Source organism: Sciurus carolinensis, chromosome 1, assembly GCF_902686445.1.
Source record: "Sciurus carolinensis chromosome 1, mSciCar1.2, whole genome shotgun sequence".
NCBI lineage: Eukaryota > Metazoa > Chordata > Mammalia > Rodentia > Sciuridae > Sciurus > Sciurus carolinensis.
The window spans coordinates 90,107,031-90,248,184 of record NC_062213.1 but is presented as its reverse complement, the minus strand read 5'-3'; the positions used below and the strand labels follow the sequence as shown (position 1 = coordinate 90,248,184).

General features: G+C 46.3%; 6 protein-coding genes across 16 annotated transcripts in view; 1 reads left to right on the top strand and 5 right to left on the bottom strand.

Annotated features, from left to right (window-relative positions):
- Positions 1-8,439, top strand: part of Slamf8 (SLAM family member 8) — a 12,154-nt gene extending 3,715 nt beyond the window's left edge. For 2 of the 4 annotated variants that reach the window (XM_047540654.1, XM_047540668.1), the window contains exons 2-5: positions 1-304; positions 3,572-3,877; positions 3,958-4,065; positions 7,310-8,439. The exon at positions 1-304 is cut by the window's left edge. In XM_047540654.1, coding sequence (XP_047396610.1) covers positions 1-304; positions 3,572-3,877; positions 3,958-4,065; positions 7,310-7,440 — 849 coding nt within the window. In that variant the 3' untranslated portion in view covers positions 7,441-8,439. Of the gene's footprint in view, positions 305-3,571; positions 3,878-3,957; positions 4,066-6,187 lie in introns of all 4 variants that reach the window. The other 2 variants (XM_047540647.1, XM_047540661.1) reach the window with 2 other exon arrangements.
- Positions 8,440-26,256: 17,817 nt separating this feature from the next.
- Vsig8 (V-set and immunoglobulin domain containing 8) lies at positions 26,257-30,573 on the bottom strand. The gene is made up of 6 exons (XM_047554642.1): positions 30,316-30,573; positions 29,669-29,870; positions 29,325-29,546; positions 28,442-28,561; positions 27,859-28,057; positions 26,257-26,977 (listed from the first exon to the last, which is right to left on the bottom strand). The coding sequence occupies exons 1-6, from the start codon at positions 30,571-30,573 to the stop codon at positions 26,704-26,706; spliced, it is 1,275 nt and encodes a 424-aa protein (XP_047410598.1). The 3' UTR covers positions 26,257-26,703.
- A 13,820-nt stretch (positions 30,574-44,393) lies between these two features.
- Positions 44,394-74,550, bottom strand: Cfap45 (cilia and flagella associated protein 45). 5 transcript variants are annotated; one of them, XM_047540625.1, is made up of 12 exons: positions 74,515-74,550; positions 65,925-66,000; positions 63,429-63,571; positions 61,439-61,583; positions 60,760-60,930; positions 59,563-59,741; positions 57,241-57,370; positions 52,313-52,459; positions 48,670-48,783; positions 47,909-48,102; positions 44,933-45,157; positions 44,394-44,594 (listed from the first exon to the last, which is right to left on the bottom strand). In XM_047540625.1, exons 3-12 carry the CDS (start codon positions 63,491-63,493, stop codon positions 44,516-44,518), a joined length of 1,449 nt encoding a protein of 482 aa, XP_047396581.1. In that variant the 5' UTR covers positions 63,494-63,571; positions 65,925-66,000; positions 74,515-74,550; the 3' UTR covers positions 44,394-44,515. The 5 variants fall into 5 exon arrangements, with proteins under 5 accessions (XP_047396581.1, XP_047396590.1, XP_047396557.1 ...); XM_047540634.1 differs by having other exon boundaries at positions 65,925-66,050; positions 74,515-74,536; XM_047540601.1 differs by lacking the exon at positions 74,515-74,550 and adding an exon at positions 72,015-72,089 and having other exon boundaries at positions 65,925-66,050.
- Positions 74,551-87,649: 13,099 nt separating this feature from the next.
- Positions 87,650-94,972, bottom strand: Tagln2 (transgelin 2). Of its 2 annotated transcripts, none has more exons than XM_047521494.1 (5): positions 94,861-94,972; positions 89,976-90,183; positions 89,323-89,497; positions 88,953-89,055; positions 87,650-88,442 (listed from the first exon to the last, which is right to left on the bottom strand). In XM_047521494.1, the coding sequence occupies exons 2-5, from the start codon at positions 90,153-90,155 to the stop codon at positions 88,301-88,303; spliced, it is 600 nt and encodes a 199-aa protein (XP_047377450.1). In that variant the 5' UTR covers positions 90,156-90,183; positions 94,861-94,972; the 3' UTR covers positions 87,650-88,300. The 2 variants fall into 2 exon arrangements, with proteins under 2 accessions (XP_047377450.1, XP_047377459.1); XM_047521503.1 differs by having other exon boundaries at positions 94,810-94,935.
- A 1,609-nt stretch (positions 94,973-96,581) lies between these two features.
- Positions 96,582-116,109, bottom strand: Igsf9 (immunoglobulin superfamily member 9). 3 transcript variants are annotated; one of them, XM_047530204.1, is made up of 21 exons: positions 115,969-116,109; positions 113,007-113,287; positions 112,629-112,817; positions 107,076-107,228; positions 106,182-106,336; positions 105,838-105,955; positions 103,848-103,989; positions 103,591-103,736; positions 103,358-103,500; positions 101,964-102,104; positions 101,237-101,353; positions 100,903-101,053; positions 100,581-100,704; positions 100,197-100,372; positions 99,700-99,950; positions 99,398-99,482; positions 99,142-99,318; positions 98,814-98,856; positions 97,665-98,525; positions 97,273-97,400; positions 96,582-97,057 (listed from the first exon to the last, which is right to left on the bottom strand). In XM_047530204.1, the coding sequence occupies exons 2-21, from the start codon at positions 113,095-113,097 to the stop codon at positions 96,876-96,878; spliced, it is 3,573 nt and encodes a 1,190-aa protein (XP_047386160.1). In that variant the 5' UTR covers positions 113,098-113,287; positions 115,969-116,109; the 3' UTR covers positions 96,582-96,875. The 3 variants fall into 3 exon arrangements, with proteins under 3 accessions (XP_047386160.1, XP_047386175.1, XP_047386167.1); XM_047530219.1 differs by having other exon boundaries at positions 113,040-113,287; XM_047530211.1 differs by lacking the exon at positions 115,969-116,109 and adding an exon at positions 115,583-115,819.
- A 3,114-nt stretch (positions 116,110-119,223) lies between these two features.
- Slamf9 (SLAM family member 9) lies at positions 119,224-122,302 on the bottom strand. The gene is made up of 4 exons (XM_047520901.1): positions 122,212-122,302; positions 121,462-121,803; positions 120,243-120,515; positions 119,224-119,859 (listed from the first exon to the last, which is right to left on the bottom strand). The coding sequence occupies exons 1-4, from the start codon at positions 122,255-122,257 to the stop codon at positions 119,657-119,659; spliced, it is 864 nt and encodes a 287-aa protein (XP_047376857.1). The 5' UTR covers positions 122,258-122,302; the 3' UTR covers positions 119,224-119,656.
- Positions 122,303-141,154: the final 18,852 nt, after the last annotated feature.

The window sequence follows — 141,154 nt, the reverse complement described above, 5'->3', positions numbered from 1 at the left end:
GGTGCTCAAGTACTAAGCAAGGTGGGGGACTCTGTGCTGCTGTTGGCAGAGCATCCCCCTGGCTTCCAAGTCCGTGAGGTCATCTGGAGATCTCTTTGGCCTTCAGAAGAGCTCCTGGCCATGTTTTTCCGGGGCTCCCTGGAGACTCTGTACCACTCCCGCTTCCTGGGCAGAGCCCAGCTGCACAGCAACCTCAGCCTGGAACTCGGGCCCTTGCAATCTACAGACAGTGGCAATTTCTCCGTGCTGATGGTGGACACAGGAGGTCAGACCTGGACCCAGACCCTGCAGCTCAAGGTGTATGGTGAGTGTACCTCACACTGACTCCCTGACACCCCTCCTTCCACAAAGTACCAGACAGGCCTCCTGAGCTCCAGGAGCTCTGGATGACACCAGAAACCTCTGGTCTCTGACCATATTCTACCTCAGAGAACAGCTGATCCCTGGAAGTCTCTAAGACAATTCTCCAGATACTCCCAGGTGAGCTCCTACTTAGAACAACTGGGCTTTGCCATCCCACCATCTTCGTCTCAACTCCAACTCTACCTTTTCTTGGCTCAGCAGGCTTGGACACAGTGCTTAGCCTCTCTGGCCTTCACCTTTCTTGTTCATAAAGTAATAGTTGTAATATTACCATATATAATACCCATAAGGGTGAAATGCAGTGGCACTTAGAAAAGTATCTAGAGCAGAGACTGACCTATCAATTCTAAGGTGTCATCGTAGATTACAAAATATGCCATTATTTTATGTACCATTAGAAAGGAAAAGAAAAATGTTATATACTCTATGACACAGTGGGAGTTTTATTTACAAATTAAATTCAAATTAGACTAAATACAAAGTATGGAATAATTTTCTTTTCCTTGTTTTTTGGGTTTTTTTTTTTTTTTTTTTTTTTTTTGTCCTGTTTGGGGTATTTTGGTGCTGGAGATTAAACCCAGGACCTCACACATGCTAAGCATATGCTCTACCCCTGAGATACCCCCAGCCCTACATTTCTTTTTCTTTCTTTCTTTCTTTCTTTCTTTCTTTCTTTCTCTCTCTCTCTCTCTCTCTCTCTCTCTCTCTCTCTCTCTCTCTCTCTCTCTCTCTCTCTCTCTCTCTCTCATTCTTATGGTACTGGAGATTGAGCCCAAGACTGCTCTACCACTAAGCTATATGCCCCAGGCCTTTATTTATTTATTTATTTTGAGAGAGGGTCTTACCAAGTTGCCCAAACTAGCTCCTGCCTCAGTTTCCTGAGTCACTGGAATTAAAAGTGTGCACCACTATGCCCAGTCAGCCCGACATTTCTTTTTTATTTTTAATTTTTTCCAGTACTGGGGATTGAAACCAGGGGTGCTTAACCACTGAGCCACATGCCCAGACCTTATCATTTTTTTTTTTTTAATCTTGAAACAGGGTCTCACTAAGTTGCTGAGAACCTTGATAACTTGCTCAGGCTAGTCTTGAACTTGTGATCCTCGTTCCTCAGCCTCCTGAATTGCTGGGATTACAGGCAAGCACCACTGCACCCAGCTACATTTCTTAAAAGAAGTCTTTTAGTCTCAGTCATATATCACTGTAAAACAAATTATTTTGAAATTTAAGGGCTAACCAGTTACATTTGTACACACCTTAACCCCAGTCACTCAGGAGACTGAAGCAAGAGGATTACAAGTTCCAGGCTAGCCTGAATAACTTAGCGAGACCCTGGGTCAAGATTTAAAAAAAAAAAAAAATTAAAAGAACCGGCACGGTGACTCTGGAGGCTGAGGAAGGAGGATTGCAAGTTCAAGACCAGCTTCACCAAGTCAGTGAGGCCCTAAGCAACTTAGTGAGACCCTGTCTCAAAATCAAAAATAAAAAGACGCTGGGGTGATGGCCCAGTGGTTAAGTGCCCCTGGGTCCAATCCCCAGTACTAAAAAAAAAGAGAAAGAAAAGAAATTGGGATGGGGGAGGGGTTTCAGATTTAAGAAATGAAAATAAGAATAGAAGCTGGGAAGAGGGAAGCAGAGAAGGAAAGGCTGTAAGCAAACTGTGAAGGCATCTCAAACCCAGCAATGGCTTTCAGTGGTCCTCGGGTAAGCCCTCTGAGGTGCTGATATGCAATTGAAGTACCTTTCTGGATACACAAAATCCCGAACCAGGTTGCACATCTTGGGTAGAAAAATACTGGATGGATTTCAGCACCCTCATGACCCTGTTAGCCCAATGCCCTTATGCAGTGAATAATTTACACAGCCACTCCGGCCTCCCTGGGACCTCTCCCCCTTTCTGAATCTCAGCTGCCGCACATGTGAAATGAGGACACTGAATGCAATAATACATGCAGCACCCACACCACTAAGCTCTCAACTGCCTTGTTCTCAGCATCTGAATTACAGATTTTAAGGAAATTGCTGTTTTATTGCTTCCAAATACATAGCGTGATTAGAACTAATTGCAGGAAGCTGCCAAGCTGCCGTCCTCGGGAGCTCTGCTTTGACAATAGATAAGAACGATTTGAATTAGCAGATCAGTTACTAGAAATGTCAATGGGTGTTTCTACTGTGCCTGATCGTGTTTGGAAGCAGCTTGTCCTCTTAAGTGGTGTAAATATCCCCCCTGTAATCTTTGTTTATACTATTAGTGTGCCCAGCAAATCATTTCTTTTTTCATATCACAAATCCCACCAGATTGAGCTGGCATTAATGAGGTTTTACTCTGCTTGACTCTGGAATGCTGTCAGAGACTGAACCCTCCTGTTGTTACCAGAGTGCTCTCCCACTGGCCCCATCGCCGCAGAGACTCAGGATTACACATCAATCTATATAGGAATGGAAAGCCACAGCTTGGGACATCAGGACACTGATTTGTTCAGTGGCCCAGGTATCAAGCATCTATTTGACAGCACTAGAGAGAGAAGGTTATCAAGATAACAAGACAGAGCCCCTACCTCTGGGCAACTCCTTCACAGTATTTTGCACCCTTGTGATTATTTTCTTAGTTCTTCATAATCACTTGTCAGTATCTGTCTTCCTCACCAAAGTGCAAGCTCCAAGACCTAGGAATGTGCTCATTTTCTTGCTTGACTTAAATGCTTATCATCTCCTGTTGACTGACTGACACATGTGAGACAAGTGCTACAAAAAGTGGTATCCAATGTGCTTGGAGATGCCTAGTGCCATATTTAAAATATCAGGAATGGTTCACAGTCAAGGCACTCAGCGATGCATCCAAGCTGGGCTTTGAAGGATGTGTAGGAGTTTTGTAGAAGGACAAGAACAAAAAGCACGTCTGTGCACAGATGATCCATGTGGAAGCAGAAAAGATATGAGACAGCATGACATGTTTGGGATAAATGCAAATTAAATAGCGTTGGCAGAGAAGGGCAGCAGGAAGTATAGCTGGAAAGGTTGACATGAATCATTTCACGAAGGGTTTTGGTTACTAGGCTAAGGAATCAGCTTCTGTCCTATGGGCAATGAAAAGCCAAACAAGAACAAGAGAGGCCTAGCAACAGGAGCCATCTAACTCTCACTGGAGCCAGACCTGGAGCCCTGCCCAGCATCCCTGTAACACACCTGCTCTTCTGTTCTTGCCTAGATGCGGTACCCAGGCCCACGGTTCAAGTGTTCATTGCTGTAGCAGGGGATGATCAACCCCTCAAAACCTGTCAGGTCTTCTTGTCCTGCTGGGCCCCCAACATCAGTGACATAACCTATAGCTGGCGACGAGAGGGGACAATGGGCTTTGGTGTTGAATCACACAGCCTCTTCACAGACGGACAGGTGCTGAGTGTTTCCCTGGGACTAGGAGACAAGGATGTGGCCTATTCCTGCATTGTCTCCAACCCTGTCAGCTGGGACTTGGCCACAGTCACCCCCTGGGAGAGCTGCCATCATGAGGCAGGTAAGCCATGAGCCAGTGGTCAATGGTGGAGGGATTATAAAGCATTGAGTCCACCTCTGACGCTACCCCTCCATGCCCAGCACCAGGTAACGCCTCCTACAAAGATGTGCTACTGGTGGTGGTGCCCATCTCACTGCTCCTGTTCCTGGTTGGTCTCTTCTTTGCATGGCACTGTGGCCTCTGCTCAGGTAGGGGTCCTTGCTGGTGCAGGACATGGGTGGAGGAGGTGGATCCACGGGGGAGGAGGGTGAAGGCTGGGCCTCCTTCTACTTAGGCTTCAGATGACCTATCTCCCACCTCTCCTGCCTCATTTCTTGGTGCTCTCTACTTCATACTTTGGTTTCTAACCACACTGAGCTACTCGAAGTTTCTTGTTTGTTTTCTTGTTTGCTTGTTTGTTCTGTTTTTGGTACCAGGGATTGAACCCAGGGGTGTTCAACCACTGAACCACATTCCCAGCCCATTTTACTTTTTTATTTTGAGACAGGATCTGGCTCATTTGCTTAGGGTTTCACTAAGTTGTTGAGGCTGGCATTGAACTTGCAATCCTCTGGCCTAAGCCTCCCGAGTTGCTGAGATTACAGGCATGTGCCTCCATGCCAGCCTTGAAGTTTCTTCTACAGTTCTCCAAATGAGCTACTCTCTTACATAAATCTTCAGGCCTTTGAATTTTCTGTTCCTTCTTATTTTCTGTGATTTTCCACCCACTCCCCTTCTCCATTTGGCTAATTCCCAGTCAGTCTTCAAGGTAAGGATGTGCAGGAGGGCTTTCCTGACCACACCCCTCACCCCTACAATCAGGTTGGCTGATTAATGTCCTTCCTTTAATATCCATTGATTACCCCACTTATATAACTAATTATACTCATAACCCCCACACTCGGAATTCTGAGCCCTTTAAAGGCAAATGCTGGTGTCACCAGTGAGGAATGCCTAGTGCTTCCTAGAACATAAGTGGCATTAGTAAATATTTGTCAAGTGAAAGTGTGGATGAATCTCAACCCCTTTCTGAAAGAAGCCTCTCCCTGGCCAGTGGCTGATAAGGCCATCTTCTTCAAAAAGGAGGGAATAGAAAACTCTGAGATCAGAATATGTTCTAGGCTCTACATCCAACTTAGCCCCTGCCTCTGGCCAGGATGCCCTATCTTTGAAAGAACTGACCTGGTTTCATGGCCATTTCCATGCCAGGCAGCCTGAGTTTCATGGTCCCAGGGTCAGCAAAGAAGTAGCACAGAGATCTCATTGCAGTGGATGTGTCCTGGAGGTCCAGAGTCTTGGCCCAAGCACTAAGAAGGGTGGGACAGGAAAGGCAGGGTAGCAGCTGTGGCTGCACTCTGCCTGTAGGTCCTATCTGCTCAGGGGAGAGTCAAGACCTGGCCCTTTGCCCCCAAGAGGCCTAAGGATTTATGGAAAGAAGGTAGAAACCAAGAAAAGAATGCCCCCCGCCCAATACTGGGTATTAAACTCAAGGCACTCTGCCACTCTGCTACACCCCCAACCATTTTAAATTCTATTTTGAAATAGTGTCTCACTAAGTTGCTGAGGTCGGCCTTGAATTTGCAATCCTCTTGCCTCAACTTTCTGAGCCGCTGGGATTACAGGCATACACCACCACACCTAGCAAGAGCAGTTGTTAAAAAACAACTTTTTTGAGAGATAATTCACATAGTGCACAATTCACTGGCTTTTAGTCTGTCCACAGAGTTGTGCATTTATCACTACCCCAATTTTAGAATATTTCCATTACCCCAAAAGAAACCTATAACCCCAAATCCTCCATTCCTCCCACAGCCCCAGGCAACCACTAATCTACTTTTTGTCTCTATGTATTTTGTCTATTCTGGACATTTTGTATAAATGGAATCACATTACGTGGTCCTCTGTGACTGGTTTTATTCACTTAGCCTAATGTTTCAAGGTTCAGAAAAGAGCACTTTTAGCCATTGAGAAGGGATAAAGAGGACCTAACCACCTGGGATAGTGGAAAAACTCCACACAGAGAGTTCAGAGGCTAGTCTTATCTCTGCCATGTGGCCTCTGGTCATTTAACCATGTCCATCTATCAACCCTAACTTTCTACAGCTTCTACAGTTAAATGTATGGCACAGGTGCACATTAAGATTAGACATTAAGAAGAACTTCCTGTACCTGAAAAGTTTCCTTTTCCAGGATTATGGAAGATAAAGAAAGATGTCCCTTTGCCCGAGGTGACCTTGTGTGAGAAAACAGGATTCAGAGACCTGGTGCCAGACTAAGTATGACACATTCTAAACATTCAAGGAGTAACTTTCTTTCTGATCTCCTCACCAGGGAAAAAGAAGATGGATGCCTGTACTGACCAAGTGACTGCAGAGACAGAGAACCCCCTTGTATAGAATGTGTCATGAGGGACAATAAAATCTGACCACTGGATAATGAGGAACCTCTCTGCCCCAGCACAAGATGCTCTGGGGACGTAGCTGGAACCTGGAAACTTTCAAGGACCTTATACCTCCTTTGACACTCCTGTCCTGCCTCCCAGGAACAGCCTGGGCAGCTGTCACACTGGGAGGACAGAAAGTATTGGCACAAACCTCCACACCTCTCCCTTCTTTCTCCCCACTTTTCATATCCTGGCTGTCTTTCCTGGGCAAGATGGGGCTAACAGGATGTTCCCTCAAGAACACCAGAAAGCCCAGAGCAGTGGCACATGCCTATAATCCCAGCAACTCTGGAAGCTCAGGAGGATGGCAAGTTTGAAGTCAGCCTGGGCAACTTAGTAAGACCCTGTCTCAAAATAAAAGATAATGAAACAGGTTGGGGATGTGCCTCAGTGGTAGTGCACCCCTGGGTTCAATCCCAATACAACAACACTGGAAGTTCTCCAAGATCACATGGAGACTGATTGTTCAAGACATTCATCATTCCCCCACAACTATACATAAAGTTTTACCCAACTGGCACCAAAGAATTGCCTCCAGCTTTGGTTCTGAACTCTAAAAGATAGCCGACATTAGAACTAACAAAATGAATCACACACCACCAGTTCCAGTCTAGCCGTAGCCTGTATGGTTTGAGATTCCAATACTTACTGATGGTGAATTATTACAAGAACAGGTCTCAAATAAGTGAAGGTGGGGGAGGACAGGAATTCCTCTTTCTGACCTGAAAGCTTTTAGGTCATTTGAGTTCGTGGCCCCTCAAAAATATTTTGCAGTTAAGGTTGACCAAGAATGGTTGACATGCCATATGGTTGGAACTAGAGCCATTTTTCTGGTAACATCCTATTAATAGACATCATCACCATCTCCATTGACCCTAATCCCTCTTGCAGGATCTGGGGGAGGAAGGCAGAGGGTGACATTTAAGGTTTTCTCCTTGCTCTCTAGCTTAGTGACTGAAAATATACACTGAAATACTGAAAAGATATACCGAATTTGCCTTTACCAACAGGAAGTTCTTGCTCAACTTCAAGAAAAGCAGCTGAGCTCAGGATGTCTTTCTGCCTGAGATTTGGAGTGAAGATCCAGGAAAAGCTACAAAGAAGGAAAATTATGGAGAGGAGGGGTGCTGAGGCATTTTAAACTCTACCATTGTCCTTCTCAGATGCAAGTGCAGAAAAGCTACCCAAGTTCAAGGAGAGAAACAAAGACCCCACCATTCAGTGGGAGGATTGTCAAGATCACATTGCCATATGGGGTGGAAGATGTTATTGTGGTCACCTTTAGAAAATACATGCTGCTACTGCGTGGATCTGTCTGGAAAGTTCTGGGCTACTTATTGCCACTGGAGAGTAGGGGAAACTTGATGATCTAAACTTACCCTCGGGAATTAGTAGCTGATAAAATTCATAGTTAACTCCCACCCAAATGTAACTGGATTTTATTCTGGGGCCTCACTCAAGTCTTCATAATAGAGAGGAAAGAGGTATTAAAGAAATAGGGGTAGATTTTGAATATTTACCCAGCGTGGCTTTGATGCTTCTACCAAGATGTCAGTCCTGTCCTAGGACCTTCTCTCTTATCCCTGATGCCTGGGAAGTCAGTCCACTGTGCAGAAAAGATCAGCACAACTGAATCCCTCCTCCACTCGACTGTTCTTGGATTTCCCCTTTGTGGCTCTTTTGAGTTCCCCTGAATTTCACCTGGATTTACCTAATTCTCATCCATTTCCTGCACCCACTTCTCTCCTATCACCTTCCACCTAAGCCCACCTGCAAAGTGTACATGCCCACTCCACCTGGCCATTGGTGCTGCCCTCACGTACAGGTATTCCTCATGCCTGATCACTAAATCATGCAAAACTGGCCTGCCCCTAAAAGTGATGTAAGAAAGAAAGCCTGAGATCTAGCAATGAGCCAAGGTGGGTCCATGGAGAAAAACACACCACTCCCCACCTTTCTTTCCTTCATCTCCAGAGTCAACTCATATCAGAGCAGTTGTGAATGGGGTGGGGCCCACAGTTCTTCACAAAGTGACTCTTAGCAATTTGCATACACAGTGATTTCATAGTGAGCTGCACCAGGGCCTCTTTGAACAGATCTATGCTGCTCAAATAAACTAGTGTTCCCATCCCCAATGATTCACTTGTCAACTAGTAGACTTATTAACCTTCTATTGAAAAACACAAAGTGTTTCCAAGAGACCAATTTTTGTGCTCATAAGCTTTGAGATTGATGCTTTAAAAGTTACATCATCACAAATAGGAATTGAGGGTTCATGCTGGGTGCACTTACACGCATGGGGAAATTAGTCATAAACAAAGCAAAGCCCTTGCCTACATGGAGTTTACTTTCTAGATGATATAAATAAACAAAGAAGTGTACATTAGATGTTGCCAGGTACTGTGAAGAATGATAAGGCAGAATAAAAAGCTAGGGAATGATGTGCTGGGGAGAAAGGATCTGTCTTAGATAAGGTGTCACTTTCTAAAAAGGTGGCATTTGAACTGAGGGCCAGGGAAGTGAAGGAATGACCATCTAATGGCAGAAAGTGCTCCAGACAGAACAGAAAATGCAAAAACCCTAAGTGAGAAAGATCAAGTGGCTGAATTCAAACAAAGCAAGGAGAAGAGAAGGGAAAATGGTCCAGAGAGAGTCTGAAGTCACATCATATGGCCCCTTGTGATCTTCAGAACCCTCCTTCCTTAGGGTTTGGGTGACAGAGAGCCCCCCATCGGTTCAGATGTCAGACTGCGCCCAGAATGACCTTTTACATCCTTATTTCCATGAGTTGGGTTCTGTGGCACATGCCTGTAATCCCAGCAGCTCAAACAACTGAGGCAGGAGGATCACAAGGTAAAGGCTAGCTTGGGCAACTTAGTGAGACCCTGTCTCAAAATAAACAAATAAATAAATAATTGACTCAGTGGTAAAGCTCTCCTGGATTTTATCCCCTTTACAAAAAGAAAAAGAAAAAGAAAAAAATACACCTTTGTTTCAAATAGGCTCACAATCAGACCAGAACCCTCTCCAAATCTGCTAAGGATTGGACCCAGGGTCACTAAGCTATATTCCCAGCCCTTTTCACTTTTTATTTTCAAACATGGTCTTGCTAAATTGCTCAGTCTGAACTCAAACTTGAAATCCTCCTGCCTCAGCCTCCCAAATCTCTGGGATTACAGACATGTGAACCGTGTCCAGCTTCTTATTTTTATTTTACTTTATTTTGTCAGCCTTTGCATCTGTTCTTCTGTGCAAAGGACAAACACAAGCACTGCTAGGGCAAAGAAGTCACGTGACATGATAGTGGAGAGAAGGGAGAAGGACACAGTAAAGGAGTTGCAGAGAACATTTTTTCGTTAATGGAGATATGAACACCCAGTGCTTTTTTTAAAAGGAGCAGGGAGACTAAAAGACAACAGCTACAAACATTAATGCCATCTCTGGCCAATATTCCTTCCATGTTTATGAAAAAGTAGTACCTGTTTTGTTAATTGGTTCTTGGTTACTTTCTGATCTCTCAGGGAAGCTCTGCCTTCTTCCAGATTTGACTCTATGGCTCACTGCACCTGTTCTGCATGCAGCCTGAAGGAAGGGCCTGTAAGACTATCAAATGTGACTATCCCTAATCCTGGAAAGTTTGAGCAGTTGCCTCCTCTTGGGCTGTGTGCTGTAGGATCAGGCTGAGCCCACGGATCAGTAGTGGGGATGTTTGTACCACACAACTAGCCTGAGTCCTGCTCTGGGGGTCGCTCTTTCAGGGAACACTGGAAAACTTAAGTGTCCATTAGAGAATGATCATGATGGTGAAAAATTCAGAAGCTTTATCATATGAGAAATGATTAAAGAAACTGGTCATGTTTAACCTGGAACAAAAAATTCAGAGGGGCATGCATCCTCAAATATTTGAAGAGTTATCACATAAGCCCAGACTGTGTAACTGAGTCCAATGGAGCTTGTCACTAAGAGGCAGATATTGACTCATATGAATAATAGGATATTAAAACTGAAAACTGAAATTGGTTATACTCAATTCAAGTTTTTTTTTTAAGTATTGGGCACTGAGGGTGCTGCACCACTGAGACACATCTCCAACCCTTTCTATTTTTTATTTTGAGACAGGGGCTTGCTAAGTTTCCTAGACTGGTCTTGAACTTGTGATCTTCCTGCCTCCCAAGTCTCTGAGATTATAGGCTTGCACCACCACAAACAGCTAAGTTGTTTGTTTGTTTGTTTTCATTTCTTAGGTGGAAAACTGATGCCCAAAGAGATTGTTACATCCCTAAAATTACATAATTAGTCAGTGGGAAAAGTCAGAATTAGCTTTAGTTTATCTAAATCAATCGGCATTTCACACTGTACCATAGTACCAGAGAAGAACTTTCTAGCAAATGAAGACATCCAAATATAAAATTTCATTGAATGTACTTAATTCATTCAGCTGTTTCAATAAATATGCTAAAGGAAAAACCATCTCAGAACAAGATCACAGACTGGAGGCTTTTCAAATTAGGTAGGAAGTTGTGTTTTAGGAATGACAAATACACAGCACATATATCCAGACTTTGGTTTTCCAGGGCTGTGTCAGATGCAACTATTAATTATGACATACTTTTCCCACTGAGCTCACATGTAACCCTCAAGTTGCCCCTACCAACCAATTAAAGTTAGGAATCAAGATGAAACCTATTAGCCATTCCTTCCCTAGACAATTCTTAAGATTCTTCCATTATTAAGAAAGAATTATAAATTAAAGAATGAATGAATAACCAGGCACTGGGGCGTACAACTTTAATCCCAGTCACTTAGGAGGCTAAGGCAGGAGAATCACAAGTTCAAGCCAATTTAGGGAGATGTAGGAAGATTCTGTCTTGAAATAAAATAATAAAAAAGATTTGGAGCTATATCAGTGGTCAAGCACCACTTGGGTTCAATGTCTAGTACCAAAAGAAGGAGAAAAAGAAGAGTGGGGAAATATTTGTATCAATCAAACTTCTTTGACAGAAATCAACTCTGGTCTTAACTAAAGTAAATAAGGAATTCACTAGAAAGTTGTGGGTAGCTTAGAGACCCAAAGAAAATGCTGACCAACCAGGTCACAGAAAGGAAAAAGCCAGAGACCTTGAGGATGTAGACCTTGGAGCCTGGGTAGAATCACTCTGTTCAGTTTTCTGTTCCCTGGTTGCTCACTGAAGATTCCAATGCCAAATAATAAAGTTTGACTGGTCTAGCTGAGGCCATGGACTTTCTTTTGGGGAGATTATGGTGGAGTTGTAGGATATCTTGTCAGAGGCAGCAGTTGGTTTAATAAAGTAAAATACCAAACCTGGCAGGTGGTATGTGCCTGTGATCCCAGCTACTTGGGAGACTGAGGCAGGAGGACTGCAAGTTCAAGGTCAGTCTGGGCAACTTCGTGAGACCCTGTCTCAAAATAAAATTTAAAAGTGGTTGGGGGTGTATCAGAGTGGTAGAGGTCCTCTGGGTTTAATTCCCAGTACCTCCAAAAAATAAAATAATAAAGTATCAAAAAGAGAAAAGTTTGAACAGAATCTATAGAACAGGAAAGGCATCCATCTGTTCATTCAATAAGCATTTGCTGAGCACCTGCTGGGTATCAGCATCAAGAGTTTCAGAGATGACTAAATAGTAGCATCACCATCCTCAAAGGGCTCATAGTCTCATCAACAAACAATACCAGTGAGTAACCATCCCCCAGCAGGAACTTGAAGGCATATACTGGCCTGGGAGACCTCTGCCCCAGTGAGGGCCAACTGGTCCCCAGGGAAAATGGTAAAAGGGCAGAAGGTCTGGCTTGGGACCAAAGCTTTTGCTAGCAGGAAATGAAGACATAGATATGGCCTGGTAGTTTCCTGAGGCAGGTCTTCCCAGAGCAGCAGAGATTTCTTTAACTGTTCCCAGAACTCAGAGACATCACAGCTCCCCCTACAGAAAGATACAGTCTGTTCACAAGTGCTGTTCCCAAATTGGAGTCTGGCCTGCATGCCTGGACTAAGAGCTTGGTGAGCTTAGTCCTGTTGGCCTTCAAGCTGCACCCCCCAGCTGGGAAGGGTTCTCAGGAGTTTTCCAAGGTCAGGTATAGTCAGTGAAATTCAGCCTAGCTGCTCCCCACCTGCCCACTGATCAGTCCACTCATGAGGTGCCCACCTCACTGCAGGAGCTCAGAGTTCCAGTGTTCTCATTATGGTTCTGCTGACCAGGTCCAAGACCCATCAACCCCCCAGTCCTTCCAGCCACAACCCCTGGTAGTCTGGCCCTCTTTCTTCCTTGCTCAGAAATACCATGGAATTTCCTTGCCCCTAATTGATCATAATAACCTTACAACCTAACCTTTCCAGAAAATTCCTAACAATCCCCACACATACTCAAAGCCTTGATTTTAGAATGAAAATATGAGAGATACAGATGCAGGAAAAAGGACAAGAAGGACGGGCTCTCAGCTTGAGGCTTGGGCACTCAGGAGATGATGCTCTTATCCATCACTCACCTGAGAGGGAATTTAAAACCAAAGGCCAGGATTAGCAACCAGAGCTTCAGTCAAATCCAGACAACAGCTAATGCAGAGTTTATTCTTCTGGAGGCTGTGCCCGGAAAGGACAAGCACAGCAGGATGCCTGCCAGTCCTTTCCCTGTGCAGTTATCTCTGAAGACCATAAGCACGGAGAGCATCACCCTCTCACCAGAGCAAGAAGGCCACTGCTCTGGCTTATGCTACAGAGGCCGGCTCTGACTTTCCTCCACAGGCAAGATACCAAGGGGACACCCACCTGGAGCTGGCTCCCGGCTTCGCAATCCACTCCAGGAATCCACGATCCTAGGATTTTCTCTCCAAATAGGAATTTGAGGACTCCTTTCCTGGGTTCATCCTGTCAAAGATGGGCCAAATCACCTATCACCCTAAGGTCTAAGGATAGCTTTGAAAGGGGATGCGAATGAAGTCCAGAGTATCCACATGAGTGGGACAAAGGCCCTTCACAGTGTGGGATGGAGATGTGAATGGAAATAAAAGAGGTCTATCCTAGGGCCTGGGACAAGGGACTAGTTTTTCCTACACTAACAAGGTTTGGAATGAAACTCCAAAGAGTCCAAAATTTCTGAATCTAAACTTGACTTTGCAGTTTATTTGAAAAAAATAAATAAGTAAAATAATAATTTTATATGACGATTTTTTCTCTTGATTTATGATTACAAATGTTAAGGGTGAGTCTGAATATAAGGACTCCTCCCCTGACTTTTTGTTTGTTTGTTTGATACTGAGGATTGAATCCAGGGGCACTTTACCACTAAACTACACTCCCAGTCCTTTGTATTATTTTTTTATGTATTTGTTTGTTTATTTATTTTGGATGCCAGGGATTGAATCCAGGACACTTAACCACTGAGACACATCCCCAGTCCTTTTTATTTTTATTTTGAGACAGTCTAAGTTGTGTAGGGCCTCGCTAAATTGCTAAATCGGGTTTGGAACTTGCAATCCTCCTGACTCAGCCTCCTGAACTGTTGGGATTACAGGTGAGCACCACCACATCCAGCTTTTTTTTTATTTTTTATTTTGAGACAGGTTCTGACTAAGTTGCACAGACTGGCCTTGGACTTACTATCTCTTCTGCCCTCAGAGTAGCTGGGATTACAAGTGTGCACCACCATGTCCAGATTAACCCTGAACTTTTTTTCTATCATAATTCCCATCTATCTCCTGAATCTGAGACCCCCCCAACCTCCCACCAGTGACTAACAGCAAACCCCCAGTTCTCACTGCAGCTTAGGAGTAGCACAACACAAGAGGGCCAAAGTCAAACTTGGGACAATAGACCCTGATTTCCCAGAAGATAAGCTGTCTGTCCTCAGTGTTCATTCTCCTAGCCCACCTTTAATGAGCACCTACTATGTGCTATATGCAGCTGTGAATTAGACAAACATCTCTGCACACAGGAAGCTTGCAATCGAGTAGGAAGAGACACAATGAATATGCACACGTGTTTAATTTAAATTGTGCTAAGCTTTGTAGAAGAAAAGAACTGAAAACCTTGAGCAAGAATATCAAGGGAGGCTGCCTATGGCAATGAACATCTATACTCCCAGCTGTTCAGGAGGCTGAGGCAGGAGGATTGCGAGTTCAAGGCCAACTTGGGCAATTTAGCAAGATCTTGTCACAAAATAAAAAATCAAAAAGGCTGGAGCTATAGCTCAGCGTAGAAAGAACATTCAAGCAGCAGCCAGCAGGGAGAGTAAGAATTAATAAAGCAGAGTCAGGAGGGCCTGCACTCTGAGGAACCAGCAAGTGTGGAAGCCCTTCTGGAAAGACCTTGGCATATGTGAATGCATGAGGGAAGTCCCATGGCCAGAGGGTAATAAGCAAGAGGGACCCTGGGAGGAGACAACAGCAGAGGTCAAGTAGGGTCTAGTTGGACATGGTAAGATTTAAATTTTAATTATAAATGTAAAAGGAGGCCACTAAAGAGCTTTAAGAAGGGAAAAGACGTGATCAGACTTCTTAAAAAATCACTCTGGTGCTGTGTGGTGAATAGATTGAAGTAGGGAGAAGAGAAAGCAGGAAGATGAAGCTATTGCAGCAAACCTAGCAGAAAATGACAGTAGCTTGGAATCAAGACAGACACAGGGAGAAGAATGAAGTGGGTGGTTGCAAAAAAATATATATGGGAGGTAGAATAGGTAGGACTCATAACCTCAGTTCAAGGAGGGTCAAGAATGCCACAAGGTATCTGACCTGAGCAACCAGTCAGATGGAGGTGCTACACACGCAAACTGTAAATACCCACAGAAGAGTATGTTACGGGGTGAAGTTGAGAATTCATTCATTATCTTATATATATATATTTATATGTTTTTGTGATACTGAGGATGGAACTCAGGGGTGCTCTACCACTAAGCCACATCCTCAACTCTTTTTAAATTTTATTTTGAGACAAATTCTCACTAAGTTGCCAAGGTTGACCTCCTCCCATCTCTGGCTCTCAAGTTCTGGAATTACAGATTGCACCACCAAGCCCAGCTCATTCATCCTTAATTATCATGGAACAGGGGCTTGAAAAGGAACAAACATTTGGAGGCTGAACAATATATTGGGATGAATCATATGAAAATTGTCATTCTTGCAAGTTTAAAAATGAGTCATATATAGGTAATTTTATATGCTTCAACCTAATAATTCAAATGGAAGTTTACTTGAGGAAGAAAAATCCTCCTGTGCCCTGACTCCACTCCCAGCTAAGACAATGGGGACATGCTTTTAATCAGGTAGGTTTTCACACTGCAGATCTGCCAGGTTCCTTCAACAAGAACCTGAGGACACAGGGACTGCAAGACATCCTTGGGTGAACAGGTCCTCCCACAGCACCCTCAACCCCAGCTGGTCCAGGATCATGGTATGTCCTGGTCAACTCCTCTGCCACCTGGCCAGAATTCTGAATATCAATTTTTAGAAATTTCTGGAACATTCAGAACCCAAGATTCATAATGGTGGGAGTGTTTGAGCTGCCTCAGTAGCCATGTGGGACTGTCCTTGATCCCATCCCTCCCCAAGAATCCATCTCACCTCATACCTACCCCTATAGCATTCAGGGTCCCACATGTAGTGTCTAGATGGAGCCCCTGATTCTGTCTAAGGGAGGTTTTCCCAAGCAATGACAGTGAGCTGGTCAAGTGGGTATGGTCAGACACAGAAGCCATGGTGTATTATTCATTGCAAAAGAGCTGGTTTGCTAGATGTCATGCCTCTCCCTCAGAGGTAAGTTGTAACTGCCAGACCAGAGGCTCTGGGGCATCCCTTTGTGGAGAGAACACGAAGAGGAGCTTCCTCAGAGTCAGGAGGCTGGAGAGAGTCACTTTTGCTGGACAGTGAGGAAGGTGCTGCTTACTACAGACTAGTGCCTGCTGGCAAGAGGCTCACAATCACAGGGCTGGAACAGAGCTGAAACAGAAAATGTTTCTGGCTATTCAGTCACTCTGGGCTGAAGATGTCCCATAACACTCCCAGGGTGAATGGGTTCCCTGAAGGAGGAGAAGGCAGAGAGTCTGGGTCATGGGGCAGGGCTGTTCCTAGGCCTGCAGAGAAGGATTCTGTGATCTTTAGTGTCCTATCCCTAGAAGCTGTGTCCATCTGGCCATCATTGTCCCCAGTGAATGTACTCCCTGCTCACCATACAGGTCCATGGGAGGGATGTACAAACATCCATCACCACCATGTCACTTTGCCTCTGGGGGCCAGCACAGCCTCAATGCTACCGTTAGAGTAGCCTCATTCCTACAGGACTGAATCAACCATGGTCTAAACACTGAAGAGAAGAGCAGTTCTCTTGCACTGTCTGCTTTGGGGATTCCTGGGGAAGATGGAGGGGAAGCTAGAGTGCTGAATGGAGGAGGCTTCAGTGGGCAATGAGCAGCAGAAGTAAGGACCCTTGGCCAGGAGCCAGATGACCTGCTGGGAGCATACCAGTTGGCAGGCACACCTTACTTCTCCCCATCACCCAGCCCTAGCTCTCAGGGGCCTTAAGATGGAGGTGACAGCTATCAACAGTGCCACTCACACTCTCCATTCCAGACAGACTGGGCTCTTGTCTGTCACCTGAACATGACACAATCATGCACTCTATCCCTTTATCCAGGCTCTTCTCCCTACCTCCCAGCCCACAGCATTTACTCCCTGATCCATCTTGCTTTCTAAACAAGGATTCCAGGCACAACCCCAGGCACTCCTACTTGCAGAAGCCTTCCCTCAAATGATCTCATGGCATCGACTCTTTCCAGAGCACTGAGTCAACAATCATATGTGTCATTTTTAAATTTCTCCAAAAGCACTTAAGGATGTCCCTTGGGAGACTGATTGCTCCTGGAAGGATCAGGTTTGATACTCCAGTCCTACCACTCACATATAGTAAGTGCATCACCAAAACATACTTGCTAAGTGAATACAGAGGGTGGGGAATGTGCAGGTGGCCAATACATGGCCACTGTTCAGACATTCCCTCCAATGAGGAAGCCAAGAATCTCAGGCCAGGCAATTCCATTACTAAATCTCCCCCTTCCAGACAGGAAGTCACTAGGCTGGACTCAGACAACCCTCTGAACATCTTAGGAAATTTTCATCATCCATGAACAGATTTGGGCTGCTTCTCAGGAGCCATGGGCCTGGGGATTAATCCTGTTGCAGGTGCTCCATCCCTCCCATCCCTTTTCTTTCTTTGACACAACATTTATTCTACTTGAAAGGCTGAGGCAGAGTGTTACAAATTCAAGCCCAGCCTGAGCAACTTAATGAGATCCTGTCTCAAAAATTTAAAAAAGTGCTGGGGTTGTAACTCAGTGGTAGAGTGCTCCTGGGTTCAATCCCCAGTACCTCAGAGGAGGAGGGGCAGAAAAAAATATTTATTGAGTGCCTTCTACATGCCTGACATTTTTTAGAAGCTTAAATACCGTAATGAATAAAACAGATCAAGATTATTGCCTTGCGCTTCCTCCTGTGGAGCTGATAGTATGGGAGAAGAAGGGGTGAATCAATTAGCAATGATTACAACAAATAAATTATAAACCATGTTAGAAGGGAATAAGTGCTACAAATTAAAGAAAAAAATGGGGGTATAAGGGCAATGGGGAGTATATCTCCTGGTACCATTATTTAAGGTCATCTTAAATAAGGGGGCTATAATAGGCCTCACTGAGAGGAAGACAGACAAGCAAAGATTTGAAGAAGTTAAGGATTTAGTTGTTGGGGAATCTGGACTAGAGTCATTGTGGGCAAAGAGAACAGCCAGGGCAAAGGCCCTAAGGTGCTAGAAACAAGCCAGTGTGGCTGGAGTGGAGAAATCCACAAGGAGACAGACAACTGGTAAATCAGGTCAGGGAGGTGAGAGAAGGCCCTGGGTTCAGTATAAGGACTTTGACATTGAGAAATCATTTTGAAGGCTTGAGCAAAAAAATGATTTAACTATCACTCTGGCTTTTCTGTTGAGAATAAACTGTAGGTGGAAAAGGAAGTATGGCAATCAGTCTAGGCATCATTGCTGTAACCCACACAAGAGATGAAGGGTGACTGGGAGCTTTAAGGTAATGGAAGAGAAGGTTGGATTCTGGCCCTGCTCTGAAGGCTGAGCCAGCACGGCCTCTTGACTGGTTGGATGTGGTGCGGGGAGTGGTAAAAGAAAGAAAGGAGTTAAAGGACAGAGGTACCGTGAACTGAGAAGGGAAGACAGTAGAATAGATTTAAGGTTGATCCAAGGTAGTTTTGGGAACATGCTAATTTTGAACTGTCTGTTAAGTATGTAAGCAGAGTTGGGCACTTGTCTATAATCCCAGTGACTTGGGAGGCTGAGACAAGAGGATCCCAAATTTGAGGTCACCATGGGTAATGTAGCAAGACCCTGTCTTTAAAATAAAATAAAAAGGTTGGGGATGTAACTCAAAGATAGAGCACCTCTGTGGACCAATAAATAAATCTAAGCAGAAAAGCATGAAATTTAAGAGAGAAGTCTGGTTTAGGTGCCTAAATGTGGATGTTATTGGCATAAAGATTTTAGGTGGCTAAGTAGGAAGATGGGATGGCTAGGTAGGATATTACTACTATCCACTCACTTTCTAGACTGAATGCTCCATTCCTGGAAAGGCTAATGTTTACTGAAAGGAAGGAATCAGATTTCTCCACAGGAACAATGTTATAATAGCAGGTTAGGCTCCTGACCAAGGATCTGTTGCTCAATTTTTCAATAGCAGTGATCACAAACATGGCATATCCTCAACAAACCATTAGTGAGAAACCCATATTCTGTACAGGGAAGAACTTTGACAGACTATTAGTCAGAGGAACAGGGGCACCATGACCCAGTCTGTAGATATGGCAACTTGCCCTTACCTGAGAGAGCCAGAGCACTAGAGAAATTGTTTCCCAGGCCTGCCTGGCTCTGGTTGTCCACTGTCCTGGAAAGCAAGTTGCACATGCACCTTTAAGATGAGTTTGGGTTGGGCATGGTGGTGTACTCCAAAAACTCAGGAGGCTGAGATAGGAGGATTGCAAGTCTGAGGCCAGTCTGAACAATTTAGACTGTGTCCCAAAATAAAAAGTTCTGGGGATGTAGCACAGTAAGTGCCTCTGGGTTCAATGCTCAATTAAAAAAAGAAAGAGAGAGAGAGAGAGGTTTGGGGGAATATGTCTGGCTCATTCCATACCATCTACCTGAAGGTCATCACAAGCAGTGATAATTATCTTCATCCCACATTGAAATAAGAGTCTCTAGTACATACTTTATCCATTACTCTAATTTTAATCCATCAATTCAAACAGGTTTTGTTGTTGTTGTTGTCCTTGTCATTGTTGTTGTTTCAGCACTGGAAATTGAATATGGGGACATTTTACACTGAGCTGAATCCTCATCCTTTTCTATTTTATTTTTTATTTTGAGATGATATTTCACTAAATTGCCAAAGCTAGCCTCAAACTTTTGATCCTCCTGCCTCAGCCTCAGTAGCTGGTGTTGCAGGTGTGCACCACCACACCCAACTCAAAAAGATTCTGAGCTCAAAAAGGAGTAGGTGTTGAGAACGGAAAAGACAGGGCCCTCCCCTCAAGGGAAGCGTAGGCTGATAGAGATGAGAGAATGATAGTACACTCCCAAGGTAGGACAAAGACAATAAAGGAAACACCCTTCACCTTGTCTGGAAAAAGGAAAGAGACTTGGATAATGGGACAGGGCAAGGCCAAGTTGGCTTCCTGTGGAGGCAGGCCAGGAAAGAGGAGAAGGGAGGTAGAGGAGTTTTCCCAGCAAGGAAAACTGACTGGATCTAGGAGCTGAGGCAAGAGCTGGGGCTAGAGCAGGCATCAGGAGCCTAACTCCCAGCCTTTGAAGATGAAGGGTTAAAATGTTGCAAGTAGACAGGCAGAAGGAGAGGGGGACCAGTCAGGGGATGACTGAGAGAACTTATAGGAGGAGAGTCCCCAGGCAGGGTCTGGAGGAGACTGGAGGAACCCATTTTCAATACTGTTGATTCCCATAAAGTTGAAGAAAAGTTATGTGCACTCTGTTGGGAAGGTCTCCCCTCAGCTTTGTGTGGATATTACCAGAGTCCTAGACCAGAAGCCTGGGGACCCAATGAATCGAGTCCAGCCACTCATCTCAAAAAAAAAAAAAAAAAAAAAAAAAAAAAAAAAAAAAACTACAGAAAAAAGGTAATGATGAAAAATAGGAAAGAAACTTTTATCAGGGGGAAGATAAATAGACCCACATCCTCAACCCTGTCTTTCAGGGTCTGACAACGAGTTTGAGGTTTTATAGAAAGGGGAATGAGAGCAAAGTTTGGGGTTTGCATAGTTGGAGGGTTTGCACAGCTGCCAGAGCAGGTGCTCTTGATCAGGTATGGTCTGGTCCATCGTTATTTTAGGGTTGACCAGCTGGGTCCTTGTCAGAATAAGGAAGTTGCTACTGTCTGGGGTCGGGGATGGCTTCAACTTGGTCACAAGATGTTTGCCAATAAAACCTAGTTATCCCTGGAATCCAAGGTGACTCAAATCAAAGAAGACTGATGCAAATAGAGGCAGAGACGATAAATCTTTTAATCCTGCTTTTAGTTACCCATTGAACATTCATAGGCAAAAGTGAAGAGACTAAGACTTTAGGAATGATCCACCAGGTCTCCCTGTTGTCACAGTCACTCCTTCAGAGGGCACCCCAGGAGACACTAGGCCCAGAGGGCAGCAGCTGTGTCCCGAGTGCTAGGAACTGAGAGTGGGTCAAAGGGGAAGGGCACAGGAGGACACACCCTGGTACAGGGAGGTGGCCCCAAGGATTCTGGAAGCTCATCCAGGACCCTGCCAAGCTTGTGTTTCAGGTACTTCCTGTTATTACTAATATCATTATTACTAATGAGGATTATTGTCAATATTAATACCTGCATGTGACTCCAGGCCTCCTCAGAAGTGTCTCCAGGAGCCAGAAGAGGTGGCATACTAGTTCTCCTACTTTAATACCTGCTGTCCTAAACTCCATGCTCCTTCATCCACATGAGCTGTCTCCAAGTTCAATCCCATAGCTTCATTCTCGCTTCATCCCCTTCCCTGTGGACCTCCCACTGCCTCCTGCTTTCATCTCTGTGTAGCTAGATCTGTGCCTCCAGGACTATCCTCTTTTGGGAGATGAAATTATAGATTAGGGATGTGGAGGGTGAGAGATCAACGATTCACCTGGGCACCCACTATGCATGAGATTGTGTAATATGCACACCACACAAAATAACACTATAAACGACTCCATTTCACAGATGAAGAAACTGAGATTCTGGGAGTTTATTAATTATGAACTCAAGTCTGTCTGACTCCAAAACTGAGGCTCCTCTGCATATGTGAACATGGCTGACTCATAAATATTTATTACAATTTTCCTTCCTTCTTTTCTTCCCACAAAAGCCCATGCAGGACCCACCATCATCTCACTTCAGGGTTTTACCCCATCCTCCTCTGCCTAATTTCTGGCCTTTGTCAAGGGCTTCAATCTCTTTCCTACCGCACATGGTCCCATGCCATCTGTCTTTCCCAGAGCATTCATAAGGTTACCAAGGACCATAGTCACAGAGGGCTGGCAGATGGCCATCTTGTCCACTCTCCAGCAACAGGCATAGTGACCACACCCAAACTCTTCAAGATTCCCCAAAGCAGCCTCTCCTTTCCACCCTTCCTTCCCTTCAGCATACCCTTCCTGGCCCAAGCAGAAGCAACCAAATGGAATCAAGTTTGTTTCCACAGACCAAGAATAAACAAAATGATTATTCCAGATGGGCTAGACAGATGAAGAATATGAGCCCCAGAGCAGGGTTTCCCAGACTCTCACCAAATCAGGTGATAATCCAGGAGGAGGCTTCTGGAGAAAGCTTGGAACCAGGGTTAAAGTTTTGATCCAGTCCCCTGCCTACAGGCACTCCGCAGTCTGTGCACATAGATATTAGGAGTTTTTCTAACTCTGGAAGGATAATAGTTAGGTTATTGGTTTAGTTACCCAAACTCCTTTGTTCCAGTGAGTCTGGAGATAAAATTAAGTTCCCTCCGCTAGTCACCACAATTTATGCCTAGAATAACTGAAATGAAATGGGCATGATTACACCACATAGACAATTCATTGGGATTCCAATAGATTTGAGAATTTGGGGATGAAGAGAAGATGGCTAAAAGATGACTTCCTAAATCTGAGGAGGAAAATCAGAGAATATGAGGCAGTAAAGACTCAGAAGTGTCTCCAGGAGCCACACCTGTAATCCCAGTGACTTGGCAGGCTGAGGCAGGAGGATCTCAAGTTCAAAGCCAGTCTGGGCAACTTAGCAAGACCCTGTCAAAATAAAAACTAAAAAGGGCTGTGGATATAGTTCAGTAGTAGAACATCCCCTGGGTTCAATTCCCAGTATGACAACAACGACAAAATATCTCTAGAATGAAATTCCCAAGGATGGATACCCTGGGGATGAACTAATAGAAATCCTGTGGATACTAAGTTAGCTTAACGACCCAAGAGTGACCTTGGTTCCCAAAGAGATGTAAATTATGTAAATAATTTGTCAGTAACCAAAAGAACTAGAGGGCTGGGGAGATAGCTCAGTCGGTAGAGTGCTTGCCTTGCAAGCACAAGGCCCTGGGTTCGATCCCCAGCACCCAAAAAAAAAAAAAAAAAGAACTAGAATTAGCCCTGGCAATTCTGAGAAGAGATGCAAAAGGCAGAACTAGGAAGAGGAATGGAGACAAGAGACTTCATGCTATTTGTGTCTCTCTTGAAAAACGAAAATCAGATCTGTCTTGAGATTCCCACACTTGAGGTAGCATTTGTACACCTAGTCTTCCACTTACCTGGTGCTTAGGTCTGGATAAGTGTCCCTCAAAAGGCTAAGTGTTGAATCGCTAATGGTGCTATTGGGAGAGGGTGAAAACTTTTCTTTGTTCCTTCCTCCCTCCGTACCTCCCTCCCCCTCCCTTCCTCCCCCTCCCTTCCTCCGCCGTCCCTCTCTCCCTCCCCCTCCCTTCCTTCCTTCCTCCATCCTTCCCTTCCTTTCTTCCTCCCGTCCACCCCCTCCCTCCCTCCCTCCCTCCTTCCTTCCTTCCCTTCCCTTCCCTTGCCTTTCCATCCCTTCCCTTTTTGTGGTACTAGGAATTGAACCCAAGGGTGCTCTACAACTGAGCTATATTCCAGAGTCTTTTATATTTATTTATTTTGAGACAAGTTCTCACTAAGTTGCTGAGGCTGGTTTCAAACTTGGGATCCTACTGCCTCAGCATGCAAAGGCACTGGGATTATAGGTGGGTGCCACTGCACTCAGCAGGTGGAAACTTTAGAAAGTAGGGCTAATGGGAGGAAGTTAGATCACTAGAGATGCCCTAGAAAGGGATGTTGGGACCCTGGTTCCTCCTCTTTCTTTTTTTCTCCCTGCTTCCTAGCTGCCATGAGGTGAGCATCTTCTTCCTCCATATACTTCCACCATGATGTGCTACTTTGCCACAGGTCCAAAGGCAATTGGACCAGGCAACCATGAAACCTCTGAAACCATAAACCAAAAAATTCCTTCTTCTTCTGAAGTTCATTCTCTCAGGGATTTTGTAACAGTACTGCAAAGCTGGCTAACACCTGGAGATGTGGTCCTGAATTTTGCAATTGTTAGTGCAGTCACTGTTTAAAAGTAAATTACATAAGCTTACAATTAAATAAGTTATATTAAAACAAAGGTGATAGTACTGAAAACTCATTCCTATTTGATTATCTTTCTACAGTTCTCTTGAGGTTATTCACTTCTATTCTATCTGACTTACAGAAATACTACAATGGTGTACTACTGAACATTTCTTCTACTTCCATGCCACTAATATCAGGTTGACAGCTTGAAAACAGCCATGGTGGTAGTACTTACATCATAGAACTCCAGCAATGCTATCAACCAGAGCATCCCTGCCTACCTCCCCACACCAGTCCTAAAGCCACCAGTAAATATTTATCACAAGTGCCCTCCTCCAGCACTGAACAAGGTTTTGGGCAAGAGAAATGAACAAAAAAGAATGAGGTGTTCCTGTAGCAAAATCCTTGGAACAGAAAACTCCCTTCCTCTCACTTTGGGACATTGAGCAGGGTGCTGGCTACAATCTTGGCTTTGGATTTAGGTACTACCCTCACTTCCTCACATCCTAATCAAAAGTTGCTTCCAAATTCTCTCTGAAATCTCTCGCTGCTTTTTAATGGGCTGAGTCATTGCCAGAGCCTCACCGTTTCCACCTCTCAGATGAGGGCTAAGTCTAAGCATGACTTCCTGGCTCCCAGAATGTAGAATGTAGAATGTAGAATGTAGAAGACCATATCTCTCAAAACAATCCATACAGCAGCAGGTTGCCTCTATCCCTCCCCATCTTGCAAGAGGTTGCGCTGAAAGTGCCTCAGGCTGGGAGCACCATTTCCAGATCAACCTAGTCAGCCCCCTGCCTTAGGGCAAAAGTGTGCCAGGTGCAGTGCCCTGCTGAAGATCTAAATCTGTCTGTGAATAAGACATCTGAGAAGTGCTCAGAAGTATGACCAAGTATGTGAAAGGACAAATGGTTCCTGAATTTCTCCTTTCCCTACCTGTTCAGTACCCTTTCCTCTATACTCCTGCCCATTCCCCAACCACCCCATCTCCCAAGCTGCCAGGTTAGTTGTCTCTGGTTCCCTTTGTCTCACCACTATCTTGTTTCTCCTCCCAAGTTCTGTCAAGGCAGATCCAGCAATGCAATTGCCCCTTTGCAAATACCCAAGCCATCTCCAGCATTTCCTAATTATGTCTTCCTGCTTCTACCCTAGGGCCAGGCAGGGTTGGGGATCCCTAAACCCAGATAGTCTGGAACCCATGCATTCCCCATTTCATGTGACCCTAGGATACAAGCAGGAAGAATTAGGAAGACCAACTTCTTTTCAAGAGAAGAGAGACAGAAAAGTGCCTAGTCTCTCAACAAGCCCGTGGCTGGGGAGAGGCAGGTAGAACTAAATGACCTTGAAGTACTATTCACTTCTGAAGATCCCCTATCTCTAGATCAGACAGGTGCCCAGTTCTATGTCTCTTGAGCTGGGCTGTATGAAGTACAACCACTTGGTCCACTAGAGGCAGCTGAATTGGAAATGTGATGCTCTGGGTTCCCTAAGAGTAGAACTTGGATCAAGAGATAAAAGCTATATGAGTTCAATAGAAGAAATGTTCTATTAAATACTGGCAATCAGAGGCTGAATGGCCTGCTTTGGGAAGTGGTGAGCTGCCACTGGAGGGACATAATAAGTTGGAATATCCTCTGTCAGGGATGCCATTAAAGGAATCCAGATTCAGAGAAACAGCCTGATGTCCTGGAGTCAAACATTTCTAGAGCAAATTCTGAATTACTGTATTGATTGCCTTGATTGAGATACCCGATATTCCTGGGTCTCAGTTTCTTCATCTGTATAATGAAACTAAAGTAAAAGATGAATAAGATAAATATTCAAAAGCAGCTGGCACTTAGTGGGTGCTCAATATATCTAATTTCCTTCCCATAAATGGAACGTTGGCTTAGACAGCCTTGAGGTCTTTGTACCCTCACAGACTCTGGATCCTTTTCTGGTTGCTGAGAAGGAAAAGCATACCTCTGGGAGAGATAAAGAAGTCAGGATTAGGTAAATGAGGGGAGAAGACAGAAGGATGCAGAGAAAGGCCAGGGGAAAACTGGAGGTCATCTCTGACAGTCCAGTCTCCTATTCTGACTTCTGACCTTCTGGTTTTAAAGTCCATTCTGAGGGACCACACTTCTCCCACAGTACTGTGAAGGAGTAGGATTAGATAGGACTTCCAGATACGACTTCCCCTACAAGAAGGGGAAGAGGAGATGGTACAAGTATGGGGCAGGGCAGCAGAGCACATCCTCCCTGTCCCTTCACCCCATGCCCGCCCCTCCGTGGAACACCGGACAGCCACCTCAGTCTTAAAGCTTCTTTATTGTGCTAACACTGTTGCCTCAGAGCTAGGATCTCACACAAAAACAATTCAGTCCAGACTCCCACCCACCCAGGGTCCAGGGACTCTCTGCTTTGGCTGGGAACACCCAACCTGCGCCTCTTCGGCTCTCGGATACTCACTCCGCCAGCTCCTCCCTCCCTCAACCCCTGTACCCCAAGCTCTGGAGCCTCCGGGGTGCGGAAGGGCTCTGGACTGCGTTCCTCCGAACTTTCCCGCCTCCTCCCACTTTGGGGGAGAAGGCTCTGCCGTCCTACTCTTTTCCCGAGGAAAATTCCTCAGCTCCCTAGTCGCCAGGCGGTCTGAGGGGAGCGAGGTCTGCGCCGGCCCGAACGTGTCCCCAGTTGCAGGCAGAGAGCCCCGCACCCGCCTCCCGGCCGGGGAGCAACTCGGCGCGAGGCGCGCGCGCTCACACTAAAAGGCCGTCCTTGCCCAGCTGCGGCCCCTCAGCGCATTCGGCCTGGTCGGCGCTCTTGACCTTGACGTAGACCTGGGAAGGGCCTGCTTCGCAAGCAGCAGAGACGGTGCGGGGCGCTAGGGCCACGTCCTCTGGGCCGCCGCAGGGTGGAGGCGCGTACTTGCGGCGCAGGGAGCGGCTGACGTTCTGCGTCGGGTACCCCAGGAGGTGGGTGACGCGGTTGCCGCGCCCGCTGGCCTTGCACCCTGGCGCTACGGCGTCCTCTCTGTGGAAAACAACAGGCGGGCGGGTGAGCAGGCTCCTCCGCGGCACGGCGTGGGCACGGCCTGGGTAGAGCTGGGGGCTCTTAGCAACCTCTCGTCTCCCGCACCTCCCTCCACCTGCCTCTTGCCTCTTTCTCTTGGCCTCAACCTACTCTCCTTTCTGCACCTTCCTGGGCCGGCGACCCTGCAGAGATCCCAGGTGCCACAGTCCCATCTTCCAGACAGGACTTGTCCACACGTGTTTGAACAACCCACGGCAGGCAACCCCCTCCAGGCGCCCTCCATCTCTTTTTGAAGTTTAGCAGAACTATCACGTCTAATAGGGAATGAGCCTTATAGTTCCGGGAGCTGCTCTCCCCTTCCTTCTCAACTTACCCTGACCTTGTGCACTCTAGCACGGCTCTCTTCTCACCTCCTACCCATCAATCTTCTCCATTTTTCCCTCCATTCCCAAGGCATTGCAATCATTAGCACTGCTAGTCTTGTTCTATTTTTATTTCTAGTTTGCTTCTAATATAAGTTATTAGCACTATTCTTAACTCTTCTTAAATAAGCATGTCAGAGTTCTCACCGGGGAAACGTGAAAAACCATAGACCCTGCCCTCCAGGAGCTTACAGTCTAGACAAGACAGACAGAAGGGCGCATAGACTGGAGAGAAATGGAGGGCAGGGGAGCTTAGGTGGAGACTGGAACGGGAAAGGGGGAAAGACAGAAAAGCCATGCGGCGAGGTGCAGGTCGACATGCTGCAGTCCCAGCACTCCTTGGTGATGGTGGGCAGGTTTGGGGTGGGGTTCCCAGCCGGCCGGTGGCAGGCAGGGGTGAAGAGGGCAGGGCGCCGGTCCCCTGCGGCACAGCAGCATGCAGCATGCATCAGGTTTTACCTGATCTCACTAGCCAAGTCGCCGCAGGCCCCTCCGCCGACCCCGCCGCCGTTGCCGTAGCCGAAGGCACCGCGGGCGCCACCAGCCCCGGAGCCTCCGCAACAGCAGCAGATGAGCCCCCAGATGCCCACCGCCAGGCAGGCCAGCATGAGCAAAGTGCCCAGCACGGCCCCGATGATCATTCCCACACGCCGGGTGTCTGTGGAGAGAAGTAGGGGCGGGGATCAGGTTTCTGGCAGCCTCACAGATGGTAACTGACCAGGAGGTGCCAGGCCAGGAAGGGGGTCTGTGGGAGCCCAGGGAATTTCCAGGCCCTGGTACACCCAGTGAAGAAGGTAAGGAGAGATGCAAGTTAACCCCTTATGTCTGCATGTTTATCCCAGGCCAGTTGCTCTAGCAGTAAAAAGACAGTCAGTGAAGACTCCAAAATAGAACCCAGTGCTCAGTGGTAGAGCACTTCCCTAGCTCTGCCAAGCCCTGGGTTCCATCCCCAGTACCTGGGAGGGGGACACAAAAAAGAGCCCATGTGCCTCCCTCCAGTCCTACTTTCCCAGCCAAGAACCCTCAGAGACAATACACCTACCTGAGACCTTCACCTCCACCACACAAACACTGTAGCCCACGTGGTTGGCCACTGTGCACTGATACAATCCATCATCATCTCTGGAGACACCTTTCAACACCAGATCCCCATTGTTCAGGCCTGAAATCGGAGGAGCATCAGAATGATGGGGTAAGGTAGAGAATCTGTATCTTAAAGCTCCCACCCCATCCTTAGCCCCTGTGGGGTGGGGTTTGGGACATCACTTTGAAAGGAGGGAAGATGTACGCAAGTGCACCCACACACACACAGCTCCACTCCACTCTGCAGGTGAGTCACCTTCCCCCTGCTGGGACAAAGGTAAGGAGGGACCCCCTCTTCCAGCAACAAGGCAGAGACACCATTAATTCATTCTATGATATTAGGGGAACTCTCCTCCCTCTCTTCATTTGTACAGTACAGACAGCATAAGACCAGAGGAACTCTAAGGTCCTTTCTAACTCTGTTATTCTTTAATAATGAATATTATTCACCTTTTCTATATACAGACACTTCATACATCTCATCCCATTTAATCCTCATAGATCTCTGACAGGTAGATATTACTATTCCCTTTCCATATGGCACAAAGAGGTTAAGCCACTTGTTTGGGACTTTCAGTCAGTCATTGTCCCAGCTCAAGCCCAGCTCCTTCCATGGAAGTCCATATTCCTTCCAAATTAACCATACTACTTTTGACCGACTTCCTACTTTTGCCTTCTCTTCTTCCTTCAATAGCAGCTGTTGAGTGAGGTCCAGAGGAGTAGGCTCCCACATGTTTCCAGGTTTGACTTGGTGACACTGAGGAACCAGTGAAGCCCCAGCTGGTCCCAGAGTCCCTGATCATGTATGCATTCCCTCTCTGCCCTCACCAAGGCCCCCTCACCTTGATTTATGGAGCTGTGGAAGGACTCCTGATAGGAGAGCTCAGAGTGGAAGCTGTGCTGGGAGTGGTAGGACCCGGCTCGGTAGGGATGAGTGTGCCCACTGATCTTGGCCCACTTGTAGGAGAGGGGTTGGGAGCCCCCGTTGGCAAAGCACTTCAGCACCACATCGTTGCCCTTTGACATGTGGCCTTCAGCCCAGCACATGGGTACTGCAGGACGAGCTGCAAGGAGGCAGGCAATTGTAAGCCAGGACCCAGACTAGAGGCAGAGCAGGCTCAGAATGGCCACACTGCCTTAGCCCTAAAGCCTGGTGAAGGGGACTCCAAGGGAAACCTGGCCTTACCTTGGACAGTGACAATGACCTTCCGGCTGGCCATGGTGGTCTTCTTCACCCGGCACTCATAAGTTGCTGTGTCAGATACCTGCAAGTTCATGAGGTTGATGGAGGCATCATACTGGCTGGGGTCTGAGGCTGCAAAGCGAACCCTCTGCTGCAGATGGGGGAGGTTGCCATGGTTGATCCTTTTGTCCTGGTAACTAAGGAACTGTAAAGAAGAGAAGAAAATAAAGGCGGTGAGACAGGCAGAGCCACAGTTGTGGGGTGGCCGCTCTGGGCAATTGACTAAACTTCTCTGAGACTCAGTTTTCTCAGCTGAAAAATGGTAATAATGATGCCTGACTCACTAACCTCCAACATAATGGGTGAGATCAGATGAGGTCAGTTGGAGAAGTATAAGATCAGGCTGGGAATTTCTTGAGGTCAGAGACCATACCTCATCTTCCCTTTGGAATACAGTGGGAGGAGGGAGACTAACTGCTAGCTTGATTCCCAGCTGCACAGTTCTTATGAGTCATTGCCTGAGAAAACTTGGGGGAAGTACAGAGTATTAGTTTCCTAAATTTCTCTCCTTCTCCCCTCAGGATCTTGGCTGCCCAACAAGTAGACATCACAAAGTACAGAGTAAGGAGAATCCTATACCCAACACTCACCACATTCTCCCTATGCGAGGGGTCTGAGTTGACCTGCATCCATTCAATGTCCAGCCCATTGGGACCATAGTCCTCAGGGTCCAGGATGTAGGGACAGCCCAGTCTCACATTATCACCTTCCGCAAGGTACAGGACCTCCTGGCCATCCCCGTTGATCCTCACGGCAGACAGCAGTGCTAGGGTAGGGGTAGAGCAGATGGGGTGAAAGAAGGCAGAGCCAGAGCTTGAGCAGTCAACTTCAGCCTCTCCTTCTACCATTTTCTGTTGGCTGTCACCCACGGCTCAGTGGGGTTTCTCTAGGGTGTTCCTGCCGTTGTAGGTGAGCGTGTATGTGTGTGTGTGCGCGTGCATGCCCACGTGAACTAGGATAGGCATGTCTGCATGCTTGTGTGACTTATTTATTTATGTAGCAGTGTCTATGCATGCTTGTTGGGCCATATATGTGTGTGTGTGTATATATATATATATATATATATATATATAGAGAGAGAGAGAGAGAGAGAGAGAGAGAATATATATATTCTATGATTGTGTAGGTGTGTATATGAATACTGTTTGTACATACATAGCTGTGATGTATGCTTGTATGTAGACATTGTGTGTATATATGTATGTATGAATATATACACATATGTATATTGTATGCTTATAAGTATTTGAAGCTGCAAAGATATTCGTGCACATTACCGTGAGGGATATCTACTTATATATTTACATGATAGTGTGACTGTTCTAGTGTGTGTGTGTGTGTGTGTGTGTGTGTGTGTGTGTAGGCATTTGGAGAACCCAGAGTGTCTACTTGCCTCAGTGGAAGAATTTGACTCAGTAAAGGTCATTTGTGTGAGCCAAATGCTCAAGGAAGCCTGTTCAAAAGCTCAAGGATGGACACAGTGATTTTGGGGTCCCTTTCCAGCCTGGGAACCAGATTGAGTATGTCTGTGTGTCAGTATGTGTGTACATGTATGGGTATGACTGTGTCTGCAGCTGTATGTCTCTGCATGGTATATGACAATGTGCGCTTGACTGTGTAAATGCTCTAAGTGATAGTATATGCCCTTGGGTGACCTGGCTACGTTCATGTGTGATGGGAAGTAATGGTGTCTGCCTAGAACTAAGGCAGCATGTATCTGTAGGATGAGCCTTGCATGATGATATATAGCATTATAGCTCATGTATCCTTCCCCATGAATGTCTGTGTGGCTCAGGTACAGACACTCCCATATGCTAGCTCCCACTGGGGCCCCTCCTGCTACTGAGTCAGACAGGTGGCCATGGTTAGGAGCCAGGATCTGGAAGCTTAGGGCTGAACTCCTCTCCCTCCCTTCTCTGAAGCCCTAAGGCAAACACTAACCCCAACCGGTTAGACCTATAGAGGGATAAGAGGGGGGATGGACCCAGGGCCCCACCCTGGGCACTCAGAGCCCCGCCTCCCAACCTCCAGCAACATTTCCCTCCTCCAGCCCCTCATCCAGCTTGTCCACTCTCCATCTACAGCCTTTTCTGAATCAATATATACTTTGGAGTTCCTACCCCAAGACTCAGCAATCATTCTGTTTTGCCCTTCACTGACTCAGAACCTCTTGCACACTTAGCATCTCACATACATACACACACAAACACACACTCACACACACAAAAAAATTATACGGTGTCAGAGTTTACCTACATATAGACACATACCCATTCTTTCAAGCCTTCAAAATGCAGTCACATACCCCATTCCTACACACACAGACACAATCAGGTCTATACAAAATGGACGCACATTTGCAGGCAAACACAGTAATCCAGAAACACGCCCACTGCACGCTTATATGATTTCCTGTGCATTCATTCAAGACCAGACATATCTGAGAAGCCCTGCCTGCCAGGTGAAGCCAGAGAGGCCAGTGAGAGCCCTTTCAACAACCCCATCCACTCAGGAATCTCTGAACTTGCCCCTGGGAACCCTGACTGTACCCTAATGCAGTTAGACTCCAGGGTGACCCAAGGCAGGCAGGCAGGCTGGCTGCTGGGGCTATAACGGGACAGGAGGATGCCTCTTCCAGCTCCAGGCCAAGGGAATACCAGCTCATTCCTGAGATAAGGATCCTGATGTCATCTGCCAGATCGTGGGGCGGCCCAAGGCAATTTAGGGATGAGCCAGAACTCAGGTGAAAGAAGAAACTCCACCCTGGGAAAGAGCCACTGGAAGCAACCCTCAACAGGGAAGATTCTCTTCCTCCACACCATGGAGGCCAGGCAGGCAGGAGGGTAAGTATTCAGGAATAGGGGCTCGGGAAGGAGGGATAGGCTAGAAGAAGAGTACCTCCACCCAGCACTAAGCTGAGTGTCTTTCTTCAATTGTCTCAGGCCAGGAAGCCTCACCCCAGCTTCTCAATCTCCTTAGCTTTCTCAGTCTCCTCCCAAGGCTTGCAGCCTTTTCTGTACCTCCTCCCTCTTCTTGGGAAGTTGTTCTAGTGTCTCACCATGATTCCTCTTGCTGTGACACTTCCAGAGAATGTGAGAGAAAAGGGAAGCCGGGGGCGGGGGAGGGAAGAAAGCCAGAGGGGATGAGAGATCTGGTTGGGAAGGTTTGGGGAAAGAAAGGAACCGGAAGAAAACAGCTGTGACTGTCCCCCCACAAAATCGCCAGGGGCTGGCTACCCTCTAGGGGGTGTCACCTCATTCCTAGTGACTACCACCTCCACCGGTAAATCCTTTCTGAATTTCCCAGCTGTTTCCAGATGGAAAGTGAGAGAGGGTAAGGGAAGGGAGGAGAGAAAAGGCAGTTCCACAAAAAGGCACTGGTGCATACGCGGTGTCTGTGCTCCCACACCCACAGACATACTGCAAACATGGAGATATCCCCACACTCCAGAGCACAGCCAGAGCTTCCTGAGTGGGCTCTGCCAGCCTCCTCAGACCAAGAGGATGTCACAGGCATCCTGCCGTAAATACCAGAGTCACACAGATACATACACACATGCAGAGGCTAAAATGGTTCCCCCCTCACCCTCCTTCCCCTTCCTACTTCATCCTAAATCCAGACCCCAGGAGGGACTCCAAGTCGTTTTCAGCAGTGCCCAATGACTTTTGCTAGAACTTGCCCAACCTGGGCAGGCAGCCAGAACATCCACGCCTGATCCCTGCCCTCCAGGAGCACCCCAGCGTGGTGGGGAGGCTCTGGAAGTAGTCATCCATCACTACTCTCATCTTGGAGAGGTCACAGACCTGAAACTCTCACAGAACAAGGAGGTCCAGAGCCAGGGTCTCGGACCTGGGCTCTCCAGTCAGGATGGAAGCAATCCACGCATCCAGATTTAGCCTTTCAAGGTAAGCAACTCCCCTGCCCTATGCTCTGACTTTGGGAGAGGAGGCCCTCCCACTTGAAACAGCAGACAGACTATCTGATGGAAACTGATCCTTCCCAGGCTCCTCCCCAACCCCCACCCAGAGCTGCTGCTCACCTGACTCCTACCCCACCCCCAACCCTTCTGGTAACAAGGCCTGTCCTCCAGTTTACAATATGAACACTGCACGTGGGGCACCTGCACATGTGTGAGCCCCACAGGCTCTCAGACACCATGAAGAGCAACTCAGAGACCTCTGTACACAGACACTACCCCAAACCTTCAGGCACAGATTCTCCTGGGGAGAAGCCCCCTGGCAATATCCAAACCAGGATGGTAGCAGGGTGAGGGTGGGTGGTTCCCTGTCAGGGCCTTGCAGACCACCTTTGAGAATCCTCTGTAAGTCCTTACTGCCCCTTTCCCTGACCACCTAGCCTCATGCTGGGCATCCCTACCCACTGCCCAGCCCCATACCTGGGCTGAGGCACAGGAGTAGAAGTTGGAATGCTCCTCGAACTCCCATGTCTCTAGGCTCGGTGTTTCCTCCGCCTGAGCTGGGTTCCCGTGGACTGATGGTGGAAGGTGGAAGGGGCAGGTGGAGGAAGGGGGAGTCGAGGGCCCAGACACTGCCCGGGGTGGCAGGAGGTGCAGTGAGTGCCCCAGCAGAGGAGCAGCCAGAGTTATTTCTATGAGAGGGAGGGGGCCTGGTCCCCGCCTTGGGGAGGAGCCCCAATAACCCTAATTAGCGGGGTGACAGGATGGCCTACCCAGGCATTACCCAGCCCTCACCCAAGCTCTTCCCTGTCCTGAGAGTGGCGCAGGGCGGCCAGCGGGACTTATAATTAGGCACCTGTTAAACCTCCATTTCCTCCTGGCCACGTCCTTGGGGTGACAACAGTCGCCCCATTTGACAGCGTCCACAGAGCTCCCCTCACCACTCATTTACTGCCTCCTTCCCTAGGGGAAGTGGGAAAGAGGAAAGAGAAGCCAGGCTTGGGGAGGAAGAGAGGCCAGGCCTTGAAGAGTTAACACTAACCCAGGATGGATGTCTGACACACCCTCCCAGTGCAGGCCCAACTGTCCAAGTCCCACCCACTCCAGGCATCCCTGATCCTCCAGGGGGACCCCTTCTAGGAGGTCTGTGAGAAAGTGCACCAGGGAAGGGGAGCCTCCCCCATGCTGGGACCTGGAACTGGAGGGAAAGTCAGGCAGATGAAAGGGATCCAGGAATACCCAGCCCACCTTCCCCTTGAGTTCTCTGGTCTTTCAAAGGTAATGGGGCCTCCTGAGTTGAGAGGAAGAGGAGGGGTATATGAAGGGACAGGGTCATCCCCTGCAACTGTGCCCCCATCCATGCCTTACTCAAGGACTCCACAGGCATTGGGACCCCTGGGAGCCAAAGTTGTCATGGGGGATCCAGGCCTCTACCTCCCACACAGATCTAAAACAGTTCACTGAGGGCTATAAAGATGGACCAGGGCATGTGGAGGGAGTGAGGTACAGGGATGGGGTAAGGGAAAGAGCTGTCCCTGGTGAGAGAGGCCTGTGTGAATGTGGGTACCCTCACACAGTGTACAGGTGGGAGGCAGGCAGGGAGTCGGTTGAGTAAGGCTGAGCCCCTCTGGGTGTGCTTCCCTGAGGGTTGGCTTGGTATCCTGGCCCCTATGCCCAGAAGAGTGGCCAGGCCTAAAGGGTTAATGTAGACTGGGTATGAACTGTGCCCTTGAGGCCAAGGACCCTCACAAACTTGACTGGTCATCAGGGTGACAGCATAGTCCTAGGAAGGCTGGAACTGGGGCAGGTATGGTCCCTACCATCAGGAGGAGAATGTAGAAGCCTGGATCTTGCTGTTGGTCCCCTCATTCCTCCCCTAGACTCCAGGGCTGCCCCACAGGAGGCAGATCATGAGGGGCCCCATGCAATTGCTTGACTTCCTTAAAGGAGCCAAGAGCCGTCCCTTACCCTTGACATGGAGCTCAGTAAGAACAGGGGGGGAAGAGTCTTGGGGAGGGTTATGAGTCTCTGGGATGCTGTCAGGACCCACCCCTCTGGGAAAAAACAAGAACAATAAGGAAGCAAAGGAGTCCATGCGTCTCCAAGTTTCAAACCCCTCTACCTGAACTCCCAACAAAAACAGGGTGCTCTGGGCTCCCCAGATGTACACAGTGAATATCCTCATTTCCTTATTTATTTTGAGTTTATGGAATTGTCTTGTGCCCTCTGGAGAACAGAGATCATTATTATCATTTTACAGATGGGAAACAGAGGCCTGGAGAAACACAGGGATTTGCTTAGTTGATACTGCTGGGCCGTAAGTAGAAGATAGCCAAACATCCTGACTCTTGGCCCAAAGTGGTACAAAAAAAGGGCTCAGTGAGAAGAACGCAAAGAAGGTTAATGGCGGGTAGAGGGGAAAATAAGTGGAATGAGGAAACGAGAAAGGAAATGAGTAAAGGGTGGGGGTTTAATTGGGCTCTGAATTTGAGCTAATGTTAGAGTTGGGTTGAAGGCTGGAACTGGGGTTAAGTTTAGGGTTAGTTGAAATTATAAATGAGGTTGAGGTCAGATTTGAGGTCGGAGTTGGAGTTTAGCTTGGCATTAGGGTTAAATTATAGCTAAAACTAAGGCTAGAGTTAATGGCTGGGATTTGTGTTATGATAAGGAATAGGATTTTAGTTTCATTTACAGATATGCTTAGGAATACATCTATGGCTAACCTGAAGGCTGGGTTGAGATCAATCTAGGATTAGTTACAACTGGATTAGAACTGAGTTTGGGATTTGAGTTATAATAAACTATGGTTGGGGTTAAAACATGGGCTAAAGATAGACGAATGAAGGATTCATGAGAATCAAAAATGAGATTTTATTTATTATACAGAAAGATATCAGCTTCTATCTGCTAAATTCAGGTTTGGCTAGAATGTTCGACCCTTAGGTCTGGGAGAATACCAGTGGTACCTATTGATTGTAATCCCAAGATTTGGGGAATGGATCCAAATATTCATGAGCCCATCTGAGGGGTATGAAGTAATTTAATCCCATAACAAATGTAACCTCCAAAGACCTGCTGCACCCCTAAAGTTCCTAAAGCTTGGTTTGGTCAAGCTCCAATAAAGGCACTGGGGAGGGGATGTAAGAAGCTAATGGTAATGGAGGGAGCTCAGACACCAAATTGAACCAGAAGACAAGGCCCATCAGAGGGAGTCTTACTAGGGAGGAGCTCTGGTTTTGAAGCAGGTCATGATAGTTGGGGGAGAATAAGGACCTAGTTGCTTACAGAAGAATAGCCACTTTTCAGAGGCAGGGGGTTCTCAAAGCCTAAAAAGGCAGAGCACCATCATTGGTCCCCTTGACCTACTGATGGCTAATTGCCTCCTCCTTGCAATTGGAGCCTATAAAAGAAGTTGCCAGCCTCCCTGCCTTGAGCCTTAAGCCCTGCAGGGTTTGAGGGGAATGGTGATGGAGGGGGGTGCCAGGCATAGGTCCAACCCACAGTCCTCTCCCTCGAAGACCAGCCGACAGCCCATACCTCTCTCTCTGGGCATCTTCAGTAGGGGAAGAGGGCACCACTCCAGGGAAGCACCCTACTTCAACTCCTCCCTTTCCTTTTCCCCCATCCAGTCCCCACCCCAAACATTCCATTTCCCTGCCCACTTCCTTTTCAGATCCCATAAAAGTTCAGACAGAATCTCAGAGATTATTGGACTTCCCCTCTCTGAAGAGATGGAGAGAGAGAGAGAGAGAGAGAGAGAAAGGAAGAAGAAGAAGAAGAGGAGGAGGAGGAGGAGGAGGAGGAGGAGGAGGAATTATTGTTGGAGTTGTTTGGGGGAAATAATGACTAGTTAAGGGGCAGAGATTAAGACCATCAGAAATACATGTGGCATGAAAATGGCCTCAGAGGCTCAGAGACATAGGAGGTAGAAGATTCAAGATATGATCTGGAACCCTAGGAAATCTTTCACTTTTCTGGGGTAAATGACTCCAGTTTGAATGGCATTTATTTCTATTCTAAGATAGAAAGTTTAAGCAGAGGCCTAGAAGGAGTGAACAGAGACATAAAAGAGAAGGGAATAGGCAGGATAGGGACCTGAAGTCAACTTCTGAAATGAGGTGCAGCCCAACCTCAGAGCCTTTTGGGGAGGACAAACAAAGGTCTTAGCCTACCTACTCTTCCTCCAAAGTCCCCTTTGCAGCAACTCATATAACCCTGTAAACCCTACCCTCCCCTGTCCCAGGCTGCTCCCTAGGCTCTATAGGTTTGGACTCAAGCTCTCCATCTACCCTGGCCACAGCCAAGCCCAGAACTATAGCTTGACCCTTTCTAAACCCCTCCCATTCTTCATCCGCAGGTCCTACAGTCCCATGTAGACTAGTCCCCTGTCCTGTCCCTAGTCCCCTGTAGACCTAGGCTCACCCCCACAACACCTAAGGAGGAGCTACCTCAGAGAAAACCTTTGAAGAAAGAGCCCAGGAACAGAAGTTATGAACCATCATGGAGAGACAGTGTCATGTAAGCCTCAGAGGCAAGGGGTCATGGAGTCAAAAAGCTGCCAAGAAGCTGCTGCATCTATTATCTTTCCACCAGCTTTCATTGAAGGTTTGGGGCAGAGAACTGCCAGGTGAGGCTATGGTTGGATGGGAAGGATTCAGAGATAGGACAGGTGGCTGATGGGAGCAGGAAGATATCCAACTAGAAAAGATTAGAGTTAGCCCCAGAAGAAGGATGAGATATATGTGAGGGGTTAAGTTTGAGGATGTAGGTTCAGGTTGGGGACTAAGGCTCAAATCAGGGCTGGCAAACAAGAACTTTAGACACAGGTGACCCAAGGAGTTCTTAAGTCCCTGCTCAGACTTCTTAAGCCAAGGTGATTCCCACTGGCCCATCACAGAAGAAGAGGGACACTAAGAGGGAGCCTAGCTATACCCAAATCTCTCCCATCAAGCAGTATCCTAGAACTGTCCCAGATTTATAAAAGTAATCTGAACAATTGTAATCACTATCTCTGAAGGATTGGCCTAACCCACCACTACCTCAGTAAAGAACAATAGCAAAGGGTGGTTGATTGATTGCCATCCATTGAACTGTTATCAAGAAATGAATAGAGGCAAGAAAAAATTCCTTTTAAGGAGTGTGTGAAATCCTGATGACCAAATGAAGGAAGAATAAGAGACCTTGATAATTAAGTATCTTCACTTCAGAGAGATCAACCACATGATGCAGAACCTTCATCCATTCCATGATTGGCTGGATTTTGTGTTAGTCCCTGGAGACACAGCAATGAAGGAGACTTAGTATCTGTCATTCTGGGGTGCCCCATCATCCGGTGGGGGACACAGACAAGTGAAGGGGTGCATAACCCACAGTGTGATAAGCTATGCTAGTGGGCTCAAAGTCTAACCCAGTGGAAATGATTTGAAATCTTTGAAAATTTGAAAGATTAGTGATGATGTACCAGAGAAAATACTAGGGGTGACCAGAGGAATATTTCAGTGATTGGGAAATAAGCTAGGCACAAATGAGAGGAGAGAAGCCAAGTGTAACAACTAATGATTATTTTTGGACTGAGGAGGGGAGATTCTTGAGAATTGAACCTCTTGGAACCTTCTAGTCAACCCCCCAGAGCCCCTCCCTGGGATCAGAGCTCATAACGAACTAAACAACTAAGATCAATTGGCCTGATCCATATGTCTGTGTATGGAGAGATTTTGTGATATATTAATCCATATGTCCAATAAGAGTTTGGCTTTTGAATTTGTAGAAATAAAATTCACCTTTGCTTTGCTACCTGGTTTCAATGGATACATATCTGCAGGGGAGAACGGGGCTCCCCTTCAAGCATTAAAATGACTACCTTGCCCAGGAAAAAGTGTGGGAGCTAGCAGGCATCAGAGGGAAGTCTTCCCCAGTAAGCCCGACCTGACCAGCCCTCACTATGCCTTCCCTGTTTGTTTCCTGTTGCCTGGATACTAGAATAAGGGACTGAGAAAGGAAAGGTGGCGCCAGAGGAATTGGGACTCACAGAGAACACCAATTGCTCTGTCAGGGCTGGCTGGGGATGGAAGTATTAACTGGCAACAGGCCCAGCCCAGTGGATAGTCAGTTTTTTCCTTAAGTTCCCTCCCCTAATTTCCTCCCTCTAAAACTTCTTGCCTGAATTGCTGGAGAGCCCTGTGTTTCCAAAACTACAGGCACTTCCCCACATAGGGTTAAACTGCACAGCTGCTGGAGTAGGAGACAGCTGAAGGGGTTATAGTCATGGAAAAAGAGCCTGGGGGATGGGGTTGTAGCTCAGTGGTAGAGGCTTGCCTAGCATGTGTGAGGCACTGAGTTTGATCCCCAGCACTGCATATAAATAAATAAAAATTAAATGTGGTCCATTGACTACTAAAAAATAATTCTTTTAAAAAAAGGACTTTTGTGTGATCCCAAAGAGCAGAAATAAGTCTATGCATTAGATGCACAAGAAGAAATATATTGACTTGACATTGAACTTTCTAAGCACCAGGACTGATCTAAGATGATTGGGTTGCTTTATCAGATAGTGTCCTGTCTCTCAGAATGTGCAAGCTCAGACTACCCAGCCATTAATTAAGCTAGAGTTCGCAAGGGAGATTAAGGCACCAGAAGGTCTTTGAGGTCCCTTTTGGCCTTTAGGAAGCCATCGCCCAGGCTCCTATTCTTTGCAAAAAGAGTAGTTAAGAGGAGTACGAGAGAGAAAATAGAGAATGAAGAAATCAGTCTCTGAGCCTCCATGATCTCTGCACCCAGACTTTTTGTCTAAGACTCCTGTGTCTCCCCTCTACCATCACCTGAACAGTTGCCACCCTTTCTTACCCCAAAAGCCCTGCCTGGCTTTGAACTCTCACAGACCTTTTCATCCAAGTCTAATCAAAGTGTTTTTACTGAAACCAATTAATGCCCAGCTGTGACCCAAGTCACAGATGGGGATGCCGAGGCCTTCAAGGGCACTAGAGGACATCCCAGCACCCCACTGAGTCAGGGCCTGCCTGGTTGAGCCATCAGAACAGACTGCTGAATCATGCAGCCTAGAGCTGCTTCTGCCGCAGGTGCAAATGTTCTGGAACCGCCCCTAAGCCACAGCAGAGTGTGGTGCTGGCAACAAGCAAATGAGAGCAGATAGGGCACAAAGCCCGGCCAAGAGCAGAGGCACATGTACCCAGGAGGTAGCTGCCTGCAGATGTGACTCAGTGCTCCACAGCTGGAAAACCCAACCACTGGAGTTTTTAGGCTGAATCAGCCCAGTCTAACACTGTAAGGACTCAAGGGTCCCAAGGGCACAAGACAGGGAACTAGTACATACCTTGGTTTTTGTGTTTTGGATTTTTATTGTTGTTGCTTTTGTTTGTACTGGGGATTGAACCAAGGAGTGCCTTGCCACTGAGCTATATTCCCCAGCCCTTTTTAAAACTTTTGAGACAGGCTCTCCCTAAATTGCCCATGCTGGCCTTGAACTTGTGATCCTCCTGATCCTGTCACCCAAATTGCTGGGATTGCAGGTGTGTGCCATTGCACCCAGCACAGTATGTACCTTTATACATGAAATAATGTAAACTCAATATATAAAGGAATCAAATACCCATACAACAAAGTCAATAATAGCTTGGGCACTTTAAAAACAAAATCTTCACATCAACAAAGACAGTGTACCAGCAGCACTTCCTACATATCTTCAGATTTCCTCAACACCACTCTACTTCCTCGTCCATCTCAGTGTGGAAAGAGAGATGGGTTACCACAGACAGCAGCCTTGGATGGGGAAAGGCCTCTGGTTCACCTTTAGGGAGCCATGTCCTTGTCTACCATTCTCCTCCAAGCTCCCACTTTTTGCAAGAGTAACAGTAGCTGCCTCTCAATTACCCCAAGACTGATGCAATAGTTTAGAGGGATACATAGAACACATTTCCACCTCTGAGAATAAGCAGAGGAAAGCTGAATCCTCTTTAGCAGAAAGCACTCCCACCATAGGTCTGACCTCTAGCAGAAAGACTGAGGCTAGTTTATTCCCGATTCCTGAGTCTGGGGGACCCATTAGAGTCCTCGACATCACACTCATTCTCTTTTTCCTTTGTCCCTAGGCCCCACCACCCACTCTGCAAGTTGGGCTCACACAGCCTCCTGCTGGTTCTGCCACTACTGTCACAATCCTGACCCACCAATCACCACTCAAGCCAGGAGACTTTCTCTGTAACTATTCCCATGGCTATTCCCAAGCTAGTGGAGTGGAGGGTTTATAAAAAATACCCACGTGGAGCTGGCTGGCTACAATCTCAACTATTCTCATACTCTCAGAAGTATCCCACTTCTAGGAACTAGGCTCCTGCTGACAGTCCAGGCTAGCCCTGGAGCCAAGGAAACCTGTGCAGCACTTCTCAAGAATCCTGAGGGAAGAAACCAAACCTCTCTTCTGTGGGCCAATTTCATGATAGAATTTTTTTCTTTTTCCTGGTACTGGGGATTGAACCCAGGGGCACTCTATGACTGAGTTACATCTCCAGCCCCCATTTTTTTTTTTTTTTTGGAGACAGTCTCCCTAAATTGCCCAAGCTGGGCTTGAACTTGTGATCCTCCTGACCCAGCCTCCCAAATTGCAGGGATTACAAGTATGTGCCATCATACCCAGCCAAAGATAGGAAATTCTTAGAGACTGGAAGGAGCAACCTCGAGAGAACTCCGAGTTTCTATCCCAAGCCATCTTCACTTGCTCAGAGGTGACTGTATTCTCCTTTCTCCAAAGCCATGTAATCTATAACTGCCCTGTATCCAGGCCCTGTCCAGACAGTCTGATTCTTGGGCCTTGGGATCTTCCAAGCACCACAGACCTGCTTTTTCACCAGCAGCAGCTCTGGTCAAATGCTAATCTTGATTTCCACCAGTGAACTAGCCCATTGTTCTCAACATGGGTTCCCATACCTGCATTCCACAGGGGCCCATTCTTTCCAACCCTGAGATGGATGACAGGTGTGCAGCTGACAAACTCAAGGCACTAAGGAAAGGCTCTTCCTGACTTTCCTGGAAGAGAGAGTCCTCCAAGATAGGTAAGGGCTTATTCTTTGGGCCTTGAAGGTCTCAGTGGATCAATAGACGAGGTCACTATGCCAGAATCCTTGGTGGCACTGCTGTGTCTTTCTCCCAAACTGGGCTGGGTACCATGTCCTCCCAGGACCCTAAGAGGGGAAGGTATCAGCTGGTTGCAGTTAGTGATGGTGAGTGGGGAAGGTGAGAAAGTCTCTTCCCCAAACAGCTGGGGCCTGCCCACCTGATTGGGTGGGGAAACAGTCTTCCCTGGTAGGGAAGGTGTAGAGGGTACCTGGGATAGCTGCACAGTCCTGAGGAAGGGGAAGCACAGGAAGCAGCTTGCTGACTCTCCCTGGGCCCTATGAAAAGAGGACTCTTGCCCCAGGCCCTTGTAACCTGGCGTTGCAAACACCAAGGACGCGCCCAGCAGCCGTCCTCTACCTCCTCTAGTGCAGAATGCATGGAGGAAGACAAGACTGGGCTTTGGATCTGAGAAAAGACGCAAACCCCTGTGGGTGGGGAGGAGCAGAGGGGCACCAGAGTTATGGGAGCTAGGTGGAAGCCCTCTCCCAGGGCATACAAAACCAGGAAGTGGCTCCATCATTGGAATCTGCTCTCCCACTCCACATGATCCCCTGGGTCCTTCCAAAAAGGCTGAGGTTATTCTACAGGTACACAGAATCTGGGGGAGGGGTGTGGAGAATCAGAAGACTGGCACAAACAAGAGGTTTCCAGGAAGGGGCACCAGGTCTGTTGTAGTCACGGAGTGCTCAGAGGGTACCTGGCACATGGCAGGCACTCTGTAAGTACCTGAATGTGTGAATAGAGTAGTTTGGGGGAAAGTGAGGAAAGTTAAAACAGAAAAATGGCTTTAGGGAGCTCCACTTATGGGAATGAAGTTGATTGGGGAGAACTCAGCCACATGAGTGAGGGGGCAGCTGTGTTTGGGTAAGGAGCTGGGTCCCGGGCGTGCCTGTGGGGGGGTGGGGCAGGTGTCTGTGTTGCAGTAGTACCTGGAGTTGAAAGGGCTCCAGCAGGAGAGCACTGAGACAGGAGCTGTGGACTCCAAGTTCAAACACCACCCCCCTCCACAGATGTGGTGAGTCATGACTGAGTCTTGGAAGAGCTCTACATCAGCCGGTCCTGGTCCTCCCTCCCCAGCTTCACTCCACTCAGCCCTCACACCAGCCCTCCCCAAGACAGCATCTCCAGTTCTGCCTCAGTGCCTTGAAATGCCTCCAAACTGGGTGCAGAATAGATGCAGAGACCAGACTGTGAGGCAAGTGGACACCACAGGGGATGGCAAAAAAGCCTGGAGAACCCAGCACAAATGAACCCCTAGTCTAGAAAGGACAATACAAGAGAGAATCCTCCCACTCCCTGCCCCTGAGCATCACATGGCCCACATTTGGGTCCCCATAACCTTTTTATTGATTGATGGATTGATTGATTGTGGTACCAGGGATTGAAACCAGGGGTGTTCTACCACTGAGCTACATTCCCAGTCCCCCTTCCTTTTTTAAATTTTGAGACAGGGTCTCGCTAAGGTGCCCAGGCTGATGGTCTCAAATCTGTGACCCTCCTGCCTCAGCATCCTAAGTCACTGGGATTACAAGTGTGGACCACCACACCTTGTCCCCATAACCTATTTTTCTCCACCTTTAATCCCCTGTAGCAGCTATAGCCCCACAAGAAAGCTGTTCCTTAGAAAAGTACAATAGATTTAATCCATAACTATGAAATGTCTAGATTAGCAGCAATTAAGGACACCCAGAGACTGGGCAGAATCCGTCCCCCGAAGGTATCCTGAGGGCCACAGAGGCTCCCCCTCAGTTCACAGAGGTGGTGGGCAGGATGTTGGCTTTGCGCTCAGCTTCAATGCAGTATTTCTCAGGAAGGCCAGTGGCTCTGTCAGGAAAATGCAGGGAGGGCGTAAGGAATGTATTCGACCACAGTGGAGGCAGAAGAAAGCAGGCTCCAGGTGAGGTTTACAGAACCTGGGGACCTGCACCCCAACCTATTCCCATAATCCATTCACAAGCCAGTATACTGCCAAGGAGCTCCCAGAAAGCCAGGAAGACCCAGTCCCAGAACCTTCTGGTGGAGCCCACTTTAGAGGGCCAGGAGAAAGGTCCCTCCCTGAACACCTGTCAGCCCCTCCATCCCCAAATCTGCATTTTCTGGACTACCATGCAATCTCTTTGGGGAAGGTGAGAAAAGCCAGGGAAGAAAGGATCCCAGTGCACCTCAGCTCTTCAAGTTTTTTCTTCTTGATGTCATCAATGCGCTCACGCCGCTTCTGGGCCTCCTCTTTGAGGCGCCGACCCTCTTCAAAGGTGGCAATCCGGTTCTGCACCTGCTTCTGCTGGTTCTCTCTCACCTGGCGACGGAGCTCATTGGCATGCTGTAAGCGCTCTGTGGCCTTTTTCTCCTCCTCCAGTCGCTCCTTCTCAATCTGCTCTCTCTGAGCCCTGGGGGAGGGGCACAATGAGTGGAATGGTCTAGGCTGAGCTCCTCTAATGGACATGTTTCAGAGACCACAGCCCTCCAGGCTCCAGCCAGCTTCTTCTGCAACTCAGGGATTAGCATGAAGGCAGCCACCATGTGTTCTGCCTCCTCCCACCAGCCAGAACCAGCCTCATGATCATACAACTGTATGTCATGGGCATACTTAAAAGGGCCCGAGGCCTGGTGTAATGCTCTGCTGTCACGGTGTAGAAATTCTTAATAATTTTTTAACAAGGAGCTCCACAGTCTAATTTTTCATCGGGCTCTGCAAATTATGTAGCTGGTCCTACAACCAGTTTCACCCACTGGGAGCTATTTTTCCTACTCTTCCCTCATAATAATGCATAACTCTTCTCCAGCTTGTTCTAATATATCTTCTTGCCTATCTTCCTCCTCTCCTCCCTTCTTTCCTTTCCTAACAATAATAACATTAACAATCTGCATGCATATTAGAATCATCTGCAAGATTTCAAAAGATACTGATATCTGCACTGCACCGCACACCACTTAAATCACAATTTGTGGTAGAGCCTAGATATCTATTTTTTTTTAAAGGTCCAGACATTTCTAAGCACCATTTGGTAGGGTAGATCAGGCTATTTATGCTTAATCAACAGGCTGAGAGTTAAAGGCATCCCTCTGTCCAAAAACAGGTAGTCTCTATGTAGGCAATACTTTGGGTTTGTTTTATGTTTGTTTGGTGGTGGTACTAGGAATGGAACTGGGGGCTTCCCACAATGCTAAGCAAGGACTCTACCACTGAACCATATCCCAGTCTAGGTCATATTTTTGAAGTAGGAAAATTTGAATTGCTAGCTGTGGCAGAGGCACTCTTAGAGAAAAGGTAGCCATCATGGAGGTCACATGGCCTGGAGACACTAGGTCTAGATGCTAACCTGGGACAGCGGGTAAAAGTTGAACTTCTACAAAGGACTGTTCCAACTTTAATAACTGGTTAGTGCATATGCTTCAAGAAAACAAAGCAAAGCAAAGACAAATGGGTCAGTGGCAAAGGACTTTAATTTCATTCCATTAATATTTATTAGTGCCTGCTAAAGGCACACAGATGTCCAAGAGCATTAAGGTCAGAGAAGAGAGGGGAGACATCTGGAAAGCAATCTGGAGTCCTAGAGCAGAATCTTTGGGAGCATTTAGGAAGCTGCCTTCTTTACCAGGTGTCCAGTGACCACTGGCACAACCCCGAGGGCAGGGAAAGTTAGAGTCCCAAAGGGCATCACAGCCACTGGGAACAAGCAAGAGCTGCAATTCTATAGAAGACCAGGAGTCTGGTTCTGGCAAGGACAGAGCTTTGTGTAGATCTACTCTGCCTCTGGTAGGGTTCTAGATGACCTGGTCAACTGAATACCACAACTGAAACAAGATAAAGAGGAAGGTCCTATAGCAAGGAGACCAAGAAAACAGGGTCCTACTGTTCAAACTCTACTTATCTGAGCATAATTTCTGTAATTTCGTATTCCCCAAATTCAATTTTGTCTGTTTCTTTTTTTTTTCCTTTTGAAAAATTTTGATCTTAAGCTGAACCAGAATAAAAAGGAAGCTGTTCTCAGTTAAGCATGATCCAGTGGTAACAGATCTAATCGGTAGGAAATAGAGCAGAAAGGAAAATCAAAGGTACCTGTGATTACTGACTGCTTTGGGGGAGGGTCAGAACAGTGACGGATATGAACATTTAGCTTCCACTTATGTGTTAGAATTACCATTGAGCCAAAAGATAGTACACAAATAAAAGGATAAAGAGCTTCTGAGCAGGAAAGATGGATGAATACAGGTGAGGTCCAAATATGAACCTCTAACATCCTTCCTACAAAATAGGAAAATGTAGTGCTTATTAATTTCTAATGCCCCCCTCCCCCCGCATGGCATCCAGCACAGAGCCTTGCTGGATGTGCTTAATATATATTTGTCAAATCAATGGCAAAGACTCCATTTAAAGTCCTACTCCAGTGATACAACCCTTAATGACCGAGGTTCTTCTGTCTCTCCTAACCTTCTCCTGCTTGAAATTTCATCACTAATCAGCAGACAGACATGGGGAAGAGTCAGAAAGGACTAGATTTATACCTTTATTTACATTTTACTCCTCCAGGATAAATATTTCCAATAACCCCCAATTCCTTAAACACTTCCAGTTGCTATTTTCAAATTCTCTAATCATAAAATACTTGAGTGTTTTGTTGTTGTTTGTTTGGGTTGCTTTTTGTTTTGGGTTTTGTTTTGTTTTGTTTTGTTTTGTTTTGTTTTTTTGGTTTTTGTGGGGGTCTTTTGTTTGTTTGTTTGTTTGTTTGTTTTGGGCCATACGGGGGATTGAAGCCAGGGGACACTCTACCACTGAGTTACATCTCCAGGTCTTTTTATTTTTTTTAAGTTTATTTATTTATTTATTTTTGCAACAGGGTCTCATTAGACGAGAGACCTGAGTTGCTAAGGCTGGCCTAGAGCTTGAACTTGCCATCCTCCTGCCTCAGTCTCTTGAGTGTCTGGGGTTATAGGCCACTCCTGAATGCCCGGGTGTCTGAAATATTTCAATCACCCATCTAGTTAGAGTGACTGCACCAACTCGGTCATGACGAATGTGCATCTGTTAAAATGCCTGATAGCTCCTCTCCATGCAATATGGCCCATCCCTGCTGCATATTCCATACTCTTTCCACTACATTGCAGACAGGAAGCCAAGGTTCCCAGGCCCCTCCTACCGAAGAATCCTCTCGAACTCATCCCGGTCCCGTTGCACCTGAACAGCTAGAGTGTGCTCCTTGAAAGCCACCTGTTCCATCCGAGTTTTCCGTAGCCTGGCCTCAGTTTCCATCTTCTTCTGTGCATTTTCCTTTTCCTTTCTGCGCCACTCTCGGTCCGCAGCCTCCTGGTTGCGCTTGGCCCGCAAGGCATCCTGGGAAGGCAGGGGACCAGTGACAGCACACAAAAACCTCAGGTACAGACCAGGTACAAGTATCTTAGTCTGTTTTCTAAAGCACCATGGACTACTTGGCAGCAAATTATTTTAGGAAAGAATAAATGGAATTCTAGCATAGAAACTTTTGGGTCAGAAGATACCCTGAGGAGTCATCTTGTCCTTCTACCCTACTCATTCCAGTTCTTTCCCTGTTCCTCAAACACCTCCAGGCAGACCTTCAGTGTTTCTAATTTTAAAAATTGCTTATGATGGAGCTGCCATAGTTTCCTCTTGTGACATATTTCATTGGTCAGTTAAGGTAGAAAGTTCTTTATGTAGCAGCCAAAGACTTTCTCTCAAATCTTAAGTCATAGTTCTGCTCAAGCCTTGCTGCCATGAGCATTAGGGGCAGGCCCACCCTTCCTTCTCAGTCTACTAAAGCCTAGATAGCATGCATCCCCTCTTTTATACCTCCATCCTTGAGGTTACTTTATAGGTTGTCAAAGGCACATCTGCTGGGATGGGAGAGACAAAGGGAAGTCAAAAGGGAAAAGAAGCAGGCACCTGTTCTGCTTGGTAATCCTGGGCCTTCTCCTGCATGGCCCTCAGACGAGTGATCTCCTTCTCTTTTTCCCTGCGGATTCTGTCCTGCTCAGCCTCAAACTCAGCTTCTCGAGCCTGCAGGGAAGCAAAGGCCTCATAGACAGACTAGTTCTCATTGCCCCAGCCTTGCCCAGACCACAGGGTCCCAGCAACACATTTTCCAATATCTCCCTACTGCTTCTTTTAAGATAGGCAAAAGAGGCCAGGCACATGGTACACATCTGTAATCCTGACAACTTGGTGGCTAAGGCAGGAGGATTGCAAGTTCAAGGACAACCTCAGTAATTTAGTGAGATCTCAAAATAAGATTTTAAAAAGGACTGAGAATGTAGCTCAGAGGTAGAATGTTCCCAGACTGAATCCCCAGTACATTTAAAAAAGCAAAATAAATATAGAAATGAATGAAAATAAAAATGCTTCATTGTTGGCAAAAGGCTTTCCCCTGCATTATATCAGGCAATTCTGATCTCATGAGATGGATAGTATAGATGAGAAAACTGATGTCCATAGAGATCAAGGATCCTGTCTAAGATCACCCAGACAGTAAATTACCAAACAGGATTTGAATACAGGCATCCTGAGCCCAACTTTCATACTCCTTCCATTACATCACAGACAATCTTCAAGTTGCAGGGCCACTAGCCCAAGTAACAACTGTGGCTCCCTGCCTGTCTTGTAAAGTGCAATGCAGGTGAAGGTTATCTCATTAGTCCCTGGGCAAACAGCCAACCATGCTTTGGGCGATTCTGCAGTGGTTCACAGATACCTGAGGATTGAACCATCAAAAGCACTTCCCTTTACCACCTCTATCGCATATCCCTAAAGCTTCTAAACCACTATTTCTTTTATTATTTTCTTCTCCTTCTTTTTCTTTTGTACTGAGTAGTGAACCCAGGGGTGCTTTACCACTGACCTATATCCTTTTGTTATTTAGAGACAGGGTCTGACTAAGTTGCTGAGCATTTGTTTAGTTGCCAGGTTGACCTCAAACTTGTGATCCTCCTGCCTCAGCCTCCCAAGTCCCTGGGATCACAGGCATGCACCACTGTGCCCACCTACCAACCACTATTTCTTAAGCAGTCATGAGATGCATGACAAAGGTTGAGTGGAAATGTAATCTTCCTATAAGGAACCTTTCTTATCCCTCTTTTCTTTTCTTTTATTATTATTATTATTATTATTATTTGGTGCTGAGTATTGAACCCATGGGTGTTTAACCACTGAGCTACATCCCCAGCCCTTTTTTATATTCTACTTAGAGACAGGATCTCACTGAGTTGCTAAGTGCCTCACAAAGTTGCTGAGGCTGGTTTTGAACTCAAGATCCTCCTGCCTCAGCCTCCTGAGCTGCTGGGATTACAGGTATGCACCACATGCCAGCTCTTATCCCTCATTCATCTGCCCGAAGAACTGTCTACTTATGGGCCATTGCTCAACTGTGTCAGCTGGTTCCTTTGTTCTACCTTGCCCTAGATGGCAGGGCAGGAAACTTAGGATGCTTCCACAACCCATCTCTGCCTTTAGCTCTGAAGGGTTAGTTCTGGCTGCAGTAACAGGCACCATTGGGAGGGGAAGGGCTAGTGATATACAGTCATGTGTCACACAGTATGTTTCAATCAGTGACCTACCACATATATGATGATGGTTCCATAAGATAATATCACCCATGGTGTTGTAGCCATCTTAGTTGGCATACATCTGTTATGTTCAACAATGATGAAATCACCTAATGACTCCTTTCTTAGGATGTATCCCATCATTAAGTGATTTGTGATTGCACTTAAGACACTTATAGTAGATTATAGATATGCCCAAGTATCTGATCCCTTTGCCAGCCTCCAGCCTCTCCCAGCATCACCTGGCCAATATCCTTTCCATGGTTGAATACAAGACATATTTCCCTCCTGCTCAGGAATCTATGATTCCTCATCATACCCTACCAGTTTCCCTCGAGGTCCAAGGCATCCGCCAACAATGGCTCATAGCTCTTCAGCATCATTTCACCACCTTCCTTTCTCATCATGACCACCACAGAATCTCTGCTGCAGCCAGCAAATCTTTTCATTGACTCCTGCACATAATTAACTCATTATTACCACATCACCCACTCCAGGAAACCACTGTTGCATTCCATTCAATGAACGCTGCATTACTCTGGGCTCTCTCAGGCTAGTCTGATATTGGACACACATTGAAGCATTCAGTATATTCTGAATCAATCAATGGCTACTTCCCATGGCTGGTGTAAAGATGAAATGAGACATTAGAGATGGGGATGTAGTTCAGTGGTACAGCACTTGTCCAGCATGTGTAAGACCCAGAGTTCAATCCCCAATACCACAAAACATAAAATAAATGAGATAACACATGTAAAACACTTAGCACAGAGCTTAAATACACAGTCTAAATGCTCAATAAATGGTGGTTATGTAGTCATTGTTATGTGCAAACCATCTATGGTCCCAATTTTGCATCCTTGCTCCATTACTTGCATACACCCAAAATCCAGTAAGAAAACTAGTCAATAAATGAGCTTTCCTGACTTTTGTTTTCTGTGATTTTGTGTTCAGCATAAATAGGCATACCAAGTATGCCTTTCCAAATTATAACCACAAGCCAGGTTCAGTGGCAAATACTTATAATCCCAGTTATTTGGGAGGCTGAGACAGGAAAATCCCAAGTTCAAGGCCAGTCTCAGAAAGTTAGTGAGACCCTGTCTCAAAAAAAAAAAAAATAAATAAAAAGGGATGAGGGTATAGCTCAGTGGTACAGCAGCCCTGGGTTCAATCCCCAGTACCACAAGAAAAAAAAAATTATAAACACATCCTCTCCCACCCTTCATGAAGAACCCCCACCATAAAGGAACACAGAAAAGTGTAATGTTTTCTGTCATCGTGGAACTTTGAAATTTGCAGGGGAGACAAGACTGACACATGAAGAAATAATTTTCCTGCCACTTTGATTACTTCTTCTTCTTTTTCCATACACCCACGTTCACTCTAAATTATGCTTACAAGGCTTCTTTTGCACTCTCCACAGACCCAAATCATTTCATCACTCAGTTCTTCCCCAGAAGGAGTTCACACATTTGTGAGTTACAGCCACCCACAACCATTTGCAGACATGGCTCTTTATTTCACCCTGCATTTGTTCCTATAGGTTGTATTTGCAAGGGGAAGGGAAAATCTTTATTTTCCAAGTCTAACACACAATACAGGATGCTCAATGTAGGAATACTCACAAGAAATTTATGGAGGTACCAAGTCATGAGGAATCTACAAAATCTTTACTTTCACCAATCATTTTCTTTTACTTCCCTTCTAGCACATGACCCACATACCAATTTCTAAATGAAGGTGAATGAGGATAACAACACACGAATTTGGTTGTCCTTTCTACGCTATTCTCTGTTAATGAACAAGTCTGGCCAAGGTGAAGAGAAAAAAAAAAAAAAGCCAGGCCCTTGAACAAAGAATGTACATTTTTAGAATGGAGACGTGGCTGCCTTCTACTGGAATCCCCTTAGCACCCAGGCCCTCTTCTCCTGGATATAAACATGTCATTCCTGATCACAGGTCCCAGTCATCAGAAACCAGGTTCTTACCATCTTCTTCTTGGTGAACTCCATCACCATTTGGTCTGCCAAATTCTCCTGAGCCAGCAGCTCTGCTTTCTGCCTCTGGTTCTCATCATTGATGCGCTTAATCTCAGCCTGCATCTTCAGTTTCTCTTGATGCCTTCGTTCCAGGTCCTGCCAGTGCAAGTAAGATAGCCTATGAGTCAAAGGAGGTAAGACAGAAAGCTACTATCTTTCTGACAATAAGAAAAAAAAAAGTTACTGTCTCTCTGACAGAGAGAGAGAAAGAGAGAAAAGAGACAAATGCAAATGGAGTCAGGAGACAGCTGTACTGCCTGCAGCCCAAAACCTGTTCTTTCAAGGGTTGTCAATGACTGCTATCAAATGACCTCTTCACAGTCTTCATCCAACTTGAGTTTGTTATGGCCTCTGACACCGCTGGATTGCCATACACTTACAGGAAGTGAAGGCTCTTAAACTTCTACTCCGTGACCCCTACATATTATATAAATCTTAGTTGTGTGGCTTTCCTCCTGTTGACATCCTCCTGCCTTCAATTTCCTTCTATTTTAAATCCCAATATTTTTTATTTTTTCACTTATTTTTTACTCATAAACACAAACTTTCAATCTCCATTCAGCAGTAATAACTAGGAAAATAAATATTGCCCCATGGGATGTGGTGGTGTAGGTCATAATCTCAGTCACTCGGGAGGCTGAGGCAGAAGGATCACAAATTCAAGGCCAGCCTGGGCAATTTAGCAAGACCCTGTCAGGAAACAAAAAGCAAAAAAGTCTGGGGATGTAGCTTGGTATAGAGTGTCCCTGGATTCAATCCCCAGTACTGCCCCCCCCCACAAAATCCTTATAATTAAAAAAAAATGTATCTAAATGTGTGTGTGTGTGTGTGTGTGTGTGTGTATTCCCCTAAGAGAATACTTTTCATTCATTGGGTCACTTTTTCATAGGCTTTTTTTTTTTTTTTGGTACCAGGGATTGAACTCAGAGGCACTCAACCACTGAGCCACATCCCCAGCCCTATATTTTGTATTTTATTTAGAGACAGGGTCTTGCTGAGTTACATAGCACCTTGCTTTTGCTGAGGTTGGCTTTGAACTCAGGATCCTCCTGCCTCAACCTCCCAAACCACTGGGATTACAGGTGTGCACCCGGTGGTATAGGCTATCTAAAAACCAGGAAAGGTAGGCCTTGTGCAGATGAATAAACTGGTGCCCAGCATTAACTGACTTTCTCAACATCACACAGCTAATAAACCCTAAAGCCAGAATTTCGAAACCCACTTTGTCTTAAAGTTTTACTGGATTATTCCAACTTTCTGTTCTCTCTCCATTTCTGAATTCCCTCTGCAGAGGTGATGCCACATTTCTTGAGAATTGATCATACACTACCTTGTAGGGTCCTGTTCATTTCATATGTGTTTACTGTGTCCCAGTTAGAGGACATGTACCTGTGTCACATCCCCTCTCTTCACCCAAAGTATCTAGCTCAACTTAAGGAAAACAGCAATACTAACTATTGCTAAATGAGAACTACAGAGAGTGGCACATGAGAAAGGGATGGAGGGAATCAGACACAGAAACATGTGTTTCTGAGCAATGAAGAGCAGAGTACCAACATGACCCTGATGATAAGACTCTTTCTAAGGAAAGAACCCCTGCCTTTTCCAGCCCCAAGTCCCCCAAATTTCCCAATGATCTGATGTTCTGAGCCCAGGCACATTTTCGGGTCACAAAGTAAAAGGGTGTTGGAATCTTATGCAGCTGCCCTCAACCCAGCACCTCTGATCAGTCTCAGACTCCTTGCTTCAAACTCTCCTACCCACCAACTCACCCTACCACCCACACTATTTCCAGCTCCCTCCATTTCTTCAGAAACCAAATCCTTTCTGGGCCTTCCAGCTCCTCCTCAGCCCAGCTTCTGCCCTGATACACTCAGGCCAGGCAACCCTGCTTGTGTGTCCTCCTCCATGGCTTGGCTCACAGCCCAGTTCAGGACTCCCTCTTTCTCAAAGCCTCTGAGCCAGGGAAGCACAGCAACCATCACCTTCAAGTTCACGTGGTATATGAGTCATAGCTGTGAACACTCCCTCACTCTCACTGTCCTTCTTTGCTCATTCCACTCTTCCCCTTTTCTCGCTCTCCAACTCTCACACTCCTTTCCCTTTCTCCCTTTTTTTCTTTTCCCACCAGTTTTGCCACCCCATGTCTTAATGTCATTAACACTCAAAGCTAAGTAAGCTGCTGACCTCTGATCAAGAACATATATACAATTATGTATTTCTTTGCTTACTTCTTTGCCTATTTATGTACTCTCTGGTTTGTTGTTTTGGTTGGTTCATTTCATTCCCAAGGAACAAAGTGACTTTCCCTGTTTCTCATCTTTGAAGACCTTCAAAGCAACCTTCACTCTTTCTCCATCTTGCTAGCAAGGTGGAAAAGCTGCTCTTGCATCCCCTGAGATGACAAGACAGCTCTAAAGCTGGTGAGGCACAGGGTTCTGCCCTAAAATTGCCTAATAATACTTCCTGGAGACTCAGGGAGTGCCTATTGGAAGGACATCCAAAGGACAATGACACAACATCAATGTAATGGTGTTGACTCACTGACTCCTGAAACTTCCTAGTGAGGCCACCAATCCCAATCCCCCACCATCTAGTTGGGTTTTCCAGTTTTGTTTCTTACTCCCTTCCCTGCATATTTGCCCCATACCTCTCCTTCCTGACCCTCTCTCACTCTCTCTCTCCTGCACCAGGAACTGAAATAACTTGGCCAGGTATTTCTGTCTTCTTGACCCCCTCAGTCTCCTTCTCAAGCACCTCACAAAGCTATGTGCCCCCATTGCTCCAACTATCCAGGTGATCTTCATCCGACTCTTCACGCTGGTTCCTCACTCTGCAGGTGATCTGAGAATCTTCATAATTTGAAGTCTCCCACCTGTGGGACTGTGAGACTTTATAGTCCCCCGTCAATCACCACTATCAAATTCACTGGTGTACATTTATGGATGCTTATCATTCATAAACATGGAGAAGAGATGAAAAAAATGTGCTCCACAAGTTAAATGGTACCATGAAGAAATAATCAACAACCCAATGCAGGACATTCTTTAAGGTACATAACCTGGGACTGGGGCTAGGGCTCCGTGGTAGAGCACTAACCTAGTGTAGGTATGGCCCTGGGTCCAATCCCCAGAACGACCAAAAAGAAAAAAGAAAAAGCTTGCCTAAGGCATATGACCTGAATGCTTCAAAATATCAGTATTATCAAAATGAATGCATGGTGAAGGGGTTGGGAGAAATAAGACAGTTAATGGGTACAGGGACACGAGTGAATAAGAGGAATCATTTCTATGTTCCGTAGCACAGAGGGATAATTACAGCTGACAACAATTAATGGAATATTTCAAAATAGCTAGTAAGGAAGATTTTGAATGTTCCCAGCACAAAGAAATAATAAATATTTGATGTGATAGATAGGCTAGTTTCCCTGATCTGACCATTATACATCATATACGTGCAATGAACGATCATGCATGTATACAATGTGCAATGTACATTTATGTGCCCCATAAAGATGCACAATTACTATGTGTCAATTAAAACTGAAAATACATTTTAAACAATAAATGAATCAACAAATGAGGGAAGCCTTCTAAATCAAAACAGACAAAAGAGACTTAACCAACTGTAATGTGCAAACCATGATTGGAGCCTGGTTTGGAAAGAAAATAACTGAAAATACATTTTTGAACAACTGAGGATATTTGAATATGAATTTTGTATTAGGTGATAATAGGGAATCATTAGATTAGAGTTTTTGATGGAGGATGATAATAATGGTATTATTGATATGTCAGAGTGCCCTGGTTCTTCAAAAATGCAGGCTGATGCAATTGATGACTACAGGTCAAGGTGTCTGCAATTTAAACTAGATTAACAATTAGCAAAATATGTATATACACCTAGAAAGAAACAAGCCATAGCCAGGAGAAGTGGCCTGTAATCCCAGCTACGCAGGAGGCTGAGGCAGAAGGATCTCAAGTTTGAGGTGAACTTGGGCAACATACTGAGACCCTGTCTCAAAATAAAAAAATGAAAAAGGCTAGAAGTATAGCTCAGTGGTAGAGCTCCCTGGATTCAATCCCTAGTACTAAAAAAGAAAGAAAGAAAAGAAAGATAGAAACAAGCCACTAAAATAAATTGTTAATATTGTTAACTCTAAGTGAAGAATTTATGGGTGTGATACAATGCTTTCAGCTTTACTGTGTAATTTTTTTAAATAAAAAAATTGAAAGGAAAAAACAAATGCTCCAAATCCCTGCTGTGTCCCCTCACTGTGCTACAGGCTTTTGTATACTGCAACTGATCAGATAAGGCAAATAAAAGAGGAGTGTTTAAGTCTACTTAGTTTGGGCAGGTATTTCATCAGTTTTTTTGTTTCGTTTTGTTTTGTTTTGTTTTGCAATAGATATGCCTACTAACAGGAAGAAAAGGTTTGGCTTCACAACACAATTAATGACAATGGGATGCTATGTACTTTGAATGAGGTAACAACGGGGAGCCTAGAACTAGACATTGCTGCTGTTCATCCAAAGTATATAATAGAGCTAGATAATTGAGGGAGGGCCATACAACATCCCTATGTTTATTTGTGCAAAGCATGCAGCCAGTATATTTTCTTTATGTGTCTGTTCACACTGATATGTCACTGGGACACAAAGTCCCCAGGAGGCAGGAACAGTATCTATCCAAATCACTGCTCATCCCCCAGCATGGTACCATGGCCAAATAAATATTTAACATGGCAATAAAAGGTTGATGTTATGAAATGAGCATGTGCCTAACAGAAATCAGTCCACACCCTACATCCCAAAATCCTGGAGTACTTTGTTGCTGTTGCTGGAGGAAACTTGGCATGACCTGTCCAGCCCTGTTACCCGCAGATCTTCTTCCTGGAGCTGTTCCAAATACTCCAGCATCTGCTCCTTCTCCAGCTCCCGCTGCTCTGAAAGCAGAGATCGCTCATCCCGGTTCCTTTCCATCTGCTCCACAATTTGCCGTCTTCCTCTGGGAGGGAACAGTACCACACAGTCTCAGAAACCATGGGTCCATGTCTCTCTGCTCTAACCTCTATCCAAATAATCCCCAAGATGGGAGGTTTCATGGGACAATTTGATACATGCCTCTTAACATGGATATGCTTTGTGGGTCCAGATAAAGTCCTTCCTCAGCAAGTCCTAGGGGATCAGTCCTTCTTTTCTCAGATCTCGGCTCTGGGGACCCACCCTTCCTGAGATTCCTGTTCAATCTGTTTGCCCAGGAATCATCCGACACTTTAATACAGCTTCTCTTTTTCAATAGTAACTAATTTCTGGAATCCTGCTTCTTCCCAAGTCTTCTCAGAGTATGGGAGCTAGCATGGTATGTTAGCCTCACAGAACTGCACAGAATTTAAAAGACTAATTCTTCTAGTGCTTCTGCAATCACTCAGTTTATCTTGTCTTCCCACCCCACTTTCCATGCCTAGTGTGACAACTGTCTTTTTTACATTCTCCCTCAAGTTTAAGACTGTCAGCTGCTGGTAGATAGGGCTAAGTCTGACCAAGTCTCTCCACTGGGCAAAGCCCTAGCTCAACAGTAAGAAGCAGAAAGAGTGGGTCTACAATCAGCACTTCCAGGGATCCCTGTGTATACTGGGATGTCAATAAACTTGGAAGCATTTGAACCCCACAACATGAATCAAGAATGGAAGAATGGGAGAAGACAAGATTAGAATAAGAAACAAGGGAAGCTATATGAGATTCACAATCAGAAGGAGCACTTGAATGGATTCACACTCCAGAAGAAATAAACAGGAACAGTGAACCAAAGATTTACATGGAAGCATGACTGGACTCAATATAAGGACCGGATCAAATCATTAGCTCTGCCTAATGAAGCAGAGGTTTTTCCTTTATTGGAGGTATTTATGCAGAAGGTAAACAGTCACTCAGCCACTAAATAAACTTTAACTGGGACCCTATGATGGTCTACTGGGTACCTACTAGAAGCACAGAGATGAATGGTTCAAGAGAACAAAATACAGTTCTCTTTAGATAAAACTGCCATTCAATGTGGCAGGAAGACTGCTCATAGAAGTAATTCATGTATTGTATGGTTGGTATTCTAACTCTAGGACACTATGATTCTATAATTTACCTACCCTAGGATTTGTTCTTTTCTGCAAAATGAAGAAGGGAATGAATTTATTCATTCTAATATGAATTAAGCACCTACTCCAGGCTGAACATTCTGGTAGGCCCAGGAGCTTCAGAAATGAATGGCAGGACCTCTGTGCTCAATAAGCTCACTAAGTCTAGTGAGGGTCAGGGAGACACAACACAAGAAGTGGTACCCGAGAGTATAAATGCAGAATGATGGGGTACAGACAAGGAAGTCACTAAACCTGCTGGTGAAGTAAGGGAGGGTTATCAGGGGAGGTGACAGCAAAGTTACACACTAAAGAAAGGAAAAGCATTTTCCAGGAGGGAAAGGAAAGAGAAAGGTAGTCAAAAAAGATGGAACAAAAGTCATGAATCTGTAGACACCTATAATCCCAGTTACTCAGGAGGCTGAGGTAGGAGGATCACAAGTTCAAGGTCAGCCTGGGCAACTTAATGAGACTCTGCCTCAAAATAAAAAATTAGAAGGGTTGAGGGTGTAGCTCAGTGTTAGAGCACCCCTGGGTTCAATCTCCAGTACTGAAGAAAAAAAAAAGATCATAAACCTGTGACAAGGAGATTGAATTGTGGTCAGATTGAGAAGCACCTGTTATGATCTTGAAAATAAGCTTTAAAACTTCTAGGATTCTTATAACGAGGGGCGGTGGCTGGGGGAAGAGAAGAATGAAGGAACTTTGGAAGGTGTAGAGGAAAACGGGGTGGAAGGGGTGGAGGACAGAAAGATAGTAGAATAAAACAGACAGTATTACCCTATGTATATGTATGATTACATGAATGGTGTGAATCTACATTGTATTCAACCATAGAAATGAAAAGTTGTACCCCATTTGTGTACAATGAATCAAAATGCAGTCTGTAAAAATAAAAAAAATTTTAATTAAAAAAAAAAAAAAACTTCTAGGAACTCTGCATCACTCCATAAGGGGTAGCAGATGATACTGACCATCAGACCTCACTACCTCCCTCTTTGCTGGGCTACATGGACCTCAAGAGATATGGGTATGACTTAATGGAGAAATGCCAAAACCACATCTTTACCGTATTCTTTCTTCCCTCCTCTTCCTATCCAGTTCTTCCTGCCTTTGAATAGATTTCTGCCGTTCCACTTCCATCATCTGATCCAATCGCTTCTCCTCTGCATCCAATTCTTTTTGTATCTGCTGCTTCTCCAGGATTTGGGCATCCCGGATTGCATGGCACTTGGCATTGAGGATAATCTAGGGAGTGGAGACCAAATTGTGAAACTAGATCTGGGGGCAAGGATAGGCAGGGATGCCCTGTAGGTTTGTGGAAGTTTAAGGGGTAGAAATGGAAGCAGAGTATCTTGGAGTGTACTGGAAATGTACACTCTGATCATAAATCCAGAGAAGCAAGAACATTATGGTATTTGCTTTCCCCTTAAAAATTCCTGGGTTCCTACTAGGTGCCAGTATCTGTGCAAGAACAGACCACAATAGATTCTTTCAAGGTATTACAGTAAAAAAAAAAAAGTACTATAGTGTTTGGGGGTTAATGGACCATCTTTTGGGACCCACGGACACCAAGTTAAGATCAATGAAGTTAAACAATCTAGAAGTATAAGCTGGAAGAGCCCAACAAAATACAAAAAGGGATGAAAAACATGGGTCCAGCCATAAAAACCAAGATGGAAAAGCTTTGGAAAATAAAAGGAGATACATGTAAAAAAGATTTACCTGAGACAGAAATCAGAAATGAAGGTGTTGGGAGTCAACATTTTCATTTGATCAGGAAATTAGCCGCATGCAAATGAATTACAAAATAGAATTTCAAATGAGTCCCTGGTTTTTATGCTTTCAGCTAAAGGAAGCACTCTGGGCACTTCAAAACAAATCCCATTGCCTCGACCACCCTCTGTGGCCAGAATTGAACTAGCAGGATAAAAATAAAAGCAATATACTCATATTTGTTTATGAATCACAGTTCAAAAAGGCTCTCCTATATCTTAGTTTATTTAATCCTGCCAATAATTCTGCTTAGTAGTGTTATCATCCTCATTTTGCAAATGAAGGAAGTGAGGCCTCAGAGAAGCCCAGTGACTTGCTCAAGGTCACGCAGCAAAGCAGGTCCTCTCTGATCACAACTACTTTGGGTTATATAACTCTCCCATGCTCCCCCACTCACCCTCCACCTCCCCACACCAACCACTGTTTCCTCACCTAGCCGTGTGTGTGAATGAGAGGAAGGAGAGAGTGACAGTAAGAGGAGGACACCCACCTTACTCATGTCCTTGAGCTCTTCCTCCTGCTCCATCCGCAGTTTGTCAGCTCTCTGCAGGAGGTTCTGGGCCCGCTCCTTGGCCACCTCCTCCAGGTCACTGAGCTTCTTATTGTTCCTCCACACCATTTCCTTCTGTTTCATGATCTTCTTGCGTGTCGTCACTGCATCCTAAAGGAGGTGAATCTGGATCGGTGGAGGGATTATTCCCTGTGCTCTGTGCCTCAGCCCATCACACCATCAGAACTGAGAGTTTTCACAACCTGACTTCATTCTCTGCTCTCACCTTGGCCCAAGTAACCCCCATCCCAGGAATTTCTCTGATCTTTATTCTGCAACATTTCTTAACTTAAGTACACATTCACCCCTCATTTCAGGATCCTCAAACTAGGATTAGTTCTCACTATCTTGAGATGCTATCCTCTCCCCAGGACTTTTTCTTCTTTTATTGTGTGGTATTGGAGATGGAACCTGGAGTGGCAAGGTTCTTTACCACTAAGCCAAATCCCCAGCCCTTTCTATTTTAATGGATCATTTTAATGGCCATGAACTTGCAATTCTCCTGCCTCGGGCTCCTGAGTTACTGGGATTACAGGTGTGTGCCACCTTGCCCAGATCCCCTGAACACTTCTATTCTGCCACCCATCTGCAGAGGTCAAAGTTTAGGGAAGTCAGCTACCACAATGGCTTCCTTCTCCTTCTTGAAGGCCTGCTCCCTGGCCTCCATTTCTTCTGTGGTCAGGACGTGGGATGCCCATTTGATTCGCTCAAACTCCTCAGGGCTGATGATTAGGGATTCTCCAGAGGGATCCTTTGTCGGGACACTAACACAGGAATGAATGGAGTTAGGGAGGAGAGAGAGTCAAAGCCCTGGGCACCCTGCTCCAGACTCCTCTGCTCTCTTCCCCTCCCTGCGCCATGCTAACTCTCCAGCATGAACTTGGTCAATGATAGGAGAGACTGCAACTGCACAGATCAGTGGAGAAAAGGGCTTTCAGGTAAGCAATGCACACTAAAAAGAGACATTTTAGGTTCTCTTTCTCTAAGGTCCAGTTCATATGCTATCTTCTCTGTTCAGTTGCCCAAGACCCTCCCCTATGTTCACACATGCCCACCCTGTCACAAGGCCCCATAGATCACCTCCTCCTCTGAGTCCCCACCACAATCTGTTCTTTCTGCCTATATCCTAGCCAAAGGGATGGAAACTCTGTCTTAATCACACTGGTGGCCTAGTCTCTGGCAGAGTGATTGGTACTGAGTGATCACTCAAAATCAAGCTGTTGAATTGAACTTTAAAAATAGATTATTCCTAATGACATAAAAAGGGCAAGGGGACGCCAGACAAGGTTGAAATAGATGACGGTGAGAAATCTAAACATCCCTGCCCATCCAGCCGATAGAGAAGCTTTGAACCCTAAATATTAATTAAAATCTCTGATCAACAACTGCTGGAGACATGTCTATAGACCTCCCCTTGTAGCTGCCCAACGCATTCAACAAATCTATAGCTAATTATAATGATTACAAACAAATGACATACATTAAAGATGGGGGAGGGAGCAGTTGGGGAGTGGGAATTAAAGCTGCTTCTGGGTGAGGCAATTTAACAGGTACAAGGCAATAAGACGCAGACAGTATGAGACAGGAAGTGAAACCTCATCTAATAAAACCAGTGTGTGTGTTGGAGGAGGGGATATCCAAGAGGTAGACCAAATGAGTAAGTAGATTTGGTGACACGGCCCAAAAGAATTTGGATCTGGAGTAAGCAGGAGGGATCTGAATCTAAGACAGCAGCTTGGGGAAATGACCAGCACTTGATTCCCAGTGCATCTTCAGCACAAGACCATTCCAAAGAAGGAATCCTTTTTCAGGGCCCCAGACCTGACTGCATAGCCAGCTGACCACATCTGGCTATTGGATGTGCTGGGGCTGGCCAGACCAAGCTCAATATGGGGCTATGATCAGGCCCAGCTCCTGCACTATGTACTAGCTGTTGCTCCTCAGCTTATGCCAGAGTTAGCACTTCCTGAGAATTCAAGTTTTTAGCAGGTAGAGCCAGATTAGGAAGAACAGTTACAGAGAGTGAAGCACTTATACAAGAGTTAAACCACTGAGTGTCATGTTGGCTCACTGCATTTTTCTGAGCTTGGTCTGAGCCCCATAAGAGGGGTCCATGCAAGGGGCTCTGCTCCAGTCAGGAAGCAAAGCTGAGATAGTCCCAAAAGAACCCAAGGAGCCCTTCTGATAGCCTCGAAGTCTGGGAAGGAGCCACAGGCTAATTAGGCATCTGGTCAGTTTCCCTTTGCTTCAGACTCTTAATGCAGCTGAGAGGAAGTGACTCATCTGGATCACTTCCCTTTACCAGGTTTGCTAATAGAAACTTAGAGAGGACCCACTAAGCACCTCCCCTCTACCATCTCCTTAGATCCTTTAGCCAGCAGAAGAAAGGGAGGAGAAAGCAGCTGGGAATAATGGGCAATAGTATATACAAGGGGAGAAACAAGAGAGGTCAAGAAGAAAAAGAAAGAACAATGAAATGAACGGGGAGAAATGAATAGGAAAGAAGTGGGGATTAGGCCGGCAGAATGAAACCTGGTGAGTTTCCCCATCTCCCTGCAAAAATCTTCAGAGGTAGTGCAGGCTGAGTGAGGGAGACCCTGGGGACTCACATGAGTTCTCGGACCATGTCCCGGGTGATGAGCTGGATTGTCTCTGGCTTGTGGTCCAGGCCCATGGCAGTGAGAGTTTTCCGGATAGTATGCTTATCTCGGAGCAGCACGATGGGGCTGTCACTCTGGCCCTGGGTCAGGGGCTATGAAGTCAGAAAGAGAGCTTTAGAAGCTGGTCACCCCACTTCCTGCTGTTCAGTCCTAACTTCACATGTAGCCTTCCTCTCCCCTGGGGTTTCCGCCCCATCCAGTGGAAGATTAGGCTTGCTGGGCCCAGAATGCAAGACCACCATGAGTAGCCACGGTACTGGGAAAGCAGCATGGTGTTCTTTATTTGAACACGGCCAGATGTTCTGTACTGGCCAACTCTTCTAAGAACCAGGCTTCCTGTTCTTGTGTAGTTACTCGGTGCAGCATGGTTAGGGACAGTGGCAAGGAGAGGAAGGAGAAGAGTTGCTAGCGTATATCCAGCCCAACTTTAAAATCGTCAGGAATAAAAAATATATTTTGGGCTCTAGGTTCTCCTGTCTTCATAACAGATTCTCCTGTATTAAAGAAGGAATAATTAACTCTTCTGTATCATATTGTGAGTTTGAAGCAATACGATTTCTTACAGACTAATACAGTCTAAAATATTAATAATTTTAATTATTTCTAATAATTCCTTTGAACTCTTTCTAATAAATAATTTGCTTTGAATCCTCAAAAAGAAGCCATATTGAGGGAGTTACATATAGCTTAATGGCAGAGACATGCTCTTAAAATCCAATATGGTGAGAAAGTCAAGGAGTCAGAATTCAGCAAAAATTAATACAGATATCTAATCTGTATTATGAATTTTTTTAACTTCTAACTGTGACAGAGTCACAGAACAAGAAAACGTTTATTTCTGGGAATGACTAAATACAGCAGAGAATTCAATTGTCATTAGTGCAGCAACTGGGACCCTGAGAGGAGACAGGGGTGTGGCCTTGCCTGTCCTAAGAGCTTTGCACACAGTGCTGAGTCCTGCTGCCACCTGGTGCTCATCTCTGCTTCCAGGCAAGCAGTACTTGGTCATGCCACAGACTACTTCTGCCCCCTACTGCCAGCTGAGGGACTTCCTGGACTTCCACCCACCCTTAAGACCAAAGAAACTGGGGTAGGACCAGCATTTTTCCTTTTATTAGCCAGCACAACTGCTCCTGGAGCACTTGGCCATTTCCAAACCTCTCTTTGCTATTACTAGAAAATTCCATATGGACCCGAAATAAACAAAAACCAAATGTAAGTGAAATTGCATTCCTCTGATTCTTTCCCTTACCAATAGGAAAACTGCCACAGAGTAGAAGTCTTCTAAATGGAAAAAGATGCCCATCTTGAACCCTCTGAAAAGTTCTCTCCTGTCTACAACCTTCCCAGCTGCCAGAGGTATTCACACTACCACTACAATCTTTTCTTTCTTTCTTTCTTTCTTTTTTTTTTTTTTTTTTCTTTCTTTCTTGGTACTGGGGATTGAGCTCAGGAGCACTCTACCACTAGGCTTCATCCTCAGTCCTTTTAATTTTTGAGACAGGATCTCACTAAGTTTCCCACACAGTCTTCAAATTTGCAATCTTCCTGCCTCCCTTCCTCAGTTCATTGGGATTACAGGCATGTGCCACCACGTCCAGCTCACTGCTCTCTTTCTTCTGTCTCATCTCTTTCTCTTAATCTTTCACAATCCCACTCTCCATGTCTTATTCTCTATTTCTCCTTCCTTCTCTTACTTCTCACCTATGGACCTTCATGTATATCAAAATTTTTCAAAGGAAGTCTCTAGCTCTCCTTTTCTTGACTAAAGGGATTGTCAACCTCACAGCCTGGATGAGGTTTGCAAATAAAAACCTGCCCATTTCCCAAAGCTAAGTAATTGTTTCAATTGAGCAAGCGAAAAAGGAGGCTGTACTCTGATGCTCTTCTTGGGTGAAGAAGAAAGAAGTTCCTCTATGTCTTCAAGCTGTGCCCACCAGCCCTCAATTGGTTCATCCTGAAGCTCTCAATGAGCAACTACAGAGCTCTCTGTGGCTGAGTCTCCCTTTGATATCACACCCAATCTTAAATGCTGTGAAGACATCAGGACTTCAAAGAAGTCAGGCACCCCAGTTTACACAGGCCACACTAGAGATCAGAGCTCAACAGTGCTGATCTCAGAATTCCCCTTTGTTCTCAGTCTGAGAGTTACATAAGAAAGTGTGATGATTTTGACCTGTGCAACACTGGTCTGGGTCACTGCCCAGGTGGCAGATACCTGGAGGGGCTTACTGAGGGCTACTTTTTTTTTTTCCCCCTGGTACTAGAGATGGACTCCAACAGTGCTCCACCACTGGGCTACATCTCTAGTTCTTTTTAATTTTTATTTTGAAACAGAGTCTCACTAAGTCATCCAGGCTGCCCTCGAACTCAATCCTCCTGATTCAGCCTCCCAAACTGCTGGGATTACAGGTGTGTACCACAGTACCCAGCTCTGAGGGTTACCTTGATACCTCCAAAGAGGCTCTCGTCTACCTCAGAGTTCACAGCTTTGGTTCGATAGCGAGTCCTATTTCGTGACCTGTTGGAAGCGGAAGAAGAGGAACTCAAGATGCCAGTTGTGCTTAGCGGCTGTAAGAAGAAGAAAAGAATTGGGTTCATCACTCAGACTCTGGGCAGAAAACACTGTCAGCCCATGTTGGGAACAGAAGGGTAGGCATGTGAGAAAACTTAAGGAAAGCATTTGTGTAAGCTCTGAAACACAGGAAACAAACAGCAATAGGTAGACAACATCCCCACAAGAAACTGGGGAGTCCCTCAGCAGAGGCAAGGCACACTGGCTATGTAAAAAGGAGCATTTCTGTAATCCCTGAAGCTGAAGAAGGACAAACTGGTCAAGCAGCATGGAAGAAAGGATAAAGGAAATCTGTCCCTGGATGGCAGGAAAGGAACGACACTTCAATTCATTACTTATGCGCTTCCAGTTTCCCCTTAAGAACAACCTCTCATGAGGCGATTTAAGCTGCCTCCCCAGAAATGTAAAGTGTTTTCTTTGCCTCCAATCTTCTCAGCTTCAGCTCCAGGCCCCCTTCACAAGTGACATATTACTTGACCTCCTTCATGCCTTGCAATCTCACAAGGTCATGGTGAGGCTCAGAGGATACAAAGGATGTTAAAGTACTTCCCCCACTACTAGGCATGTGGTTGGCAACTTAATACACTTTAGGCTATGGATGAATGATGAATGATTACCAGCTACAGTCAGGCAAACCAGTTAACCAGTTCATAATATCCACTATGTGGCTTTTTCTCTCCAACTCGTTTAGTGTGCGTTCATCATTTAAGTCCCAGGATCTTCTTAAGTTTGGCAAATTTTCCCTTCCAATCATTGTGGGAATCAGGACTCATCTCCAACAACAGAAATAGAAAACACCAGGTATTTGTCTTCCTTACTTGGGCATCCCAAGCTCACAATGCCTAGGGAACTACTGATGCAAGAAGCAGAATGAAGTAAGTCTTTCTGACAGGCAACATGGGCAGCCAAACCCAGAGTCAGGGGTAACACTGATAAAAACACAAGTAGCAGCACCCTGCATTCAAAGCTGGCAGTGTTGGGGGACAACGGTGCGTCAAGGGGCCTTGCAAGATCCTTTCTACTTTTGATTTGGGCCTTGGTTCCAGCCATCTGTTTGTTCCTGTTTTCCAAGCCTAGTTTCCCAACTTTGGTGTAAAATCAGTGAGCTCTCCAAAATCCTCTCAACACATTCCCTTCTACTTTAGAGTCTTGCTATGTTACTTATAATCAAGGATCCCAACTCACACAACCTCAATTCCACAAAGTCAATCCAACTACAAGAGGATTAACCAATCCAATCTTTAGGAGGCAGTTTCTACAGGGTTTTTGTTTTTTTGTTTTTTGTTTTTTTCTGTACTGAGAGTTGAACCCAGGGATGCTTTACTACTGAGCTACATTTCCAGCCCCTTTTATCTATTTTAAGACTGGATCTTACTAAGTCACCAAGACTAGCCTCAAACTTGTGATCCTCATGCCTCAGCCCACCCCATCCCCTGCCCAAGTCCCTGCAATTACAGGAATGCACCAACCACACCCACCTCCAGGCTTAATCTAAAACTGATTCAAATCTCTCTTTGGAGAAGTCCATGCCCACCCCACCCCACCACACACACACACACACACACACACACACACACACACACAACACAGCTCTGTAAATTGGGCTACCTTGGGGGAATGGACTAGGTATATTGGGTCCCTCCAAGCCTGGGAATCAGCAGCCATCAAGAGGACAGGGTAAACAGAAAAGAACCATGCATTCCAGGTCACTGAACCCCGGATACTGTTGTGAAAGCTCTCTGATCTGCCATTACCAACCAGACCCCCCTAGCACCTGTTCCACCTGTATCGGGTTTTCACACTAAATTGGGCAATTATTCTCCAGCTGGCTCTGTTCCGAACAATAAGCACTGCTGTGTGTGCCTTTCCCTTGCTGCCTGGCACAGCCAGCAAAAAGCTTAAGATGGAACCTCCCTTTACATCCTCAGGCAGCCCCAATACAGCAAAGCAGAAAAGTTTGGATTTATTAAAAGGTAAATATAGCAGCCCTGAGGATGCCTAATAACAGCCTCAGAAGGGTTATTATATGGTGGGTGGTGAGCGACTGCTCCTCTTTCCACCAAAAATAGAATAAAAGGAAATGAACAGAAACTGCAGTAGATGGGATTGAGACTGAACATTGGGAATAACTGGAATAGATGGAAGAGGCTTTGGATCATGAAGGATGGTCTCAGTTCTGTACATAATTAAGAAAAAAACATGCAGTGCCTGACACACAGTGGGAACCCAATATACATTTGATGAAGAGCAATGAACAAGGCTGAGCAAGATGACTCTCAAGGCATGCAGACCAGATAGAAATGGATGCCTTTGGGAAACACATCTGCCCTGCTCCAAGTCACTCCACCAATCCACGTTTTCCAAATCATGTATGTGGTCTGCATTGTGGATAATAATGTATGTGAAAGGGCTTTGGAGTACAGATGGAAAGTATTATTATTGTTTTGCATTTGTTTTCCTGTTTCTTTTCAGGGGCTCCCACAGGTTTTCTCTTTGTGGGGGGGCGGTCCACCAGGCTATAGGTCCCTCCAGGGCTCAAGCTGCATCTCCTCCTTTCGGTGTTCTTAGTGCCATGGCCAGGGGCAGTAACCACAGGAAATAATTGACTGCCTTAGCCTAAAAGTCAGAGCAGAGGAAGGAGAACAAATGACCACAGGAAAGTAGTCACTGGGCAGGACAGAGGGAAGCTCTGAGCACTAGGATTGGGTATCTGAGAAAACCTCATTTGAGAACTGCTGAGTTTGAAGCCACAAACCTTACCCCAGGATTAGAATTAGTTTTGCCAAGAGTAACAAGAAGGATTAGGGAGGTCACTATGTAAAAGTACTAGAAAAAATGAAGAACCAAGCAGAAATGGAAAGTTGGCTCCTTTTGGGCCAGAGGCAATAGCTAAGAGGTTCTTTTAGGAGGTGAAGGGCTGGTTTTACATCTTGAATGATGAAATAAATATCTCCAAGAAGCTGAGCAGCATCTAGAGAGACGCCTAACTAGTCCTGCTTGGAGTCAGGAGGGACAGTTCTGGAAGGGAACATAGCACTCCCCAACTTCCAATAGCTACGGAGGCAAGGGGGATTGGGGAAGATGAGGATTGAGGACAGATAAAGATGCCACCCCTGCTTGGATATGTTCATCTTGGTGACCCAGCGAACTCCCTTCCCTTCATATACTATCTTCTCCCAGGAACATGAGAATTCAGACAAGGGCAGGAGGATGGCAAGTTCAAGACCAGCCTCAGCAACTTAGCAATACCCTGTCTCAAAATAAAAAATAAAAAGGACTGAGGATAAAATAAACAGCCCTGTAGTGAAGTGCCCTGGGTTCAGTCTCCAGTACTAAAAATAAATAAATAAAAAATCTTACCAGAGCTAGGGGGGTTCTAAAAGACAGATGCAGGAAGATTAGCTGCTAAATGGAGATCGATTTATACTCACTGATAGAGGGTGATCTTCATAACACATATATTTGGGGGGAGGGGGCAGGTACTGGGGATTAAACCCAGGGCACTCTACCACTGAGTTACATTTCCAGCCTTTTTCTTTTTTATTTTGAGACAGGGTCTTGCTAAATTGCCCAGGCTGACCTCAAACTGGTGATCCTCCTGCCTCCACCTTCCCAATAGCTGGGATTACAGGGTTGTACCACCACAACCAGTTTATAACATATTAAATTTTTAAAAAATCACATTCTGAGAAATATATAGGTATTCCTGAAAAAATGTTTGTATGAAAGATGTGCACACATAATGTGTCACTAAAGAATCTTCACAAAGACATTTAACAGTAACTTCATCTTAAGACAGTAAACTGTTTCTTGTATTAAATAGTTTTCTGCCCTAAGTAGGTAACTATTTTCATGACCAGGAAAAATAATAAAACTATTTTTAGTTGAAAATAAAGTGTAACAGTGGGCTTGGTGCCCTGGCTCTGCAGGCAAGAGCATGGAGACCATATAAACCACAGTACTGTATATGCCAGGATTCAGGATGTTTAACTCAAATCTAGCAAGACAAAGATGGAGCAGGACTGGAATGAGTCTGTGTAGAGTTTTCCTGACGTAGTTGCAACACCTGTCAACTGAAAAAAGACAAAGGCATGTCCTTTCCTAGATATCCTCTGCAATCTGGGATCTTGTTCCTCTTTTGCATAGAGTTACCACAGACTGACAAATTCAGACTTTAAACTCTTAGCCTGGTTCCACTTCTCTTTCTGTAGATGTTGGTTACCAAAAAGATGGGGATTCCCACACACAAGGTCCCTTGCCTTTTATTCTGAATGATCCATTCAGTTATCCTCTTTCTTCAAATAGACCAGGTTGCTTATCTATACTGAGGTCCCTGACCCTCCTTCTGGAAGATGTTATTAATCATTACCTTTGTAAGAGTCCTGGGGGTCTCCCAATCCTAAACCTCCCCATCACTGCCACCTCTTTTCATTCCTCTTTGCCCTCTCAAAAGCTAGTGAGTAAACAAAGGATGATGACACATCTGAGTAATCCCAGCAATTTAGGAGGCTGAGGTCGTATGATCACATGTTCAAGGTCAGTTTAGCAAGACCCTTTCTCAAAATAAAAAATAAAAAGGATTGGGAATGTAGCTCAGTGGTACAGCATCCCTTGGTTGGATCCCCAGTTCCGCCAAAAAATTTAAAAAAGCTAGAGAATAGCACCACACATGCATATATTTGCACACACACCCATACACACACAGCCTGCCAGCAACCACTTTGCTCACTGCTTCTCCAAGGTGTCCATAGGCCCAATCCTGTGTGAGGGATTTTAGAAGGGCTCACTCAGCTGGTCAAACCACTCCCCTGAGTGGCCCTAGAGCAGGGAATCCCTGACCTGGGTACTCTGCAGCCCACAAGTCTAGTCCAGTTGCAACTTACTAATTCATGAGGGCTTGGAAATAGAAAACTTGTAAAACAGGAGAAAATGAGAGCTCCATTTACTGTATGCAAGGGCAAACAGACATTTAAGGAAATACCAGGTGTGATGCTAGACCTTCACAAACATAACATATACACTGTACTAATAAGGGAAGGGGAGACACTGAATCAAATAAAATGCATATCTGAAAGGGGATTTAATTTCAGGGAGTCCTCAAAAGTTGGGAATTACTCTTTATTGAACATTTATTTATTTCATAATTAACAACATTCTTCTAAAAGCCGTTAAGACCCAGAAAAGCAACCCAGCCTCTAAACCTGAAATGTCTTCAAAGTACACCCAAAGTAGCCACCTTTACCACTGGTATGCCAGACAATCTACAGTGAATTCTAGTAATTATTGGCTCCAACAATTATCCTCTGCCTCCCTGTACCCCTCCAGAGCCAACACACTCAAGAACACGTGTCCTATTCATAGCTCCTCCCATGTCTTGCCCTTTTCTACCTTCATGATCCTATATGAACTTCAGGCTTGCCAGACCTACCCCAATCTCTTTTCAGGCTCTGGTGAACCTGGGACCCTACTTATTCATTCATTCATAAATGAATGTCTATTGAGACCTAATGAATGATCCAAAGTCCTGCTAACAGAAGAGAAAATGAGGCTCAGGAACATGAGGTAACAACCCATAATCACCCTAATGTTTGTTAATGGCATAATAGGTACTATAACCCATTATCTGGCCTCCTCACCAGTATTTTTCTCCACAGCACATCACACAATCCCCAGTCCTTGGAGACCCTAGCCTGATAGGTGGGGAAGAGGGTCGGAACCTCCCTTTCTCCCCAATTCTTCCACTTAGCCCCACTGCACATCGACAACCCCTACCGACTCCGCCCCTAATTCCTCTTTTGAACCCCTCCCTAGTCTTCCTTTGCTTCTTCTAGGGTTGTCCTACCTACTCCCAGACCTTCCTGACCCTCAGACCCAGACCCAACTTCTGCCATTCCCAGCCCCCACTTTACCCCCTCCAACCCAGTTCAGGACACGTGGGCTACCGCTGCCCAGAGCCTCACCATCTCTGCGGCCTCCTCCACAGCCCGCACTGCCGCGGGGCTCTTGGTGTTGACGCGTTCCCATAACAACCGAGAGCCCGCGCTCTCCGGCCTGGCCCCGCCCCAGGCCCCGCCCCTCCCAACTTGGGAGGGCGGTCACCGCGTGCTGGTAGTTTAGGAACCGGAGCTCCTCCCTCCAATCTTTCCCTCCTCTCGAGCAGGAATCGTGGCTGTAAAAGGCTGACCCGCCAGGATACGCCCTTTATGGCCGAACTCAGACAGAACTCGAGACTCAGGGGCAACTAACTGCCAGCTGCCCCAAGAGCTAGGCCTAGCCGGGGTCAAGTTTTCCCCAGACCACCCCCCCAACCCTGGGTTACCATGGTTACCGTTGCCCCAGTGCGCGGGAGGAGCCTAGCCAAACCTGACCCCGAGTTTGGTCCGCAGCGGAGCAAGCAGCATTAGACCAAATAAATTTCACAATAGGAAGGGGAGTCCATTAGACCAAAGAAAAACTTCCGGCTTTGAATATGGGTTTGCCGTCTCAGGAGCAGTTCTTAAAAGCCTCTGACTTCCCTCTCTGAGATCTGAGAGAGCTTATTAAAAAAAGAAGTAAAAGCTGGGCACGATGGCACACGCCTGTAATCCCAGCGACTCACAAGGTTGAGACAGGAGGATCGCAAGTTCGAGGCCAGCCTGGACAACTAGGCGAGACTGACTCAAAAAGGGCTGGGAATGCAGCTCAGTGGTAGTGCACCACAGGGTTCAAGACCCAGAACCGGGGGAAAAAATAAAAATATAGGCCCTAGAGTCAAAATCTATGGATCTGGCTTTGGGGAACTTTTTTCCCCGTGGTACTGAAAAGAAAGTCCAGGAATGCTCTACCATTGAGCTACATCCCCAGCGCTTTTTAATTCTTTCTTTTGAGACGGGGTCTCTCTAAGTTGCCCAAGCATATGTTATAGAACCGGCTGGGAACCAGCTTTTTAACACTTTTTCATTTGTATGATTTGAGGAATTTAATATTCTCAATTTGATTTGGCCCTTTTATCTCCCAGCCTTCAGGGACAGAGAACTGAATTGACCTGGACAGCCTGTATACTCCAAACCTCACAAAGCCTTCCCACCAGCCAGGACGTGTTTCTTCCTCAAGTGTTGATTAGCTGAGCTCTTAGTAACTCTGCAATTCCGTGACCCATGCCTCACTTCCAAACCTCTCCAAACCCCATTAGCAGTCTTTCTGAACCTTACTCCAACTTAAGCATGGAGAGTCACAGACATCCCCCACCCCCACCCGCCCGGAATGAAGGAAGGGAAACAGGGCCACCTGCTGCAGCTTCTAAAGAACTTATTCCAGCAAGCTTCACATTCCTTCCCTTATCTCTTTTGGGATCCTCAAGAGTACAAAATTGCACTCCCTTCTCCAGGAAGTCCCACAGAGTGTTGGATCTAGGAGGGGAGGGAAAAGCTTATTAAAGAGCACAGTCCTTGAGTGACTTGGGAGGGAAGGAAGGAACTTTTCTGTTTCTGGCAACTTTCTTGCCCTGCCTTGGCATTAGAACCCCCTTTCCTGCAGCCCAGGAAGACAAGTCGCCCCAACCAGGAATCAGATGCTACCAGAAAGTTTTTTACCCAATTTTCTGCCACATTCTTCTGAGGTAGTTATTGTCCCTGTAACCAAAGAGGAAACTGAGGCCAAGAGAGATAACTGTCTAAGCTCAAATATTGTGTTCTTTTCTCCACCCAAACTGATGTGTGTGTGCACGTGCACGTGCAGGGGTGTGTGTGTGTTACTAGGGATTTAACACAGGTTTGCTCTACCTCTGAGTTACATCCCCAGTCCAGTTTTTTACTTTCTTTTGAGACAGTCTCCCTGAGTTGCCCAGGTTAGCCTCGAACTTGCAATTCTTCCTCAGCCTCCTGACTTGCTAAAATTACAGGAATGTGCCACCACACCCAGCAGGCTGACTTTTTTGAAGCAAAAGTGTAAAGTTGAGGCAGGCAGGAAAGAATGACAGAGTGTAGTGTAAGGAAATCACCTTCCGAGGTGATGTTTGAATTGACCTCAAAGCTGACAAAGTCCTAAACTCCAGACTTCCTCTTCATAGGAACCTCACTAAAATTCACAGCAGGGCCCTGAGCTGTCACTTTAGTCATGTATTTCTGTACCTTTGCAAAAGGAAATCAATTTAGGGAAACATTTATTTTGGATTTGGTGAAACATGTCTGTGTGGTTTCCATCACTTGCATGTATAGTTAAGTTACTGTCCACTGTCCTGGTGTAGGAAAGGCTTTCTGGAACACCCTTTCATTGAATGTCCAGGCATCCATGTACTGACCATATTCTTCATATGATTGTACTATGGTGTATGACACAAAAAGGATAGGTGATGTGGAGGAGAAACAAGGTTTAAAATGTACAAATCCAGAAGCCAATCTGTGAAAAAATTGTTCTAACCATCAGTGGAGTAAAATTTTAAGTGGAGGCCTGGGGAGATAGCTCAGTTGGTAGAGTGCTTACCTCGCAAGCACAAGGCCCTGGGTTCAACCTCCAGCACTGCAAAAAAAGAAAAAAAAATTTATTTTAAGTGGAGATTGTGTTCTTATCAATGCCTACTCAAAACTGAAATTCTCTCGGACCAGGAAAAGACAAGGTTATGTAGCCTATATAATTATATGTTATGCATCTCATCAGAGAAAAAGCTGCTTCCAGAGCACCTAAACTGGTTGAGTACTGTTTTTCCAGCACTTGATATGTTTTCTTGTTGTATTCCTCTCTTAAATAGAGTATTTTAAACACACATACCTACTTGAACTTTTCTAATTGTAAAGAGGTAGTCTTTCCATTTTAAAACTATTCATGTCTTATGTATTAGTTTTATACTGCTGCTGTAACAAATGACTATGAATTTAGTAACTTAAAACAACATGAATTTATAAAAGCTCTAGAGTTTGACCCCAGTCTCACTAGGCTGAAATCAAGGTATCAACAGGGTTGCCTTCCTTCTGTAGACTCCACTGCTTCTAAGAGTTGCCCATATTCCTTGGCTGACAGAGCCCCCCTCTCCATCTGCAAAGCCAGGATCCATGCATTTCTCTGACCATTTTTCAGTAGTCATCTCTCTGCTGGGAAAGATGCTCTGATGTTAAGGACTCAGGTGAGTAGGTTCTTCCTACCGGGATAATCAATGATCTTCACCCCATCTCAGGCTCCTTAACTTCATCTTATCTGCAAAGTCCTTTTTGCTATGTAAGGTAAATATTCATAAATCCAAGGAATTAATGGGTGGACATTTGGACACTGGGATTGGAGTGGCGGGAGAATACTTTATTCTACTTATCACACCTTGCAACAGTACAAGGATATTTTAAGGACTGCATATTTTCAAAGACTTGAAAAAGAAACAAAATGTAAACCATTTATTTAAAAAGTTGATACACTTCTATTCAACATTGTCCTCAAAACTCTAGCCAGAGCAATTAGGCAGACCAAAGAAATTAAAGGGATACGAATAGGAAAAGAGGAACTTAAGCTGTCACTATTTGCTGATGACATGATTCTATATTTAGAGGATCCAAAAACCTCCTCCAGAAAACTTCTAGACCTCATCAATGAATTCAGCAAAATAGTAGGCTATAAAATCAACATGCATAAATCTAAAGCATTTTTATATGTAAGCGACGAAACAGCTGAAAGGGAAATGAGGAAAACAACACCATTTGCAATAGCCTCAAAAAAATAAAATAAAATACTTGGGAATCAATCTAACCAAAGAGGTAAAAGATCTCTACAATGAAAACTACAACACATTGAAGAAAGAAATCGAGGCAGACCTTAGAATATGGAAAGATCTCCCATGTTCTTGGATAGGCAGAATTAATATTGTCAAAATGGCCATTCTACCAAAAATGCTATACAGATTCAATGCAATTCCAATTAAAATACCAATGAGGTACCTTACAGATATAGAGCAAGCAATCATGAAATTCATCTGGAAGAATAAGAAACCCAGAATAGCTAAAACAATCCTTAGCAGGAAGAATGAAACAGGGGGTATCACAATACCAGAACTTCTACTATACTACAAAGCAATAGTAACAAAAATGGCATGGTATTGGCACCAAAATAGACAGGTAGATCAATGGTACAGAATAGAGGACAAGGACACAAACCCAAATAAATACAATTTTCTCATAATAGACAAAGGTGCCAAAAATATGCAATGGAGGAGATAGCCTCTTCAACAATTGGTGCTGGGAAAACTGGAAATCCACATGCAACAGAATGAAACTAAACCCCTATCTCTCACCCTGCACAAAAATCAACTCACAATGGATCAAGGACCTCGGAATCAGACCAGAGACCCTGCATCTTATAGAAGAAAAAGTAGGTCCAAATCTTCACCTTGTTGGCTTAGGATCAGACTTCCTTAACAGGACTCCCATAGCACAAGAAATAAAAGCAAGAATCAACAACTGGGATAGATTCAAACTAAAAAGCTTTCTCTCAGCAAAGGAAACTATCAGCAATGCGAAGAGAGAGCCTACAGAGTGGGAGAATATCTTCGCCACTCACACTTCAGATAGAGCACTAATTTCCAGAATATATAAAGAACTCAAAAAACTCTACACCAAGAATACAAATAACCCAATCAACAAATGGGCTAAGGATATGAACAGATGCTTCACAGAAGAAGATCAACAAACATATGAAAAAATGTTCACCATCTTTAGTAATAAGAGAAATGCAAATCAAAACTACCCTAAGATTCCGTCTCTCCCCAATTAGAATGGCGATTATCAAGAATACAAGCAACAATAGGTGTTGGAGAAGATGTGGGGAAAAAGGTACACTCATACATTGCTGGTGGGGCTGCAAATTAGTGCAGCCACTCTGGAAAGCAGTATGGAGATTCCTCAGAAAGCTTGGAATGGACCCACCATTTGACCCAGCTATCCCACTCCTCGGCCTATACCCAAAGGACTTAAAATCAGCATACTACAGAGATACAGCCACATCAATGTTCATAGCTGCTCAATTCACCATAGCCAGACTGTGGAACCAACCTAGATGTCCTTCAATTGATGAATGTATAAAGAAACTGTGATATATATATATATATATACACACACACACAATGGAATATTACTCAGCTATAAAGAATAATAAAATTATGGCATTTGCAGGCAAATGGATGAAATTGGAGAATATCATGCTAAGTGAGATAAGTCAATCTCAAAAATCCAAAGGACGAATAATCTCACTGATAAGCAGATGATGACACATAATGGGGGGTGGGAGCGGGGCAAAAATGGAGGAAGGAGGGACTGTATAGAGGGAAAAGAGTGGTGGGAGGGGTGGGGGGGAGGAAAAAATAATAGAATGAATCAAATATCATTACCCTATGTAAATGTATGATTACGCAAATGGTATGCTGTTACTCCATGTACAAACAGAAACATGTATCCCATTATTTACAATAAAAATAAATTTTAAAAAAAAGTTGATACAACTTGAATATGCCATTTCAAATATGCCATTTGAAACTGCATTTAGTCTCTTTGAAGATTTCAATAATAAAAGTTAAAATTAACAGATTTTTGACTTGGACATATATCAATAGTATATTTTTTGCTTTTGTCACCTATGAATTTATGTATTAAGGAACATAAAATTGACTTCGAATTAAGATTCATGAGACAAAAATATAAAGACAAGCCATGAAATCAGTAGAAATTATTTTGAAATTCGGAAGCAAATTATAACAAATTTTCAGATCATTACAAAAAGGTAATGCAATAAGAGGAATAGACAAATTTTGAATAGAATAAGTAGGCATTTAGATTGCTTGGTAATTCAATTAACAAGGAGAAGAAAATCACTTGAACGATAGGGAGAATATTAAAATTTCTTGTTGATTTAACAAAAAGCATTGACATTGATAGAGAGTGCATGAAACTCATATTAGTACACTAGAATGAGATTTATGACAAACTGATTAATGAGTGCCAGCAATTCAAAGAACAGTTCAAATTAATTATTGAACAATGCCTTGAAATCCTACCACCACATAAGAAAAAAATTTAGGACAGATTTTCCCAAATTTGACAACCATCATAAAAATTGACATGATTTTACCCACAACAAACTGTGAAATGAAACATTCAAATCTATTAATAATAATAAAAGTGTTGATCAATCCATGTCAGGGGAAAGAATGAATTATCTTTCTATTCTCTCTATTAAAATCAATATGATAAAATCATTGTCATATTGAAGAGACAGAATTTGCAATCAAAAAGACAAGAATAAAAAAGCTTTTTAGTTGTTTTAGGTAGTTAATTTATAAATCTTAGGTTGCTCTTCTAGATGTTATAATGTTTGTAGTATTTGCAAGGCTATAAGCTTATAATTTGTTGTGATTTCTTTTATTATTCTAAATGCGTATTGCTGTAATTAATTTGTATTAATAATTTTGCACTGCTTTTCCAAAACTGTGTACGCTTCAGGCCCTATAAAACCAAGTTCCATCACTGATAAGCAGGGAGGCAACCATTCCCTTCTTAGCAAAACTTGGCTCAAAGTGCAGCCACATCCGGCGGGGCTAGGGTAAGTGCCCTTACTCTCAGCTCCCACCCTCAGCCAAGTCCTGCCCACTCCTCCCCTCACTGTTCTTTTCCATCTTTTCCTTCCTTTTTCTCATCTCACTTCTACTTCTATCTCTGGAATCCTTTTCCTTCTACTTTGGTCCCCAAGCTTTCACTTTATTCTCCTCCTGTGTCCTGTCCCCTTTTCATCCCATTCTCATGGCCCAGCAAGCCAAGGGGTGAGAACAATGGGGGAGGTTAAGAGGTTAAAGATGCCAGAGGAAAAGGGCAGGTCCAGATTTTCTGCTCAACCCTGACTGCACCCCTGGCTGCCTGACCTTCCTACCAAGTCAGTACTCCCAGAGAAGTCTCAAAATAAAGCCTGGATTGCCAGCCAGTGGCCCAGAGCCAGGAGCCAGGGGAGAAGCTGAGTCCTGAGGAGGAGCCAGGAGCGGAGGAGCCTGAGCAGAGCCCAGCAATCTTACACTGGACTTGGCCCTGGCATTGCCTCCGCATCTCCTACGGGGCCTTGGAGCCTTGCTGGGTGCCTGGTAGTCAGGCATTGACCCCCACCATGTTACATTCCCCTCCAAACACACACTGACCAATGAAGGAGACATAGGAAGTTCAATTCTGTAATGAATAAGCATATTGAAATGGGAGGAGCCTGGAAAACAAGGTCCAGCAGAGGCAGTTGGCTAAAATGAAGTCTGGCTTCTCACTTAAGCATGTGTCCTGTCTAAGAGCAATGAAAAGGAAGACTGGCTCCCTGCTTGTAACTCTCTCTCCCCTCCCCTTCCACCCAGTGAAATACATTTAGGAATCTGCACTTCCCGACACTGGATCCTAGATGCCAAAGCTGGATGAGGATAAAAAAGGTTGGGAAGTTGGACAGGGTAGCTAGGCCATGGATTTAGAATGAGATGGGGTCTCCACATTACCATGTGGAGGAGATTATGTGTTATGTGCATGTGGCTCTTGGTTAGTGGTGATTTTTTTTCCCTAACATTTTCTCGAAACTCCTTTGCTAAGTCCTGAGAGTTCTCCAAGATAGGGCCCTCCCTCCTTCCCACTGGACCTGCCCCCATTGCCCTCAGCCTCTGTTCCCATTTTAGGAGTGCCCATTTGGTCCTCAGTAACATACTGTTTCTTCTACCTAGTCATAATCCCAACTAGCATGGCCTGTAGGAAGTTCCCCCATACTGCATTCCCTGGGGGGAATGCAGTGAAAGTCAGAATAGCAAGGTTTGAACCCTGGCCTGGACCTGGTTTCCTCATCCGTGAGATGGGGTAATAACCTCAAAGAGAGATGCTATGAAGATAAGGCCAGGCTCAAAGAAAAATCACTTTGCACGGTGCCCTACAGTTTTCTTCTCTTTCTCTTTCCCCTGTGCATGGGGCAGGGGGGTGGGCTTTGTTTTCAGTGCAGCATAAACACCACTCATCATCAGGAAACAAATCATAAACCTTCTGTATGGATGCTAGAGAGGCTCTTTTACTGTCTCCTTTCTTCTAGAAACACTTGAACTCTCCCAACTGCCCTAAATTCTTTCAAATGAAAGTAAGTCTCAAAACATAAATAAATATTCAAATGCAAATTATTTTATTCTGGTTATCGCCTTCCCTTTTTCTTTAAAATTCCCTTCCTCGTTCCTATTCTTTTTTTTAAATTTTTTATTTGTTTTAATTAGTTACACATGACAGTAGAATCTCTTTCCTATTCATAAAGACCAGTAGGCTTTCCTGCTCCAGACCCAAAGACCCATCTAGGGCAGAGGGACAGGAGAATCTGAAAAGCAGGAAGAAATATGAAATAAAGGAGAAAGAGAAGGGGGTAGGGGGCTCAGGGGGGAGTAGAAGTGAGGACTAATGGAAGGTATTTGGAGCTGGAGGTCCTAAATCTGGAGAAGGGAGACAGAAAGGAGGACAGGAGAGCACAGGCCAGGGGACACAGTGATATTGGTACCATCCCAGGAGAGATCAGGTCATAGAGAGGAAGTGAAACACCAGTGTAAAGACAGAGAGCCCCTCCTTGTCACCAACACTCTTCCTCACATTCCCAATGGCACACACCTCCCAGGCCAAAGAGAAAGACATTGACAAATCTGCAGCCTCTGTTCCTTCTTGAACATCAAATCTCCACTCTCCTGCCTACCCAGGTCCTTGGGCTGGCGTTACCCTGGTGTCCTGGCCAGCCTCCACATGCCTGGCACCAACTTCCCCTCCTACGTGACAAGCACGGGCCCTGAACTGGGTGGCGGATGCTGAGATAAGGCCAAGGAGGGGAAAACCGCCAAAGCCAGGAAGTTACACAGCCTGGTTCCCCTGGCAACTCCACCACAGTCACCAAACAGTGCAGGGTCGGTGAGGAGGAGGAGGGGAAGGACAACTCCCATTCACAGCTTGGACGAGAGCTCTTCCAGACCTCAATTTTCTTTGGAGAAACTTCTCTCCTATCTTCTCGGACTGCACAGGCTAAGAATTATAGAGGAAGCTGTTCAAAAAGCAAATTCAAAATACCAACTCTTTCCAGTTTTACCTCAGGTTCTTTGTCTGTAAATAGGTCTAACTGGAATCTGCATTTCTGAGGAACATTCCAGGTGACTGTGACACTGGCAGTCCTAGGACTTCACTCAGAGACCGCGTGTGTTTCAAGAAGTTGGGACTTCTTGTGATGGGGTTAGGAGAAAATTCAAGATGGGGCCAGGATAACCCCATCATCCCAAGTCTCCTGGAGTCTGTAGCAACCCCATCTCCAGAACTGCTTGACTTTGGATATTTTTTTCTTTTCTTATCTTTCTGTGTGTGTGTGTGTGTGTGTGTGTGTGTGTGTGTGTGTGTGTGTGTGTGATTGAACCCAGGGCACTCTACCACTGAGCTACATCCCCCAACCTTTTTATTTTTTATTTTAATATAGGGTCTCGCTAAGTTGCCCAGGCCTTGAATATATAATCCCTTTTGCCTCAGCCTCTCGAATACTGGGATTACAGGTGTTCACCATCATGCCCAGCCAGTTTTGGGTATTTTCAGCATCAAGTAGGTGACCAGGAGTCCAGTACATGTAAAAACAATTCAAGACCATGAACTTTGAGAACCTGAGTTTTTAAGAACCTCCTGGACCCTTAAGAATAGGGGCCACAGGAAGACACCTAAGGCATGCTTTCTAATTTCAAGTACCCTGGAGCCCTGGGCAAATCACCTACAGTTGCTAGGCTTCCGTTTTTCTCTTCTCTCCAAAGAACATGGAGATACTAAAGCCTTACCAGGAAGCAGCAAACCTTCCTGGGATTAACAGATACGCAAGTGCCTTGAAAATTCAACTCTGGGTATTGTCCTGGTGGTTGTAGTAGTGTTTCTTGCTGGGGTAAAAGTGGGGTTATCTGATGGAGGTCTAAGGTCAGGGATCCTTGAGAACAAACCCAAGCAGCAGGATCCAGGGCTTACCTCAGGCATTCTCTCTTAGTTCCCATCTCCTTGAACTGAGAGGTGTTTGCTGCAGAGGCTGAACTTCCGGTACTTCTTGCCAAGCCTGACCTCTTCCTTCCCCCACTGTGGCCCTGGTCTCCACTCACAGGAAAACCACAGCTCAAACCAGCTACAAACTGAACCCTTCCTCTGGGTCAGCCATCTCACAAGTGAGCACCATGAGAGGGTAAGCAGTAGCTTGAACTTCTGTTCCTAAAACTTTAAGTGTCAGTTTGTCCACTAGCTAAGCTCAGCAAATTACTTTTACTCTTAACCTCAGTGTGTTCATCTATAAAATGGAAGAAATTAACTCATTTTGTCCCATAGAGATGGAACACCTATAAAAACTTAAATATAGCCAGGTATGGTGGTATACACCTATAATTCCAATGACTAAGGAGACTGAAGCAAGAGGATCTCAAATTAAAAAATAAAAAAGACAGGGAATGTGGCTCAGTGGTAAAGCACCCCTGGGCTCAATATTCAGTATCAAAATAAAAAAAACAAACAAGGAAATTTAAATATAATATATAATTATATGATATAAAGATAACTATATTGTAGCAATAATTGTTACTATATTATTATAATGATATTATTGATATAATAATTATACTATAATTAAAATATCAATTAATATAATAATACATACAAGCTTTAGATTAAGATTTCCAACCTATTTTAATGCACTTGTGTTAATTTCATTGAAATATTCACAGAATTGAAAACTTAAGACTTAATGGGTTATTTTGTGATGGTACCCACTACTCCTGAATTTCCTATCCTGTTCCATTGCTAAAACCAAAGGATGTCTTTCTTGATCCCTCTCCCTTTCTTTTACAGAAAGAGCACCAAATAACTTGAACTTCATTTTCTTTTTGCCATCTCCACCACCCTTCACTTAACCCAGGCCACTGTCCCTTTGGCCCAGACTACTGCACTAACCTACTAAGTCTGCCTGTCACAGATCTCCAATCTTAAGCTATTCTCTACCCTGGAGCCTCACAGACCTTTCCGAATAAAACACAACTGGCAATTCTTCATTCCCATTCTCAAAACCCTTCAGTGGCTTCCCTTCCCTTCAATGAAATGTCCAATATTGGCGGGATATGGTGGTACACACCTGTAATCCCTGTGACTCAGGAGGCTGAGGCAGGAGGATTGATATCAAAAACAGCCTGGACAACTTAGAGAGACCCCATTTCAAAATAAAATATAAAAAGGACTGGGGATGTAGCTCAGTGGTAAATTGCCCCTAGGTTCAATTCCCAGTATCACAAAAAACAAAACAACAACAACAAAAAATCCTCCTCTTCATCATGCTTCAGTCCCACAGAGACCCATATTTCTTCAACAGAAACCCAACAATGTGGTAAGTGGTGTGATAGCCTCAGTGTCTGAGGCTGAGGGGGTGTTTGACCCCTTCACACTCACCCCAACCCCAGTGATAGTGATTTGTCCTTCCCCAACAATCCCTTCTCGCCTTGACTCAGGTCTCTTTGACCATTACAGGCAGGAAAGGAATAGCCCCTCTCCACTGCCTTCCATTGAAACTTGACCTCTGACCACAGAGCCAGTGACTGCTCCTCTTTCTGGGGAAGCACCCCCAACAAGTTTTCCCACTCCCCTGGGCAGATCTAGGGAGATAATCCCTGAGACAGATAGCCTCAGCTCCCCAGGACTTTCAGGAATTCATCCAGGGAATCGGGTGGGAAGGTTGGCAAGAAATCCTCCCACAGAGCCCTACCTGCATTCCTCCAAAGGCACATTTCACTGGCTTCTTGAATCATCATGGACCCTGTCCATGTTTTATCTCCCTACAGGACCATACACACTTTGAGCAAAGAGCTCATGTATCAGCCGCCCATACCCTATAAGGCCTGACACAGAGTAAAACCTCAGTAATTGTTGAGTGAATATATGAATGAAAAAAAGTAGTGTGTATCTGAGCATTCCCAGGCAGAACTGCCCATTTTCCTCCAGTAGGAGATGAGATTTATACCTATTATTGAAGACATTCCTCCTGACCCTTCAGAGATTCCAGAAGCTAATAACCTTCAGAGTCAAGAGGATTATTTTTCCTTGTCTAACCTAAATTTATCTAGATAAAATTTCAGGGCATTTTCTTCTAATCTACCTCCCTGACCATAGGGACTAAAACCCATTTCTTTGCAAGGAGATAGTTATTAATTTACTCTTTTAGCCTTTTCTTCAACAAATTTAATCCCAGGCCCCTTATTGTTCCCTCTCTGGGGTCCTATTGTCCAGACCTTTCCTTATTCCACTGCTCCTTGGGTCTTTTGTCAAGTTCTCAAAGGTTTCCTTCAGCTGTAGAAGTAGGAATGGGACATTTTGTTCTCCACAAAGTCATGTACAAACACAGATGCCTACGCAAACAGGACAACACCTCTGTGCATCCATAATCCTCAATCCTGAGTAAACACATATGCATAGGAAGCCTCCTCATGGCCACTGATTCATCTCCTCCCACCCAAAGCCCCGAGCCCTAGTGCATTGAATTCCATACACCTGGGTGCACACTCACATGCATATGAATAGACCATACAGATCTATGCTTTTTACCCACAGGTTAGCCTATCTGGGCAGAGCATCAGAAGCTCTTCTTCCTCCTCCCTATTTCTGTTCCCCAACTCTCCCTCCCATTGGCCACCATGAGCCAACCCTACTTTCCCTCCACCTCCACAGTGATTTTCCTCTTCAAGGCTGAAGGCAAACAGTTGGCTTCTACCTCTTTCCCCTGCCCTTGTTCCCTTCCCCTGCCTCCCAGTACCTTCCATTTGTACAGAGCACACACAACACTCTCCATTCCCTTCTCAGACTCCACCCCCCTGACTGTAGAGAGCGAGTGAAGCTTCTTGGGTTTTTATTGTTTGGAACTAGACAATGGGAAAGCATGGGACCTGAGAAATGAGCTGGTCTTTAGCTCAGATCCCATGACAAGCTGGGTGGCTGGGGCTTTGGGTTGATAGGGCACAGCGTTACTAGTCAAGGGGACTCACAAGCAGGAAGGTGTTGTGACATTCATTCATTCATTCATTCAACAAATATTTATCCGGCTCCTTCAACGTGCCAAGCACTACAAGAACAAAACCAACAAAAATCTGCTTCTGTGCAGTGTACATTCTACAGGTGGAGACAGAAAACAAATAAAACATATTTGATGTTGGGTGATAAATGAAAGTAGAGGAAGAGGATAGGACACAGGCTGAGGGCAGAGTGTGCAATTTTAAATAGGGTGATTAGGACGTTTGAAGGAGATAAAGGAGTAAGCTACAGTGAGACCTGGAGGAGATTGTTCTAGGTGGCTGGGACAGGCCTATAAATGAAGTATTATCAAATGCCAGTGTGAAAAGTTATGGAGAATGGGGGGTCTCAGAGATGGCAAAAAAAGGGGATGCTACACAGAGGAGCTCTTTCTCCTGACCACACCCTGGGGCCCAGTCTGGGCTCTAGAGCCTGAAGGAACAGGAGAAATGGGAGAGGTCAAATCATAGATAAAACTGTGACCTCAGGTTTCACAGTTTGTTTGTTTGTGCTAAAAAGTAAACAGAAAACAACATAAAATTTTGAGATGCCAATGAAGGTCAGTTCCAAAAGGAATTTACTGAACCTACAGTGAGATGGATCAAGAGGAAGCATGGAGATTCTTCACAAAACTTGGTAGGTAGATAGCAGTTGCAGCCAGAAGGGAGATAAGTACCTCTCAAATCCAGTTTGCCTTGAAATGTTATTCTAGGAGTGGAACTAGGGCTAATCAAAGCATCTTTGACCCATTCCGTAGAGCAGTGCTCACACGAACCCCACCTTTTATTACCTATGCTTCTACTTCTTGAGCACTTATTATGTGCTAGCATCCACTATGCAAAGTGCTGTCCATATGTATCTCATGTGATTTTTACAGCAGAAAAATAATTTTATGAGGAATTATTCTCTTTAGTTTACAGATGAAGAACACCACCCAACACCTTTCATCCCACAGTCCCTCCAAAGCACCACTTCTGGCTTAACCTGGAACTGCACAGGCTCAGCTGGACCTTCAGTTGAGTTGACCTGGGCTCAAATTTCTGCTTCTCTGCTTAATTGCTGTGTGATCTTTGGCAAGTTTCTTGTCCTCTCTGAGACCCAGTGTCTTCGTCTGGGGATAAAATGGGAGCAATAATACAGTAACATCCACCTTATGGACTTTTGTGAGAATCCACTTGGAGATTGAAGTAGGGTCAGTACTATGATACATCACGTCTCAGAAAATTGTGAAGTGTGTGGCCAATAATGTGTAGCTATAAATAGTTTAGTTAAGTCAGAGAAAGTTGCAATTTTTTTTTTTTTTTTTTTTTGGTGAATTCAGTGTTTTCTCTGCAATGACATCCCTCTCTCCCACTGGCATTCCACAAGGCCTTCCTGAATGGGAGATAAAGGGGTGGAATGATAGCCAATTCCCTGGGAATTTGCACATTGGCTGCAGCCTATCTTATCTGTGCCACAGCCCATGGGAGCAGAGCAAGCAAGCAAATACCATCTCTTCCAGTGTGGTGTCAGGAGAAGGATAAGATCCGGACCTGATAACTACAAACCTGTAGCATGGGGCCTTGCGCGTAGTAGGGCTACTCAGAAGAGGTAGCCACAGAGAAGCCGGGCCAGGGGTGGAGAATAAAAGTTCTCTGCTTACAAACACTACAAAATCTGTCACTCTCAGGCACAATGTTGTGGCTTTCTCCTCCTAAGGAGACAGATACCCTAAAGCATGGCAGGGGAGAAGGATGATGGAGGGCAGGCCCTTGAGGCTGGCTGATGTGGATGGATCCTAATACAAGAGCCCAGTCCAGGGTCCAGGTTCTCCCTGGGAAGACACCAGGTCTGATCCACATGGCTTGCGGGGAAGATGACACCTAGGGATTGAAACTGTGTGCCTAACATTCTTGCCTGGGTTGAGTTGAAGGTTGGAGAGAACTTGACCCAAAGTTGATTATCTTGGTCCAAGGCCACCCAGTTAAGCTTTCCCCAGCATGTAGCTCATAGGTGGCTGCCTGGGATAGATCAAGGTTTCTTTCCACTAGCCACCACCACCAACCAATTCACTCTTGTTCACTCCCCAGCTCTACTTCCCCTTCATGGCTGCAGCCCCGCCTTCAGCCTCTAATTGGTGTGACCAACTCCAACACAGGCCACCTTGCCCAAAGGCTGCCTGAGGGTCTCCCTCCTGGAAATGGCTGCACTTCAGGAATCAACCCTCTGCACCTTCCTGCAGTGGCTCAGAAGCTGATCTGGCTGCAGGGGTGAAAGCACCAGGAAGGACTGCCCAATTCATTAGGTAGGGAGGGCCTCACCTTCCTGTGGAAACTGCCCACATGTTCTGCATTATGGCTCTCAGCCCAAGGACAGCTGTAAGATCCTATCCCTTCTCAATCCCAGCCTGCCCTTCCCTAAACCAAGAACAAAAGAGAATGGGGGAGGTACCTGAAGATAGAGCTAAGCATTGCAATCTTTTATCTCTGCCCTCTTCCCTCTACCATTCTCTGCACTTTGCCCAGTATTCCTCCCTTCCCCATAGTGGGCACAGTGGCCCTAGACACAGCCAGAGTCCATCCAAAAAACACTGGGATTCTTTATTTAAATCAGCACACTCATATTTCTCAAGCCCCAGACCATGGTGGGCAGCCCTCCCCCCTCTGTCCCTTCAACCTCACCCCTCAGCCACAGAGAGGGGAGTGGAAAATAAAAAGCCAAGAGGGCCTCTGCTAAGGAAGGCTGCCCCAGATGTGCAGTGAGTACAGCCCAGCTGTGGCTGGGGTGGCAGTGGCCGCAGGCCCCTCCCTATAAATTAAGTCCCTGCAGCCACAGCTGTGGAAGACGCATACTTGTGGAAGGATGGCCAGTCCAGCATCAGGTCAGAGGGCAGCATCCCTGACTTCCAGCCAAGGAATGGACTGAGAGTACAGAACTCAGGGTCAGGAGAGGTCAGAGGCAAAGAGGAGAGGCCTGGTGGGGAGAGGGAGACTAACACCCCCACCCCACCCCGAATTTGGTCCCAGGGAAAAGTTGGTCCAGTTTTGATGGGGGTGGGGAAAGAATGTATTAGTAAGCACAGGAGGAGAGGCTGCCAACAGGACAGGTTGGATCCCCACCCTGGCAGAGAGGAGCCGAAGATCTCCAGGGGCTCTCAAGGAATGTCATTGCTAAAATATACATATACATATATATTAACCATTCACAGGAGGACAGGAGCAGGGTGGGAATCAGAGGATCTGGCGTGGCATTCCGTAGCCGGTCATGCCTGCCTGAGACGCCCCACGGTTGGTACCCATCTGTAACCCAATCACGTTCTTGCCCTCTTGCAGCTGGTTGTCCGAGAAGTTCCGAGGGTTCTCCTTGGATTTCCTGAATGGGAAGGGAGTGCTGGTTGGAAGGAAGCCAGAGGCTGCACCAGTACAGCTCTTCCCTGAAAAGAGCACAGGCTCTGCAGTGGGCTCAAGGGCTGGTCCTGACTCTGCCCTTGAGGTCCTTGAGCTGTCTGAAGCCACCTCCTCATCTCTCCAAGGAGACAGTCACTTACCACCCCAGGGAATTATATGGATGAAGTAAGAGGAGTTTTATGAAAGGGCTTTGTTGTTTTTGTTTTATTTCTATTTTTTGAAGTACTGAGACTAGGGATTGAACCAGGGGTACTCAACCAATGAGCTATATCCCCAGGCCTCTTGAATTTTTACTTTAAAGCAGGGTCTCAAAGTGGCAGAGGCTAGCCTCAAACTTTCAATCCTCCTGTCTCAGCCTCCTGAGTATCTGGGATTACAGGGTCAGCTGCCACAGAGCCATCAAGTATTTCCTAGGGAAAGGAATGGGCAGGAGCCCTGTGGCACAGGGCTCTATGGCCGCCCCAGCAATACTTACTTAGGAAACCAATTGGGATCCCCAGAGAAGAGCCCATCATCCCGGGCTACCGCCAGCCCACCCAGGTTCATCAGCGTCCGTTGCACACAGGCCATGTTCTTTCCTGGAAAGATGAATATATTGGCTCAGCAGGGCTGAGCTCCTGGATGACAGGGTTCCTCCTCACTCACTAAGCCAGGCCTGGCTTCCAAATTCTTTTTACTCTTTGTTCCCATTCCAAGCCCCAACGTGGCCAAACACACACACGTGCATGCGCACACACAAACACACACCCTTCTTTGTCTTCAGAAAGCTCAAAACTTGTTCCTGGTTGAAATGGACCAGCCCAATCTGCGGTGTCCTGGAGGACAGCCCCCAGGCCCTAGCCCACCTTCCCAGAGATCCACAGTTTGGAAGATGTCAGTGGTGTTAATCCCATAGCGCTCAGCTGCCTGCAGGAACTGAGAGATCTGCTCCATCTGCCTGAAGGCCATGGTGGAGGCCTGGATCTTCTTCACAGGGGCCTGCCCTTCAGGGTATAGTCCATTAATAAGCTCACACAGCACCTGGGGTGGGGATAGCAGGTAGTAGAGGTGAGGATATGCCAACTGCAGATCAGCATGTACAACCCTTAGCACCAGAGGTAGTGAACCAGAGAGGTTCCTTCACCCTGAGTAAGCCTCAGGGTCCTTCTTGCCCAACACACAGCCTCTGAGTCCAGAGGAACAGCTAGTGTTTAGTCTTTCCTTGCTATGCCAGTTTCACTGTTTAGAGCCTACCCTCCCACAGTTTTTTCTCAGAGCTCTTCTTCCTTCATGTCACCTAAGGCCTTCTTCTTCAGGGTGGAGGAGGCACAAACACACTTATCTTCCCCTGTGGAGGGAAGAAAGCGTGGGTCCTCTCACATCCTTGATAAAAACATTCAGGCCAAGGAAAACCCTGGATTTACATGCTCTTGTTTTTTTCCTTCTTCAGTTAATTAATCCTAAGTCCCCCCAGTCCTGCTCTCTCTACACCTCCAATCCAGTAGGGAACAGCTCTCACCGTGCCATCCTTGAGCCAGACCTGGAAGTTTTCACGTCCAGGCTGGGGTCGGCCCACATCCTTGCGGCACTGGGTGGTGATCCACTGGATCAGGATCTGCTCCAGGTCAGCGTCATACTGTTTCTCTATCTTCTGCTGCACCTCCCGGCTCAGGCCATATGTAGGTCCCCTGTTGGCCATTCTTAACAGCTGTAGTAGCTGTGGGAAGCTTGTAAAAGGACACAAGCAGGCCCATGGTCAATATTCTGCACCTATGGGGTGAGGGATTCTACCTGAGGGGACAGACACCATATTTGCCAGGGTGAGCCCATGGATGAGGAACAGAACTGCTGCCTTATGAGGGAAGCTTCACCTTGACCCGCAGACATGGGCTAGATTAGCACTGCTCAGAACTCTGGGAAATGTGGGGCCTCAGGGACAATCTCTGGATTTCCCCCACCTCTACCATAAGAAGTCTGTCTATTATATTGAGCATTCCCACTCAATTTCATTTGAACAAATGGTTTTATTACTAGAATGAAGCATAAGATCCACTGAAATAGAATATAGGGTAAATGATTGAGGCAAGTCCTCATTTGGGATAGTCAACTTTTGCAAAGGCAAACTGCACAATTCAGATCACATGTAGTAGGAATGAATGGAAGAGGAAGGGCAGAAGCAGTCTGGGAGGGCTTGCTCAAAGAGGTAGGCAGATTTTAGTAGGCAAAGGGAATATCTGAGAAACCAGGGAATCAAAACAAATTCTCCTTTCCCTTCCAGGAACAGTGGTAGGCAGAATAATGACTCCCCAAGGGTGTCCACATCCTAATTCCCAGTACTCTTGGATATATTACCTTAAATGGTACAAAGAGACTTTGCAGATGTGGTTAAAATCAAGGATCTTGGGATGGGGAGATTATTCTGGATCATCCAAGTGGTCCCAATGGATCCTTACTAAGTGATCCTTACTAAGTAAAAGAGGCAGGGTCATGAACATGCAATGGTCGCTAGAAGCCAGGAAAGATAAGGAAATTGAATCTCCCCTTGTCCCCTCAGAAAGAATGCAGGCTTGCTACCCCTGGATCTTAGTAAGATTCCTGTTGGGGTTTCTAAAATTGTATACTACATGTGTAGTAGTTTGTTACAGTAGAAACAGGACAGAAACTTTAGGTGGTAGTTTTCAGAAAACCTAGAAAGAAAGGGAAGAATGGGGAAGTACACAGGAGGGTTTCTTGAACTTCAAGGACCTTGGTTACCAAGTACTAGGTGGTTTCTGACCACTGGCCTGAGGTGGCAGCACCTTGCAGTGGGCAGCCTGCCTTTTACCACAACTCCACTGCTGAAGTTCCACACCCAGAGGCCTGCTGAGCAAATCCTGGCGGTGCTGCTGAAGCCAAGGGGAACCAGAAACAGAAAATAGACATAGTCCCCCATTTCCTGCCCCAGCACTTCCCTGGATGGGCTCTTCTCTCTTCTATGAAATAGAGCTGGTTGGTTGCTCACAAAGGGGGATCCCCAGGACAAGTAGGTACCTGTGATCAAGAACAGTAAAGGGAGCCACACCTTCTCCCCACATTTGGCTCCAGGCCAGTTCAGACTGAAGGAATAAAGTCATCCTGGCTAAGCACCCCAGGTTAAACAATCCTGACACCCCCTCAATAAGCCTCAGGGCTCTGATGAAGTACAAGGAGCCAGGCTGCCTCAAATAGCTTCATATCTCTCATCCCCAGAGGTTGTGTCTCAGCTCAGAACCTTTCCCCACACACCAAGATGGCTGCTCCTTTCTACTCCAGCTTATCGAGCTGCACATTTCCGGCAGAAATCCTCCCCATAAATCAGTTATTTTTAAACCTCATTCAGAGTGACCCAGCCCCCACTTCCCCCGGCCTGAAAGCTGGGCCAGATAAATGTCAGTCTGGGTCTTAACCCACACCACCAGAGCCCTACACACAATCAGCTGAGGGAAGGCAGGCGGGTGGCATGGCTGAGTCTCAAAAGAAAGACAAGATTCCCACAACCCCTGTCAAGTCCCAGTTGCTCAGTCACTGCTTGGTCTACATAAGCCTACAACTTGTGTCCACAGAGGAATGGCTTGAAGACTAGTTTGAGGAGGGGGCTAAGTGTTACTATCATCAGCAAATCCCCTTTACCCAGTTCAACTTCTAGACTTCTCATCTTGAGCAGAAGAGAGTCAATCACCCTGAGGTCCAGGGAGCACTATAGCACAGGTAAAGAAAGGGTAGGAGAATGATTAACCTGGACACCAGAGTTAAGAGGGAAGAGAAGGGCCCAAACCAACCCCTTCCAGGGTCCCCCCCTTCCACCAGGGTAAGACAGACATAGTCACACCCAGACCTACCTCAGGTTTAAGAGTGCATGTTTAGGGCCCCTCCCTAATTCTGGGGCCTGGATACAGCTGGCAGGGTCATGGCCTCCAGCTGTTGTATCTCTGCTCCACTCTGGGGCCATTGCCCCACAGCCCTGGGGTTCCCGAGCCACAGGGTAAGAGTTATGGGAAGGAGAAGTCCCAGCTAGGCCCAGCCAGGCCAGCAGCTGTTTCTCTTCCCCACCCCACTTAGACAGGCAGCAGCTGATGGGCTGTGGCTGCTGTAGCTGGAGAGGCCCACCCTAGTGACACCCAGAGGACCTACTCCTGCCCTCCCTCAAAAGAAGGGAAAAACATCAAGTCTCCTATCAGGGTGGAGGAGAAGAGATATGCCCAGCTGGAAGCCAGGTGTGGGAGATGCCCAGAGACAAACAACTTGGGGAGTGGGTTGGCAGTGAGTAACTACTCTACAATAGAGCTGACTACAGCTGTGGGAACAACTCTCAACCCCCACCCACTAGGTTACAATAGTGGGGAAAGGAGGAGGGGACACCAAAGGCATGTCAGCCCTCTGCCCTACCCAGATTCTGGGCTAGAAGCTCACCTCACCCCACTGGAGGCCAAGGCTGAAAGGGGAATACCCACTAGACCGTTGGGGGTTAGATTTCAGAGTTCTGGCTGAGGTGTTCAATTGGGAAGACAAAGGGACTCTCCACTGACTACACAGATGGAATACAGTGGAACTTCCCAGCTCAGATTTGGGGCTGGGACTATTCTGAAAGAGAGATGCCACAGAAAGCAGGCAGAAGCAATGACAGTAGGAGAACTGTGGTTAAAGGGCTGCTTTAGGGCAACCCCCACCCCAAGGAACCTCCCCTCACCACCTAAGAGTCCTAAGCAGAAGAGAAAGCTGAACTATACAAACAGGAAGCCACAAGGTTCACTCCAGAGGGAAGGAGGTGGAGGCTAGGACGTTGCTATGGTGTCTGTGTACCAAACACTGGAGGTAGGGTGGGGGCACCACAAACACCCACTCCATAGACTTCATGGTGAAAAGACTCAACACAGGAGCACAAGTGGGATCTTCACAACAATCCTTGGAGAACATCAGATGCCAAGGATTCCTCAAGAAGGTGGCTGCGGAGGGTATAAACAGCATTTGGAGATGGGAAGTCATTAGTTTGGGACAGAGAAGCAGACTAAGGGTAGTTCAGAAGAACCACACAGGGAAGGCAAGGTGTGTTCTGAGATAGCCCCCACAGGTGAAAATCCTGGAATGCAAAGGAATGGAATGAAGAAAGGATTAGAGGTCAATCCCCAGGGGGCAGAGGCCAAGGTTGGGGGTGGGGGGTTGCCACCGACAAAGACTATTTGTAGGTTCTGAAATGGTAGTGTCCTGCTGGCCCCGCCCTACCTTGGCCTCCTCAGCAGTTTGAGGTCGGCCCTGTTAAGTAGGGAGAAATTGGGAGAGGGGTTGGAGATGGGGAGCTGTCCCTGACTGTGCTCTGAGTAACAGACATAGAGTGGAACCCCAGCCACACCAAAGTTCTCCTCCTGCACTGCATCTCCACATTTGACCCCCCTTTCTTTCTGCCCCAGAGATACCACGTTGCCTCAGAACCTCCCGGTACAGTCTCCAGGAAACCTGAGGAGCTGGTGAAGGCTGCAGGCCACTTCCGGTCCTATAGGTCCAGCCCCTTACAGCCGCCGCCCCCACCCCCACGGCCACACCCTGGGCCGTTACCGCGGATGAGTCACCCACCGCCCGCCCGCCACTGGGGTGACGCAGTGGTCTGGGCAGCCCGCCCGCCCGCCTGCGGCCACCACCGGCTTTCCCAGCAGCAGGGGGCATGGGAGGGGGCAGCAACAGGATTTAGGCACGGGTAGGAGGGCCTGGAAAGCAGCCATTCTCTCACACACACGCACCTCAAAGTAAGGGCACTCAGGGGCGGTCAGGGCAGCACTCTCCAAAACGCCTGAGGTCGAGGAACTCTCCTAGAGACGACTGGAGCTTAACAGATGGCGAGGCCACTGGGACCCACGCACCGAGACCTCTGGCCGTAGCCCATGACCGAGTCCCCAGAAAAGCGAGTTAGCAGGAGGAGGTACAGGAAAGATGGCCTGAAGATGCAGTGGGCAGGCAGTGCCCACACGTGCTCCTGGAACCAGGAAGTGAAGGGTCACGCATGAAGCCCCGGGAGCGCTGAGCTAGAGCTAGGCGCGCGCCAAGACCTGGACGCGCCGCCAGTCGGGGCCAGTCAGCTAACATCCGACGCCCTCGTTTCCTTGTCCCAACGGGACGCGACGCAGGAGTCAGAGGGTGGGGCTTGGTGCCTGAGCCCCTACTCCAGACGGACGCCCCGTCTAAGCACCAGCAAACCTCGCCTGATCTCATCGCCCAGCAATGCAGGGTTAGGACAGGGGGACCTGACACCACGGGGCGGGGCAGAGCAGTCATCGAACCCTTGTCTGGCTCCAACCCGTGATCCCCAAGACCCCTGGAGCAAATCTGAAGTTCTGGCTTCTTACTTTCTAGATACCACGCAGTGCCCCCCGCCTTGATCCCCGGGTCCTGCTCACCGTCCAAACGGGCGGGATAACGACACACGCACGTCAGGGGCTGCTGCAGCGAGTGGTGCGCCTGGGCTGGCTGGCTGGAGGTTTTCTGGAGGGTCCCGCCTCAGACGGGGCGGACCGGGGGCGGGGCAAGGGCCAAGAGAGTTTAAAGGCGCCGCAGCGAACAAGCCAAGAAAAATGGTTAAGAGAGAGGGGGCAGTGGGCTTGACGGAGGGGTAAAGGAGCTGGAGAGTCTAAGATGTAGCTGCCGTGGTCTCCACTCATGAAATACTCAACTTCCACTCAGGATCCCAAAGATTTGGGTCCCAGTAGGAAAGCTGCCCGTATTAGCTTAAGACTGCGGGCGTCTTTATGCGTGAAAGAAAACTGTTTTAGAGACTGGCAAGGTAAATGAAGGCACAAGAAGACCCACACACACCCCCAAATGACTGGGGTGTGACAAGACTGGGACTTGCAGGCTGGGACAGCATCCCCACGTGGTCTTGCTTGCCACCTACTTCAAGCCTGGGCAGAAACTAACAGTGAGGTCACTCCTTGCCTGGGGCACAAGGGGCGTGGTCAGTGTTGAGACCTGGGTTCTGGATCTGATTTCTTTCAGCCTTTCAGCTCCTCCTCTATGATTTGGCTTCTCTTCATAAATCCTGGAGAAATCAGAAGAGTGCTAAGTGGAGGAAGTTGATAGAGGGTTCCTCTGTCTCTTAGGCTACAGGGCTGCATAGTTTAGGGATCCAAAGATTACCTTCCACCTTTCAGGATTCTATTGAGCTAAGTATCCCTGGGTGGACTTCCTTGCTTAAATCACCAGTAGAGTATTTTGGGGAGGTTTGTTTTTGCAACGCTGCGGGTGGAAAACAGGCTCTTGCAGATTATAGGTAATATGCTACACTCTCAGCCCAGCGAACTTCTTCACATATGGTAGAGTCCCCTGTTAAGCCTGATAGTCAAAGACATCCCCTCCCCTTTCTGTTCTGTCCCCTCCCTGTCCTGCCCAGATTTATGGAGTGTCAAGAGTTTTCATTCCTCTGTGCCTTTACAAAAGCTATGCCTCTACCTGGGATGCTTTTCCTTCTTCGATTGTCACTTCACATGCCCTAGCCCCTTACCTGCTGTGTGACTTTCAGGCAAATTACTAAAGCACTCTATGCTTCTGTTTCCTATCTCACTCTATGCTTCTGTTTCCTATCTAGGAAACAAGCTAACTGTACTACCTGACTTACAGAGCTGTAGAGAATTAAGTATTACTTGGGAAAAGCTTAAAGCAGTGCCCCGCACACAGTGAATGCTATTATCATCACTATTACCACCTTCTGTGTGAGGATCCCCAAACTCCCCCATATGTAGCATTTGTCCCGGAACACACTGTAAGCTTTCTCTAAATGTCGACTCCAACTGAACTTGTTTCTTTGTTCTACATAATAAGTAACACATAGTTTTATCACAGAACTTATCACATCATACTGTAACTATTTCTATATTTGTTTGCCTCCCTGGGTAGAAAGAACTCCCCAAGGGCAAAGCCTCCTCTTTAGGAAACTTAGTATTTTATCACAGCTTCTAACTTAATGGCTAGTCTTTAGTGGCTAACCTTAGTAGACACTCAATAAGTGCTTTTTGAGTGATTGCTGAATGTACCCCATTCATTCAGAGAGTCCCCTTTTCTTTAAGTGTTCAGGAATTTCCCCACCTCTTAGATTCAAAGTGAGATAACAAAAACATTTTTCAGATTTTCTTTATTCATCTGTAAAAAAACTTCATTCACACCACAAACACCACACACACACACACACACACACACACACACACACACACAGGGGCAGACTAAGATCCCTGTTTCAATCCCCAGATTCACCTAGGGGGTTAGCACATACATCTCATATAAAGCTCACCCAAGTCCACCATCAGGGTCAGTGCCTGAATACCACAGAGGCAGGGGGAGGTGCCCAAGTTTGGAGATAGGTTTCATTGGGGGCCTCCTTTGCAGGTCCATAGGCTTTTTTCCAGTCTCACATTAGTGGTGTTCACAGGAGAGTAGCCTGTTCAGGGTGGGAGACTGGCTGTCGATAGGCTGGTAGCCGGGCCCTAGTGGCATCTCTGCGGCGGCGGAAGGCCAGGAATTCCTCCCGGAGGGCAGCACAGCGGGCTTCAGGGCCAGGAACTTGGGCAGTGTTCAGGAGGCAGCCCTCCTCTGGAGTCTTTCCACCTGCAAGAGGAGGGCAGGGCAATGAGAGAAGATGCCCGGAGATGCACTGGAGGAAGGGCCAGAGGTGAAGCTCTAAAGGGCCTTCTGGTACAGATGAGTTGAGTAAGCAAGGCATAGTCTGTGGCAGAGAAGTGTCTGAGTACAGATGAGTCCTAAGATGACAGGGACAATGTGAGACAGTGCAGCCAAGAGGGTCTTTCTGGAGGTTCACACACCTAGCTCTGGCTCAGCTTCAGGTTGTAGCCGAGAGCTGCCCAACCCAAGGTGCAAAGTCTCCAGCAATTCCATGTCCCCAGGGAATTCTGAGTCCCATTCATAGTTCTCATCCACAGATGTGTTCCTCCTGTTAAAAGGAACAAACATGGTGTGGGTGGAGTAACACTGGGTATCCAGAAAAGTCTAAGCCCAGGGCCCCCAAACTCAGGTTAGACCATGGGTTTTCTCTGCAAATCCCTGGATCTCAGCAAGAGGTTCTAAAAAAAGACAGGGTCTCTTGGTCCCAGAAGTGGAGTGAAGCAGGGAAGGTACAGGGTATTGGGTGAAGAGAAATATGGGACAAGAGGGCAGGACTGGGCTCAGGGCAAGGATGGGCAGGAACTTCCCTCACCTCTTGCTGACTGTCACCACATGCTCCCTTCGGGACCACCTCTCAGGCCCACTGGCCCAGCTGCTGGTGTCTCCTGGAGCTGGGCTGAGGTAGCTGCCCCCTGCAGAGGGGGCTGTGGAGGGAGGGCGAAGAAAGGAAGCACTGCCCCGCCCACTGCTCTGGCTTGTCAAGCTGCCCCTCGGGGCAGCAGGGAAAAGGCCTAGATGTAGCCGCTCTCTTAGTGTCCAGTCAGTTGAAGTTGTGTAAGGGGATTCTGGGGTGGCCCCAGCTCCTACCAGAGCCCCAGGAAGTGCCGCCCTGGAGGACATAGTAGGGGATTCTGGAGTGTGAAGGAAAGATGAAGTGGGGCAGGGTCGGGTATCCATGTAATCTGGTGGTGGGGCAGGGCTGGGATCCTCAAGAGGGGGCCAGTCCCCATCCACATTCATCTCCCGGAAGAAGGGCAGGCTCAGGTACTGAAGAAGGGGTCCAGGACCTGGCAGGGGACTTGGAGGAACTGCTGGAGGGGACCCCACAGGGCTGATGTCTGCAATGCAGAGGGGCTGGGGTGCCCCACTGGGGCTGCTGCTGCTACAGTCAAAGGACCGAGCCAGACGCTGGGCTGGGGTCCTAGGTTCTGCCCGCTCCAGTTCTGACCTTTCTTGGGGGACCCCCACAGTGGGTCCCATCACAAAGCGCCCATCTGGGCCCCGGCAAATGGGTTCCAGGGGTAAGGGTCCCCGCTTGGGTGGAGGATCCAGATGGGGGCTGGGGGGCCGGGCAGGCTCTCCCCAGAGCAGACTCTGGCGCAGGCTAGGGAGAGGGGAGCCTTGGAGCTTCAGCTTGGCCACGCTGTCAGGGCTGCTGGAGCCCGGAGCAGAGCTGGGGAAGGACAGGAGATCAGGGTCTGGCCTTGAGAGGTTTGGTGCACAACAGAGCAGAGCTAGGGAGAGCAAGTGAGGAAAGGACCAACATGGTGGAGGGGTGGAGGGAAGGCACAGGCAACACTGGATCCACCTCCAGGCTGGGGCCTCTGCATTCCCGTTCTTAACTCCCTCCAACTCTGTTCCTGATCCTCCCATCCCTCCCAGAGATACAGAAGAGGAAGCAGAGGATACTGGCCAATACAACAGGAAGGCAAAAGGAAGTCAATTAAGTGGAGGGACTTACTGTGGGACTGACTTTCTGGGCGGAGAGAAGATAAGAGGTGGATCTGTAAGGGCATGAGAACAGGAGGTGATAACAGGCAAAACACAAGCTCCTCCATGACCCTCTCACCCACCACTAGTCGCCCAACCTCAATCCCATCTGGCTGGAAAAGGATAGGGAAGACAGGGTACAGAGCTATGGTAATGCCCCGCCCCCTAGGCTACATGGAAGGGAGGGATTGTTCCTCCCGGTGGGGAAGGGCTTATGGAGGGGCGGGCCCTTCTGGTGGGCTGAACCTCAAGTGGCCAAGTGCTCTGGACCCACAAGGCTGAGGGTGGAGGGAACTTACCCTGACGGAGGCGCTTTCGTCTGCGGCGGGCAGCCCTGCGCCGGTTCATGAAGCAGGCAGCCAGGATGCTCACTAGGACGGCCACACCCAGGAAGCAGACCCCGCCCACCACACCAGCCAGCACAGGTTGGGGCAGCAGGCCTGGCAGTTGCGTACGAGATGGGTATACCTCCAGGCCTGGGTGAAGAACCAGGGAGAGTCAGTGAGCTCCGAGTCCCTGCAATCCCCAGCTCCCTTCTCCCCTGCAGGTTCTCACCTGAAGTGGAGACATTGGCAGTGTTGCTGGGATCACTGACATAGCTACCCGCAAAGGCCACAAGGCGGAACTCATAGAGAACATCCTGGGAGATGGGGATGGAGTGCCAGGAAGTGGATCAGACACAGCACCACCCACTTCAGCCCCATTGGTAAAGACTTTGCAGTTGGGAGGTAAGGATGAAGTGAGAAGGGGAGGTGAAGATGGTCAAATCAGGGTAAGAAGATTAGGAAGTTGGGAGATTGAGCAGGACACTGGAGAGTCCCTGAGAGGACCCTCACTCTACCATGTCCAGCACATACCTTGATGAGACCTGGTACCAGCAGCTGCATTTCCGTGCCTGCCACAGCTCGGTCCAGCACCTCCCAGCCCTGGGAGCCTTGCCGTCCTTCCAGGACATAGCCATCCAGTCTCTTAGGGATCAATTCTGGGGGATCCCAATGCAGGAGTACCCCCCGGGGTGTCCTCACTGCCACCAGACCTCGGGGAGGGGACAAGGGAGGCAGCATCTCTGTTGGGGGAAGCCTGGGGGCAGCCGGTGTGGTAGGAAGGCCTGAATGGGGCAGATAGGCAATTCAGGGATAGGATTCCCAGCATTCCTCATATTGCCCCTCCCCTGGCCTTCCACAGCCTCAGATACCCAACCATTCTGCCTGAGTTCTTCCACACCCCTCTCCAGATCCCAAGCTTCCCAGCATCTTTGTTCCCTCCCCATCCCCAGGTCCTTCCATGTCTTGGTTTTCCCTACCAGTCCTTCCCCATCCTTGTCTCTGCTACTCTGGGACATGAGTTCTCTCACCTTCTGGAGCAGACAAGACGATCTCACTGAAAGGCCCACTCCCCAGCTTATTCTGAGCTAGGACGCTGAACTGGTACTGAGTATGGGGTTGCAGCCCAGGCACTAGGAGGTAAACAGCCCCCACAGGCACTGCCAGGGACAACCAGTCATGATGGGCTCGGTCAGGACGCTTGGCCCTGGGAGACATGGGGAAATGGGAGAACTACTCATCAACTAGGAAGATTTGGGGGCCATGCTCCCCTCAACCATCCAAAGTCTGAGGACCTGGACCCCAAACACCCAAGAGTCTGGAAACAGGTCAACAGAGCTAGGACATAACTAGAGACAGAAGAATGGGAGAAAAAGCAAATAGAGGTAGGGTATAGGCAGTTGTAGTTCACTCACAGTGGGGTATACCAGACACTGAATCTCTGCAGATAGCCACCATCAAAACCAGGCTCCCAGGAGACATTGGCACCCTTGGGCAAAGGCACCACAGAAACATTGGTGACAACATGAGGGCTGGTGCCTGGGGAGGGATAATGGATGGATGACAGTCAGGGTCTTCAAGGAGGGTAAAAAGCTTGGGGAGAGGTCCTTTGACACCCCCACACCCATCATCCCAAGGGTTCCACACCCACAATCCCCCATCTGAACCTCAAAAAACAATTCCCCTGTTTCCCTTCCCACATGGTTTCCTCCAGCTCCAGCCTATTCAACCACTAACCCAGCACGTAGACATCGGTGGTAGCAGCCACTCTTGCTACAGAATTGCTGGCACTACATTCCCAGCGCCCATGGGCCTCCTTGGTCAATGGTCGAAGAATGAGGCTGCTGTTGTGGTCCACCTGGATCTGACCCCGCAGTCCCCGGCCTACCTACAGAATCACTGGTCAGCCCTGAGGACACATGCAGCCAAAGGGGCCACTCATCTCTCTAGGCTGCTTGTGTCCTCCCCACCCTGCCTCTGACAGCCAGCTCCCTCCCACAGAATGGCCAGGGGCACAGAGGCAGGGGTGCAGTGGGCATGAGTCCAGGCAAAGCAGGGTCAGGAGCCTTACCTTGGCCCAAGAGACAGTAGGAGGAGGGTCTCCTTGGGCAGAGCAGGGGATGAGTAGCTCCCGCCCTACTTCTTGGAAATATTCTTCCTTGGGCCGTTCTATAAAAGCTGGGGGAGCCTGCAGGCCAGATCTATATTAGAAGGGATTTCTCTTCCATCTGTCTAAGGTTGGGTACTCTCCATTCCAGATTCCCTGTTGCACCATATATCTACATCTCAATCTCATTCTTTCTCCACCTCTCAATTTCTATCTAGCGCTTTCTCGCTTTCTCTCTCTCTCTCTCTCTCTCTCTCTCTCTCTCTCTCTTTCTCCCTTTGTGTTCCCCAGCAGGTAGGACTGAAGGGAAATGATGGGATAGATAAGGACTGGTGGCCAGGGCAAGACTCTCTGGAGATGTACAGACCTCTACAGATCCCTCCCCTTTGTTACCTTCCCTGCAGCTCCTGAAAGGGAGGCAGCATGGTTAAGATGAGTGAAAGGTAGAGCAGACAGATATCTTGTTTTGTGAATGTGGTGCATAATTGATATCCCACCTCCCCAGCACCATTTTTGGAAAAACCTCTGGGTTGCTGACAACTGACAACTGCTGCTGTGGCCACCTGGGAAGCACAGATTTGGAAGCCCCTCCGCATCTGCCCTGTCCCCATCCCATCAGCCTTGCCTTAGTACACATCTTCAGCTACCTGAGCCATTCCTGCTGCAGGCTTAGACCCACCCTGGGCCTCACCTTGAGCAGCACACGGGTCACAGGGGAGGGCCCAGCAGTACCAAGACTGTTGTAGGGGGTACAGGAGTATTCTCCCAGGGCATCCTCATTCCCCAGTGCGATGATCAGTGAGCCTTCTGTGCCCTGGGACCAGCCAGGGAACTGGAGGAAAGAAGAGATAACAATTTCAGAAAGAAATTCAGCAGAGGCAAGGTGGGGATGGAGAGGCAATACTCACACTGGAGAAGACTCCACAACTCTATGTGTAGGCCTGAACTCTCTCTAAATTCCAATCCTCCATCTTTCTCTGCTATAGAAGCATCCCTACCAATGGGTGTGAGGCTGTGACTACATGGCCCCAGGCTGTGACTCCACGGCCCCAGGGATGCCACAGAAAACAATGAGAATGGCACTCCTGGAGGTGAGTTATGCAGGGCTCCCTGCCTGCTACAATCTCGCCTCCCTGTCTGCACTACACTCCACCACTAAATTCTGCATAAAGTGCCCCCCCATCATCCTCCTCAGTAAATGTGACCCCTCACTTTCCCGCACTCCCCCTATCTCAAATAATTAACTGTTATCCTTTTGTCTGAGCATGAGGGCCCATCCATCTTTTTCCTGTCTTCCAACTCAAACTCCATAACCCTCTACATGAATCATTTCCACAGCCTTACAAACCCTTTCCCATTCCACTCCCTCTCACAAGCTCAACTCCTGATCTTGGTTCCAACACTGTCTCCCACTATTGCTGAAAAAAAAAAAAAAAAAAAAAAAAAAAAAAATTTACTCCAACTGCCTTAAGACTTAAAAAAAAAAAAAAAAAGTCACCAATTTATTGAGTAGTACTATTGTAAAAATCCTGACCTTGTGATTAAAAGATGCAAGGAATTTACAGTCTCTGCAGACAAACAAAAGATCCAATCACCCTGGGATGAGGTAATATTAAGGGCATGTGCAGTTTTTCCTTTTGGCCCCAACCTGTCTTTCCAGGTTTCTCTGCACCATACATGTCCCTACAGGTATTGCAGCCACCACCAAACTGCCCAATTCATTATTTCATAAATGCACTATACCACATCCTGTATCTGGCCTTTGGTTTCTACATGGAGTGACCATCCCATTTCCAAGGCCCATCACTAAAAGTCCCAGAATCCATGGCTGATCTGTCCTCAACCAGGCTTAAGAGGAAGGCATTTAACTCCATCCCTGGCCTTCTGACAGAGTCCCTATTCCTGTCCCACTCCCCAAAGATGGTGCCTTCCTTAAGGATTTGCTGCTGTTCCCCACCCAAAACCTACACAGCACCCAGTAAGAAGTTCAGGTTCACTGAACTGAATTAAATCGAGCTAACTCCATTCTATTTGGACTTCTGACCAGAATAACTTAACCAAGCCTTCCCCACCCCAAGCCTTTACCTTGTCCAGCTGCAGGGCTTGCCCATCCTTGGTCCAACTGACAAAGAGCAGTGGGGGGTTGGCACGAACTGGGCATCGGATGACTCCCTGCATGCCTATGGGCAGGGGGGTCTCAGGAGGCATCACTGTCACCTGGGCTGGGTCTGGAGGAAGCAGTGGAAAGTTGGGAAAGGGCTTTGGCCTAGCCCAGGGGAGGGGAGCAGGCTTGGGAAGGAACTGGAGGTCAGGCTTACAGAGCACAGTGAGATAGGCAGAGGCTGAGGGCGGATGCAGGAGGCCATTACTGGGCACACAGGTATAGTGACCAGCATCGTCAGGTTGGGCAGCCTGCAATCGCAGGCTCCCATCCACCAGGATCCGCACTCGGGATTGCAGGCGGCTGCAAGAGGGCATGTGTGAGCAGGGGGCCAGGCCTTACCCAGCCAAGGGGCTCCTCAAAGACTGTACATCAATTCCCCATCTCCACTGCTCCAAAGTTGGTTAAACTCACCTAATATGAAAGACATTAATGCCATCCAGGAACCAGCTGTAGGTGAGGTTAGCAGGGTATGCCTCAGCCCTGCAGGCCAAGGAAACATCCTGGGAGGCATTGACTGTGCTGTTCTTGGGGGGCACCACAATGACAGGGGGTCCTGCAAGGAGCACAGGAAGAGATAGGTGGCCTCAACTTACAGTCTTCCCAGACTTTCATTCTATTACTTTTCCTTGACTCTGTCCTCTGAAACATAGGTTTGGGGACTGGAAAGGAGAACCTCCCTAAGCATAACAAAAGTTCATCCTCTCCCTGAGCCCAAATTCTCCCTCTTCCGCCAGGGGCAACTTCATCCGCCTGTGTGTTGGGTGTGGGAAGAGTCAGTTTGAACTGTGAATTTACCCTTTCTTTCCCTACCCATCACATCTTAAGTCACCTTCATGTCTCCTACCCTCATTCAGTACCATAGAGCTCCCCCCAAGATGCTGCAGCCACTGATTCCAGGTTTCACTGTCACTGTCACTCTAATGGCCACTCATACAGAAAGGCCTCCTTTAGCCACAGGAGTCTTCTGCTCCAGAACCTGCAGCAGTGCCTGACTCCTACCACACTGAGCTCACATTTCTTGACCTAGTCCTGTGGGTTCCATAACCTAAGCACTCCCAACCTGGCCACCCACCTTATCATACATCAGCCCTAACAAACACCATCAGGTCAGTCTGACACCACACCAGACTTACTCCCATCCCCAAGCCTCTGCTCTCTGAGCCTCTAGGACCTGGCCCATCCACCTCCTACAAAACTGTCTGACTGCTGCAATCTGCTGCCCTCGACCCTTCCTTGGATCCACTGCCTGGACAGTCAGTAACAAGAGGTAACAATAGGAGCCCACGAGTATAGAGCACCTGCTGCAGGCTGGCATTAAATGCCTAGTCCTTTGCCTGTTCATCTTACTGAAACCTCACAAAAAGCTTTGCAGAAGAAATTACTGCCTCCCCTTTTAGCATAATTTTTATTATTACTATATTATTATTTGGTACTGGGGATTGAGCCTGGGGGTACACTACCACTAAGCTATCATCCCCAGCCCTTTTTCTTTTCTATTTTGAGACATGGCCTCACTAAGTTGCTCAGGCTGGCCTCAAATTTGCAATTCTCCTGACTCAGCCTCCCAAGGAACTGGGATTATAAGTGTGGGTCACTCTTTCCCTTTTGTAGTTGAAGAACTGAAGGCTCAGAAGCAAAGAGATTATAAAGTGACTTGCCCCAGAGGTCACAAGGGAGTCAAGATTCATATTCAGGCTTTCCTAAAGCCAGAGACAATGTCCTAACTATTCCCAGCACTGTCTTTCTCATGGTACCATGGAGAGCCAACACTTGCACAGTTTCACAGGTTAGTCTTACTTTTCCATGTAGATAACAGGCACTCTGAAGGTAGACAGGCTTTACATCTCCCAGCTTTCCTTCTAAAGGGAAGGTCTTGGCTAGAAATTACTATGTTCTCTGCTGAACCGAATTAAATTCTTGTCATAGTCCTGAGCAGTAGATAGGAACTACCACTGGGCTACATCCCCAGCCCTTTTTATTTTTATTTTAAGACAGGGTCTTGCTAGTTTTCAGAAACTGGCCTTGAATTGACTTTCCTGCCTCAACCTCCTGAGTAGCTGGGATCACAAGTGGGTACCATTGTATCCAGAAGATATGAACCTCTTTATTGAGATGAGAAAACTGGAGCTTGGGAGGGTCACCTGGTTCACAGTTTAACACCAGCATCCATGTCCTTTCCACTACAACACATTGATGGACACTATTTATTTGCCCATTTGCTAATCCATTTAAAATCAAGATGCTGATTTTAGAGCAACAGCCTATATTTGGAGCCCTCTCACCCTGCAAAGATCCTCCCTTAGGCAGAATCCTCCTCCCATCCTACTATGTGACTTCCTAGCTATAGGTCACTGTCCTCTCACATAGTTGTCCCTTGTCCCCAGGCCTCCCATCAGAGCACCTAGCACCAGCAGCTCGGTGGAGTAGGTGGCACTGCCCTCAGTGCTCGAGGCTTGGCAGGTGTAGACTCCAGAGCTGCTTCGCTCTACCCTCCGGATCCACAGTGTCCCATTCTGCACCTAGGGAAGGAGTAAGAAAGGTCCCTTCCTGCTGGGCCAGTTTCAGAGCCTGCACGTCCCAGGCTGGCCAGCAGAGGGAGGCAGTACTCCAGGCTCAGTGAAGCCAATGCCAAGCCCTTCTGAGAGCTGGTCTTCCAGCCCAGTTTTGGCCCCCTCTGCCTTCCAGCTCTGCCCCCACCTTTCCCTCACATTTCAGCTGGCCCACTCTGCCAGCCCAGGGACTCACTTGCACCTGACCTCGGCCCTGACCAAGGTCCTCTCCTTGGAGCTTCCAAGTCACGTGAGGTTGGGGACTTCCCCTGGCCACACAGTGCAGGGTAACTGGCTCCAATTCCTGCACTTCCAGTACTGGAGGAGGTGTCTCCTGGAATTGAGGGGGGGCTGTGGGGGATAAAGGCATCAGGAGGGGTTATCAACCCAAGGAGCAGTATCCAATGCCAGGGAGACAGACTACTCAGGGCAATATCCCTCAGCACACCCAGCTTCATGGGAATCCCAGCTCCAGATCACCCTATCTGCTACACTGGGGACCAGGTAAGGATTGTGCCAGGCCATTCCCACATACTGGCCTGGGCTGAGCACAGGCTGTATGTCCAGAGTCAGAGAGAAAGCTAAGTGTTCAGGGAGCCAGGCTTGGGTCCTAGGCTCAGCTCTGATACTAACCAGTGGCATCACCCATTTCTTTGCCCGTCTCACCTATGAAACAGAAATGATTCTAAGCTCTTCCTTTTTAGGGATGAGGGAGAATTAATAAGGCTCTAGGTGTAAAGGAGTTTTGAAAACATAAAATGCTATAAGTAAGTAAGCTGTTTAACTCAGGACCCAATAGCTCCCTCTCCCCTATTTACTACCCTGGCCAGGGACATATAAGGGAAGAAAGAGGAAGTGGAAGTTCCTGATGTTGAACCTAAATGCTGATTGGATTTAGATATGAAGAACTGAAAGAGCAAGAATAAGGGGAGGGGTAAGATGCAACCACTAAGTGAACAAAAGGCAGGGTGGTGCACTGGAGCTGCATGTGGGATGGAAACAGAATTCCCTCCTCCCCTTCTGCCACCATCCAGGGTCCCCACTATCCTTCTCCCCTCCCTTCTCCACCATCTGCTCCCCAGCTTCATACAATTGACTGTTAGGTGCACCCAGGAGCCGTTAGCAAAATCCTCTTCAGGGCTGTGCTGGTCCAGGAGAAGCACACGGCACTCGTACCAGCCCTGGTCCTCTACCCGGAGCCCCTCGATCCGGAGAGATGCTCCTGTGTGCAGCTGGACTCGTCCTGAGGAAAAGCCCTGAATCAAGGTTGTTGAAAAGACCCCACAGAAGCCTGAATCCCCTGGTCACACTGGCCATTCTCAGAAGTCCAGAACAGTCTCAGTCTCTCTGTTACCCTGAGAGAGTGGGGGATGCATAAGCACAGATGGGATTACAGTCATTGAGGGCAGGTCCCTTTGTTCAGTCCTTCTGTCTACTACTGCCCTTCAATAGCTGGTACTCAGTCCAGACAAAGAGAAACCCAGAGGGGTGGCTGGTGGACAAAATGTTCCACTGAACTACATACACCCAACTTCCAGGGCTGTTGGGGAATAGGGTTTGAAGAGCCAGCACTGGTCTGCTCTGGATTTATACAGGATAGTCCTATCACTGAGCTTCTTTTGAAGGGGGAAGGTCTGGGCTCCCCAGGGTACTCTTCCTTTCAGAGGACTTTGTCCCTGGAAAACCCAGTGGTGTCGGGGGCCCTAGCATAGACCCAGGCCTCGCCTGCCAAAGCCCCTAATCCATCAGGGCTATTATCAGCTGCCTAAGCGCCTTAGGGTGGCCAGAGTCCAGTCCAGCCAGGCAGCAAAGTCAGCAGCCTCCTCACCCCATCCCATCAATGCCCCAGGGCACTGCAGCCCTGGCTGACTGACTACATGTGGTTCCACAAAGCCACACACCACAGCACAAGCAGATACTTCATTCCCATCCGAAGTAAGCATCCATGGCACACGACTAGGCTCAGATTGAGGTGCCCACCCAGTCCTTCAGCACCCTCTCCTGATGGAACCCTGCACCCCAGACAGCTTCATGTGGCCCTGGCAATGTAGCCCAGTGAGACAGGCACACATTTGAGAGGCAGATGGAGCTAGGCACAAGTTCAGCTCTGCTGAGAACTCTTTTGGGCAAGTTGCTTAACCTCTCTGTCCATTTCAGTTTCCTCATATGTAAAAATGAAAAAGAAAAAAATTGGGGTGACTGGAAGAGAAAGATAGAGAAAGGAGAACATACAGCATAGTGCCTGTTGCTCAAATAAAGGTTGTTAAACAAATTAACAAGGTCCAGATTTGAAATCAGAACCCTGCATTCAGTCCTGGCCCTATCCCTTTCCTGATAACACATCATCTCATTTTTCTCTCTCACATCAGTGAACTGTGCCACTATGTACCAAGTCACCCTACAAGAAATTCAGTCTAACCTAGATTCCTCTATCACCCTCCACATGCACTTGTTCATAAATCCTCCGAATCTTACTACACTCACCAGCTGCCCACCTTAATGTGGAGAAATGTGTGTTTCACAATACTGGGGTACAAATACCAGGGTCTTGCATGTGCTAGACATGGATTCTATCACTAAGTTGAACCCCTAGCCCAAGATTTTGTAAATTTTCTGGGATATGTAAATGCAGCTCCAAGACAAGCATTGTCCCCATCCTAGCTTCTTAATAGAAATCCTGAAGCTATTGGTGCACCTACCCCTCCAGTCTGCTTCCATTCTACTTCCAGAGTGACCTGGCTAAAACAGAAGCTCCCCCTACAGTGCCCCTGTTTCTACAGGAAGAACCTTCAAGTTGAGACTGGCTTGTGTACTCAGGCCATGGTCTTTTTTCTTCCAAGAATTGGTTCCTGGGGTGTGGATTCTCTAGGAAGGGTGGACCTGCTTAAAGGGCTAGGTATTTAAATCTCCACCCAGGAGATAAGATGAAGCCTACCAGGTAAATATTTAACATAATCATACCCTTCCACCCACCAGTAAATTCCTCGGTAACCCTAATCTGCCTGGCAACTAAGTTCTACGGACCACCAGCCTGGGGTCCCTTTGCCCCAAGTGATAGAAGCTTTTCATTATGGCATTCTCTGAGCTCTTGAAGAGGGAAAGGGATTGAGTGTTGAATAAGGACCATGTAATAATAGGCATTGTCACCACATTTAATCCTCCTGAGAACTCCACCGTAGATGAAGAAACTAAGGTTTCTTTCTAAAACATCATGGCTTACTAGCGACAAAGCCAGTCCTCTGTCTCCAGATGCACTTTCCACTGGTGTTAGGATCATGTTACACCTAGGGCACAGAGCATAATCTGTATATTCTCACTTGGGAAATGTTGGGAGCCGATAGCCTGTAGTCCCAAATGTCTGTTAACCAGAATATCCACTGCAGCATATACAGGTCCTAACTTTCCTAGGAGATTGGACTGCTGGCCCTACAGTGATGCACAGGAGCAGGACAATAACCAGGGGAAGCAGTCCTGGAACTCCTGAGTCGTAGGCCCACCTCCCTTAGGTCTGCTGTCCACCTGCAGGGCAAAACCTGATGGACTTCAGATCTCACCACACACAGGTGTGTGAAGAAGACAGGAACACAGTCTCTGTTCTCTCAGGCTCTCAAAAGGCAAGAAACCCACATTCATGAATATGGGCAGGTGCATGTCCACATAGAAGTTCACAAAATGCCCCAACTGTGCAGTCATTGCACCATAAAGCAAGAGGAGTTAGGAAGATGTAACATAAGAGAGGGTTTTGAAGGATAAAAGGTGGTAAAGGAAGGGACTAAAGGGGGCAGGAGTTCTAAATGGAGAAGGAAATAACTGATTTTTTTTTTTTTTTTTTTTTTTTTTTTTTTTTTAAGTACCAGGATTGAATCTAGGGGCACTTAACCACTGAGCTACATCCCCAACCCTTTCGGGTTTTTTTTTTTTTTTTTTTTTGGTACCGGGATTGAACTTAGGGGTACTCAACCACTGAGTCACATCGCCAGCTCATTTTTGTATTTTATTTAGAGACAGGGCCTCAATGAGTTGCTTAAGCCACTGGGATTACAGGCGAGTACCACTGCACCTGGCTATTTATTTTTATTTTTTATTTTGAGACTGGGTCTCACTAAGTTGTGATTTTTAAAATTTTTAAATTTTTAGTTAAGTCCTGGGAATTGATTCCAGGGGCGCTTAACCACTGAGCCACATTTCCAACCCTTTTTATTTATTTCTTGGTTTTTATTTTTTATATTGAGACTGGGTCTCACTAAGTTGCTTAGGGCCTTGCTAAATTGTTGGGACCGGCTTTGAATTTTCGATCCCCTTGCCTCAGTCTCCTGAGTCACTGGGATTACAGCGTGCCCCACTGCACCTGACAAAATATCTGATTTTTATCAAACAATTCAGTAGTAAGAAAACCCATGTCCCCTCTGTAGGGGCACCTTAAAATTCCCAAGAAAACCAGCACAAAAGTCAATAGCCAAAAGTCCATCCCACAGATTATAGGAGTTGGTCTAAGATCCATTTTAGGAAAGTTGGTGTAGACCAAACCCAAGAAGCCCAGCCTGCCTTTCCCCTGGTGCCTGGTCTATTTCACATGAATGCGCTGCAGACACCGTGCTAGGTACTTTATATAATAGCAAAATTAATCCTACTAGTAATCCTCACTTGTTTTATTCTGCTTTTTTTTACTACTTTTGTACTAGTTTATAAATCTAGTTTCCTACGCTGGATGGCATCTAGAACCCCCAAGATCTGAAGCTTTCCCTTCAGCACGATCCCTAAGGGTCTGGTCTCTCATGGTTCCTCACATTCTAGGCCAACAGCCTCATGCACAGTCCCAGGCCTATCTCCTCTCGCTTGTCCAGAGGGTTTATGACAGAACAGCATTGTTCTTAGCAACCTCCACCTCCTGTTGCTTAGCAACTGCAGTTCCAAGTCCCCTACACAAAGGCTGAGAGGCCCCTTCCACTCTGTGAGGCAGAAAAAGGGTTAATGAGCTCAGGGGCCTCCCTCTGGGGTCCTGACTCTCAGGGACCAGCTCTGGCTGATTGGGAGCTCCAGACTGGTCACAGGCAGGGATAGAAACAAAGGGAAGAAAGCCCCCAAAGTAACTGCTTATGGCCCTTGCAGCTCAAGGAGCAGCAGAGGACAGAAGGAACTCCTTACAGGTAGACAGGGTTGCTAGCCATCCAATGGCCATCCCAAGATAAGAGAGAAACTGGCAAGAAGGAAAAGTATTTCATATCTCCCTGGTGGAGTCCCAGGGAAAGCCCTTCTCCCACCTCTCCGCCACCTCCCCCTTGCCTTGCCCTCCGTCAGACAACATTCTCAATCTATCCAGCCTCAGCCAGACAGTCCAGGCCCCTCCCAAGCTCCAGCAGGCAGAGACAGGGAGGGAGGACTGGTGAGCACAGTCGTTTTTTTTCTCCACTTGTGCTAATTGGGGGCCTCTTTCATCAAGTCCCACAGGGCTTGTGTAGACACATACACTCCCACCAGGCTGTTTGCCAATAACTGCCCCCAGTTTGAAAATAAACTCTTCCCTTCTGCTTGCGGCACCTGCCTGCACTGCCTCCCCACACTGCTCAGCCTGCCTTGTGGCAAGAGCCCAACCAATCCCAGGGTTTCCCTCAGCATTCAAACTAAAGAGGGAAAAGGTGGGGGTCTCCCCATCAACATCCTCCAAGGTGGCGTTTCCTGAGTCTCCTCACTAAAGGAGGAGGTAACAAGGCTCTATCTTACTCAATAGCTTGGACCTATCCTTAGGACCTTCCCGTATGCCCACTAAACTATTCAGATTTAGGCTCCATTCAGGATTAGGAACAAGTCATTTTGGGGAGTCAGCTGGGATACAGCAGAAGGCTCCAGGGAGGCCCACACACCAGAAGCATCAACCCAGTCAGCCCCATCCATGCACTGACCTTTGGGAACAGGGGCCCTCCCCAGCCCCTGTATGCTCTTCTCTACTGAGAATCAGGCCAAGTCCACACTACAGAAGCAGAGAGGTCATAGCCCCACCCACCATGTTGCCCCATCAGCCCTCTCCCTAGAAACCTGCAACCCTCAAATTAGTATTTGGGATAGAGAGGGAGAGGAAGGGAGCAGGCAGATAGTAGAGCTAGGGACCAGGATAGGGCCAAGTGGGAACACTACAGAAGGTAAGAGTGGAATCTGAGGGCTTTCTTTTCTTTTCCTGTGTGTGTGTGTGTGTGTGTGTGTGTGTGTGTGTGGTGCTGGGGATGAAAACCAGGGCCTCACTCATGCTAAGCAAGCACTCTACCACTGAGGTACATTCCCAGCCCAAGGTTTCAAGATGAGATCTAGGAAGAGTGATTAGAGAATTAGGATGAACCCTTGGAATAAGGCTGCAGGATATTCTTTGGAACAGACCATATGGAATGCTAAATAGCACAACTGTAGAGTATGTGCGTCATGCATGTATGTGTGTGTGTGTGTGTGTGTGTGTGTGTGTGTGTGTGTATGAATGAATCTTTCAATGAATTAACACTGCTTGGGAGCAGAGCTATGCTTGTCAAGTAGAATTAAGGCAGTGGAGCTGGAAATGAGACTGAACAGGGACAGAGCAGTTAATAAGAGGCCTTGCCCCCCCCAGCTCATCTTTATTAGTTTCTGCCCTTCCCTCCCATCTGAGGTGAACACTTACCCACGTAATTAGGATCAATTCGGGGAGAGTAGAGGCCAAACTGGATGAAGATGGGAAGCAGGAATCCAAATCGCAGCCACTCAATGACATGCAGAGGGGGACGGCCAGCTGGGGGCAGCAGGTCACAGCCCAGCACTGCACTCTCCCCAGCCCGGCCTATCACAGAGACCACCTCAGGCTTCCTGCGACCTACACAGTGGGGGACATAAGGGCAAGCAGAGGGCCAGAGCAGAGGGTTGGGAAGAGATATCTATAGGTTTATTTGGACTTTGGGTGACTGGAGGAACTCCCAACTTCTTCAGAGCCATCCCTACCCTTCCCCTGCCCTCACATGCTGGAAGAACCCCTTGGGAAATTCCCCCAGGTCCCATGACTAACAGTGAGTTCTTGAGTTCCAGGGGTCCAGCTCACCGTCAGCCCCCTGGCTGATGATCAGGCTGAGGATGGCCAGACTGAGGCACCAAACCATAGCACAGCTGGCCTGCTCACCCGGCCCCTCCTAGCCACAGGAGCCCAGATGGAGGGGCCGAGGGAGGTCCACACCCGGGGTCAATCCTTCTGATCAGCCTTAGGTAACAGGTTTCAGTTCTCACTCTTCTGGAGTTAGGGCTTAGCTCAGGTAACAGCCAAGGAAGCTATATTCCAGAGAACCAACAGATCTAAATGCAAAATGCAAGGTAACATTCAGAGTTTGGTCAGTAGTGGAACCCAGAAGAAACCCACAGTCAGAGAAAAGCACTTAGAAGAAAAGGAGAGAGGAGAGCAGATAAGTGGACAGACCAAAGAGAGTTGTTTTGTTTTGTTTTCTTTTCTTTTCTTTTTTGCTGTTCAGGGATCAAACCCAGAGCCTCATGCATTCTAAGCAAGCACTTTACCACTGAGCTATATCTACAGTCCTTTTTATTTTGAGACAGGATCTTGCTACATTGCCCAGGCTGACCTTGAACTTGTGATCCTTCTGTCTCAGCCTCTTAAGTAGCTGGCATTACAGTTGCACACCACCATTTCTTGCCCCAGCCTCCCCCCCCCCCCCCCACTGGGGATCAAACCCAAGGTCTCATGCATGCTAGACAAGCACTGTATCACTGAACTACATCCCAAACTCCAAGACCACAAATCTTGAAGTCCTAGGAAAAGTTGCAGTGGGAATACTGGGAGGATGAAGGTGGGCTGGGCAAGGATGACACTGAAGAAATGTCAGGTGTAAGCATAGTTGGAAAGATATTAGGAAAAGCAGAGGAATTCTGAAACTGTCTAGTTTATAATGTTCTCAGCAAACTGAGCCAGGAAAAAACTGGGGATTTCTAATACCCTGGGGGAAAAGTTTTCAGAGAAATAAGGGAGATCAAGGCCCTCATAACCCAGACTCACCTCCCTTCTCTCCTCACTCTTGATGTTAACAAGGTAGCAGATAGCAAAACAGAAACAGTATTACTGCTCCAACTCCCAACTGTTACAAATAAGGACCCCAAGGATCTGTGATCAGGAGCAGATAGCTAGTTGGGACAAATCCTAAAATAGAATCTAGGCCACTTACCTCCCAAGAAAGTGCCCTCCAGGATGCCCCCATACAATCCCTTCCCCCTTTTCCCAGCCTCTATGAAGAGCCCCAGAGCCTGGGGACCCCATGGTCTCTTGAGTCACTCAGCCTTGGCTTTGACAGTAAATCAGGCACTTGGAAGAGGAGCTGCCTGCTCCCAACTGCTGATATCAGGGGCCCAGGCAGAATCCTCCAGGTCTGGGCAGGCCCCAGGGCTGGCAGCTGGCGCCACTTCCTCTTTATGATGCTACCAGGCAATCCTCCCTCTGCTAAGCACTTCTACTCAAGTGCCTCACCCCAATTCCTCCCGCTCACACCTCTCCAATATCCTCAGGGTGCCAGAATTTGCCAGATCCTCCCTTCCCAAACCCTTGGGGGCATGATCCACAAGAAACCAAAAATGCCTTAGTCCCTAGGGTACACAAAATGAACCCTGGATGGCACAGAGGGTAGGAACTCTTGATGGCCCCATCCTTGCAGGTCCTAGGGCAGTCACAGTGAGCCAAGGGACCCTGCTTGGGGCCTGAAAAATCCAGGTGGACTGGGTACCAGGGCCTCCACCCAACTCTTGACCTCACAGTTTGATGCTAGTTATTTAAAAATCTTTCATCTGGCAGTCTCATCCTTACCTCTACACAATGCCCATGTGTGTCTATCTCCCAGCAATTCACCACACCACTTACCCTGTCTCCCAGTGCCTTAGCCAGCTCTCCCATACTCCCCTGAAAAGCCTTTTTTCCAAGGGTATAGTATAGGAATCCCCAGTTCTCTTCTGATTCAGTTTGCCAAGAACCTTGTAACCCAGTCATTAGGGAATCCTTGTTTTTCCTAGGACCTTTCCAACTCCATTGGCCCCCATTTTCCTCTCCTTCCTAGTCTCCCCACCGGGCACTCCCTCATTCTCCCAGGAACTCCCATCAAAATCATTCCTACTTCTCACAGTCCCCCTGAAATTCCAGTTTCTCACACCTGATCTCCAATTGCACCTACTCTTCTGCGATTACCAATACCCCCTGATGGTCTCCAGAATCTCCACTCAGCCACCCACTTCTCATCTTCTCCTGGGAATTCCCCTCCTTGGAAATCTGCTTCAGCTCACAACACACTTCTGATACTCCATCCTCAGTATTCCCTTATCCCTCACATTCTCTTGCCCCCTAGAACTCTTCTTTTCTTTGGGAACCCACACAGAACTCCCCCACATTACGTCCAGAACTCCTCCAGTGCCGGGGAACACCTATCCATCCACCAAGAATTCCACTTTACTCCCCAGAACTCCCCTAGTTCTGCTCCCCGAAGAATTCCACTTCTCTCCAGAGCTCCCCCGCTTCCTCCTATTCTCCCTAACTCCGCACCGTTCCCCATGCCCCCGCCAGCACCCCACTTCTATTCCCCAGGACACCCCCGCCCTCACCTGCTCTGCACCGCTCGGCTCAGCTCTCGCAGCCACACAATAGGGGGCGGACCCGCCTCCCCGCCTCAGATGCCCCGAGCGCCTCCCGTCGCCCTGGAGACCGCCAATCTCCCTCCCGCGGTGGCCAATTGGAGCCAACAGAGGCCAGGCTAGGCGGGCGGGACCCCTGAGCCGCCTGGGAGTTGTAGTTTCAGGAAAGAAGGACTCAATGGCACGTGGGCTCAGGTCGCCCCCTCGTGGAGCTCTCTACAACTAAGAGTGGGAAGGCGGGTAGCCGCTTCCCGAAGCAAGCCAGAGGGGCTACCAGGATAGGCCGGTGCACCCGGGTCTTCCGGAGCCTACACCTTTGCAGGTTCTTTGCACGCCCAGGTTCCTTTGTAACCTACCTTCTCCCCTGTCCCCACTCCGAACTCGCGAGCCACAGAGGCGGCAACAAGGGTTGAAATCTGAGCCTGGGGGCGGGAGCATCAGGCGGGGGCGAACAACTGCCCGCTCTCCTCCCAGGGGATCCACCCAAGTCCCGGGCTCATCCGATTTCCTCCCCGATTCCCATCCCCACCTCCACCTATTTCCTCTCTTGCCAGACTGGAAATACCTGTCTGCACTGGCGAGCTCCCAGATGTTGCCCAGGCGCCTCCCATGTGTGCAGCTGGGAGAGGCTGCGCTCAGAGCTCGGGGGTTGCCAAGGCAGCTCTGGAAGCAGAGTGACCCAAAGAAACAGGCCCAGAAGGAAGAAATGACAGGCATTCTGACAATGGAGATTGGAAGGGGAGGAATAAATAAATGATCTCTTACTGAACCCTTGCAGGGTACCAGACCCTGGGACTAGATACTTTATAACTCATGTAATCTGTACAGAAACCCTGTGAAATAAGTATAGAACCATTTGACTAAGGAGAAAGCAGACTCAACCAGAATACTTCTTACCTAAGCATAGGCAGAGTTGCATTCAGACCCAACTTGGGCTTCATTAAACCCATTCCCTTTGGAGACTTCACCCTGAAATAGTAGACTGAAACTGAGGTATTTGGATTCATAGAACTATGGCTGCAAGATCAGTAGACACCCGGTTGGATGGACTCTTTTGAATTGTTGGCCTGTTAGAATTGTCTTGCAACAGAATTCCTAGCACATCGTCCCTGGTGGTGGCTATCCAACCCCAATCTCTGTTCACATCCTGAACCAGGAAGTTCAACATTGCTGTGGTATGCATTCCATCTTTAGTAAGCTCTGACTGATAGAATGTTCTATCGAGTGTAACTGTCTGGATGCTTTTTGCCACAGAGATGGAAGTGTACCTGGGGGAGAAAGAGATAGGGCATGTTCTCTCCCACCCTTTCCTAAAGTAGCAGCTTTGCTAGCATCACTTTACATTGTAACAGACTACTTTACCAGTTTGTAAGACTATAATAAAAATGTGTTAATGTTTTACCAGAAAGTAAGGGCAGGAAAGATGGTCACAGGGAAGGCTTTTTACCTTCTTGGCTCCTCACCAACCGGAAGGAGCCCACACTAAATCAGCCCCTCCTCTGGTCCCAAAGTTTCATTTCTGCTATTTCCAGTAGTTTCTGGGGGATAAATTCATCTCATTTGGACACTAAAATAACTTTTTAAAAAAGTGATATTTCAAATTGTTCAAAAAGTTTATGAGATGCTCATGTTTTTCTGGAAGCTTACTTGTGAGTTATTGTCATCATTTTCATTTGATTATAATGTATACTGTAAAGTTTTTAGTAAGAAAAGGAACCTAGCCCTGTAACTTGTTCCCTCACCAACCCAGAAGTGAAAGTTGATAAAAAAAAAAGAATAAATTTTAAAAACAGTCCCATAAGTTAAAAACTAAAGTTTTTCCTCTAGTTTGTGCCTGATTCATACTCATAACTTTCTCTGGGAAAGTTTATTCAGTCTGCCAGGATTCCACCTAACTTTGGTATCAGCCAGTCCTCATATTTTCCACCTGCTGCAAGAATATGAGAAGATGGTGATTCTACGGATGCTGATGACCACATGCCCATGAGCACTGGTGCTCTCACTATATTAGAAAAGAAGTAAGGTTTCCCATTATAGTCATTAATTTTGTATATTATGTCTCCTGTTGCAATGAGATGCTAAACTTCATAAGAACCCAGAGTCTATTGGAAGAGCCGCTGCCTACTCTCTAGTCTGGTTTGCACCTAGTCATTTATCATAGTGTGCAGCCTTGCAGTCCTTAGAGTCACTGTGCTCCTTCATGTGTCAGTGTTGTAGCACTTACCTTCTCTCTGGTTAGAATGACCTTTTTCTCCCTTCCCTGGACTCACTGCTAATCACAGATGAAAATTCTGTTGACTTCTAGAACACCTTCCCTGACTCCTCCCACGATACTGCATCTTTACCAGCACTGTGGGCACCCCTGATATCTTTACACAAGTTATTTGTGGGCAAACAGTCTGTTCTGTCTCACCAGTGCTAGCCCAGTTCCCTGACACTTAGTAGGTGCTTTAGTACTCCCTTCTCCAAGTTTACTTTCACCTATTTCAATTGGTGAGGAAACTTTGGAAACTATAAAGTGCTATTAAGTGATCTGAACTTCTAGCAAAGGAAGAGGCCTGGACCTCTCTGAGCTTATATTCAACCTTTTGGGGGTCTCTGCTTTCCTTTTCCAGGTGTTCTGGGAAGTTTGATGGCCTCCTCCCTTCTTCATTCACAGACTGGATGTGAGAAGAACAGACTTTGCCAAGTCCAGGGAGATCCTTGAGCCAGCCATACAGGGACCATTCATTCCTTTATTTACTTTCTGTGTGCCAGATTCTGAAATACATGAGAACTGGGCTGACTCTCTCTGTGCATGATGGACTCCAGGTGATTTTTTTCCAGGTAGTATCCAGCCCTATAATGGCACCTGCTAGGATAGATAAGAAAGGAGCCAGAAGTATTTGGGTTGCAGAGTTTTTTGGAGGCAAGATTGCTCCAATCTAAGGGAGGCACAGAGTACCAGCCTCAGACCAAAGACTGTCTTCAAGAGGGACAAGGACTCTTGCCCTTGGACAGCAGAATGGATCAGTTTAACAATTTTAGAAGCTCTTTGGGACTGGATTTTCAACCTCACCACCTCCTACCCAAGTCTGGCAGTTACATAGATAGGATCCACAAGATCTGATCTGAGGAATGATGGAGACAGTGACACCTTAAACTTAGGGGAGGAATTCAGACTGATCACTGAGTCAGGGAAAGAGCAGAAACATAAGCTTAAGGGCCTTTGCCAGCAGGTGGAAGGTAGGCAATAACCCAAGGCAAGACTCCATAGAGAAGATCTGACACATGGAGATCTATAAGGAAGGAACAGACAGGACAGTGGTACCAACCAAAAATAGAAGTCAATGGTCCAAGAACTTGGCTATAAAATCCAACAGAACTGTCACCCCCATGAGGAAGACATCAGAGTCCGAGAGCAGCTGGCATCAGGTAAATGAAAGAGGTCTCCAAGCTCAACTCCAAACCAGATAGAACTGAACTAGGGTCCTTCCCATCTCCCTGTGATGAGAGTGGAGTAGGTAGAGCAGTAAGTAAATTTATTTGTCAGGATGAGAATGGGGACAGAAGAGAAGAAGAATCTTAGCAGAAATAATTCCATTTTTATTCAAGTTTGTAAGGGCCTGAAATTCTCCCATTTAGGAGTCACAAGTTCAGTTAGGTAAAAAGGACTTATCATCTCATTTAAAGCATGTATGTGTTGGTGGAAATGGGATGGGCAAAATAAAAGAAAATAATTCCTCACTTTGAGTGGGTCTTTCAACTCACTCCCCAAAGGCAGGACTGGAAAAGCACATGGGCTTGGAGAAGGAATCTAGAATGGAAAGAAAAGGTAGAGAGTGGGTTTTGCCAGAGCCACCAGTGAGGACAAAAGCACCAAACATGGCTCCCCCAAAGTAGTGGATACTTAATTTGATTTTATTGCCAGGTGGTCTTCTCTTAGAAAGTATGGCCTTTCGAGTATCCACTCTTGAGAATCCCCATCCCCAAGCGCCCACCAGACTGGAAGATTCCTGGGGCTGGGAAGAAACAAGGCTCAAGGTACAGGTCCCTAAGGTGCAGTCAGGCTGGACTGAGGCCAGTCTTGCCCCTCTTCCTCAGTTTCATTCTGTTTCTCTTGAGTTTCTGCATCCTTGGAATTTTGCATTTTTTCTGGACTCGGATGACCCAGAGGCCCACCACTAGAATTATCAGGAGTAAGAGGAGCAGCAGTCCCTTGGCCAGGAGGCAGAAGAATGTTGAGGACTTCTCAGGATAGCCAGGATCTGGAATAGAAGAAGGGAGGGAAAGGGGCTTATCAGAGAGAAAGGCAAGTTAAGATTAGGAGGCAGACACCCCAGTTTCCACAAGAAGTGTCTCAGGTTTACAATCAGTTTATGTCTCTGCAAGTATCTCTGATAATTCTATGCACAGAAACTCAGGAACTGAACTCTGGGAGGCAATCTCAATTCAAGCGGAGAAGAGATCTTTGGAAGTTGGGAGCATTAGACTAAAGGAGGGTCCCCTCCCCAGTCCTGGTGTCAAGATGCTGTGGGAGGAGAGTAGGTTCTGGAATCTGTGTGCTGTTAAGAACTGGGATGGGAAGAGAGATGGGGCCTTGAGCACGAGTCTTGCATGAGCTTAGGGATTGTTTCTGGGGTCCTCATACCTGCACAGAAAGGCCCAGCAGGGATAGGACGGGAACTGATATTGCTGATAGGGTTGCTGACCCTGCAGATATAGGAAACAGCATTGTCCCCAGGCCTCCAGGATGTGCTGAGGATGGGGCCTTCATGGTCTGTGCCAGCACTATCCTCCCAGGAGAGCCAGCTGTAGGTCACATCCATGCCTGCCTTCTCCACAAAGCATGTCAGAGACATATTACAGGAACCTTCCCCTGAGATCTCAAAGTTCACAGTGATGCGGGGTTTCAACAGCCGTTCTAGAAGAGATAGAAACACAAAGACTCACTGAACAATCGGGAGTTGAGTCTGTTTTTCTAAGCTCCTCAACCCTGGGGCACAGTTACTGCTTCCAGAGCCCTTTCCCCTAAATAACAAATAAACAAAACCAAACAAAAAACAACCACCATAAACCTTGTGGTTCCAGGGTCCCCAGGCTAAGGTAGACTGAGCTGTTGTTGGTGTCTTCTACCTTCTACCTCCTCTTTATACCTTCTCTTTTACTTTTTTTTTTAATACTGCAATTAAAGATTAAGCCCAGGGGTGCTCTACCACTGAGTCACATCCCCAACCCTTTTAATTTTTTATTTTGAGACAGGGTCTTGCTAAGTTGCCCAGGTTGCCCTTGAACTTATGATCTTCCTGCCTCTGGAATCACTGGGATTACAGGTGTGCACCACCACACCTGGTTCTTTTTAATTTTTGTACCCCATCTTCCTCCAAACCCTCTTCTGCTTCTTTGATTCTGATTCTTTTGATCCGGCATTTGTATTTTAATCATTGTCCCTCCAAGATTTAAGTAGATTGAGTGTGACAGGTACAAAGAATAAATTTGGGTTCAAGTAAATGAAGACATTGATTAGTAGCCCTCAAATTGCACAGTGGGATTATTAGTGCTCAGTAATGGAAGTAGTGTTCATCCCTAGGACACACAATCTGAGTGGGAGAGAAAGACCCCTTAAAGCGTGTATACACAACACCCCTCATCCCTGCATGGGGACAGCCTTTAGTGCCCAGTCCAGAGTAGTTCATCCCTCTGTTGCTATAGCTCAGATACTGGGGCTGGGCATACTGGAAGGAGTTTCCCCTCTCATCCTTATCCCCCCAAACAAAAACCCTGAGTTCTGAGACCCCTGATTCCATGGCATTGGAAGCTCAGGAGAGCAGAAGTAAACAACAGTTTTATGGTTCCCAGTCTAGACTCACGGTAGACACGTAGATTGTACAGCTGGGTGGTTGACAGCTGAGATGTCCTCAGGTTGACTTGAGCTTGGTAAGACCCTGAGTCCTTCCAGCTCAGATTGCTGATGTACAGAGAGTAGCTGGGCTCCAGGAAACTCACTCGACCCTGATACTGAGGGTCAATCACCGTGATGGTAGCTGGCTGTCCCTCTTTCTGTGGAATCACCATGGCAAGTCTTCTCTGGGAGGACCAGATGATATTCTCAACCTCTTCATCCAAAGGTATTTCCAGGGAGAGGCTGATGGACTCCTGAAGGACTGCAACTACTTCCTCAGGATCAGCACCATCTCCAGAGTTCCCTTTGGCTGCAGATACAGGAAGAATGAGATGGAAAGAGCCCAGCTGGCATCTCTGGGCTACTGAGCTTAGCAGCAGGAGCTGTGGCTCCACCACAATTGAGAAACTTCTCAGTCCTACCTCTTCTGGCTGTAGTTTCCATTGCTCCTGGGTTGAGCCTACCAGTGGGCTTCCATCTGTCTTTTCACTCTTCAAATTTTACCATCTCTTTTGCTACCCTGGGACTTCTCCACCTTCTGTGTTCCTAGCTGTCTTTCTCTTTTGATCCTGCCCTGAAGCCACACCCTGTTCCTTGTACCCCCAGAAAACCTGACACATTCAACCCCCCCAAAAGGGTCTTACTAGCCCAAGGCCCAGATGAATGGGAGAACTGAGTGGAAGAAGACAGTCCTGTACAGGAGGGGGCAGTCACTCACCTCCCTGGAGTAGCAGGAAAAGGATCAGCCGAGGAAGGGGCCTCATGTCAGAAGTGACTTGGTTGGTCCCCCAGGCTGTGGACAAGACAAGCTTCTAGGAGGCTCCTAGATATAGTGACTGGTTGGCAGTCCTGAGGAAAGGGAAATAATTCTTACTCTAACTTCCTCCATCCTCACTAAGCCCCTCCCTACCCCTCCCAGAAAGAGTTCTCTCTCTGGGTCTGATTGTCAAGATGGTTTGTCCACTAACTCATGTACATGTCCATTCAACAAACAGCTCAAATCCCACTTCCTAATGAAAACTTTCTATACTCCCTGCACTCTGTATGCCCAGACCCCCATAGATACCATATGCCCTGAACTCTTAAAGCTCTCCCTAGCCTGTCATTTGGCTCTCAGCATACTCTGATCCAGTTCTCAGTGGTTCCTATGTAGCTGTGATCATTTGACTCTATAAACATCTCCCCAGATGGACTCCATCTTTTGTTCCCTCTGCATGTCTTGGCATTGCTGGCCCCTTGCTAGTCACACATTAGCACTCAATTGATATCTTCAGAATGAACCAATGAAGGAACTCTTTATTTAAAGGTAGTGTTGTTCCCATTTGAAATACTACTCAGAGGGGAAAATTTCAAAAGCAGTTTGGACCAGAGTTGATCTAGATTATTGATATTATGTAAAGACTTTAGATCATTCTATGTAAATGTATTGTTCATTGAAGTTATAGGAAGATTATAGCCCTATTCAGGAAGAGATTGCAGAGCATTGGGCAATGACCCTGGACATCCCCAACTCTCAGGCAGTCTGTTTTTACCCCAACGGTCTTCAGAGGTAGTTTCTGTCCCCAGTATTCAAGCTAAGACTGGCCACCATGTGCTTGAATGTTCTGCAGTTTCTCTAACATCAGATGGATCCTCAGATTGAATAATCTTTAAGTTTCTTCTAATATTCAAGTCTATGAATCTGTGCTCTAATGAGGAAGCAAAAATGGTGTCTCAAGTTTGAAGACACAATGAAGGCAGATATATTCAATTCTAGTCCTGTACCAACATTCCACATCTTTAGTTCAGCAAATTCAGCACTTAATCAAATGTTTATTGAGCAGTATCTATGATCCACACACTGTTCTGAGTGCTGGGCAATCAGCAGTTAACAATAATACTGGATTGGGACAAAGGAACCCATAGGCTAACAACTAACCTTGGACAAATAACTACAAATTTGATGTATCTTGCAAAAGCAAAAACTGGAGTCACCTATAACAAGATGACTTTGGAAAGTTGTAGTTAAGAGAATTGAGAAAAAGCTATCAGGAGAAATGATATTTAGGCTAAGACCTCAAGGATGAATAGAAACTGCTAAATGAAGAAGATGAATGGATAGTTCTTTTTAAAAAAATATTTTTTTAGTTGTTGTTAGACCTTTGTTTTATTCATTTATTTATATGTGGTGCTGAGAATTGAACCCAGTGCCTCACATATGCTAGGCAAGCACTCTACCACTGAGCTACAATCCCAGTCCTGAGAAATGGATAATTCTTAAAGTTCAATTTTTGAGCACCAAGCCTCAGGGATTAGGATTTTTTCTAAATAAAGGTAGGTCTGATTTTGACATAAGTATGAAACTTTTTTTATTATTTAAAAGATAAAATAATATCAAGCAATTCCAATATGTGATCTACATCCAAAGAAAATGAATCAGTACATTGAAGAGATATCAGCGCTCCCATGTTCACTGTTGGAATATTCACTATAACCAGGATTTGGAAACAACCTAAGTATCCATCAAAGGATGGATGGTTAAGGGAATGTGGACAAACACTCAGACTTAAAAAAGAAGGAAATTCTGTCATTTGTAACAACATAGATGAACCTGGAGGACTTTATGTTAAGTGAGAACAGTCAGGTACAGAAAGACAAATAGCACATGATCTCACTTATATATAAAAAAGTTAAACACATAAATAGAGAGATTGGTAGTTTCCAGAGACTGGGAGTGGGTAGGTAGAGAACTGTTGGTCATAGGATACATAATTTCAGTTGGACAGGAAGTACAAGAGATCTGTTACACAACATGGTTACTAAGGTTTATAACAATCATAGTATTCTTGGAAATTGATAAGAGAGTAGATTTTAAATGTACATATGACAAAAACAAAATATGTGAAGTAATACTTATATTAATTAGCTAGATTCAGCCATTTCACAAAGTCACTTGACGGTATGTTGTATGTGATAAATATACACAAATTTTTGTCAACAAAATGAAATTTTTTAAAATAAAATTAAAGCAAGAAGAAAAAAACAGATCATGTGCATAATGTTCAGTGTTTAAAGGGTAAGTATATCTGTTAAGTTCTTTGAGAAGCAGATGCTGGAATTAGGAGTAAAAGAGGCTTAATGGGGGTTATTGCCTGGAAAAGATCAAAGGGGGAAGGAGCAGATGGAATACAGAGAGCTTCAGGCCACGATGCAGGTCTCATATTCTCTGCTAGTTCAACAGGAAGGTCTGGCATAAAGGTTGCCCAGTAAAGGGAACCTGTGTTGGGCAGGAGTGTCCAGGTACACTCACCGTGCAAGAACATCCAGGTGCCAATACCGCGTATAGTTGTTGGCTAGGTTGCCCAGGATCCTGCCAGTGCTACAGCCTCCATGTCAGTTCATGTTGAAAGGAGAGTGAGGGGCCCCTTCATGGCTACTACAGCAAGTATGCTGATAGCCAGAAGGTAACTGTACTCTGGTTTATTAAACCTGTCTCCCTAAATAACCATAAACAGTCCATTAAGCCTATCAGGGAGAGGAAAATAATTTCTACCTCCAGTCTTCACTGAGCTATCCCAGTTCAATGTAGAGAAAGTAGCTTCTCAGAGCATGATTCTCAAGTCCGATTCTAATTCTAGCTCATGGATTGTGACCCACATGCAACTACATTTCTGTCTCCCACGGTTTCTTTGCTCTTATTCACTGGGGTAATCTTCCCCTGCCCTGGGTAAGAATTCTGGCCTTGGTTTCTGGTCTCAGTTCGGAAATGAAAGTTTCCAGCTGGGTGTAGTGGCACACACCTATAATCCCAGATACTAGGGAAACCAAGGCAGGGAAATCACAAGTTCCAGGGCAGCCTTGGCAACTTAGCAATACTGTGCCTCAAAATTTAAAAACTGGGGATGTAGTTCAGAAGTAGAGCACCCCAGTACAGGAGAGAAAGAGAGAGAGACTTCCTGTCCCATGTGACATATAAAAATTCAAACCTAAATTACAATCAAATAGTCTTTGCTTTTCCTGTCTTGGATCAGTTTTGGGCTACGAACTTGAGATAGAAAGGAAGGAAAAATCTCCCTGCTCTCTTCTCACTCTCAGTTTACCTCTACCCACTGCACCCCTGACTGATTCACTCTCCAATTGCTTCCCCCAGCCCATGTTTTCCTCTCCAGAAAGATGGGGAAGGATGGAGAGTTCTTACCTGGCTGAGAGACTTTGCACTTCTGACAACTGGTTAAGAGGAACTATTTTATATTGGGGTACAATTATGGCTCCCTTTCTTCCACCTTTGGCCAGGAGTGAATGAACCTCTATTTGGGGTGATCATTTGCAACTTCTTCCTCAGTCCTTGGACATCTGGCCACATACTTGTTATGCAGGACCCAGGCCAACCAAGCAGGCTATCTGTCAAGGGTGCCCTCAGTTGTTTATCATAAACATTCTTGCCATGACAAATTCCCTCCAGGATCTAGGGCATGGCTCCATACTCTTGGCTCCTTCTTGGGAGTCAGATCTTAATTCATAACAGTTTTTACTCTCTGACTTAATCTTAGGCTGTCTCCTAGGACTCTCATTTGCAGGTCATACTTCTCGAAGCTTCCCAATTCTTCTTGAAGTCCCTTTTACCTGGCTTGTGGTCAGAGGTAACAACTATTTGCAAAGAAGTCTTTTTCCCAGTTATTCTCTTTCAATTCTCCAGCCATGAATGAGGGGCCTCCAAGACCAATGACTTGAAGTCATTGGTCTTAATTCCCCCTATAAATTCTGCAAGGACAGCTCTCCCTCACACTATCTTTGATCTCCTGACACCTGTCACACTGTCAACTCCATGTAATCAAGCAGGAAGACATCCATTCTAACATCTTGCTTACAGCACACACTTAGGGTTCCCTGTGGCACAGCCTGTTCACCCTGTGGTGGGCAGTTTTATGACTGAGTCCCATCTTAAGTTTATACTTTGGGCAGGCTCTGTTTTCCTGCTTCTTCATTTTTTTCTACAAATGTAGGAGGCCATCCAAAGCACAGGTGCAACTGGAGCGGGAGCGTGCACCAGCCAATAAAGTGAAGAGTTTGTGAATAAATGTTCCCTATGATGATTCTGAAGCATGTTCTTCACGGTTCTTCACAAGGACTGAGCTCCCATTGTCCACAGCAGTAATTAACTGGCATATCTTTTATTGACTTTTCTCCCTTCTCCATCTCATCTTTCTCATTCCTTCTTCTTGGATCATCTCCCAGAGAGACTTCCTCCACCCAAGTTCTTTTCTGAGGGTGTGCTTTGAGGGAAACCACAGTAAAACATTTATATATGTCAAAGTGGTTGCACCAGCAAAATTTAGACCTCCTTCTCTTCTGCCTGGACCTTTATGAGCAAATAAGCCCCCTGCCACAATTCTGATATAAAGCCTTAGGAAAGAGAGAGAAGTGAAAATTTGACCATGCTCTGGAAGAGGATGGAGGAGGATAACAAAGGGCCAAGACTTTGCTCAATATTTTTCCTCAGCTTCTTTTTGGATCTGAAAAGATGGGAACCCCTACAGCAGAGCCACAGTCCTGGAGGAGTCATTAGTAAGTAAGTTCCAATTACATCACCTCCCTCCCCACTCAAAGCATTTCGAGACTTGCATGTATATGCTGTTCTGGGACAAGCCCGCACACTTGATATATGCTTCTCCTTTTCCTTTCTTTTTCCTTTTCCTTTCTTTTTCTTTTTCCTTTTCAAGTGTCTGTGCTAAAAGGGTGATTGTTTAATTGAACCGTGAAGGTGGCTAGAGAGAACTGAAATGGTCTGCAAATTATTGAACTGCACCCAAAGGAGTCTTTATGAAACAGAGGAGAAAATGATGTTCTTTGCAGTGGGGCCAGCCTGTGCAAATCCTTGTGGTAAGAAAGGGCAGAGCATACTGAGGCACGGAGGGCATCTAAGTAGAGGGAACCTGGAGAGGGAGGTGGAGACAATTTGAGATGAGGATAGAAAGGTGGACTGTAGACAGCTTACCCAGGCCTTGTAGACCTGCTCAAGAGCTTGTAAGTCATATTCTCAAGAAATTTACATTTGACAGAGAGGGGGAAATACAAAATGAGAGATAAAAAGGGAAAACAGGGGTAGAGGGAAAGTTTATTACTGATGATCTTATCATTTTGGGGAGAGGGAGTACTGAGTATTGAACCAGTATTGCTTAACCCCTGAGTCACATCCTCAGCCTTTTTTTATGTTTTGTTTTGAGACAGGGTTTCACTAAATCCTTAGGACCTTGCCAAGTTGCTGAGGTTGTTCTCTAACTTGCAATTCTCCTGCCTCAGCCTCCAAAGCCACTGGGATTACAGGTGTGCACCCTGTAGCTCCCCATTCTGATGATCTTAAGATAGGAAAGATATGAACATATTTAAGTGCTAGGGAGAGGAGTCAGTAGGGAAGAGGGTTGAAGATGCAGGCAAGTCCTCTTCTCCACCCATCCCTCACCCCCAGAAGGTTGGAGGGAGCTGGGATTAGGTGTCCAGAAAGAGGAGCTAGTCTTAGATTACAAGATGGATCCCCACTATAATCAGAAAATATGGGCAAAGATCCAGGTAGTTTTGTATGTGTCAAGAAGTTCAGGAAAGCCAGGCATTGTAGCACATACCTATAAACCCAGCAGCTTGGGAGGCTGAGACAAAAGGATCACAAGTTCAAGACTAGACTCAGCAACTTAGTAAGACCCTGTCACAAAATAAAAAATAAATAAATAAAAGGATCTGGGGATGTGGTAAAGTACCTCAGTGGTAAAGCACCCTTGGGTTAAATCTCTAGTACAACAACAAAAAAAAATGTTCAGGAGAGTGCTGTCTGGTGATTTCAGTTTTCTCTACATAGCAGAAGCAAAGTTGTCTGCTGAAACTGAAGGTTGAAATAAAAGGCAGGTATTTCCAGAGTACAGAAATAGTTTGGAACAGATGAAAAAACTGTATTTCGAGGTTTCTTGGGATAGACCCAATTTAAGCATGCTGTTCTTGACTAATTGTTAATGGTACGTCCTTTTACTCTCAGAAAATGTCCTAATTTAGAGGATAAATTATTTGGTTATTCTAGAAAAAGTGCAAAATTTTATTAAAGGAATCACAGTGAGGTAATATTAAGGTTTAGATTTAGAAGTGTCCCCCCAAATGCTCATGTTTTGAAAGCATGATCCCCAAAGCAGAAAGGTTCAGAAGTGGGCCTTTTAGACAATGGTGAGAGCTGTAACCTCATCAGTGAATTATTCCATTGAATGGATTAATAATTTGAATCTATTACTGGATGGTAATTATAGGCTGGTGGGATGTGGCTTGAGGAAGTAGGACACTGGGGACATGGCCTTAGGGATTATAGCTTGTCCCTGGCTCTGGACTGTGAGTCCCCCACCCTCTCTTTCCCAGCTACCATGAACTTAGTAGATTTCTTTAGCTATGCCCTTCTGCCATGGTGTTCTACCTTACCTCAAACCCAGAGCAATGGAGTCAGCTGACCATGGACTGAACTCTCAAATTGTGAGCCCCAAATGAACATTTCCTCCTCTAAGTTACTCCTACCAGGTATTTTGGTCACAGAAATAAAAAAACTAACATAGGTGGCTGAATTTGTAAAAGTAAAAAGCCACCCCTAACTTTTCTGGGCAACAAATGCCCTGAAGATCTAGAGGGAAACAATGGATAAGAGAAAGCATTTGTAACCAAAGTTTGGGTTCCTTCATTTGTATAACAGACTCACAAGACCTACTTTATAGGATAAGTTGGAAAATCAAATGAGATAATGCCTGTAAAGCACTTAACACGGAGCTTGGCACGTGATGAAACCTAATGAATATGAGTTGGGGTTATTACTAAAAGTTAGCTAAGTATAGGGTTCATGGGCTTTGGCATTATGAAGGCTTGGAGCCCCTTGGTAAAAGGCCAGGGTCAGTGGTTATTGAAGAGAATATGCAGAAAGTCTCTAAAATGCAAATGGGTTTATTTGAGAACATTAGCTGGCAGCACTACTCAACCTGATTTGAGGAGACAGAGGGTACTGATGCCAAGATGCATGGATGGATTCAGCTTGGTGTTTTCCATGTCAGCTACCTGTTCACAAGACCAGCCTCTTAGGTATGCAGAGATGCGATATACTAAGCAGATGCCCTTTAACCAAGCTCCTAAACAATTCATTGCTGGCCTCTCAGACATCACCTGTCCATATCTTAAGTTAACTTGTCTTTCCTTCTTTCTGAAATGAATTGGTGTGTTCCTCTGGATTACGTATCCTTTGATTCCTTTATGTTGATTGCTCTCAAAACATAAGATGTGTACGACTGCAATTAGGATCATGAGGATGGATAGTTAAAATGCCCATGCCTTTGGTTCCAAACCCAATGAGTCAGAATGGGAAGAGGAGTGGAGGATAGGGCCTAGGAATCCCCTGCTCATCAAGCAAGGTCCTCAGATGATTCCACTGTAAGCTGAGTGGGAAATTGCACACTTCACCTGCTCTTTTGTTCTATTGGAGCAGAGGGGAAGTTCCCCAGCTTGCGATGTCTCTTGTCTCCAATTACAAAAGTTTTTTTTTTTTTTTCCCCTGAGCAAAACCATGAAATGATATGCTTTCTTCTTGGACCAGGCTTTGAAGAACAGGAGAGGGGCTCCACAGGCTTTTAATCTGTTTTCCTGAGCTTTCTGAAAAGCTGTCTCATGGACTGCTATGAAGAGACAGGTGCAAGGCCACAGGTGTCACCCTGAGACACGGCTTTTATCTTCTTATATTTGAGACCTCTGAAGGGTTTGTTTGAAAATAAGGTGCTGTTGCTAAAAGGAAAAAAAAAAAGTAACATTTAGAATTTGATGAGTTTGTCCAACCCCTTATTTTACAAATTAAAAGCAAACAAATATAAAAGTAAAATAAAAACTCTCAAGAGTTCCAGAAGGTGGAAGGATTTCTTTTTTATTTTATTTTATTTTTTAGTTGCAGATGGACACAATACCTTTATTCATTTATTAATTTTTATGTGGTGCTGAGGTTCAAACCCAGTTCCTCATACATATTAAGCAAGTGGTCTACCACTGAACCACAATCCCAGCCTGAGGTGGAAGGATTTCTTCAAGTTCACATAGTTAATATCAAAGCTGGGACCAAAACTCTGGTCTTGTTGGTGGGATTTTACTTGATTAAATGAATTTGGGATTTAACAGAACTACCACTGGTGATGTCCTGGCACATAGCAAGCCCTCAGTAAATGTCATCGTTATTGTTGGTGTCATTCTTAATTTGTATTTGTATTCATTTGTTATTGATTTGTGCTTGAGACTGGAAGCTGGCAAAGCAAGCATGAAAGAAGCAGAGGAGAGTGGCCTGGGGGACAACCAACTGGCTGCCCAGACAGATCTGCATGTGATGGTATTTTTCAACTTTAGTTAATTCAGCACTGTTCAAGTGTTCACAGTAAGCTAACTCATCAGTGTCCCAGAGTTGATCAGAATCTGGCATGCTGTCTCATTTTATCAGAGCTGTCATTAATGGACATAAAATTGGCTATTTCTCCTACAAATATTTATTAAGCTTCAATCAAATGCAAGGCACTGTCATAATGCAAAATACAACTGTGAATGGGAAAACATGGAGCTTACATTATCACTGAGGTCAAGATAAGCAATATGCAACGAATATAAAACATCAAGTGACAAAGTCCTATAAAGTCCTATGGGGAGAAAAACAAACAGAATAAAGGAATAAACAGAGATGGGGGCAAAAAATATCCTTTGGTTCAGTGTTCAGATCAAATATGCCAGTTGTGCTCCATTGCCCTGACATTTCTACGGTTAATGTGGGGAGTTACCCCCAGAAGGTTGCCCAGGGAACATGGTGCTAGCTAGAGGGAAGGAGATGATCTAAGATTCAACAATTCAATGACAATCTAGCATGTTCATTTCTACCATATAATTTCTTCTGTCAAATCCCTGGATGCTGTGGTCTGGCTGATAAAGGCCCCAGACAGAACTAGGATGGGCACAATTAGGGTATATACTTCTGTGACTCTCCTTTGGCATTTCGTTCACATCTTCCCATCTCATTTTTCTAATAAAGTTCTTTCATTTGGTCTTTTGTTTCTTTAGGGACAATTTGCATATCTCATCTCTTATCTAGTAAATATTGATTCCATGCTTTACGGTTCAGAAGGCAATTTTATTTTCTCCTTTTCCAAGATTATCCTTCTCTTTCCCCCAACTCTATTAAATATTCTCTTGATAAAGGCTACTGCTCCTTCATTAACTTGTATAAAATGACCTGTCTTCTCCAAAAAACTTATCATTTACAATATCTTCCTGATATACCATGGCCCTCTACCCTCTAGATCAAATTCTTCTTGCAGGGGAGAAAAAGGTTATCTGAGAAACTGATCTTGGACCACTGAAGGTGGCTTGGAGTTTAGGCCAGAACATTGTGAGGCAGGATTTTCCAGATCTGAGAGGTTCCCTTTCTCCAAGGGGAGAGCCAACTAGCTAATAGTACACCAACAATGGAGACTTTTTCTCCCAATCTGCAGAAATAGTTAAGAAGTAGGGAAAGCCTTGGGGATTCCCCCCAACGAACTACTAGAAAAGGAAATAGAGGGACAGGAGAAGTGGAAGATTTAGGGTCAGCAACTCCAATCAAGATGAAGAGTACATAGAGGGCAGAATTTTCCTAGGATAGACATTTCCTGGCACTTGGGATAGCCAACTTGTAATGACTTACATTGGGAAGTGGAAGAAGGGGAGTAGGGTCTAGTCTCTAACTCTCTACTTCTCAAAAGCTTATCTGATGAAGTTTTATCTAAAAACAATGCAGTACAGTCTTTCTTCTGCAACACTGGTTGCTGAACTTCAAAAAATATCCATGCAATTTGCCTTCAATGGAAACATTACAAGAAACGTAATTTGCAGTGGACACTGAAGTGTATAACTCATCTCAGCACTTCAGTGAAACCCCAAGGTAACTCTTTGGAGCCCATAGGGTCCTATGGAGCCCCTTTGCTCAGGGATTGCAGATGGGCAGCATTAGCACTTGGAATTCTAGAATTTCCACCTCCATTTCAACCAAAAAATACTGATTCTTTACCTATTTACATATTGGGATTTTGAAAAGATTTTCTTTGTGTGGGAGGGAATTTCCCTTAAAAACCCTCCTTTAATTGTGTTTATCACCCTTTTATGACCTTAAAACCAGATAAGAATGTCATATATTCCTATATATGATCATGGCTTGCTTTGGCAGAGACCCTTTAAAGTTGCAGAGATGCCCCTACTGTAAACCACTCATCTGGAATAAGCTGAGTGATAAGAAAGATTAAACACAAGTCACATCAAGGGGAGTCCATACAGACTTGTCCTACTGAAACACTTTGTGGCAATACCCTTAGTTTGTATGGAAGGGTGTTAGGAAAGCTCAAGGGTGCTATGGAAAAGATGTAACTAAAAATGCTATTCGTTATCATCACACAGTGTCTTCTTAAAAAAATGCCTCCCAGTGGCAGGAACAGCATTTCCTTGAGCAGTCCTGTGACTTTTTTCCCAGTCACCATACCCCATCAGGGATCAAACACAGAGACACTCTACCACTGTTTTTAATTATTTTTTGATACAGAGTATTGCTAAGTTGCTGAGGCTGACCTCAAACTTGTGATCCTCCTGCCTCAGTCTTCAGAGTTGCTGGGATTACAGGTGTGCACCCCCTGCCCTTGTGATCTTTGTAGAAGACTTCATGACCCCTTAGCAGCTGCTGCTAGAAAGCACAATACATTTGTAGCATTCCTTTGTCCAGGGATAGAACACTAAAGAATGCATTTTGGATATCGACCTTGTTCCTTACTGCAACTTACTTTCCTACTCTACTTTCTTCTAACCTCCTTTTCCTAGCTGATTGGTATTTTATCTTGCTGCATTGTGTACAATTTGTAGGACACATGGGAGAGTCTAGCCAAGTGTACAGTTAGAGAAAACAGTCCACAGGAGACTGTCCCCACTTCCGACACCAACTGCAAACCACCCTTTTCCATAATTTGCTAGAAGGACTCACGGAACACATTCACAGCTGTTATATTCATGGTTATGGTTTATTACAGGGGAAATACACAGATTTAAAAATCAGCCTAGGGAAGAGGGCATAGGAGTCCAGAGAAATACCCAGGACATCATCTCCTGTGGAGTTAGGACTGGGAGTGTCACTCTCCCAGTGTCAGTGTGACAATACACATGGTATTGCCAACTATGAAAGCTTGCCAGAGCCTTGGAATTTTCACTGGGGCTAGATCACACACTGCCCACGTGGCTAACCTTGAGTTCCCAGCCCTTCCAAAGGTTGGGCTGATACCTTTGTCTCCAGTCCCTCTAAAGGTAGAAATAAATAATACTTGACTCAAAGTCTCCATCATAAATCATATTGGATTGTCTGGTGACCAAGGCCCCCTAGGCAAATAGACACTCCTACTAGACATGACATGGCAAGGACCTAGAGATCACCTCCCAGTAGTTGAGGGCAAAGGCTAGAACTGTCTTTAGGGAAAGTTGATTCTTCATTACACAACATGTAAAATTCATCTTTAGGACAAGGTGAGAAGGAGGGAACAGATCATCAAACCACATCAGACCATCAAACCAAATCTCTCTCTCTTTCTTTTTCTATTTCTCTCTCTCTCTCTCTCTCTCTCTCTCTCTCTCTCTCTCTCTCTCTCTCTCTCCCTCTCTCTCTCTCTCTCACACACACACACACACACACACACACACACACACACTCCTGTATATGTGAAGACCACTGCTCTTCTAGACTTCTAGGACTTCTAGGATTCAAGGACTCTAGAGGAGAACTCAAGGGAAGGACTGAAGCAAGAACCCTATGTCCACAGTCATTGAGTCCCTCTGTGAGCTCATGATATCATAGGTTGGATAAGGGGACTAGAGTGCTGCTTGACTCTTCTTAACTGAAGAGACACCTCACAGCACCCTCTGGGACCCAGGTAGGCCCAGAGAGGCAGACACAGGTTGAAACACTGACTCTGGCTCATCCTATCATCTTACTTTATTGGGTTAAGATGAGCACATGTGCAGTAAATGTTGGGAGTCCTAACAGGTTTGCAGGGACCATTTGGGAAGGACACTGTCAAAGTCATAGTTGATACCAAGACTTCAGAGCCTCAGAGTTACTCTCATGAATCTTCTGCAGCTCTTAGAAAAAACATCTGCCATTCCTCCCCTGGCACTCTGAGCACCCTGTGGTTCCCAACACGCATGCACGCGCACCTACATATGTGAGGCCATGGAGTACCCTCTGCAAAAAGATATACAGACCTATGTTGGTGGCTCACCCCACCAACAAAGGAAATGGGAAATGTGGCCAGCTCTGAGGAGAAGGCATCCATGACCTTAGAAAATAATGAAGGTCCAGCTGAGGCTGCCAGGCTCCTGGGGGTCTTCCAAGCCCACCTGCACACAGGACTACTGCTCCTCTGCCTCTCTCTGCTCATCTGCTGTGTGTGCCTCTGACTGTCTGCCTGCTCCTGCACCACTCCACCCTCCACCCAGCCCAGCTGCAAGAGAAAAGTTCCCCATGTCTCAGGTCAAGATCTAGATGGCTTAGAGTTGGTGAGATCTCAGGAAATCGGCTCTCCAGAAGGAATCACAACTTCTGTGGTTATAAGAAGGGGGTTCATCTCACAGCTTAGGTCCTGATGCCTTCAGTTATATTTGCATGAGATTGAGATTCCTCTCATGCCACCTGTCTACCTGTCCAAACTCTCTTCCTTCTGCCAGATTGGGGAGGGTGACCCAATGATCAGGATGATCAGTTGTTTCCCAACCCCTGGGGCTCAGGTCCTGGATGCAGGATAAGATTCACCATCCAGGGAGAGTTTCTCTCTGGAGACATGATTCTTGGTCTCGAAGAAGCAGTTCCCAGCATCCTGCTCTGACTTTACTAGGAAGATGAGGGCAGTATCCCTGCCATGGGGAGCTGGATGGTTCCCCAGTATCTCCTTGTCAAGGTAGAATAAGTGCAAGGTTAGAGGGGAGTCCCTCGGGCCTCACAGAGGAGTTCCACCATGTCCCCCACAGCAGGATCAGAAGCCCTATGTCACAGAGTGAGCAGAGGAAGGGAATGAGATGGCACAGGAACTGGGATGGTACATGGGGTGGGAGAGTCAGCCTGACTGTCCAAGTACCAGGCTCCCTTCTCTCTTGGAGACCTTCCCCAACTCCCAGTGGGTCCTATTGCCTGATGCCTGGAACTCTGGGCAGTGTCTCCCCTTCCCTCACCCATTCACCCTGCACCTTGATCTCCAGTTGAGGGCTCTGTTTCTGGACCCAGTGACCCTCAAGGGCAACCCCACACCACTAAAGCCCAGAGATTCTCTCCTTGACTCCTGGAATGGAGAGTTCTGGGTGAAGGCTGCTATGCTGCAAGTTGCAGCCATTCCTATGGGAGGAGAAGAGGAGCTGCCTAGTGGACCTCTGGGGATGCAGCTTCATCTGACATCTTAGGGTCAATGGACTGTCCTTGCCAGGTTCAGGAGAAGAGATGGTGCTCAGTACAGGAGACGGGAATAGCTCTGGGTAAACACAGGCCCAGGGCTCAGGAGGGGAGTCCTGGACAATGAGGCCTAGAAGGCCAAGGACTGGGCCCAGGCTGCAGCTCAGATGGGAGATAGTTTCATTCTCAGGACCTGTCTTCTTGTTCTCACCCACAAACTCTGAAACAACTCCCACATAGCCAAGCCCCTCTGGAATCCCAGGAGTCAGAGCCAGAAGGTCTCTTAGCAGTCATCTGATCCACAGAGAGGATGGGCAAATGGCTGAGCTGGCCTAGCGTTCTTCCTAATACCTTCACTTTCCCCTAGTTCCAGACATACCCCATGGGTCTTGGTGGTGGCGGCAGGAGGTGGGGGGCTTTTAGCATAATGGAGCCTCAGGACCTCATGCATTGGCCCAACATCAAGGGCCATAAGAGGGAGGAGTCCTGCCCAGAGAGCTACTGACCTCTAGATACTAGATCCCTGAGTGGCATCCTACTGCCCACCAGCCCCTCTAAATGTTCACTCACCTTGGACGTGATCATGTGGTAGCTACAGGTATGTGTGAACCAGAATACAATAAACATCTGTCCAGCGCAGCTCTATTGGCCACTGCTTTTCACTTTAGAACAAGTAAAGAATTCTCCACATGTGTAGAACTTCACCTGGGATAGTATTGTGGGCCTCCATCCCTGGCATGTCAGGGAAGGGCATCTCCTTCACACACAGGTTTGGCAGGAATTGGAGATGAAACCAAGCTGTGATGAAACCAAGGTTGAGCCCTGAAGCTGCAGGTCCAATCTGTCCAGTTCTCCCTCTTGTCCCCAGCATAAGGCATCCCACTGGGGATGGAGACTCCCAGAGAACCCCTCACAGCTTTGTCTCCAGTCCTCCCCTGGACAGAGAGGACCTCTGCTTCCCTTTACCTCATCTCCTTTTCCGTCTCCTCTTCTTCCTCTTTATTTTCTGTTCTTCTCTTAACTTTTCCCATTTCCTCCCTCTCTGACCTTACCATATACTGGGTAACTCTTTACTAACATGTTTGGTTCCTCCTGAAATCATTCCAACCAGACAGCAACCTTATGCCTCCTGCAAAGATTCACATTTGTTCACTCTTCACGTGAGTCCCCAGTTTAAGCTGAGACAACAGCCCCCACCTCTGATATCAGGTCAGACCCCCTAAGATTCCCGAGACAGGAGAGCCTGATCTGGCTCCTGCTGGTCCCTCCTCAGATGCTCTCCCAGGCCTGAGCCCAGACTCCATCAATGTCCCCACACCAATGCCCATCCTCACCAGGGATGCACTCTCCACTCCAGTCATGCAGCTGTTGTTCCCATTCTCAACCCAAGTCTTCTGTCCTATGCAGCAGGATAAGGGTCTCTCCCCTGGCTTCAAATCTCCCACAAATCGAGAGACACAGGTCCCAGGTAACCTCAAGAGACAAAACCCATGATTAAGAATTGGACCTGAGGATCTTCAAGAATAATTGTAGAAACAGGATTGATTCATAGAAAGGTCCATCTCATCTTTATTACAAGAAAGATGAATACAAGTATAACCAGCCTCTTTCTGGATGATAGAATACCTTCCATCACTCTAGAACAGATGAGGCCCACAGGGTTTCTAAGTGCAACCCCAGGTTCTCAAATCCATCCCTGTCAGCACTAACCGCAGAGCACTTGGGTTTCCAAGTGCTTCCTCCCCCAGAAGTTACATAAATAAGTCCCTGGAAGTCTGGGTACTCATTTATGTCACAGATTCTCCTTTATGACAAGAGGACCAATTCAATAGGAGGCAGAGAAACTATTTATTATTAATTCATTCATTCACTTACAGTTATCATTAATTAATTCATTCACTTATTCATTCCTCAAATATTAATTGAGCACTTCCACATACCAAACACTCAGATTTATGTGTGTGTGTATACATATATATATAATTATTTTTTCCTGGTACTGGGGATTGAACCCAGCAGAACTCTACCATGAGCAATTTCCCCAGGCCCCCCTTTTTTTTAAAAAATTTTGATATAAGGTCTCACTAAGTTGCCCAGATTGGTCTCAAACTTGTGATCCTCCTGCCTCTGTCTTCAGAATAGCTGGGATTATAAGTATTTGCCACCATGCCCAGCTAAGGCACATGCTTATTAATGGTCTAGTAGATTTAAGAGAGAGAGAGAGAGAGAGAGAGAAAGTTTTACAAATGAGGACAATATTTGACTGGTTCAGCCTTGGGAGGAAATCCAAACAGGGGACATATTTTCACCTTATCTTGAAAAATGTGTTAGTAGAAAGAAGAAGCAGGGAAAGGCCATTTCACAGCCAAGAGAATTTTTGGAACTGGCAAAATATTTTATGACTGGACAGGTAGGCTATAGGGAGGGTGGTGCCAATGTGTAAGTCTGGAGAAGTAGTAATCAGAAATTCAAACTATGCCAGAATGATGGGAAAGAACAGGAAGAATTTGAGATTGGGGAGTAAAACAATTACATTTGCATTCAAGATCACATTGCTTCAGTGTGAAGAAGAAGCAGAGGGGGACAAGAAAAAAATTTAAAAGACAGTAAGATCATTGCAATTGCTTAGGCAAGAGAGGAGATTATCAACTGAGACAATATCAATGAGGTGGAAAGGAGAGGATGGATATGAGTGACGCCAAGAAGGTAGAATATGTAAGACTTAATGATATAGAGCTGAAGATTTGATGGGAGTTGGGGATAAAGGAGAGTGAGGAGCTAAGGATAGTAGAAATTGAGGAGGAGGAGGAGCTGATTTGTGGGAAAATATAAAGAATTAAAATGTCCCCATCTTAAGACAAGGTGTTTTGGGTATGGTCAGCTGGAGATACTCATTAGTTTATAGAATCTGCATATAACTTAAGTATCTATTCTGGGTTGGAGATACAGATTTGTAAGTCATTAAGTCACCATACTTTTGGTAGTATTTGAAGCCAATCATGTGGGAGAGCACTCTGAAACTCAAGAATGGAGTTTAGAGTGGTGTGTGTGTGTGTGTGTGTGTGTGTGTGTGTGTGTGTGGTGTGTCTTTACTCTTTTGCTTTTTTTTTTTTTCACTACTGGGGATTGAATGCAGGGGCACTCTGCCACTGAGCCACATCCCCAGCCCTTTTTATTTTTATTTTGAGACAGGTTAAGTTGCTGAGGCTAGCCATGAACTTGTGATCCTCCTGTCTCAGTCTTCCAAATCCCTGGGATTGTAGGTATGTCCTACCACACCCAGTTCTTTTGTCTTTTTTGTATGAAAACAATATCTATTATGTGTGTTTGCAGTTTATAATAGAAGAAGGGCAAAAACAACTAAACTGTTTACTAATAAGTGATTAATTAAATTGTGGTCCAGCTGTGTAATGAAATATGATGTAGTCATCAGAAAGAAAGGGTAAATCCATAAATATGGAATGAGCCCCAAGATGAAGGATTAGTGAAAAACTTTAAAACAGCAGGTGGAATTGTGTATATGGTGCACCTCCATTTGTATAAAAAGAAATACATATATATTCACATATGTACATTTGTATATGCATATAAAATTTTAAAATAAAACAGAGTAGACAATACAATCAGACACAAAAGCCTAAACTTAATAAAATGGAGCCCACCTAGCTGGGCTTCTTGGCACATGTCTGTAATTCCAGCTACTGGGGACGTTGAGGCAGGAGGAGCACAAATTCAAGACCAATTTGGGTAACTTAGGGAGACCCTATCTCAAAGTAAAATAAAAAGGACTGGCAATATGGCTCAGTGGTAGAGAGACCCCAGATTCAATCCCCAGTGCAGAAAATAATACTTATAATAATATGGTGCCAGCCTTACTAACTGATGTAGTCAAAAGTTGTAGGCCCTCAACCAGACAGCTGTTCCTTTAGATATTTTCAAACAGCCTGGGTGGTCAGAATGGGACATGAATACAGGCATAAACCCAGAGACATGCTGGAACATGAAATTAAAAGCTCATCAAACTTTCCATCAGGGGAATCTGCAATGGAGAAGTGAGAGGATTAGATTATATAATAGGGGTTTCTTGGTAGAAGGAGTGGTTAAACATGGGAATGGTGCATACAGGAGGATCTGTGAGCTCCCCTACTCCTTCTTCCTACACTGACTGGAGAGCACCAGGCGCCCCTCCTCCACTGCTCCACCTAGTCACAGTTCCTGATAAGCCCCATGGGAAGAGTTCTACACAGCATCTGGCCATCCTGGCTTTAGGGTCTCCATGGAGCCAGCCCATGGCATGACTCCCCCCACTTCCCTTCCACCCTGCTTCAGAAGGAACGAAGAAAGGAGGCCAGATGGCACTTAAGTGAAAACCACCTCATCCTCTAAGAAGCAGGCAGGAAAAGACCCAGAGGTGGGGGTAGAGGTAAAGTGGGGAACTTCATAAAGGAGAATTTGATTTTGGGGGGAAAAGTGGGTCTATAAATAAGACACCAGATCTGATGAGGTGATCCCAGGAAGGTGGGAAGAATTCCTAATCTCTCAGGGGCCTGATTCCAACTGGAAAGAGGCAGATGGGACAATTAGAGTCACGTTGGTGACAGTGCTAGGATGGAATCCACACAGACCAAGAAGAGGCAAGGCAGATAAAGAGGCACAAACAACATCTTGTACCACAGATTCCTGTTGCCCTTTTTTATTTGCTTGCTTCGCTTTTGCTTCCCTTAGTCTCTAGTGAAGACTTGTCTAAAAGTTCCAGCCTCTCAGCTGTAGGTGCAAGGGGAAGGAAGCAGAGCTCCCCAAAGTGCAACATAGTAGACATCAGCAATGGTAATGAAGAGACCGAAGGGAAGGCAAACCTCAAAAACAGAGAGAACCTCAGATCTGTGTGGTCCAACCACCCCACTCCACCAGCCGGTCCTTGTTAAAGTCCAAAACTTTTGTTAAGTTTTGTTACTCAGGAAAAAGGGCAGTGTAATTGACCACCAACGTCCACAGTGACTGCATCTGTGGACCCAACCAACCACAGATGAAAAATATTTTAAAAGATGTTTTTCGCTGTACTGAACATGTACAGAGTTTTTCATTGTTGTTATTTCCTAAACAAGTATTTACATGATATTTACAGCATTTTAAGTGTGAGTAACATGTATATTATTTAAACTATGTGGGAGGATGTATGTGGGTTATATGCAAATACTAT

What these genes read in the sequence shown, in the direction of transcription:
- Igsf9 (XM_047530204.1), bottom strand. Translation starts at nt 113,097, where the DNA reads ATGGTTTGGTGCCTCAGTCTGGCCATCCTCAGCCTGATCATCAGCCAG. An exon ending in TGGTACCAGGTCTCATCAAG is followed by an intron (nt 99,483 to 99,699) that starts GTATGTGCTGGA and finishes CCCATCTCCCAG; the next exon opens with GATGTTCTCTATGAGTTCCG. An exon ending in GTGGTGACAGTCAGCAAGAG is followed by an intron (nt 97,401 to 97,664) that starts GTGAGGGAAGTT and finishes TCCTTTTAACAG; the next exon opens with GAGGAACACATCTGTGGATG.
- Cfap45 (XM_047540601.1), bottom strand. An exon ending in GCCTCTTTGGAGGTATCAAG is followed by an intron (nt 63,572 to 65,924) that starts GTAACCCTCAGA and finishes CTGACTTCATAG; the next exon opens with CCCCTGACCCAGGGCCAGAG. An exon ending in AGGAGGGAAGAAAGAATACG is followed by an intron (nt 57,371 to 59,562) that starts GTAAAGATGTGG and finishes GTTCCCTCCCAG; the next exon opens with AGGAAGACGGCAAATTGTGG.
- Slamf9 (XM_047520901.1), bottom strand. Translation starts at nt 122,257, where the DNA reads ATGAGGCCCCTTCCTCGGCTGATCCTTTTCCTGCTACTCCAGGGAG. An exon ending in TTTCCTGCTACTCCAGGGAG is followed by an intron (nt 121,804 to 122,211) that starts GTGAGTGACTGC and finishes CTGTATCTGCAG; the next exon opens with CCAAAGGGAACTCTGGAGAT. An exon ending in TGCTGGGCCTTTCTGTGCAG is followed by an intron (nt 119,860 to 120,242) that starts GTATGAGGACCC and finishes CTTCTATTCCAG; the next exon opens with ATCCTGGCTATCCTGAGAAG.
- Vsig8 (XM_047554642.1), bottom strand. Translation starts at nt 30,573, where the DNA reads ATGGTAGAAGGAGAGGCTGAAGTTGACTGCTCAAGCTCTGGCTCTGCC. An exon ending in CCACAGCTCCATAAATCAAG is followed by an intron (nt 28,562 to 29,324) that starts GTGAGGGGGCCT and finishes CTCCGATTTCAG; the next exon opens with GCCTGAACAATGGGGATCTG. An exon ending in GACTTGGCTAGTGAGATCAG is followed by an intron (nt 26,978 to 27,858) that starts GTAAAACCTGAT and finishes TGTTTTCCACAG; the next exon opens with AGAGGACGCCGTAGCGCCAG.
- Tagln2 (XM_047521494.1), bottom strand. Translation starts at nt 90,155, where the DNA reads ATGGCCAACAGGGGACCTACATATGGCCTGAGCCGGGAGGTGCAGCAG. An exon ending in AACTGTGGATCTCTGGGAAG is followed by an intron (nt 89,056 to 89,322) that starts GTGGGCTAGGGC and finishes TCATCTTTCCAG; the next exon opens with GAAAGAACATGGCCTGTGTG. An exon ending in GATCCCAATTGGTTTCCTAA is followed by an intron (nt 88,443 to 88,952) that starts GTAAGTATTGCT and finishes CTTCCCATTCAG; the next exon opens with GAAATCCAAGGAGAACCCTC.